Raw genomic sequence first — 144,179 nt, 5'->3', positions numbered from 1 at the left:
GCTTGCAATGTAGTCTGATAATACAATTTTAGCTGAGGCTGTGACCACAGACGTGAGAAATGGGACAACACCTGTTCTAACCGACCACGATAATTTATTTTTACAGCTCTGTGTAAGCAGCCTTAAGAAGAAAATGTTTTTCAAAGAGAGTTTCCTAACCCTTTTACACACGATCGGAGCCGTGGAGTCGCCTGAGTATTGGAGGTAGAGTGAATGATGTCACTGTGAGGCATTTGCTACACTGGCGGCCTATTCCCAACAGAATCCAGTTAAAAATCCTCACCCTCACCTACAAAGCCCTCAACCTCTCTACCCTAAATTTTCCAACTACCCATTTCCACTTTCAAGATTTCTGCTCCCAACCTTCGGAAACCTCTTCCATGCCCAATTCAACTATCTACCATTCTTCAAGGCTCCAAACGTGCCCTAATATCTTACCTGTTCCTTCAAGTCTACCAGATCTCCTCCTAACTCTGCCACTTCTACAACCTCAACTGGTGCCCCCTCTCATCTTCTCCCTCTTTTTGTCTGCCCCTCCCCTCTAGAATGTAAGCTCTCACAAACAGGGCCCTCTCTCCTAGTCTTTTTTTGCAGGCTGTAATTATATCAATTCTGATTTTTGTGTTTATGTGATTTTGGTATTTTTGTATCTGTTTAATTTTGTTGTTTGTTCAAATCCCCTATGTACATTGATGCCGACTTATTGCTGCACCTTAGAATTAAAAGATAATCAAAATAATAAGAATAATAATTATAATTGTGTGGGGGTGAATATGCACTCATGTCAAGGGAGAATTTGCTCAATCTCTTCCAAGTATGTTGTATTATGGAAACAGCTGGCGTTGGTCACCAGGCATGTTAAAGCTATCACCACCTTTATATGACATTTTTATACCAGTTAGTAGTAACGTGTACTTTTCACCATTTGTTACATTCTCATTAAGTTCTCAAGCCAATGCGCACACAATTGAAAATAAGGTCTGCAAAGACTAATAAAATCTGTAACCACGGAGGCAATAGAGATGAACAGCTAAATAAACTACTGCTGAAATCACTCATTTTACAGTTCACCGCTTCACAAACATAGGAAGCTAAGCTTAAAAATAAACCCTTCTGTATGTCGAGTGTGCAAAACCAGATACTACAGTGGCTCGCTGGTCAAGGTACAGCCTATCCCGAGAGCAAAATATTATACTGGCAGAGGAAAAGTTTATTTTTTCTTATTATTTTTATCGGCCTACATAAATATTCTGTACTTGATGTTTAGTCAGGAAGTCTATATCGAGCGGTGCAGAACACTTTCTGAAAATAAATAAGGGGTGTAAATTGCTAGGATGGCGCAGGAGAATTTCAATTCTCCTGCAGCTGTGCACCTGTATGCATGTAGGGTTCAGTGAGCAAGCGCTTATGTGTGAAATTCAATTACAGGCTTTGAAAAACATCTCTTTATCATAATGGAGGGGGTGTATACAGAATAGACTTGCTACCGATTCAAATTTTTACCTATGAAATTCAAATCTAAGTCTAAAGAAATAAACAAAAATGCATTTTAATTAATCTGCACCAGATTGTTTGTTATTAAACATTTCACAAGACAAGTAAAAGTTACAGGAAATAGTTTTGCATATCCTTTGTTTTATCTCATTCTGGTTTTAATTTCAAGTCTAATTCTGCAGAGGAGCCCTTCGCGTGATACATACATAATTATGCAAATAGGAATATTTGTGATACTCTCTTTAATTATCAGAAATCCGTGCATGCATATTATTATTATGAGACCCAGATGTAATGATGTAAAAATAACAGTGAACTTTAATGAAAAGTTGTAAACATTTTAAAAATTATTCATTTACTTGGTCTGGTGTAATTGTGTCCTAAAATATACAACCTGTAAAAAGACCTGATGTTTGGGGGGGGATTTTTCAATGTGTTTAGCAGTATTAGTCTTATCGTACAATAATAACAGATAATTCAAAATTGGAGCACATTTTAAAGTATATTTTAAAAAGGGTTATCTTCAGGATAATTCAATCTTTAAACAATATATTTATATACACTACATGTCCAAAAGTATGTGGACACCCGAATATCACATCCATATGTGCTTGTTGAACATCTCATTCCAATGCCATGGCCATTGATAGGAAGCTAGTCCCCCTTTGCTCCTACAACAGCCTCCACTCTTGTGGGAAGACTTTAGTCTAGATTTTAGAACATTAGCTCGCTGTTGGCGTTCCAATTCATTCCAAAGGTATTCAATGTGGTTGAGGTGAGGACTCTGTGCAGGTCAGTCAAGGTCTTCCACACTAACTCGATAAATTTTTTATGGATTTGCTTTGTGCATGCTGAAACAGGAAAGGACCTTCTCCAAACTGTTGATACAAAGTTGGAAGCACACAGTTCTCTAATATTTTTCCTTCATGGGGCAAATCATGAAAAACAGCCCTGGACCCTTATTCCTTCTCCACCAAACTTTACAGTTGGCAGTAAGCATTTGGGTAGGAAGTGTTCTCCTGGCATCTGTCAAACACAGATGAGGAAAAGCAAATACCCAACATGGTCATGCATCTTCTGTAACTTCCGATGCACCACCTTCGTGCTCTAAGTGTAGGTCTGCTAGCTCCAAATCAGCCACATCAGTGCATAAAAAGAATACAGAGGACAAGGCTGAAGAACAAATTGGCCATTCACAGAATCATGTATAGAGTCTAAGGGTGTCCATGACTGCTATGTGTGAATTTGACATTTCAGGTTTTAACACTGTAATTAAAGAGCCAAAATTTCCTAAATTTGAAATGTGAGGTTGAGTAGTGATAATGATTTAGACAAAGAAATTGAGTATGCTACTTTGGAAGGTGCTAGTGTGAAAGAGGGTGAGGGGGATAATTGTGGATCGGACAACACTAATTATTTGAACAAGGTAATGAGAATGGTTTTGATTTTGTCCAAGTGTGTCCATGTCTGGGCAAAAGACAAACAAAAACCACCTCTTGCACGTGGAAATATTTCTATCCTAAGCCAGACAACATTTGTCAAGGCATCTGTAGCCTTTGTGAGTCCACCACAGAATTTCTTAAAAAACTGAATTTCTTAAAAAATTGAAAGGTCAGTGCAGTACATGCTGTCTGTGGCCCGTAAAATGTCTGGGCATTTTTGGAATTCAGCGATCGCATGTAGATCATTGCAGCAGCTGCAAAAACCATATAATCATTCATGTCACCAACAGAAGCAAGAGGTAGCAACGAGGTGGAATTCCACACCTGGAGGAACAGCAACAAGCTATCAAGACCTACACATCAAGTCATGAGATAGGGAGAGGGGAACATGTTACTTTACTCCAGCACACTGGAATATTCTTTTGGTTTTATGCAAACCACTCAAAACGGTAACAAATGAAGTGGGTTCATAAAACTGCCAATCAAGTCTAATCAAACTACTGGAAAAGCAGCTGAAAGAGGATATGAAGCGATTCTGCTAAGTATGTAGGCCTTGTAGATCAAATTCCTTATTTGATCAGTCAGAACCCAAAGGTTTGCAGCATCTTGATCTACATTTTGGCAACCACACTTGATCCTAGGTTTATGTCATATGTAATGTCTTTCTTTCCAACTGACACAAATTTTCAGAGATGGAAACAGCTCCTTGGGGGTGAGCTGTCGGCTCAAGTTGCACATGACACATCCTCTGTTTCAGCTTGTCCTAAAAATGTGATTGCCAGAAAAAACTTTCCTTTGCAAAGAGTCATACTGATGATGAGTCAACACAGCACACCTTTGTCAATCTTCTGTTCTAAAGTGATTATTTATGCTCCTGCTGTCTGTCTAATGGGCTTCTATTACTGCTGTTGATCTACCTCTCCAATGGGTCACACATGTTGTCCAATGTTGAGAATAACAAATAAGTCCCAAAACATTTAACTTCTGGATGAGGCCCACCATGGTCTATCTTCTTTCCTAAAATGACTATTTATGCTGCTGGTATCCATCTAAGGAGCTTTTATTACTGCCACAGCTCTGCCTCTCCAATATGTCACTCATGCTGTCTAATGTTGAGCATAACAAATAAGTACATTGTCTTTCTCAAACCATTTCTCTTCTGAGTGCAGCCCACCTTGATCTATCTTCTTTTCTAAAATGACTATGCTGCTGCTATCCATGTAATGAGCTTTTATTACTGCTGCTCTCCCTCTCTACAATGTATCACATATGCTGTCTAATATTGAGAATTACAAATATGACTATTTTCTTTTTCCCACCATTTCACTTCTTGATCAAGCTCACCTTGGGATATCTTCTTTTCTAATTTGTCAGTCCTATCAGCCAGTGCTCTGCTTCGATGTTTTAAATGTGTCCTTTACTTTATTAAACTGCCATCCTGTCTGCCACTGCTGTGCCACTATGTTTCATAGGTATCGTATATTTTTTTAAACTGCCATGTTTTTGTACCACTACTCTGCCCTATTTTTAGCCAGCCAGCTGGCTGCAGCCTTTTGCAAATATTGGTTGAAAACATTGACAGTTGTGAGGCGGTCATTAGAAAATAGACTGTAAATGAGTTTTAATGATATAAATACTAATGTAGAAGCAAAAACAGTTAAAAAATACTTGATTTTACATTTTTGTCACAAGTTTTAATGAAATCTAGATCCAAACCCAACACACAAGCTTTTTTCCCCCAAAACCAATACAAAAAGATGGTTTAATAACGAACCAAAAGAAGGGGGTCTGCACACATCTCTAGTATATAATATAAGAAAAGTGTGTGTGTACGTTTTTGCCTTTTCATTGTTGCCCTAGAAGTACGCTTTGTATAAGTGTCTATGAATCCCAGAAGCAGTTTTGTTGCTGTTCAATGCAATACTATTGGCTGGAGGACAGTTTGCAGTGATATCACAGCACTGTGTGCAATGATTGTGGCAGTAAACTACCGGGTATACTAATTGCAAACATGCATCATATAGTTTGTTGCAAACATGCATCTAATAGCAGCACTAAACCTAATCTGTCTATTTCCTGTGACCATTCCTCCTAAATGATAGTCCAGTTTAGAGAGCAATTTTGCAGCCATCATTCTATATATACGTTTGGGCCGCTATATTGATGTTAACTCCCCTAAAACAGTCCCTAACTGTTGCTACTCATTTGGTTTGTGAAATGAAATTGGGCCTACATATACTACTGATTTTTTTTTTTTATTCCCTAGTGGCTATGATATGCAGATTGTTCAGTTTTAACATAACAAAACTCAATACTTCGATTTTCCTTTACTAGCTTTTAGAATTTAATGTAATATTGGGAATTGGGAGAAGTCAGCATGAGCCAGACTGCCTGATTTACATGTTCCTGACCATTGAGGACTCAATAGCAAACGAGGCAATTAATCTATCTCTCTGCTGTCTCTAACCACAGTGCTAATATCAAACCATACAGAAAACGCCAGGCAAACACTATGTACTGTCATATTTATATTTCCACTACAAAGTACAAACTCTTCAGCACTCCCAGCAAAAAAAAAAAATGAAATATCTCCCTGAACTGCTGATTATATTTCTCAGATGACAGTATTACTTCCAGAAAACTATATTTACAAGTGAGTTGAATCCATAAACATAGGTGGTCCTTTAATAGTGCAGTCTGCAGTGAGATTATCAGAGCAGGGTGAGCTGTGCGTTAGGCAGGGGGGGAGTCTGACAGCTTTCTGTGTCGCCCGTAAAGTTCAGTGATTCATGCATTTGATAGTGAATAAAAGGTTATTATGATTACAAGACTCGAATAAGAAATGTGACAATAATAGATGACATTTGCCAAGGATAACTATAGTGGTAAAAATACAATCAGATGTTTAAATTGTCTTATGTAAGAGCATTATGTAATGTTTTTTTACTTGCAAAAAAAATTCAGTACTATATTTCTCATGTGCGATATACCAAGTTATATGTCTGCCATGCAGTCTTGGTTTTGTAACACATTGTAATCTGGTTATTTGCAATGGTCAGAGTGAGATTGCCGGTTTTTAACACGGCAATGCCACGACCCGATGTAATCCAGGCGGCGGGTACGCCCATTGCCGCCTTAAAACCGGCAATCTCACTCTGACCATTGCAAATAACCAGATTACCGCCTTTTCTCCACTCGCAATTTATACCTGTCGTCTATAAGAAGTGTCTGAGATACTATGTATGTAAATTAAGGTATCTCTATATTTACTCAGTGTCGCACTTATACTAATCAGGCTTTTATAAGTCTGTGTAACTATTGTCGGGATTACTGTCTCCGGGAATACGTACCCCACCCATGAAAAGGATGCTATAACTGGGCAAATTAGCCTAATATGGAACACATGCAGAACCAGAAAGGTATTGGAGGGTATTAACTGTTCGCGGGTGTTCCCAATACAAACAATGTCCTTTCTTGTTTGTGTACCTTTTTTGTTTCATTTATATTTTATACTTTTGTCATTTACAATCACGTTTTATCATATTTCTAGATTACTATGTTAATCTATAGATGATTGTTTCAACACGTTATTGATTGTGGTATTGATACAGAAAGTAATTTTATGAAACAATGAAAACATAATGTACATACAAATGTTTTTTTTTATTTCTATCAGGAGCTTTACTACGTCTATACTACTATAAGGATCTATACTATACTTATATCAGGAGCTATACTACGTCTATACTACTATAAGGATCTATACTATACTTATATCAGGAGCTATACTACGTCTATACTACTATAAGGATCTATACTATACTTATATCAGGAGCTATACTACGTCTATACTACTATAAGGATCTATACTATACTTATATCAGGAGCTATACTACGTCTATACTACTATAAGGATCTATACTATACTTATATCAGGAGCTATACTACGTCTATACTACTATAAGGATCTATACTATACTTATATCAGGAGCTATACTACGTCTATACTACTATAAGGATCTATACTATACTTATATCAGGAGCTATACTACGTCTATACTACTGTAAGGATCTATACTATACTTATATCAGGAGCTATACTACGTCTATAATACTGTAAGGATCTATACTATACTTATATCAGGAGCTATACTACGTCTATACTACTGTAAGGATCTATACTATACTTATATCAGGAGCTATACTACGTCTATAATACTGTAAGGATCTATACTATACTTATATCAGGAGCTATACTACGTCTATACTACTGTAAGGATCTATACTATACTTATATCAGGAGCTATACTACGTCTATACTACTATAAGGATCTATACTATATTTATATCAGGAGCTATACTACATCTATACTACTGTAAGGATCTATACTATACTTATATCAGGAGCTATACTAAGTCTATACTACTATAAGGATCTATACTATACTTATATCAGGAGCTATACTACGTCTATACTACTATAAGGATCTATACTATACTTATATCAGGAGCTATACTACGTCTATACTACTATAAGGATCTATACTATACTTATATCAGGAGCTATACTACATCTATACTACTGTAAGGATCTATACTATACTTATATCAGGAGCTATACTACGTCTATACTACTATAAGGATCTATACTATACTTATATCAGGAGCTATACTACGTCTATACTACTATAAGGATCTATACTATACTTATATCAGGAGCTATTTTTTTTAATATTATTTTGTTCTTTCTTTTTGTAATGACAAATTGAAAATAAAAAACAGCACTGAATAGATCGGTTCCTGATCTGTTCTGATTTGTACATACGGACATATATGTGCAGTGTGTATGTACAGAGCTTCATGTACGTGATCTCTCATGCATATGCCTTGGATAAACATCTTACCTACATCCAGGGGCAGGTTGGGTTGGGGGGCAGAAAGGCGTATGCCCCCAGGCCACTCCCATAGTTGCCTACCTGGACCACCTGCATTTTTTTTCGAGTCTTGGTTCCCAAGCTAAAATTTGCTAGCCTTCTCCTGCCTATATCACATACAGATACGGGCACCTGTTTTTCCATCTCCATGTAGATGCTATGTAGCATTTTACTTACAAGTCCAATTAAAAAGATGCTACAAAACTGTATTTTTTTCAATCCAAGTACAAATGAGCTGTCTTCCTTAATATATACTCTGGGGGTTTCCTTACATACTGATAATTAGTGGTTAATACCTTGTTGCTGGGTGAAACATCTTATTTAACAACATTGTGCAATGTCTATCACTGTCCAGTAACCTACAGAAATGAATCAGATTATATCTGTTTTTGTAGCTCCGTTTATATGAAAAGCTAATGAAAGCTAACTCCTTATTGGTGGACATAGGACCATTTTTAATAAATCCTGATAGTCTTTAGAGCTCACATACAAAGCTAATAATAACACACAGACATTTTTTTTTTTAAAAAAAAACATTGACTAGTGTTTTGTTGTCTGTCGCTGGATCCAGGAGTGTGGAATAGAATGTATGCATCATTGTCTTTGTTGGGTACAGGATATTCTTAAGGAAAACTATTATACAATAGAGTGATTGATTTACTGCTCATATAACTGAATAAAGATGTCATTTAAGTTTATATTTAATGCTGTGCTTAATACAGATGTTTATTATAGTTTGTATAAAAGATGTGAGGGTGCAATTTTGCTTTTGGTCTCAAATAGATGAATGGCTAGGCCTACTTCTCTTTATGTAGTAACCTCTTATGAGACACCATATGAATAGAATTATAAAATACAATCCAATTCAATGATGTGATGTGGAGCTGCTCAGTGTAACGAATAAGATCAAGTTCAGTCTTATCCTCATGATCTGATATGATTAATCCACAGCTCATATATCATCAGCAGTCATTTAACCTACCAGTATGTTTTTAGAATGTGGGAGGAAACCAGAGCACCCGGAGGAAACCCACGCAAACAGGAGGAGAACATACAAACTTCACACAGATAAGGCCCTGTTCAGAAATCGAACTCATGACCCCAGTGCTGTGGGACAGATGTGCTAAGCACTGAGCAACTGTGCTTTTTTATATTATAAGATAGTTAAGCTTAGAGGGGCAAAAATCTGAAAATAAGTGCATAGGGCAGAAAAAAGGCTGAAGGGACATAAAACAGGAAGGAGCCGGGGGGGCCCCAGGGCCGGCTTGTTGCCTATGACTCCACTAGATAACCCCTCTACAGTGTGTAAATTTAAATATCTCAAACTTCGAACTAAGAGCCTTTTAAAATGCACTCCATGAATTTTATTTATTTATTTTATAACCCACTACCTATTCCTTTCAAAGGATTAGTCACAAAACACTTTTACTCTCCAGATTCTGGGGACACCCAGGGTTGAAATTCAACATCTGCTTCCATTTTAGTTACTATAAAATTATTTTGCAAGAGACCCAGATATAATTATAACAACCTGACCCAGAAATGAAAACTTTCACATATTAAGCATGAAGGAGGATAACACTATACATTTTCAACCATTGCTTTGTCTCTGTGTTTAGGACTATCTAATATCCTGTTTTTAGTACAAACCTGTGGCCCATTCCTATTTAAAACGCAATGCCTCAATCTTGGGTTCATGATAGGAAGATACAGGTAGAATGTCCAGAAAAATCAGAGAAACAGATCCTGCTAGGCCTCTTTAGTATAAGAGGAGTAATGTCATGGTATATGGGGCCCTTGCTCAGCAACATCCTGAAGTTGCTCCTTGCCAGTATAACTGGACAAATGGTTGATGCCCCAGAAGTAGTGTAGCATTCCACAGGCCTGGTGGTGTGATAGAGAGGCAAAGGTCCATCAAATAGTGTTAGAATGAAACAAGGGACACGGGGCTAAAATTGCATAAGCTCATGGATTTATTCGCTTTGCTTCTGGAGTAAGGTTTCACCACAGTGGCAGATAGATTTCAGTAGTGTAGCAGTAGCAGTAGCACGAGACCTTCAATATACAATGTGATTCAACATGTCACAAAATAAAGAACAAATTAGGAATCTTGTTTCAACAATATTAGCAGTATGCAAACATAAATAATTACAATACATAGATCACTGAATAAGTATATCTTACTTTGAAGTTAGACACTAGTGCTTCAGTGAAATGGGTTTCACTGGATAAATACTTTTCGCAGGCAACCGTTTGCTAATGGATCAATTAGACAATTTCACTAAGTGCTGCTGCAGTCGATTCTCTAGACAAATTAATCACAATAGACTTTTAGTGCAATTATACAGATTATACTTATCACGCATAAATCAGTAGAGATGCAACAAGGATTAATCCAACTTGATAAGGTTAGATGCTTCATAAAAAATTACTGCAGACTATGGTCACTTTACAATAGACAGAACCCTCGGGAGTATATTATAATCCACAGGTTAAAGCAAAGTTTCAGCTGGACACAAGAAGCTTATTTATTTGTAAAGGATGGAATTAGTGATCGACTTGCAGCATGCATGACTCCTGAGCTCTTTGTAAGAAACAGTAATTCTGCACAATGCACAATACACAATTTCCAGTGTGTCACTCACCGTACTGTGAGTGCCTCTTCCCGGACATTTAGGAACCGTGGCCGTCCTCCATCCTGAGGGTCTGCGCATGCGCAGCCCTTTCCTATACTTCAGTGTATGTCCCTTTAACTCAATTGGCAGATCAGGCAACACTCCCTATATTAAGCACCTGTGGTCAACACCACGTTGCCTGATCTTGGAGTCTCATTTCCTATGAGTCTCTGAAGGTGTTCCTGTATTCCTCGTGTTTTCAGCGCTGCTGATTCCTGTGGTTTCCAAACCACTTCTACCTCTGTGGTTCCCATACCACTTCTACCATCATCTGTATCATCGTGACTGTTAGCTGATTCCTATCCGCTGCCTCCGTGCACTACAGTCTTCCAAACCACTTCAACGCTATTACTTATCATTGTGACTGTTTGCTGATTCCTATCCGCTGCCTCCGTGCACTACAGTCCTCTAATCCACATCACGCTATTATATTTCACTGTGACTGTTTGCTGGTTCCTACCCGCTGCCTCGGTGCACTCCCACCGTTACTTTACATCCACTCACCTGTTCCTCATCAAGTCCGTGAGCTGATTCCTATCCGCTGCCTCCGTGCACTACAGCCTTCAGCCTACAACTCGCCTGTGTTCATTATCGTGACTGTTAGCTGTTGTCTATCCGCTGCTTCCGTGCACTACAGCCTCCAGCCTACAACTCGCCTGTGTTCATCATCGTGACTGTTAGCTGATGTCTATCCGCTGCTTCCGTGCACTACAGCCTCCAGCCTACAACTCGCCTGTGTTCATCATCGTGACAAGTTAGCTGATTCCTATCCGCTGCCCCTGTGCACTGCAGTCTCTTCTCAGCTCTCCTGTGTTTCCTCGAGACTGCTGCTCTCATTGCCATTTGCTACTCTCCGTGATCAACAGCTCCTGGTCTACTCTGCTCTCCCGTGTTCCATCGCTACTGACAACTATTGGTTGCTACTGGTTACCTCTGTGTACCGCAGAGTCCTGCTGCTGCTGACCGCGCTATCACCCATCTACCGCTGATCCGCTCTCCACGCCTTCACGTGTCCCGCAGGTCTACCCTCCTGTCAGCATTGGATTTATATCTCATCAACTACTCCTCTGCTGGATCATCTCCACTCTCCTGGGTCCTGCTTGAGTCCAGTTCCACGTGTTACTGATTCCTGTGGATTCGTGTCCCTGTTGGTCTACTTATCTGTGCGCTGCACCTACTGACCGCTGCCTCAGGTATCCTGGGACTTCTCATCCAGCCGGCCTCCTGCCGCTCAGGTATCCCTGCACTCCTATCTGACTGCCTGCTTCTGAACCACGGTATGCATACTTCTCATTGACTGTGCTGGTGTATTGCATATCTTGCTGGACTGTGTTGGTTCTCCTCTGGAGTCTGCTATCCGCTGAGTCTACTGCCATCATTGACTGTGTTAACTTGTGCTGGACTACTTCAAGAGACTTTCTATATTTGCAGACCTGTTCAGTCATTTATATATATATTGTGCATGTTACTGTGGATCGTATATAAGGTGCCTGTGTATATCCTGTGTTGCAGTCTCTCCCCGTGCACCTCCTCACATATATATTCAGTGGTACAACTTGCTGGTAGCAGACCACTGATCCCTGTTTCCAGTATCACCTGTTCCAGTATCCTCTCACATAGCAGTGGTACAACTTGCTATCGCAGACCACTGACTCCCCGGATACCTCCACTTGGATTCCACTCCTTCACTCAGACAGCGGTACCACTTGCTATCTGCAGACCGCTGACTCTCATCACCTCCTCGTTTCTGTTGGACATTCCTCCTCACTATAGCAGTGGTACAACTTGCTACCGCAGACCACTGACTACCTTCACGTGTCCTTGTCCTACAGTTCCTCGTGTACTATTACCTCCATATTACCAGTGCTGCTAGTCATAGACTTTCCTGAGCATCTCATCATCTGCTGCTTCCTGGTCCGTGATCACCCAGCTACCAGAGTACCCTATTACCATCTATATTGCTCTGGTAAGCCTACCACCTGGTGATCCCTGGGTAAAGACTCCTAGTGCCCGTGACACAGTGTAAGGAACACAATCTTCTAATGGAACAAGCAACTGTGAAGTTAAACAACTTGCAATTCTCTCCTCAGAAACCATTTTAGGCAGTTTCAAAATAGAATCCAACTTCTGATACACTATAGACAAATTCTACTGACAAATGATTTCTCGCTATTTTCGTTTAAATAGATTTGACTGGGATTAACTCTTCCTTTAGACAGCACCATAACCGCTCAATAGCAATGTTACAGTCCTGCTCCGAGGCTTTAATAACACAGCTTGATGTCCTACTTGTTTCACTTTAATAACTTGAACATAGCAAAGCAAAATAAACCATAAACTTATCTGTCTTCATATGAGGGCAGTGTCAAGCTGGTGTTTTTCCTTTACTCCAAAGATGCTTCCTTCTGGGCTAACTTTTAAATCTAGAACTTTAGCTGAAAACATCCCTCAGGCCAACAGTACAGCAACAGCATTCAATGGCTCCTTGTGGGAAGATCCTGCATTATCCCAGACAGCATTCACAGCACAACTCACTGAAATCAGCAACCGTCCCTTAGAATCTAGCAGTCCATTTTTGGATCCTCTCTTTTACCCCCAACAATCTCCTGGAGCCTTCAAGTACATTCTGGAGCTAAAATGTCCATTGTCATGGGCTTTTGCAAGTTTTTGCAGTGTTAAACTGTCTCTGTATGCTTCTTGTGCAGTCTGGAGCTCTAGTGAGCAGCCTGGGGCTGTAGTTTGCAGTTTGTCAGCCTCAAAATGGCCGATGCAATTTACAATGAACTTTCCAGAGGCACTCTGGGAGATGTAGTTTTCAGAATGAATACATACAGTAATATACCTGTGATTTGTAGGGTATTACACCAGCATAGTTCCCAGCACCTTCATCTTCACACTCTTTGCTAATGACATCAATACCAAAACTGGCAGTGCTCAACTCATCATGCAGGACATGATGTGACAGGATCTGGCAATAGCAGTGGCTAGCATCCCACAGCAAAACTTACCAGTCAACAAGAATTTGCAAGATGCATCTTGGAGTAACGAGAATCCAAGATTTGGTCATTCTTTTGTGACACGGGGAGTGCTGTTGCAGCCCCATTGCATTGTGCTTACTTTGAAGAGCTACTTATTGTTCTTGCGTAATGTACGTCTACTCATCAAAAGATATATACCGTTGGTGATTTAATAGGCTTGCCTTTTTGGCTGTCGCTACTGACTATATAGTAGTTCTTGGCTACAGGCAGTTGCTGATTACAGGTACTGTGGTTTTCGTGGCTCCGAGCAGTTGATAACCACAGACAGAGCAGCATTTCCTTTCTGTTGGTATTTACAGGAATAGTGCTAGTTTCTGGCTCCAAGCAGTTGGTAATAATCGGTAAAGCACTAACTCCTGGCTCTGGGCAGTTGGTAATAACATGCTTTGTTTTAGTTTCTGTTCCATGCTGTTGGTAATTTTGGGTATAGCATTAGCATCTTGCTCGGGGCAGTTGGTAATCATAGGCATTGAGCTAATTCCAGGCTCCAGACAGTTGGTAATTGCAGGTACAGCACCATTCCCTGGCTCTTGATAGATGGTTATTACAGGTACAGTCTTAGTACTTGTCTCCAGGCAATTGGCCCTGAGATGACTTTAAGAGATTGGATCTCATCCTATACTTTTAATGAGACATATTTTGCACCTTCTAGTCTGAAAAAATGGAAATATTTTATTTAATAAAAAGGGTGGCTCTAAAGTGGATGGAGGTTGGACTTTTGATGCAGCATTTACACTGTTGCTCAGTGCGCCCTTTCATCTTTTTCCACCTCTCAACACTAGTTTACAGAGGCTTCTCCAGAGAGCAGCGATATGTGTTGGGTGAACCATTGTGAAAATCCAAGGCCTTGTGCTCAGCCTCCAGGGGGCTTAGTAAGTAATCCCACTATGCATGTTCTATTTTATTCTTCATTTGCCCATTTTAGTTTTGCGTCAAGCTGTAGATAACCGTAGGGAATATAATGACGTAATTGAATCAAACGTATTGAAATGTTAGCTTTATAAAGACAGAATGGGCCTTTGGCTGGATACCTACCGGCATTAGGCATCACCGCTATCCCCGGCCAAGGGCACAAGCACGAGGATGTATTTGAACCAATAGTTTCCTTCCAATTGAAATGCTTTTTCTAGCATTCAAATACTAGTAAAAGCAGGATCTTTAATGCCAGTGAGTAAGAGGCCTTATTGATTCTTTTTCTAACATATTTTTTTGTCTGTTCATCAATATGCTTACAAATATAGTTCCTTAGGGTTTGTAGCGAGCAATCAAAACCATTCTAATGCATTTTATAGCGGAACTTATACTTACAAATGAAAAGAACGGTTGTAACACAAACAACATGCTGAAATAGCACCTAGAGAATACGCTGAAAATTGAAGAGTTTAAAACTGTTCTCCTTTATCCAGGAAACATTTTTGTAAAGTATTAGGAAGTTTATTATTATTTAATTAAAAAGGATTTCACTTATATTGCATACTTAACTTCTGCTTAATTGTAATTTTTGGTGGAAATAAAAATGATGAAAAAATGATAGGACGTAAAAAGTATCCTATAAAATGCTGTGTAAAGAAGGAAAACACTTTGCCAGTTAAGATGCGGCTTGATGAAACGAGGTCCTGGCATGTTTAAGATCAAGTCCGTTTTACATTATAGTCTCCCAATGCTCCATCTGCCAGAGGGAGAGAGAGAGAGCATAAAATATATACGTTCTCTTGTTGGCGGAACTAAGGATGGGGGCCCAGGTGCAAAAATATATTTTATATTACAATGCTTAAGGCTGAACTTTTCTATAACATAGTTTTTATTATATTTATATATTAGAGGATTAAGGATAACATAGAAGCACACATCCACACACAGATATATAGGACATGATTCATGTTCCAAGTAAAGTCTGTTTTCTTCCAAATAAAATAGCTTTGTGCATGGACCCCATGCAAATAAACATAATTCATGTCTGAAAGCAAACAACACTTGGTTTGAAAAAGTGGAGATGTTGACTATAGCAACCAATCAGATTCTAGTTATCATTTATTTAGTACATTCTACAAAATGACATCTAGAATCTGATTGGTTGCTAAAGGCAGCATCTCCACTTTTTCAAACCCGCAGTTTGATAAATTGACCCCTAAGACTTGAGAGGCAGAACAGGGAACGGAAGGGGTGGACTAACATAGACGATGTACAGTAAGGGTGTTCTGGAGCACATATGGCTGATTAAAGTCTGGTTTCAGCCGTATAACTTACCGTATAACATGCGTGGGTTTCCTCCAGGTACTCTGGTTTCCTACCACACTCCAAAAACATACTAGTAGGTTAATTGGCTGCTATCAAATTGACCCTAGTCTCGCTCTCTCTCTCTCTCTCTCTGTCTGTGTGTGTTAGAGCATTTAGACTGTAAGCTCCAATGGGGCAGGGACTGATGTGAGTGAGTTCTCTGTACAGCGGTGTGGAATTAGTGGTGCTATATAAATAAATGGTGATGATGATGATGGTCAGGGCAACACAACCAATGAGAAGTCATAACACACACAGACTCGGCAATATCAATGTATATGCCTAAGAGGAAACATGAAATAGTTGGTAGATGACATTTGCTCACCTTACAAGACTTCCCACATTTAATTGCTTCTATCTGTAATTATTATTGTTTGTGCCTGATCTTTTCTACAACAAGTAGATCCATTTTTTTCCGGGTTTATTTATGTGTTTACTAATACACATTATTTTATTCTTGCTGTTCTATGTCTTTGATTAATAGGCAAGTTATCATCGAAGATAAAGATAGCTTCATATCATGGTAAATCATCATGGCTGAGAGAGCCTTGTCTGGTACGTTATATATAGCCACCAAAATAATAATCAGGTTGACATGGAACCTCAAGCTGTACCATTCTAACCTTTTATTTTTTACTGAGTAAAATTGGATTGAAATTGCTTCCTATCAATTATTTGCTATTAATTAAATAGTGATGGAAAAAGGTTTCATGTAATAGTACAGTAACATAATATTGTCAGAGGTGTTTGGTATGATCCGAAAAGAGGATTTTTCGTCATGCTGTTAGGTGAGGAAAATTTTCTAATCCGGTAGTACAAATTTCTTACCAACCTGGTAACCAATGTAGGGTGATGGTGAAACGTGTGGTAGTTTTAGCCATGCTGAAGTGATATTACATAATGCAAGGCCTGGTCAGTATTAAGTGATCAGAACTGCAAATAAACAGCAGCCAAGATGATGATCAGAGACAAGCCTGGTCAGTAACAGTTGTCAGATAAGCACCAAGGGCCTGAGTCACTAGGGCACAGATACTGAGCGCATCATGTGTTTGTTTTGAACTGCAAGTAAGGCTAGATACACACTGGAGCATTTTTGTCCAATAATCGGGCAAATGAGCCAACATACAACCATTCGGTCGGGACTCGGAAGTCTGATGAATGTGTATAGTGACACGATGGTCGAAAGTCATTCCAAAGTGTCGACTGTCGGCTCATTTGGTTGGTCGTACTGTTTAATATTTTCCGACCAATCACCCAACGATCATGTAGGGCCTGAGTCATTAAGGAAAGTAAGGCAAAAAAAGGAGTAAATGTTCTCCTTAGTTAGTTTATTATTTTGCACATAAGTTAAATACAGGCTGTTTTTTCATCTAAATACACAAATACTTGACAGTTTTATTTTTACCAAGAAATTTAAAGTGATCTAGGACACGCCTTATCCCAACTATAATTCTGTCCCCACATTTTAAATTTACCCCCTTCTCCAATGCCACATGGTTTTGCCCAGGTGCAAAGTTATTTCTTTTTTATGCTTTGCTCTCCTTAATAACTCAGGTCCGTAGTGTGTATAAGATTCCGATTGATCCACGAGCAACTGTACAAAATTCAAATCTTTGCTCACGACAATATGGCTGTTAAAAGTTGCTACCAGGACGGTCGGTCTTTCGTTAATCATCTAAAATGTGACTAGTGTGTACGCATTAATCGTCCGAGCGATCAGACCTTCAGTCGAAGGTAAAGTCGTTGTAGATAACACGTCAGTCGTAAAATTCTTCAGTGTGTACCTAGCCTAACTCGGCTTTGTATGCTCCCGAAGTGAACAAGGAACGGATCTCAAGATATGTGTGACGATTACTACGGGTGTACGTTTACTTTGCTCTATTATAGCAGACAGTGCGGAATATAAAATCTCAAAAGAACGTACAGAAAAAAGATATGTATTCAATTAATGTTACATGTCAATATTATAGTCATTTATGATTATACATATTTGTTGTACAAAAACACAAATTAATCACTAGAGTGCTTTTGTGGATGATGCGCACAAAAATGGCAGATACCTACCTTATAGACTAGCAAAATAACCTGTTGCTCAGACACAGTAAGTGCACTATGCATACTTTAAATCCAGTGCATGCTGGATTAAATCCATACGCAGCAGTGGGAACTAGCATGTTGGACAACGGAACGGCGCTGTGAGCTGCATGTTACAAAATGTATTGTATGTTATGGAATTGTGAAAGCATTGTTCCATGGATATAAATATTAGTCTAATTTAATTTAAACATTTTAAACTAGCAGAAGGAGGAGCAGCTGCACAACCTGAGCTTCGTTCCTGTTCTATTCTGGTTTCAGCTCCGGCTTCAGTATGCCGTCTCCATCTCTGCTCCGGCTCTGGAACGATAAAAGATAAATGAAACTGATCAGTTGTCCTGCGGTTCCAGTACTTTAAGCGGACTCCTAGCTCTGGAGCCATCCCTACGTTGGTGTATAAAACAGCATATGCAAAATCTAATGCCCTAAGAAACATTGGCGGAAAGATTTATGAAGACAGTTCTACAGGTAACTGTACACAATAGGTGGTAGCAGTAACCTTACAGATGCTGTTGTTTTTCTTAGCATTGCTTAGAAAATGAAATCAAACATCTGGGGGGTAAATGTATCAAGCTGAGAGTTTTCCGGCGGGTTTGAAAACTGGAGATGTTGCCTACAGCAACCAATCAGATTATAGCTGTCATTTTGTAGAATGTACAGCTAGAATCTGATTGGTTTTTCAAACCCGCCGGAAAACTCTCAACTTGATACATTTACCCCCTGGTTGCCATGGGCAACACCGCCTCTTTTGCACAGTCACCTGTAGAAAAGTTTTCAAAAATGTCCATCACCGCGCTTATTGACCAAAGCAAAAGATTGCCATGGACACCTATCATCTTGTCCTGAGGTATCATTCTGTGTGATAAATGCAGTAGTCGGAGTGGAAATTTAGAAGTGGTGGTATGAAGTAGTGTGAATGTAAGTGACTGTAATGTGATAGTTTTAGAATAAAGGCAGTAGGAGAAGTGGCAGTATGACATACCACTGTATACACCCCACTTCTACCACTGTATATATATGTATAATGTAAGTGACTGGAATGTGATAGTGTTACAATGAAGGCAGTATGAGAAGTGATAGTATGGCATACCACCAGGGGCGAAACTAGCGAGAAGTGGGCCCCGGTGCAGGGAAGTGGGGAGGAGGGAACCTGGGCCCACAGCTCACTAGTTCCCAGTGCAGCGGGCCCCATAACCTCCATGGGTCAGGGCCACCTTAACTACTTTATGGGCCCCCGGGCAATGCAGTACACCGGGCCCCTAAAAAAATTAATTATATATATATAAACATATATATATATATATTAATAGTGTGTGTGTGTGTGTGTAAAAAAAAAATATATGTATGTAAAAAAAAAAGTGATTATATATATAATCACTTTTTTTTAACATATATATATATATATACAAGTTAACCCGTGCATGATACTCATGCATTCTAGTCAAATCAAGCTACTTAAGGTCTTAAAAAGGTTCTTGTCATGCATTTGGGCCTAGCCCGGGCCTCCTCAGGGGAAGAGCGTTACTTCCCGACGCAAGCGCCCTTTTTAATGTGTGTTCATGAGGTAAAATTACCTCACGAAAATGAGTTTGACCCCTCAACTCGTAAATTTAGCCTTTACTACCCCTCCCACGGGGGGAAGGGGGGATGATGGAAGTTAACTGACTTCACTATTCTAATTTTTTTGTCAAATAATGTCAGTATACCAAATTTCAGGTCAATTGGATGAGCCCTTTCTGAGAAAATAGTTTTTTCCATACACACACACACTAACACACGCCGCTACACATGTGTGTTCATGAGGTAAAATTACCTCACGAAAATGAGTTTGAGCCCTCAACTCGTAAAATTAGGCTTTTACTTTTATATATTAGATAATGCTAAGAATTTTGTAGGTCAGTGTATAACTCTGCCCAGCAGGTGGCGCTGCAGCTTATTTGTTTTTTTCCACACACAGACTAACACACGCCACTAGGCTTATATATATTAGATATATATATATACCGTATTTCCCCATGTATAAGACGCACCTTTTCCCCCCAAATTTTGGGTCTAAAAAAAGGGTGCGTCTTATACACTGCCAGCGCTACTTACCTGAATGAAGAAGATGATCCCTGGTGTGAGGTTATGATAGAGGAGTCCCCGCTGAACAGATCTGCGCTTGCAGGACCTTTCGGACCTTCAGGCGCCTCCCACAGTCTGATGTCTCGGAGCTGTCAGTCACGTTACCGGCAGCTCCGCTGACCACCGATAATTGAGCCCAGATGACCCCTGTTGTGAACAGATCTGCCAGTTTCAAGACCATCAGGTCATTCAGGCGCCTCCCAGTCTCCGCTGACTGCCGATAATTTAGCCCAGCATGTAGTATGGTATGTACAGCGCTGTGCATCAGCACTGCCTTCCTGCAACTGAATGTGGGACTTTATTGTAAATTCTGCTCCCCTAGACCTGATGTGAGATCTCTCACTAAAATCACAACCAGACAAGCCTTCTGCTTCAGTAACTTATTGTAATACACCTTTATTTTAATTTTAGGCCCCAAAATTGAGGTGCGTCTTATACATGGGTGCATCTTATACATGGGGAAATACGGTATATATATATAGGGGCCCCCTTAACTTACCTTAAGTCCAATCCCCTTCTCCTTTTATCTGCGCCGCTGAGTCTCTTCTGCGCTCTTCTGTGCTGTGCTCGCAATCAATGCTGGGCGTGATATCACACCCAGCATTCACTCGGGACCAGAGAGGGAGCCGGATCACCGCTGACGTGACCGCAAGGTAAGTATTTTAATTTTTTTTTTATTTTCAGGATTTTTTTTTTTTACAGAGCTGCCTCGGATGGGCCCCTTTGCCCGCAGGGCCCCCGGGCCCCTGACCATTGTGCCCAATGGAAGAGACGGCCCTGCCATGGGTCCCAGTGCACCCCACCTGCTGCACCAATCGTAGTTCCGCCACTGCATACCACAGTATACACCCCCACTTCGACCTCGGGATAAATGCATATTCACACCCTAAGCTGCACATTTATTGAGAAAGAGCATCTCTTACTCAAAATATATGTAACACAAATAAGTGGAAGGCAGTTTCTTTTCATATAGGCATATAATAGTACATTATATTTTAATGATAGAACTTTGATATACTTGCTTGTAGATAAATTAGCTATATTTGGTTCCACAGTCAGTGGCCTGTGTAAACTATGGTGAAGATCTGTTGGGAGACTTCACATCTAATTTTACTTTTTAATCCAATTATTTTATTTCTTGTTGACATACAGTATATATCAATGCTTCTTTAACAAATGTAAAGAAAACATGTTTTATTTTTATGTTTTCTATATCTGTTATGATCAATGTTTGTGTCCGTATTTATCACACGATTAAAGACTACCAATGACTGAGTAATAGGTTATGGAGGCACTCATTAAATCTTCATTATAATCCAGAAAGTGACTCCAGGTTTATTTGGTCAGGCAAGGTCCTCACATTAATCTGTGTGGGCTGCTGAATATGATAGATGACTATACGACATATAATGATGTGACAAATGGAATGCAGAAGTGAGAATTATTTTTTATTTTTATTATCCATATTCTGTAAATAAATTGCTGTAAAATGTCTTGCATAGGGACATTTGATAAAGGGGTATTTAAAGTGAATTTATTTTGTAGTAAAGAGATTTTGGTTTATATCTGTGTTCTCCAATTGATAATTGTTCAAGCCCCCTTTAGGGTTGAAAACTAAATATAAATGTACTAACATATTTAATTTTCTTTTAAAATGTATATATTATATTGTTATCAGTTGTTATTTTATAATAAAATTAAATTTATGTGCATTCTGATGAGAAATTTTAATAAATATGCATGTGCGAATACTTCATTCTGTTATGTGGGTCTACACAAGTATTGTTTATACAGAGTGTATTTTCACCCATATTCAAATAAATAACTATTTATTCATATATGCTATCACATGAAACTCCTATCTGTTCTAAAGAGAGCAATAGAAAACTTACCTTGGTACATGAGATAGTTTAACAGCTAATGACCTTTTAACTGACCCCTAGCAATGTTTTAAAATTGGTTCTGGTCATCTAGGTTGAAAATAAAGCTGAGTTTAAGGGTTTAAAATAACAACAACATCTACAAACTCCAAGAACACATAATAATACACAGGGTAGATGCTATTACACATTTTGGACATAAGTCACCTTTAGGAGCCAGTGCATTGGGAGTTGGGTACAACAGAGAGACAGATAGACCAGGGCCATCTTATCCATTGGGCACGATGGGCAGCTGCCCGGGGGCCCCACGGGCAAGGGGGCCCCCATAGGTACAGCTCTTAATGAGAATAAATAATCCTGCAAAAGAAAAAACCTGCAAAAAAAACCTTCAAGGGTCACTGAGCAAGTACATCTATCTATCTCTATCTCTATATATCTATATCTGTATACATCTATATATCTATATCTATATCTATTTCTAGGGGCCCCGGTGGACTGCTTTGCCCGGGGGCCCATAATGTTGTTAAGATGGCCCTGAGATAGACATCATTTCTACAAATAATTGTAGTCAAGTCTTAATGGGATCTAGCAGTTATCAGACAACAGTCCTTCCAGTATGTTCGCAAATATCTAAAGAGCAATAAAGACAGCACTCAGTATCCCAAAGAAACTAGCCAAAAATATTCCACATAGTCACAGTTCACTTATGTATGGGCGTAATCCAACAGAAACATGTCAGTTTGACACGTAGAATGAAATAAGTAACAATAGATTGTAATCTCCTTAGAGCAGGGCCCTCCGGTGGTAGTCATTAGTATGGTGGCAATAATTCCGATAGTATTAATACCGACCTAAATATGCCGATGACTATAAGGGGGACAAGGAGGAAATCGAGACTTACCATATAAGAGACATACAATTAAGACACAGCTCCTATAAATCATGACTGTAGAAAATACAGGCAGTGGAATTCTCATTAGTGGACAAAGGGATTATATCTGCGCTAATACCCAGTAGAGTAGGAGGTGGCTGCCGAAAATGGGGACAGTGTAAAGGGGGGACCATCGGGCTGAAATCTATTACTTGTACTATCAACCTGGACTATCACGTTTAAGTGAGTTATTTGTGTTCAAAACAGAACCTTTTATATCAGCAAGATTGCTGCAAATCACTATATACTTTATACCATCACTATTAAGCGAGCGGATTGTGTTCGTTTTCAGTATGTAAACTTTTAATGTCAGCCTACCTGCTGCATGTATTATCATATATTTAACCAGTACCATGATATTGGAAGATGGAGTATGCATCTCCATTTAACCTTTGTGTTCTTGTATGGACCTTATTAAATACCTAATGGTCTCTAACATATACCTTTCATTATTACAACAAACAGGCGCCTAGGGACTACCTCAAGTCTTTTCTTGTGGTCCTTTGATAGTGGAATTCTCATTACTTAAAATGGACACAGTGAGATTGCCAGTTTTAAAGCGGCAATGGCCAGACCCACCGCCTGGATTACATTATACAGGCGGCGGATAGTGGAATTGCTGCAATCTCACTGTGTCCATTTTAAGACCATTGCTCCATTGCTAATTGCACCATTTTTTTTTACGGACACTGCTGTGTGGCAATGTTTTCTAGATGTGCTAGGAACTGCCATGTGTTTGAGTCATTGCTCTGTCGCTTAGCATCCAGCCAGATCGCTGCAGTCTTTGTTTGAAGGTGTATGAAAATAATATTGTGACCTGTGAGGTGATCAAAATTGACTGCAAATGACTTGAAATTTTCCCAAAACCAAAACATGAAGTTTATCCCGATCCAAAACCAAAACCAAAACCAGAACACGGGGGTCAGTGAACATCTCTAGTTCTTATTAAACGCCAAATGACTGATAACCTCCCTATGCACATTCACCTTCTAACCCTTAGGATAAAGATAAATGACTTAAATACCTGAAATAAGACACAGACACAGGTTTCAATTTCGATGCACTAAGGTCACCGTTTTAATTGTATAAATGATGGTGGCAACGAAAGCAGATACAAGTCAGCTAACCAGCTAATTCTATACAACCAAACATAGGGATGGCCAACCGGCCCAGAATCCCAGGCGTTACTTTAACAGTGAGACTACACCCCTTCTGGTCTCAAAGGGCACTCGCAGAAAGGACGCCCTGGGCATGCACAGAAAGTGCCGCCATGTATTAGCTGCTGACTGCAGTGTCCCTCGTCTGAATGAGGACAGAGAAAGTTAGAAAAACAATACAAATCACACACAATTAATATTCAAGTTATGACATGGCGGGATTGAGGGATTTTCTGCAGCCAAAGAGAGAGAACTTCCCTTTACTGGATAATATAAAGGCTTGTATGCCACTCCCAATGGCAGGGAAAACTTTAATCCTTGAAGGTAAGTGCAATGGCATTTAAATGCATGTATCCCTATGAAGGGCTTCAATTATAATTATCTTCTTATTTTATGGGAAAAAACACTTTAGATAGAGTCCTGCTTTCAAGTGTCCAGCCCTTGGTGTTTATCCCAGTGCTCCAGGTCATTATTAAATTATTATTATTATTATTATAATTATTAATTATTAAAATAAATGTTTTATAGTAATTTATTTGTTTTACTTAAACTGTTGTGTGACTTTGATACCAGTATTGCTATAATAAACAAATATGTCTTCTTGTTTGTGTGACCGGGTAGTTAAAAAAACATAACAATGTCTCTGGAGAAACAGTGTCACAGTGGACCAGATTATGTATAAGAAGAATATTATTATAGAAAGACAATATAGACCCCACAGTAAGAAAGATTGTACACACATTGGACTGGAATATAAAATATTAAATGCGCTGTCTTATTTTCATTTTTAGAAGCTGATTTGCTCTCTAAAGGATAACATTTGTCAACATCACTGTGTTTCCCTGCAGCCATCGATCACACGTAACAGCCCAAAACAATTTATGTATGCCTAATAAGCTAGTGATTTAGATCCACATTGTTATGCTACCAAAGCTCATGTGCAAATTCACAAAAGTTGGAGGGTAATCACACAAAATACTGCACACTAATATGTTATTAGCCTGTTACACAGCTTCTCGGTATGTGCCTATATATATATATATATATATATATATATATATATATAAAGTATATAATGTGAAAATATGAAATTATGCTAACAGAATGTTATGAAGCTGCATACTATATAAGATGGAAGAGACCTGTAATATATTCATATCTATAGACCGTGTTGAGTTGTATGTTAGTGATTTATGGTCAAGGTAATCTCCTTTCTTCGCAGGTAAAGTCTATAATTTACATATTCCCACACTCAATTTGACTGAATTCAGCTGAAAAGGTCATACATGAGATTTAAATATACGCCATTAATTATTGCTCCGTGTACAAGGTTTTATTCTTTGTTTTTGTTTTTTGCATAAACATGTTATAAGAAGTGTTTAAGAAGTGATCTTATCATTTCTTTTTTCCAGTCTTATCCTTTGAGTAACCTTCAAGAAAAAAAGGTTATTTCTATTTAAGTTGTTGTAAAGTCTTCATCTTGGTATGAAGCATCACCGCAATTTATGGGGATAAGTTTCTGACTGCTTGGAGTGTCCTGAATTAGTTGGTTTATAGCATGGAAAGGGATAAAAGAATCATTTAGGGTCATTAGATATTCCGAGACGTGGGGCTGTATAGGCTACACATAGGGCTGTACTGCATAATGGCCATTTGGCACTGAATTATATACTGTACATGTATGTGGCTGCGTACACTAGACATAGGTTATGATATGCTATCATGTGTGGCTGCACTGGATGATGGATATTTGTGGCTATATTACATGTTAAACATATATGGGCAGCACGGTGGCTAAGTGGTTAGCACTTGTGCCTCACAGCGCTGGGGTTATGTGTTCAATTCCCAACCATGGTCTTAACTGTGAAGAGTTAGTATGTTCTCCCCGTGTTTGTGTGGGTTTCCTCTGGGTGCTCCAGTTTCCTCTCACACTCCAAAAACGTACTGGTAGGTTAATTGGCTGCTAATAAATTGAACCAAGTGTGTGTGTGTGTGTGTGTGTGTGTGTGTTAGGGAATTTAGACTGTAAGCTCCAATGGGGCAGGGACTCATGTGAGTGAGTTCTCTGTACAGCGCTGCGGAATTAGTGGCGCTATATAAATAAATGGTGATGACAATGATATAGCGATGACGCATTATATTGTGGCTGTACAAGGTTGCATTGTATGGTGGACATATGATGGTGGGAAAGATTAAGATCTAGAGACCCCTATGAAGTAGGGAAGATGAGAATGCTGTTTATTTTAAAATAAGGGTATTATCACTCAACCAAAGGAGGATAAAATGGTATTTATTACATGAAACAATGGAAATAAAATAAAGGATTACCATACATGTGTATTAAACAATAATTTATTGCTAATGAAACAGTGAGTCTTCATTCCATACCTCTTGGTAATTATACAAGTTCACAGGAATTGAAACTTAAAATGTTTCTCTCGCCTTTAGAGGCCTATTCTCCTTGTTTTCTTCTGAAGAACCAAAGTGACAGCCCTGCTTACACCGTCCTTTTGTAGTTAGTTCTGGCAGAAAGAAGAAAATACAAAACACTATCTACGAGGAAACTTTAAAAAAGAGAATTCAATAGGTCTTTTAGCAATAGTGAGTGGTAGGGTTTCAGCTTGAGATGGTCTCGCTTGACTTACCCCTCCTACACCAGTCATCTACACTCTACATCTCAGAGGCTTCTATGAACTGAGAATGGCCAGAGTCACAATTATGTAGAAATCATGTACGCACCTGGGGGCTCATTTAGAGTTGGATGTACATATGCGCCTTGAGCGTACACGGAGAAATGCGCATGCATGCTTACATTTAAAGGTCTGTATTCTTGAGGTTTACGCAGCTTAAGAGAGCACCAAGGGTGGCCCAGAGTAAAGATACAGCGGTCCTCATTATCACCATGTTTGGTATCCCAAGTAAAGATGCAGCAGATATCATCGTCAGCTAACCTTTTTGAATGGCTCAGGGAAGACGTTGATAATGATTACTATATTGTATTGTAATACCTTCTAAAATAATGTACATGGACACCCTAATGTCCATAATCAGCATCATCCCAACACAACCTAGGCTTGCTTCCCCTTAAATAGGCAAACCCTCAGCATGGGTTTGCCCATCAGCAACACCCGTCTGGTCATCGTTGGTCTGGAACCTCTATGCAGTAGGATGACCCACAAAAAATATGAGTGCCTCCCTTCCCAAAGACGACCAGGCCACCGTGCTGAAGAATGCTGCGTCTCAACCATAGTCCAAGGGTGCCGGGATAATGATAAAAGAAATCGGAACCCTGGAGAGGCAATGTCTGTGTCCCTAAAGTGTTAGTAGGTTAGACTATGTAGTGACATGGGCAGCACGGTGGCTTAGCCTCATAGCACTGGGGTCATGAGTTCAATTCCCGACCATGGCCTTATCTGTGTGGAGCTTGTATTTGTATGTTCTCCCCGTGTTTGCGTGGGTTTCCTCCGGGTGCTCCGGTTTCCTCCCAAAGTACAAAAACATACTGGTAGGTTAGTTGGCAACTGTTAAATTGACCTTAGTCTGTGTGTGTGTGTATGTTAGGGAATTTAGGCTGTAAGCTCCAATGGGGCAGGGACTGATGTAAATGAGTTCTCTGTACAGCGCTGTGGAATTAGTGGCGCTATATAAATAGCTGCTGCTGATGATGACATATGTACTGTATCCACCATGTGCATTTTCAGGAGTATCCACAAACCCACAAATGGGTGCACCTCCCTCTTTTAGGGGTTTCCAAACATCAGGAAGAGGTAATTTATATTGACAGGCACTTACCTCACAATTGCTCAAAAGAGAGCTGCTGGTCCCCGTTTATTGCAGTTTATAAAGTCCTATTAATGGTTGGCAGCTAAAAACACTTTGATAGTTTTGAAGAATGAGACAAAAACCAGGGAAAATGTGTGAAAAGTAACTGTGTGTTAGAGGTGGACAATGTTAGTATGTTTAGTAAGTCTGCTCATCTTTAGCCAGACATCATATGTTTTTATAAAGTAAATGCTAATCTACACAATTCTAGGTAGATGCAGAGGACTATCTCCTCGATAACTGTATTAGTCATGATATTTAAATATAGTACTTGATAATAACAGCAATCTAGTTTTGTATAGAAGACTAATATGATATATCTAGCGCACAGTAACGGCACAACATTCCTAAAGGCGCATAATTGAGCTTTATACAGCTGTAGATAAACAAGAGAAGTCCTTAGGGGCATTGAGGAACGCCGCACTTCCTGCTAGACGGAGGTTTCTCTAGGCTTTCATCTTCCTCCTCTGCATCTGATCTTTTGACATTTTTTATTCTTTCTTATGAACAGAAATAAAAGGTTTTACGGTGCTGCACTGAAACAGTCCAGGAACCTGCAATCTATAAGAGGGGTCTGCCTTCCATTCTCATCTCCTTATCTTAGCATCATTAGCTGGTTTTCTTCCAGGTTACAAAGAAGCAAATTGTGATTAAAACAATTCATGTATAGATGCAAAATCAGTATCTCTGTTGTGTACATTATGCAATTAAAAAGTACCTGTCGCACACACAAGGCTGAACTAATGGCAGCCACACTGCAGACTATTAAAATGCAGTCAGCTGGCTTCTCAAATGTCATAGGCTAGCGCAGAGAGGTCACTGGTTCCTAGCAAATCGATAGGTGTAGTGGACGCCTCCACTGTATGTAGGTGACTAGTCCACTTTAACAGACTTGTACAATCAGAGTCACTCCGGATGTGTGACAAGGTTAGAGGACAGGCTGTAGCTTATGATACCTCCATGTCATTGTGGTTTCTTTTATATAGTTCATGAGTTGCAACAGTGTTCTTAACACAACAGTGAAATGATGCTAGCCATTGCCAACAGTAGGAAGCATTTTTTAGGAACAAATTGCACTGTATGGAAAAGTCCCACATGTTACAGAAGACGGAAGTCATGGGAAAGTAGAAAGAGGCAGGGGGGCGATGAGGGAACTCTAAGCCTACTAGGAAAGCAGTGGATGTTATATCAATACTTCTACAGATTTTAAATCCTAACAAAAACATCAGGATTCAAAGTGCCACAAATGGGCTCAGTCTGATTAGGTGCGCAGCCATGTCCACTACGTCTTCGATTGCAAAGGGCAGTTACTACAGTCTACAATTTAAGGGAGTAAACGTGGCAGGAAGTGAGTTTTGCCATAGTCAATTTACAGTAGGGGCGTGCCAAACTCAAGCACATGCAGCAACGTCCGAATCCAGCTCTGGCCATCTCAAAGTTGCTTATTTTTAAGCCATATCTCTTGCTACAGCTACAGGGCTAGTCTAAGTCTCACTCAGTAGTGATAACAGTCTCGTATGTATGCTATAACATGTGCTTGCAATTCCGAGCAACTGTAAAAAATATAAAAATGTATTTTATGCAAAGTATATATTACAACATCCTAAAAAATGTATTTCATGAAAAAAAAAAACACTTTTTTTTTTTTTTTAAACTGTTTAATCATTAATGCCTATGGGTCTGATTCATTAAGGATCTTAACTTGAGAAACTTCTTATTTCAGTCTCCTGGACAAAACCATGTTACAATGCAACGGGTGCAAATTAGTATTCTGTTTTGCACATAAGTTAAATACTGCCTGTTTTTTCATGTAGCACACAAATACTTGATAGCTTATTTGTACTCTGAAATTTAAAGTTGATATTTGTGTGCTACATGAAAAAACAGGCAGTATTTAACTTAATGAAGCAGGCCCTATATTATTAACAGATGACATTAATTTGATAATTTTCTTTTTTCTAGGCGTTCTTTTGTAAATTTATAATCCACATAGGTATTGGATGCATCCTGCAGCTTCTTATGTAGTAGAGCACAGCAGACCTGCTCCCGATTTCAACAGCGCACGTATATTGAGATCCGAGCCTTGATGAATTCGGGAGTACGCAAAGCCTAAATTCATGCGTTTAATACTAAACACAGATAGCGCTCAGAATGCGTGACTTCATGAATCAGGCCGAATATCCCTAAATAACCAGGAGAAACTACCATCCCACCACCAGCAGTTAACTAGACAAGGGCAAGTTAAGTAGACAAATTGTCCCGTGATGCCTGTTTTTTGTTACAGCAGTTTATGGTAGGGGGTTTTAATCCGCTCAAGACCATGATAGCCCCTTTTTGTTATTAGGTAATTATGCTATAATGGTTTACTTGTGCTGTTGTTGTGTTATGTGTCAAAAATTCAAGTAATTAGAATGTTACAGCATGTAAAGTTCTCTATCCACTGCTTTAGACACAACAATCCTTAATCAGGTACAAATGACAAAATGAGTAAACTGCAAGAGTAGCACATTGCTTCTTTCTTTTTTTATTTTTAAATTAGGAGAGTCATTTATATAAAATGGCATTCTGCCTGCAGCAACAATATAATTAGATTGCTTCCTACAGTCAGTAAGTTAACTGGAACCTAATCAGTTCAAAATATAATGAACAAAAGTGAAATCTCTATCTCTCAAATTGTATTTTTGAGCAAGAAGGTCCAACGGTATTAGTACTTGGGAAAAGGCCCATACTGAGAGACACAGCCAATATTAGCAAAAGAAAGTGATGAGTAACTGGTACTACTGTTGTAATGATTGTTGTATAAACATATTAAAGAACAATTTGATTTTGATTAAATTACTCCTTTAAGTGCACAGGAAAAAGCCAATTTTATATATAATAGCTAGCGCTGTAACGAACAGTCCAAACACACACTATGGGCTGTGCGGTGTGTGTGTGTAGCGCCTTTCTCTTGCAAATTGCACAGTTTTGTGTTACGATAACAGACTTAGGGCTAGATTTACTAAGCTGCGGGTTTGAAAAAGTGGGGATGTTGCCTATAGCAACCAATCAGATTCTAGCTGTCATTTTGTAAAATGTACTAAATAAATGACAGCTAGAATCTGATTGGTTGCTATAGGCAACATCCCCACTTTTTCAAACCCGCAGCTTAGTAAATCTAGCCCTAAGTCTGTTATCGGAACACAAAACTGTGCAATTTGCAAGAGAAAGGCGCTACACACACACACACACCGCACAGCCCATAGTGTGTGTTTGGACTGTTCGTTACAGCGCTAGCTATTATATATAAAATTGGCTTTTTCCAAATAGTGTAATAAAATATTTAATAAACTATAACAGAATAACATTTGAACCATGTAAAGTGAACAGCAGTCAACAGTGGCATTAAGAAGCATATTTAATGCTCAAAGTGGAACATCATATGTATGGGGTAAATCAAGATTTAATGAGTGCAGCCAGCATTCATAGTACCTCAGACAAGCCCAGCCATTGAATGTGGCGTAATGCGCATGCGCACTGCTGTTCCCGCTGTCTACTAGGAGACGCCGCCTACTACAAACTCTTCTCCAATCAGCGCGGCGATAACACAGCCAGCAACAGCACTCACTCCTCGCTTGCTGCCTTCCCTCCTGGACTCGCTTTCCTTCCATGCAGCCCTTGCTTTCTAAACTGGCTGCAGGCTTCCCCATGGCATCATTAAGGTCCCCAACGTGCACTCTTTTTTGCAGTATTCGCTCCATAAGACGCACACACTTTTCCCCCCACTTTTTTAGGGGAAAAAGTGCACCTTATGGAGCGAAAAATACGGTATATATTTATATATATTATATAGCTTTTATATTAAATATATAGAGTCTAAGGGGTGATATATGGCCTAAATGACGCAAATATAAAGAATGATCAAGAGGAGATTACAAACTAACAATGGGAAGAGAAACAGGGATGGTAAAATTCTGTCTGTAGGGGTTGACCCAAGTAAGACCTGTCTGCGCTAAAGTTTTTTTAACGGAATGGAATGCAAGAAAATCTCATAGGAACTAGTGTGGCAGAAAGATCAATTGAGCTCTATACCATGTCACCTCTGTTGTTCATAAAGGCAGCAATGTTATACATTGTACAGAAGTTCCTGAAAGAAAATGATATACAGATATGACTTTCACATGATAGAAAGAAGAGAGATGTAGGCAAATGAGAGGAGAGATGTTGTGAGGTGTGAGTAAGAGTTTAGATAGATTGGCTGAAGAAATAAGGTAAGAGGATAATGTGAAAGAGTAGGAAAGGAGAATGAGCAGAAAAGAGAGATATTAGATCAGATAAGAAGAATATTGGGATGAGCAGCAGATCAGAAGAGTCAAGACAAGAGGGGCCTGAGTCATCAAGGAAGGTAAGGCAAAAAAAGGCGTAAATGTTCTCTGGGACAAACCATGTTAATCAATGCAAGGGGTGCAAATGAGTTTATTATTTTGCACATCAGTTAAATACTGGCTGTTTTTTTTTTATCTAGCACACAAATACGTAATAGCTTTACTTGTACATTGAAATTTAAAGTTGATCTAGGACATGCCCTACCCCATCTATAAATCTGTTCCCACAATTTACATTTACCTCCCCCTACAATGCAACATGGTTTTGCCCAGATACAAAGTTACTCCTTTTTTATGCTTTACTCTCCTTAATGACTCAGGCCCTAGATGACCAACATCACCAGATAATATGTAGCTGTTTCTCTTATACTATGGATACAACACTCTCATAAGTCAATATTTAACACTAATATAATATGTTTTTTACTGGCACAGATCCCTTTTTTTTGCCATACTGTGTCTGCTACGCATTGGACCATCTATGTTTGCATATGCTCCATTATATGGAAACAACGTGCATTTTTACTATATTTTCAATGTCGACTGGACTGCATCATGTCTTAACAACTGTTGTGAATCACTCTTGGATACAACTCCAACAAAGCATTGGGAACAGCTGGGAGAGTGATGATTAGCGGTTCTAAGTTTCAGAAGGATTGCGGACAGGTCAGAACAGATATCCCGCAGGTTGTCATTGCCAAATCAATTAGCTTCAGCCTAGTGAGAGGAATAACCGACTCGCACATACCAACTCCCTGAACAAAGAGAATGGACGGAGAGCCAGAGGGGTGAGCTGGTACAACAATAACATTTCCAGCATGTAATACTTCAATTGGTAGTTCATTGTAATTCATTGTAATACCCCATTGTTTAATGGTTTTATTCTGATCACTCTCACAGTGTTTATGTTTTAGAAATCAAAACTCTTACATGAAATCCATTATTTCTCTATTGTGTAATTTGTCCTTGTTATTTTCTGTGCCTTTTTCTTATCTCATTAGGTTTTCTTTATGTAATGAGGTCATTATTATCACTATAAAAATATGTCAGCTCCATAATGAGAGGTTTCTAAAGGTTGTTCTCATTTGCACGTGTGTATCACAGAGTACAATAGTAAAGTGGTTTTAGTACATTCCTTCAATGCTCCTTCAATTGTTTCCCCCGGACGCGGAAAGAGTAATTAATTTGCTTAGCGTCTCTTAACATATATACATTGATCTCATTTTCATATTTACTGTACTGCATAAAAGCTTCATGGAGCCAAATGTGCTTCTAGACAGCCACAATTAACATACAATAGCCGAATGTCTATCACAATTGGGTCTTTTCTTACATTACACATCACATTTCTTTCATATTCCAGTAGTTTTGTATATATCTTCTTCTGGACTACTAAAATAGCATTTGGGCCGAACACATGGGTGTTAAGATCCTGATTTGTTGCCTTCTTCTGGATCAACCGGGGTTTTTGAGGATGAAGGGTTGGATTTGATGGTCATATATGTAGCTTTGTAACTGTACATGACAGTATCATTGTAGGCCAAAATAACATGGTCATCCAATGACCATGCACATACTATAACGGTCACCATGGTTATAACTGTACAAATATCCATTTAAGGAAAAAATATTGCAACACACAAAAGTGTTCCTTCTCCAGATCTTCAGTGTGATGTCCAATGTGACCTGTTTCTCACAACAGTATCCTTGAAATCCACATCACAAATCTTCATAAAGAATCACTATAGACCAATCTCCTTGTTAAAGGTAGACTTAAAGCTCTTTGCAAAACTGGTTACTTAAGCTTTCCAGATAATAGACTAAATAAATGCAGCCTCGGGTATGACGGCACCCACATTACTCCTATCAAGAGATGCAAACAAGGCATTTGGCAGAGTGTATGGGCAATTCCTGAAACTATATGGGATATGGGATTGGAGCCTTCTGGCTTAGATAGAAGTCTTGTGCTCATATCCAACAGTGAGAATTAACATCAATGGCTCTCCGGCAGACCCTTTCCATAGAAAATGAACTAGGCATGAACCCTATCCTCTTCTTTGTATGTATGGAGAAGTTAACAAGATCAATCTGGCCAATCCAGAAATTTATGGAATAGGGTTGGGGAAAGGGATCATAAACTGGCATTATTCATAGATGACCTTTTGGCAACCATCACTAACAAGGTGATCTCTTTACCCAACATTCGGTAATGTCTAAACAAAATAATATATTTTAAGACATTAGCTCCAAGGAGGTATACAACTTCCCCTGTTTTCTTGTTACAAGCTGTATGAGTTTAGTGTTAGAGTGGGTTCAATCTAAGGCTCCAAAGCAATGGGTGTTCATTGAGGAACAATCTTTGGGGACCACCATGAATATTGGGTTTCCTCATCCCCTATCATCCCACTGCTGGGTTAAACTAAGAAACCAAAAAATATTTTTCTTCACAGCTGTCAGTCCTAACTCCCTTAGTTAAAAATCACGACTTTCAATCAGGGGTGTGTCCGGGTGTACTTATGCTGGGTTTAAAGAAATTTTAACATGGAAGTGAGAATCCAATTGGATGCTTCGTTTGATAGAGACTTACAGGAATATTCAGTATGCCTATTAAGTTTCATAACAAGTAAACTAAATAAAATTGCTGAAGGTGAATGGACCCAACTTGTGTTTACCCCCATGGCTATCCTTGATATTGCACAGAGAGTCTTATGGTCCAAAAAATATTTCATATTAGTTCCAAAGCAGGAGAACGAAGTTAAACGTCTCTAAAGAGACCCATGACATTATTATGCCACCTAGTAAGTCAAGACTTGTCATCTAAAATATGTCTAGACCAGTAACAAAACCTGTATTAAAGGGATGATGGAACCAAAGACTTGGTTGAGGTCTATAAGAGAGCATAGATCATACGAGCAATGGACATATTTAAAGAGCAATTATAAGAATTAACTATTTAATAAAGTACTCTAAAATATTTTCGGTTTAAAATATCAAGTATTGCTGTAAACTAATTTCATAGAGAAACTTGATCATTCCACCTTACTTGTACAACCGAGATGAATAATGTATCCTGATATCCTGAGTTACAGTGAGGAGCAGTAGTCAGAAAATAGCTAATTGGACATCAACTAATATTACTTTGTTGTCTGAATTGTTTTCCCCACTGTTAAACCTTTTTTCATACATTTCAAGTATTGCATTCATATTTTTTTTATTGTATCCCCAAAAATGGTTAAGTTTCCATTGCCCAATTGGTTTACAGATAATACATGGTGTAGTTGAGAGTTATGTGAGTCATATAACACAAGGGGATGGGTCATTTTCATACCTACAAATGTACAGAAATAGGCAAATACAAAGAACAGAGTACACAAACAAATTTTCCATACATTGTCTCCACTTTCACCTCATATTGCTTCATCTTAAATTAGAGTCACATGTTTTTAAAATAACTAAATTCCCACCATCTATTACCATTATTTATCCATGACTTATTATAGTAAATATTGTAAAAATGCAGTGCTAGTATTAAAAATGATAATATACCATATACTGTATATAATGATGTTGAAAGTCATCTCAGAGTTCACAGGCAACATTATCGGCTATTAACTTTAGTGTATCAATAATGTAATATTATTTTAGGAGTAAAGGGAAACTTGTAACTTCTCAGAAGTGAAATATCAGTCTCGGATTTGTGTAATTAAACACACACACTAACATCTACTGATATTGTTCAATTTTTTAAAACAGCTTTATATATCACATTAGTGGGAACCGATGCAATGCTGCTGAACTTGTAGGAGTCTGCTGATTGAATCCTGTGGTTGTCTAATGATGCTGACTAAAATATTTAAATGTTGGCTGAGCGCTCGTTGTGATGTAGTTAGAAGCAGCTGCGCTAGCTTGCAGTGATTCATTTCTAGTTATACAGGTCAAACAACAGAACTTACTTAGTGAAGCTCTTCTCTGAAAAGTTAACGGAATACATATGTTAACCTTGGTGGTGTATCAACCCATGTTCTTCTTGTGACTCCAAAATACTTTCACTAACCTCCTTTCTTGGCCACTCCCATTCGCTCTTCTACTCAACGTAATGGCCACATTCAGGGGCAGGCTGGGCTGGGGGGCAGGGGGGCATTTGTCCCCCTGGGCCGGTCCCATAGTGTTCTACCTTGGGCTGAGTCACTGGGCCACCTGCATTGTTTTTTCCTTTAAAATGTTCCAAAAAGGCTGTTGAGTCAAGTCTTGCCCCCCGGGCTAAAATTTGCCAGCCCTCCCCTAGCCACATCCATGATCTTGTTTTCTCCAGAGTTTGTTCATTTTTTTTTGTTTCTTCTCCGTCTCTCAGAACATGACTTGGTCACCTGCAAGCTCTCTTCTACCACTTCATCCTCTATGCACAGGAATTGGGAATAACTGTTACTCAAAGGGGTGTGCACACTGGTCATAAAGTCAAAATTCAGTTGTAATAATGTGTGAGTAGCTTATTTTTTTTAATCAATCTTGTATTAGCAGAAAAGAATATAAATACTAAGTGTCATACATCTAGTGCCGGTGACTGAGGGTGAAATGTAGGGAACAATAGTTTGGGGGTTGTCACGAAACGGGGTGCCACTGGACTGAGGACTTTTTATTCATCACCCGTTTCTTACAGTTTAATGTACTTTTTAATCCTTGGCACAGTCTAAGTATATACACCTGAGCATTGGTGTATTATGTGTATTATTATTTCATGTTATTAGGTATATTTTGGCCTGGCTATTACCTGCAATATTGTATGTATTAGAAATATAATAAATATTGCCATATTGTGTGAAAATAACAGGACAGCAGGGGGTAAATGTATCAATATGCGGGTTCTTCAACACCCGCGTGTTCAGCCTCTTCCGCGATTAAATTTCAAGCGGCGCTGCATTGTAAAGGGAAGTTAACCCTTTACAATGCAGCGCCGCTTGAAATTTAATCGCGGAAGAGGCTGAACACGCGGGTGTTGAAGAACCCGCATATTGATACATTTACCCCCAGAAGCAATTTTGCTTGTGTTAGCTAAGGTAATTACCACTTAGTCATTAGTCATTAAGGAGTGCACTGCACAACAAGGGAGTAACTTTGCACCTGGGCAAAACCATGTTGCTTTGGAGGGGGAGGTAAATTTAAAATGTGTGGAAAGATTTATTGTTGGGATAGGGCATGTCCTAGATCAACTTTAAATTTCAGTGTAAAAATCTATAAATTATTTGTGTGCAATATGAAAAAACAGCCAGTATTTAACTTATGTGCAAAATAATAAACTAATTTGCACCCCTTGCAATTTAACATGGCATGTCCCAGAGAACATTTACACCTTTTTCATTGCCTTCCTTTCCTTAATGACTCAGGCCCACAGTGTTTACTGCATGCAAAGTACCCCGAAACCATTGTTTGAACCAAAGAGATATATTTTTGATATATAAAATTTACAAAAAACTTTTAGAAGCCGTCTCCCACCTACCGGTGTGGCTTCTAAAGACCATCCTGGTGTATTACTAACTCATTTGTGTGTGTCTGTTGTATTAAGTAGGGAGGCGGAGGGTTTCTTAGTCTCCCTCTGGTGTTGCCGAGTCCAAGAACATTACCCCACGAAAACCCTAGGGTACTAAGATTAAGGTGAAGTCACTGAGCAACAAAGGAAATGAGGTAAAGAGTTTAATTAATGACAGGACACACAAATCTGTACCCACTCCCGAGCGGTGTGTTACATAAAAAGATCATGTTTAATCAACTGAATCAAATATAGTATATAAACAGAATAAAATAATTGGACAGGTGGGAATACAATTTACCGTGAGGTGCAGCGAGGACATCACCTCGATACGGTACAGAATATCAGCTCGTTTTCTCTTCACATCTCTATGGGACGCAAAGGAAAATGAACAGAGATTTGAGAAAAAGCCCTCAGGTGGTGTGTCTCCCGGATTGTTCCGTAGACCCATCACGGAACCATACGGCTAATTGAATTCCCCCCAACAGAGTTTTAAAAACGTCAGTTCTGCATACACAGCCCTATAAAGGAAATACCATAGATAGGCACAGGCTGACGGACGTCAGCCCGGGGGGCACACGCAGCACAGGCGGCCGCATCAATGATGCGGCCGCATCACATTTATATTACTTCCGGGGGGCGGCCGGCCCTAACAGCCGTGATTCTGAGCGGCCCGGGGGGCCGATGTCCCCCTGCCCCCCGACCCAGCCCGCCCGACCATAGAAATGGTGTCTCTTTGCAGGTCCAAGCCAATATCCTTGAAAAAAAAGAACTACTATATCTACTTGACGCGTTTCTCTGCTATGCAGAGCAATTGTGGCAGCTGATGCGTCAATCAGTGCAAACATTCTAAGACAATTGCGGAATACAGAATCTCAACCGAACCTCCTCATACCCACGGAATTCTATTCACTTTTTAACAACTTCCTACCTCTCTGCAAGAACTTTTCTCCAATTACTACATGCTCCTGTCCTGATCAGGCAGTGCCACATCTTAATCACACCCTAGAAACAGCCCTTAATCAAGTGATTCCAGCTACGTTCCCAATAACTTTCCCCTGTAACATGGAATGATATCATTGCAGGTGACAGTGCGTCTAAGAGGGAAGACATCGTGACAGCTCTGAGATGCCTTTAATCAGCCACTTAATTCATACAAATGTCTTTGCTCTCGGGCTGCTACAGAAGAAAGTCATTGTTAATTCACAGGTAACATACAGCTCTCGGGCTTCTTATGCTGCATTAGAACACACAAGTTCTGCATTTAGAAATACGTTACAAAGGATCCCTTAACTTGTTCAGACAAGTATGTTCCATAATGGAATAACGTACATAGTTTATAATGGGTCTGATATTTTTATCACTCATATCATTATCATTTTGATTTCAAATTAATTTTAAGTCCTGTCAACTAACCATGCCGTCGCCATGGAAACCATCCAATCCTCCGCTGTGTACTCTCTGTGTCTATGAACCTCTGAATATTCACAACATGAAAGTTGAAAATTGGATTACTTTACATTTCATTTCGAATTCCTTCACTCTCGAGATTCCCACTAGAGTATGGAAATTCAGTTTTCAAAATTAAAAGTACATATGTTATATATTGCTTTCCACCTGCGTGACCCTTTAGGAAATCTTTGCAATATACTGTACTTATTATAGAGATTGCTAAGTGTAATTAAACATATAGCTATGTGGGAAATGATACCTCACAGTGTTTCAAAGCAGGATACTACATTTAACGTGATTACAAAAGGCATTCAGCTCCTTTGGCATTTTTCTTATATTACTTTTTATATTATGAAATGAACGTGGAATTATTGAGGAATTCTAATCACAGATCAACACTCAATACTACTGTAAACTCAATTAGAGCGAACACACAAACACTATATCCAACTAAAATAAAAAACAACGAATAATTGATTCAATAAGTATTCACTCCTTTTTGCACCTGAATAAACCATGACATCAGTTGTCTTAAGAGGTAAAATAATTAAATAATTGGTGTCCACTTCTGCACAAGAAACATTTTTCAATTAATTTAAAAATAAATGCACCTAGTTGTGGGAGCGTTTGGTTAGTGCACCTGGTTGTGAGCGCTTGGTTAGTGCAATTCCAAACGAGAGCTTCATCAGGAGGATCAAAAAACATTCAAATCAAATTCAAGAAAAGGTTATTGAATAGCAGAAATCAGAACAAATATTGAGCTTCTGCATCTAGATTGTTAAGGCCTAATGCTTAATAGCACTGGACTCCTCCTGAGACCCCTGGCCAGTGGGTATCAAGGTCATACTCTCAAAATATAGTGCATGCTCTCTCACCTGGCCACTGGTAAATCCACTTGTAATTCACCCAGATGGTGCACTACAAGTGTTGCCTCTAGCCGCATGCGTTTTGTTATGGAGTCCCGGTCCCGGGAGATGCTGGACAGGGGGCGTGGTGGGGGTGCCGAAGCGTGTGGCCAGGTCAATTGCATCATTTTGGCCCTGCCCCCGCAACAAAATCAAAATTTTGTTGACGCGTCATTGAGGTTACCATCCTGCCCACTTCCTAGTGAAATGGGTAGGATGCGGAAGAATTGTCTGCTCTCCCGGAAGTCCGGAAGACCTATGTGGATTAACAGAGTCTCCCGAACATTCCTGGAGAGTTGGAAAGTATGCATTAGATGCCGTTTTGAGTTTTCACCCTCCAAACTGCAGAATAATAAATCTGCTTTCGATGTGTGGCAGTTTGCAATCTGCAAAATTAAAACTCTGCTTAGTAAATCTCCCCCTAAATCTTACATGACGATTTATCCTAAGATATAAATAGACTCAATGTGATTTGTCGGAAAAGCCTCCCTGAGCCTGAAAGGAGGCAGGCCTTATTGATGGGATTTGCATTATTGTGTCCCAGCTGCACGGTGCCACAAATCCCAACATTGTACAGCAGGGGGCGGCGACCATGATCACCGGGTTCCCACCCACCTGACCAGAGGGGAGAAACTAAAAGTTGGCAAGTATGCAGGATTATTATCATGCTCAGTGCAAGCTACTGCCCTCCAACATTTATTAATGATAGAGTGGTTCCCAAAAGTGTTTTTTAATAGGGTTACAGACTGATCTGTTGCTTAGAGAAAGCAATATTTGCCCTGACAAATCATAGCATATTGTGTTTGTTTTCCCCATTAGAGGCGCTGTCATAGTCGGGAAGGACTACTGTTTAGTTATAACCTAGACACAGGGGCAAACGCAGGATTTGCAGAGGGGGGTTTCCATACCACGCCACCAGTGGGTGTGACCAGCATGCATGGGGGCGTGTCTATAATATTAGACAGTGCTTGGCTGCTCTCCAACTCTCCCTATCCCCTTAATATACATGGGCAATGCTGCGTGCACTACTGTTAGGTGCACGCAGCTTTCTCTTTTCGAGCAGAGCCGTGTGAAGCAGGAGCAGGGTCCAGCCACCTCAATTATACAGTGCCCCAGGCTTGGAGGGGGGTTTCCAGCCACTAGGAAACCCCCCCTAGGTTTGCCTATGAGACAGATACCTTTTTTTTACATTTTCCTTTCAATACCCCAATGAGCTGTCTGCGTGCCAAACCAATCTCCTGGTAAAGGGTTCGTACACAATCAGCGAACATGTGGCTAAAATCACAGTCTATGCTTCACATGTACATTTTGCTAAAATATTCTCCTTTATGAACGAGCAACATGTGCTCCAGCTACTGCTTTCCTTTAAATAAGACTTACTATTACAGTGTAACGGCTGGTCCCTGCTCCTAGCTTTATTATGATACAATTAAATTGGAGTATTGGTCACTGATGCATTGCAAGAATATCCCAGGGTGAAGAAGCAGTAGGAAGTTTTCATCAGGTGCAATGCAGTAACTTGTTATCTGTGCTCTGAGATGCTCGGGAATGGATAACCAACACCGCAAAGAGTACAAAGGCAATCAAGCAAAACCATTACAGCCTGTGCGAGTGGAGCTTTTATAGTCTTACAGGACAGTGGGGGATCCATTTGAGCATTGCTTCAAACTTTCAAAAAGGGAAATTGCAGTAGCTCCCGGTAACCTGCTAACTAGTGCGATTGGAATCAGCGATACACTCAATTTTCAAAGGCTGTTAAGTGCCTGTGGTTTTTAATCCTAAAAGTCAAGTCACTTTTCTGGGAGAAAACAGGTTAAATTTAAATCCAAGTGGGCTTATTTTTTGTGAAATATGTTTCTGTTCATTTTTCTGGGTATAGCCTTAACCCAGTGGTTCCTAAACTTTTTTCAGTTTGCTGCACCCTTAGAGTCTCCATAATTTTTTCAAGGCACCCCTCCAAAATAATTAAAATGCATAGTGTTGATTACCCTTCAAATGCATTCCCCTCTTTGTTTAAACATCCCCACATATACAACCATAAAATAAAGACACGGACACCGACTTAAGTTTGGAATAAAAAAGGTCCTTTTATTACATTATTATTTTTTAAATTATTTGTTTATTTTTATTTTATTTTATTTATCTTTATTTTATTTATCTATCAATACTATCAAAATGCTATAAACAAGTTGGACCTTTTTCTTTATAGAGGTGGCGAAGAGCAAGGGCAGCCAGCTAAAAACCAACATAAACCAATACGGTGGAAGATCGCCTCCTTTCCACCAACCCAGGTTAACACCTTAACTATTGGCCGGTACTATACACTATAGATTAACTCAATACCCTCTGAACTCAAACTGGTCAAGCCCTTTCTAGGCAAAAACCTGATACTCCTTACCAAAGTATCAACGAGTCTAATAACATTGAGGGAACCAAGGCTATATTGCCAATACATTAAGTACCGTATGTTTAACAACCTTATGACTGCCATGCTCTCCTGCCATTCAAAAACCTCGCTCCTCGTGACGAGGAAATATAACCAATATAACCTGAAAACCAGGGCGGGTGGGTGGGTCTCCGGATCCAGGAAACAGGAAGCTCTCTCCTTCTCCCACTGCTTGATATATTCTTTCCACGACACTCCCACTTCCTTCCTATTGGCTGATTACACTACAGACTTAAACCCCCCAGTGGTGAGTAACATTATCAGCTTCACACCACATGATTTTAAACTCCTTCGGCTAATGGCCTCTCTCATAATACTGAGCAGTAATGTTTTATAAGTAGTTGGGTCAAAATAACGTAATAAGTATTTAGGTAAGGACATAAATACTTAGTAAGTTGTTTGCAAAAATAATACACATAAATCCAAGGGAATAGAATACTTTTATGTATTATTTTCAATTATATTTCTGTCAAAGAATAATTTACAGCTACTACTAAAAGGAATAAGATCAAACAAAATAAAACAACAACATATACAAAAATCATCAAACTCTGTGCCCTCCTTCACCCACACACTCTGTGCGCCCCCTGCATCCACACATTCTGTGCCCTCCTTCATCCACACACTCTGTGCCCTCCTTCATCCACACACTCTGCGCCACAATATCCAGATCATCAATGTCATTAAAGCAATTAGTTCTGGGATTTTATTTCCTAAGCTCCCAGCATTTGCACACATAGCTCTAAGATTTCTGTTTGTGTATCTTCTATTCCTAGCTATGTTCATCTCTCTGCCATGTTTATTTGGTTTTGATCTGCATTGTCTTCTGTTGCTGTGGATATGTTTCCTGGTCCATTAGTCTACAGACACAATACCTCTTGGTTGGGGGAGCAGATTGTTTTATTCCTGTTTAGTTCACTGCCCCTCTCTGCTAGTTTAAATAGTTCCTGATGAAGCTTCCAAACTGCATACTTAGTATTCGGGTTCCTTTTGAAGATGGGTGCAGGCCGTCACTTTTGTGTAGGCCCCTATCTGGCCAGATGGCATGACTGTGGTCTATTAATCCAAATTATTATTATTATTATTATAATTACCATTTATTTATATAGCGCCACTAATTCCACAGCGCTGTACAGAGAACCCACTCACATAAGTCCCTGTCCCATTGGGGCTTACAGTCTAAATTCCCTAACATACACATACACACACAAACACGCACAGACACACAGACAGACAGACATTGCGGGATGTGGGAGACTTGCTTGCTCTCCCGGGATCCAGGGAGACCAACACGGATTTCGGGAGTCTCCCGGACATTCCGGAAGGGTTGCAAAGTATGCTTTAAAGAAATACCCTCCTTTGACTTTCGGGCATTAAAAATCAGTCACCAGAAAGGGAGAACAGTTGTCTTTTTCGAAGACGTTTATCATGTGCTCTATATATTTGCTTTTTGAAATGCATTAATGCATAAGGAAAAAGGATGTGCTTTTTTTAATAAATTGTTAAAATGTTTCAGTTGGTTACACAGCCGGACATGCACTCACTAGAGACTAACTACAAGACCGTCAATCCAAAGCACATTTCACTTGAGATCCAAAGCATCCATGTTTTCAAACGGCGAAAGGCTTGAGTATGAGCTACGTGTATCACATAAATAAAATAAGTGTAATATGGGAAATGGGATCACTGCAAACATCAAAAGCTGTCTCTTTAGCAAAAAAAAAAGAAAAAAGCATAATTTGTTTTTTATTCTAACCACTCTTTTAGGTCATCAGCTTCAAAAAAGATATTGAAGATGAGGTTATCATCGAAGGAGATAGAAATACAAGTGTGTTAAGGTTTTTATGATGTGAGTATAAGAAAGTGTCAAAACATCAAACATGTATTTTCATGAAAAGTTTTTCCTTTTAACAGAAACGCTAAAAAGAGAAGAAAGAAAATTGATTTAATTGCATTCTCTTACTTGTGATTCTAAATAATTTAAGATTACTTGCTAAATGTCAATGTCAATTGTGATTTGTAAACACTACTGCTTGTTTGATCAGATAGAAAGGAAACTAAAACCTCCCCCCAAAAATATTTTCAACCCCTTGTCACAGTAGTTAAGCACCTCCATCTCTCCCAGCATCATGCAAGGCAACAACGACAATGGGTCTCTATTGGGCTGGACGGTAGTAGTCAGTTTTACGATACTGACTACCCCTATAGCCACTATAATGACATGACAATTCCGAAGACTACTACCCTGACATGAAAAAAAAACGACTTACCGTAACACAGATTAAGTGATATGAGGACTCTATGTGTTTCCAACTGAGGAAAATTACGTCAAAACGCGACTCCTCTTAAAGTGCCGAAGGACGGACTTGGCTGCCGTTCATCCAATGTAAGTATAATTTTAGGGGTTAGGGTTAGGAGTTAGAATTGGGGATAGGGTTAACCTTACCTTTACAAGCCAGGTCCGCATCTTGACGTGACGTCATTTTCCTCGGTCAGAAACACATTGGGTCATCACATCACTTCATCTGTATCATGGTAAGTCATTTTTCTCAGGTCCGGGTAGTAGTCTTCGTAATTGTCATGTTGTTGTAGTCGCTGCCGGGGTAGTCAATATCGTCAAATGGTACTACACCCGGGCTGGAGGGTTAAGCGCATGGATACATGCTAGGCTGACTATGTTGGAAAGCCCTCCCCTCTTTCAGTCTTTAGACCAGAAGGGGGACTGTTGGGATTACAACTGCTACATTGCAGGACTCCTCTGATAGAATGTTGCAGGGTATAAGAACAACTGCATGCCAAACACTCTGTTACCCCAACAGGGCTTCTCGCTGAAGCCTTATACAAAGTGGGAAATTATATAGACATTATTATAAACCCATATAATAGGTACAACAGAAGGAGGGCGCAATGGTGATGTTAACAGATTATACTGAACAAGGTGGGTGCAGGATAAATTGGCATAAGGATGTGATACAAGTCTCTGGGTTGGTGTCCAACAATAGTGCAATTAAACCAGTTCACAAATCCAAATGCTAGACAGAGTGTTCAAACGTAACAGCCACTGATGTACAGAGAGTCAATTTCTGATGCCGCAATCTGAGATATAGTTGCTACCCATGTGGAGCTTACTAGACAGAAGTAACACAGCTTATAATTCTCCAATCATATGTCAACAGAAGGACAGGGATAAGTGGAAAATGTGTGTAGTAGTACAGTTCACCAGATAACAAATCAAATAGGTGGGAGCGTACTAGAAAGTAATATAAAAACAGCTTATCTGTATCAGGGTCTCCGAAAGGAAATCTCGGCTCCGTCTGGTGTGTCAGGAACAGGCAAGACAGCAAATGCAGTATACAGTAGTTCTTAGCCTCGGGCAGCCGTCCCCATACAATCACTGCTAATAGTCTCCAATCTCCTGAAATAGTAGAGATAGAGGAGCCATATAGTGTAGTAATTTATGTACAGAAAATTTATTCAGAAATCATATAAATGCACACTCACATTTTGCAAAATAATAATAAGCTTATCTGTAATTAGGCGGTAGGTCAGCTTGTGCCAGTATGGATCCCTGGAGAGCTTTACAGGTATTACCAACAATCTCCACACAGAAGTATCAGGGTATATACAATAGATGTCCAGGATGGTAGTGTGACCTACACAGGTATATAGCTAGGTAATGGGGCCTATTATAAACCCATCAAGAGTACCGAGAGCCCTGATAACTTAACACAGAGCTGACCAATGTTAATTTTCCCATTTAGATCCCCCACAACCCTTGAACCTCTATTTCTGCCCTCTATCTCCTCATTATGCAGGGATTCCAGGAGATCATCTTTGGCCGGTTATCTGAATGTACAACTGCAAGCTGGACTGACCAGTTAGGAAACAAAGCCCCATTTTCTGGTCTATAGACCAGAAGGCGTCACGATCCTCTGACATCGTTTTGCAGTGTTCAAAGATGATATACATTGTGATATACAGTGCAAAAGTTGAGTTTTGTTGAACAAGATTACTTAAGATAAAGAGGTGGAGGGTCCACATATTTTGGGGCTGTTTCTTGCTGTGCAGGGGGATGCATGACCATTTCCACTAAAGAACTGATATTTTGCATCAGCTCAGAGATGGCAATCTTCTGGTCTCATCCTATAGCTTTAACAGGACCCATTTTGCTTCTCCATGTTACTCCATGAGAAGAGCATTCCTATCCACACTCCTAGTGATGTACTAATATTTCTGGAGAAAAATGGAAAAGTTTTATTTAATAAAAAGGTAGTGCTAACGTGGGATAAGGTTTGACTTTAATCATCATCACTATTTATTTATATAGCGCCACTAATTCCGCAGCACTTTACAGAGAACTCACTCACATCAGTCCCTGCCCCATTGAAGCTTATAGTCTAAATTCTCTAACATGCACAGAGACACACAGTCTAGGGTCAATTTGATAGCAGCCAATTAACCTACTTGTATGTTTTTTGGAGTGTAGGAGGAAACCGGAGCACCCGGAGGAAACCCCCACAAACACGGGGAGAACATACAAACTCCATACAGATAAGGCTATGGTCAGGAATCAAACTCATGAACCCAGCGATGTGAGGCAGAAGTGCTAACCACTGAGCCACTGTGCTGACATTTATACTTTTGTTCTGTGTGCCTCTGGAGATTTTACCACCTACCCACACTCCTAGATACACATTTAGTTAATTGAGGCATCTCCTGAGAGAAAAGAGCAGGTGTAGGCATGCACCTTGATGTGTATTGAGCAGGTTATCATAGTACAATGGTAGAAACCTAACGCGTTTCGTGGTGCACAAGAGAGGGGTCTTGTATGTATAGCGGCAGTGTTCTCAACTGCTTCCCTTATGATGTAAAGACAGGTTAGCTGCTCCTTTAACGAGGGTTTGTATACGCTGATGCAGGGACTATGTACTATTGAACATTATAAGCGGCAACTTGAAGATACTGGAACCATCAATGTTTATTTTTGGGGCATTGACAAGCCTGTGTTTGTTAAGCCTGTCCCAAAAAGAATTCTGGCACTTCAACATCTAAAAATACAACTCTAGACTAAACATTATTTTAACATGATGCAACATAATACATTCTTATTGATAGGCTGCCTTATTCCACCATGTATTAAGAATCACTGAAGTATGGCTGACCTAAAATTGTACATCGTCAATTGAGTGGTGACTGTAGAAGCTTTAGAGCAATATTTACAAGCGTCCACTACCAAAATCTATTTGCTCTCTGTATGAACACACTGTGCTGGTGATGTGGGTGACTGTATGCTAAGCAATGTTTGGTACGGTTGTTCTGAATGTCACCCATGCATGATGAGACCAATAGATGATTTTTATGGTCTCTCCCTACAGTGCTTATAAAGATTCTGAGTCCATTCCATTGCAAAGCCCACTACTGAAGTTCCCTATACCAAACTTAGTGGTGCCTTTTCGATTGCTTCCTGGTGTTGCTTCTTCTGGCTGGCTGTTCTTCTGTTGTGGAAGTGTTCTGACATGATGGCAATGATAGCTGTTCCGTCAACTTATTATAATAAAGAACTAGTTATATTGTGTATTGGGGCTATGCATTCACCCCTGGCTGGGCTATCCTTCTTGTTATACTGCATCTACTTTGTCTTTAGTCGATGTTTAAAGGATTTAAATTGCCCATACATGCAGTAATTCCAATGACCAATTCAGTCTTTTAGATCATATTTAGATCAAAATGCTTTTCATAGTCCTCAGGTCATTTGATATGAACACGAGAATCTGCTTATGCATATAAGATTATCAGGGCTTTTTACTGAGATAGCTATGAGATGGCATGATTGATAATGCCGCTATTCTATCAGTAACATCACTCTTTCCTTAACTATGGCGATCCAGAGGCTTTCTTGATCTTCTACCATAGATTCATTTGATATAAAGGATGATATAATATAGAATCTTGGTGTAATTAGATATATGGCTCGTAACAGAGGGGATACCAGAACAATACAGAGACAGGTGGGTGGTATTTCCTAAGCTCAGTTAGTGGTTAAGATATACCCTGCTCAGAAATTGGGGTCTAATATAATGCAGTCCTTGTACAAACGTTCTTAATATTCCGAAACATTTTCCGATTCAGATGTATTAACTAGGTGACTCCACACTGTATATGTGGGACTAGGTTATGAACCCAGTACATAGCATACAATATATGTTCTACACTCTTTGAGAGTCCGCAAAAAAGAAAATACAGTCTTTGATTTAGGAGTCTAATGTTGGGAAGTGTTTATTACCTTTCCTTCTAATCTCCACCAGTTACTTATGGTCACTTTTTTAGGGTGAGGGAACACAGGTGCATTCATATTTATTTTGTGTAGATCTGCAAAGATATTATTGTGGGATTGCAGAGGTGGTACCTCGTAAAACCATAGACCAATCTTTATATCACTTTACAGCTATCACTAATCCTATATATTTAAGTTCCCTTTGCTGGGTGCACTTATATTTTTAATCCACATATTTTAACCAATTTGGTTTGATGTGGGTGAAATTTTTCACCCACATCTGTTTATTTATCTTTTACATACTTTTAATATTTCACTTTTCATTTGACTAGGAGTTCATTTTTAATTGTGAAATAAAAGTTAAGTTTTAATGTTACTCGGCATCATTCTATACACTGGAGTGCGCACATTTCTTCTTTCCCCATTTGAGAAGGTTTTCTCTTAAAGTCCTTTTTTCTAAGTATAGCAACAATCAATCAGATGAAGCACCAAATCAGTATCCACGAGCACAGTTAGGGTCAAGAAAGTGTCAGTAACAGAGAGAGATTGTAACGAAACAAGGTGTGATGCAGAGTTGGACAAATGTTGGACATAATTTGCTCTAAAGAAATCTTACCATATAAGTGACATATTGATGTCCATATGCTGAGTTGTTTGCAACCGGAAATGCATCTAGTTCTGTACCTGTAGCACGTGATCCGTCAGCATTCACCCACATTCCCAGACACACAACCAGGTTATGAGCACAAGAAATGTTGTTAACATTTGTTTTGATAATGAAAAAAAAAAAACATTCACTGTTAGTCTTGATATAATACAGCAGATAGAATATTCCTTCTCGAGTACGAATGAAAGGAACAAAATATTTATTTTTAAAATAGGCCCCCAAAATCCTATGATGTATGCACTATTAATGAAGAAAGCATGTAAAATCTGCAAGAAATAAATGTTAGATGTTTTTATGTAGCAATATGGGTATATAATGTAAACTAACGGATAGCGCTCTGATGAATTTTATTTTATTTAGTTTCAGTAGCTCTCTATTAGGGGACTGCTAAAACCCTAAATCGAAGCTGCTTCACTATTTAGTGCCAGTATCCACATAGTTAGCGCTAGATTGTTGTTGGTGATTTATTCAGTGAAGAAAGCACCTATCAGCTTTAGAGGTGAATTCACAATCAGCAAATCAGAAGATTTGCTGATTGCAAATAATCATCATCATCATCATTGTGTATTTGCTCCAGTCCTCAGACACCCACAATGAATAAGAAAACTCCATGTGGGTTTGCTTCTGTTTGCAATTACTCATCCCATGTTAGGCTGCTGCCTTCATTGTAACACTATCACATTCCAGTCACTTACATTATACATATATATACAGTGGTAGAAGTGGGGTGTATACAGTGGTATGTCATACTGCCACTTCTACTACTGCCTTCATTGTAACACTATCACATTCTAGTCACTTACATTATACATATATATACAGTGGTAGAAGTGGGGTGTATACAGTGGTATGTCATACTGTCACTTCTCCTACTGCCTTCATTGTAACACTATCACATTCTAGTCACTTACATTATACATATATATACAGTGGTAGAAGTGAGGTGTATACAGTGGTATGTCATACTGCCACTTCTCCTACTGCCGTCATTGTAACACTATCACATTCTAGTCACTTACATTATACATATATATACAGTGGTAGAAGTGGGGTGTATACAGTGGTATGTCATACTACCACTTCTCCTACTGTCTTCATTGTAACACTATCACATTCTAGTCACTTACATTATACATATATATACAGTGGTAGAAGTGGGGTGTATACAGTGGTATGTCATACTACCACTTCTCCTACTGTCTTCATTGTAACACTATCACATTCTAGTCACTTACATTATACATATATATACAGTGGTAGAAGTGGGGGTGTATACAGTGGTATGTCATACTGCCACTTCTCCTACTGTCTTCATTGTAACACTATCACATTCTAGTCACTTACATTATACATATATATACAGTGGTAGAAGTGGGGTGTATACAGTGGTATGTCATACTACCACTTCTCCTACTGTCTTCATTGTAACACTATCACATTCTAGTCACTTACATTATACTAGAGATGGGCGGGTCCGGTTCTCCGAGAACCGAACCCACCCGAACTTTGGGTATCCGAGTACCGAGCTGAGCAGCTCGGTACTCTCCCGCCCATTCCGAATCCAAATCGAGGCCGAACGTCATTGTGACGTCGTCGGATCTCGGGACTCGGTTCTCGCGATACTTCAACTTTATAAATACACGCCTCCACAGCAATCCATCGCCATTTGACAGAGGGAGAGAGCAGGGTGTAGTCATAGGCTAATTAGAGCAGGGACAGAGAATACCATATTGTTCTTGCAATTGCTCTAACCAAAATCGCTAGTGCAGAGAGGAGGATAGAGGTTTATTATTTTTTCTTCATATTTGGCACTCCCCAGCGCTTTTGGGGTGTCCCCCATAATTGTGCATTAATATTTCTGGCTGTCAAAAGTCATATCTGTCAGCAGTATCTACTCAATAATTTGTAGCACACCTCAGTGTTTTTGGGGTGTCCCCCATAATTGTGCATTAATATTTCTGGCTGTCAAACTCAAAAGTCATATCTGTCAGCAGTATCTACTCAATAATTTTTAGCACTCCTCAGTGTTTTTAGGGGTGTCCTCCCTAATTGTGCATTAATATTTCTGGCTGTCAAAAGTCATATCTGTCAGCAGTATCTACTCAATAATTTTTAGCACTCCTCAGTGTTTTTGGGGTGTCCTCCCTAATTGTGCATTAATATTTCTGGCTGTCAAAAGTCATATCTGTCAGCAGTATCTACTCAATAATTTGTAGCACTCCTCAGTGTTTTTGGGGTGTCCTCCCTAATTGTGCATTAATATTTCTGGCTGTCAAAAGTCATATCTGTCAGCAGTATCTACTCAATAATTTTTAGCACTCCTCAGTGTTTTTGGGGTGTCCTCCCTAATTGTGCATTAATATTTCTGGCTGTCAAAAGTCATATCTGTCAGCAGTATCTACTCAATAATTTGTAGCACTCCTCAGTGTTTTTGGGGTGTCCTCCCTAATTGTGCATTAATATTTCTGGCTGTCAAAAGTCATATCTGTCAGCAGTATCTACTCAATAATTTTTAGCACTCCTCAGTGTTTTTGGGGTGTCCTCCCTAATTGTGCATTAATATTTCTGGCTGTCAAAAGTCATATCTGTCAGCAGTATCTACTCAATAATTTTTAGCACTCCTCAGTGTTTTTGGGGTGTCCTCCCTAATTGTGCATTAATATTTCTGGCTGTCAAAAGTCATATCTGTCAGCAGTATCTACTCAATAATTTTTAGCACTCCTCAGTGTTTTTGGGGTGTCCTCCCTAATTGTGCATTAATATTTCTGGCTGTCAAAAGTCATATCTGTCAGCAGTATCTACTCAATAATTTTTAGCACTCCTCAGTGTTTTTGGGGTGTCCTCCCTAATTGTGCATTAATATTTCTGGCTGTCAAAAGTCATATCTGTCAGCAGTATCTACTCAATAATTTGTAGCACACCTCAGTGTTTTTGGGGTGTCCCCCATAATTGTGCATTAATATTTCTGGCTGTCAAAAGTCATATCTGTCAGCAGTATCTACTCAATAATTTTTAGCACTCCTCAGTGTTTTTGGGGTGTCCTCCCTAATTGTGCATTAATATTTCTGGCTGTCAAAAGTCATATCTGTCAGCAGTATCTACTCAATAATTTGTAGCACACCTCAGTGTTTTTGGGGTGTCCCCCATAATTGTGCATTAATATTTCTGGCTGTCAAAAGTCATATCTGTCAGCAGTATCTACTCAATAATTTTTAGCACTCCTCAGTGTTTTTGGGGTGTCCTCCCTAATTGTGCATTAATATTTCTGGCTGTCAAAAGTCATATCTGTCAGCAGTATCTACTCAATAATTTGTAGCACACCTCAGTGTTTTTGGGGTGTCCCCCATAATTGTGCATTAATATTTCTGGCTGTCAAAAGTCATATCTGTCAGCAGTATCTACTCAATAATTTTTAGCACTCCTCAGTGTTTTTGGGGTGTCCTCCCTAATTGTGCATTAATATTTCTGGCTGTCAAAAGTCATATCTGTCAGCAGTATCTACTCAATAATTTGTAGCACACCTCAGTGTTTTTGGGGTGTCCCCCATAATTGTGCATTAATATTTCTGGCTGTCAAAAGTCATATCTGTCAGCAGTATCTACTCAATAATTTTTAGCACTCCTCAGTGTTTTTGGGGTGTCCTCCCTAATTGTGCATTAATATTTCTGGCTGTCAAAAGTCATATCTGTCAGCAGTATCTACTCAATAATTTGTAGCACACCTCAGTGTTTTTGGGGTGTCCCCCATAATTGTGCATTAATATTTCTGGCTGTCAAAAGTCATATCTGTCAGCAGTATCTACTCAATAATTTTTAGCACTCCTCAGTGGTTTGCGCTCAGAATGGATTCAAAGCAGTCCACATATGATCTAAATGAGCAACCAGGTTCTGTCACCAGTCCTGATGTTAGTGTTCCCAGTACGTCATCTGGCCAAGGCGATGTCAAACAACAGAGTGTTTTCAAATTAGTGCAAAAAACAAAAACCAAAAAAAAATTTACTATATTGAAGCGAAAAAGAAGTGTAACTGAGCAAAAGTTAAGTGACGATAAAAAAAAAATTGCAAGCATGCCATTCTACACACGCAGTGGCAAAGAGAGAATGAGGCCTTCACCTTTGGCTATTAGTGGCAGATCCCAAAAAGTTACCCAGCCTACAATTGGTGCACAACTACTGTTACGCGTCAAAGCCGAGCTGCAAGATAACAGTGAGGCATTACAGGAGAATATTTGCTCTGATTCACAAATGACAACAATCCCTGTGGAGAGTCCATCCAACAGTGGGATGTCTAATCGTGAGCATTCTGCTGATGTGTGCCTTAATAGCCCGAGTGTAGCCGGTGATACCCAAATTGAGGATGCCACTTTGGAATTAGAAGAGGATGAGGGGGAGATTTGTGTAGGCGACGAGGGCGCTAATGATGATGTTGATGATTATGATGCAGACAGATACCAAATTGCCTTTCTCAATTTCTATTTATATTCTAGATTATATAACGGCTGAATAGTTTTCTATTTTACTCCTAGTGGAGAGAGGATCTGATGCAGACAGATACCAAACTGCCTTTGTCCATTTCAATTTATATTGTACAGTATATAACGGCTGAATTTATTAGTATTTTATACAAGTGGAGGGGGGCCTAGAGAGACAGAAACCAAACTGGCTTTCTCCATGTCAATTAATATTGTACAGTCTATAACGGCTGGATTTTTTTGTATTTTATACAAGTGGAGGGGGGCCTAGAGAGACAGAAACCAAACTGTCTTTCTCCATGTCAATTAATATTGTACAGTCTATAATGGCTGAATTTTTTAGTATTTTATACAAGTGGAGGGGGGCCTAGAGAGACAGAAACCAAACTGGCTTTCTCCATGTCAATTAATATTGTACAGTCTATAATGGCTGAATTTTTTGGTATTTTATACAAGTGGAGGGGGGCCTTGAGAGACAGAAACCAAACTGGCTTTTTCCATTTCTTTACATATTTAACTATAAGTGTAGGGTGTAATATACATTCAAAGACGATGGCTGCATTGCCAATATGCATAGATGGAGAGGAAGACAATCTGTTTTGTGTGTAGAATAGGCCTACCAACGAAGATTTAAACTGTTTTTTTGGAAGATTTATTACCTCAACAATTAGATTACTTGTCTCTAAAACAGTTGGAGCACTAAATTTGGTTAATTTAGGCCCAAAAACATGGATTTTCCAAAAAAATAGCAAAACAAAACCAAACAAAACCAAAACCAAAACCAAAACACGCAATGGCAGTTTTGCAAAACCAAAACCAAAACCAAAACACGACGGTAATCCAGATCCAAAACCGAATCCAAAACCAAAACACGGGGGTCAGTGACCATCTCTACATTATACATATATATACAGTGGTAGAAGTGGGGTGTATACAGTGGTATGTCATACTGCCACTTCTCCTACTGCCGTCATTGTAACACTATCACATTCTAGTCACTTACATTATACATATATATACAGTGGTAGAAGTGGGGTGTATACAGTGGTATGTCATACTACCACTTCTCCTACTGTCTTCATTGTAACACTATCACATTCTAGTCACTTACATTATACATATATATACAGTGGTAGAAGTGGGGTGTATACAGTGGTATGTCATACTACCACTTCTCCTACTGTCTTCATTGTAACACTATCACATTCTAGTCACTTACATTATACATATATATACAGTGGTAGAAGTGGGGTGTATACAGTGGTATGTCATACTACCACTTCTCCTACTGTCTTCATTGTAACACTATCACATTCTAGTCACTTACATTATACATATATATACAGTGGTAGAAGTGGGGTGTATACAGTGGTATGTCATACTACCACTTCTCCTACTGTCTTCATTGTAACACTATCACATTCTAGTCACTTACATTATACATATATATACAGTGGTAGAAGTGGGGTGTATACAGTGGTATGTCATACTGCCACTTCTCCTACTGCCTTCATTGTAACACTATCACATTCTAGTGACTTACATTATACATATATATACAGTGGTAGAAGTGGTGGTGTATACAGTGGTATGTCATACTGCCACTTCTCCTACTGCCTTCATTGTAACACTATCACATTCTAGTCACTTACATTATACATATATATACAGTGGTAGAAGTGGAGGTGTATACAGTGGTATGTCATACTGCTACTTCTCCTACTGCCTTCATTGTAACACTATCACATTCTAGTCACTTACATTATACATATATATACAGTGGTAGAAGTGGGGTGTATACAGTGGTATGTCATACTACCACTTCTCCTACTGTCTTCATTGTAACACTATCACATTCTAGTCACTTACATTATACATATATATATACAGTGGTAGAAGTGGGGTGTATACAGTGGTATGTCATACTGTCACTTCTCCTACTGCCTTCATTGTAACACTATCACATTCCAGTCACTTACATTATACATATATACAGTGGTAGAAGTGGGGTGTATACAGTGGTATGTCATACTGCCACTTCTACTACTGCCTTCATTGTAACACTATCACATTCTAGTCACTTACATTATACATATATATATACAGTGGTAGAAGTGGGGTGTATACAGTGGTATGTCATACTGCCACTTCTACTACTACCTTCATTGTAACACTATCACATTCTAGTCACTTACTGTATACATATATATACAGTGGTAGAAGTGGGGTGTATACAGTGGTATGTCATACTGCCACTTCTACTACTGCCTTCATTGTAACACTATCACATTCTAGTCACTTACATTATACATATATATATATACAGTGGTAGAAGTGGGGGTGTATACAGTGGTATGTCATACTACCACTTCTCCTACTGTCTTCATTGTAACACTATCACATTCTAGTCACTTACATTATACATATATATATATACAGTGGTAGAAGTGGGGTGTATACAGTGGTATGTCATACTGCCACTTCTACTACTACCTTCATTGTAACACTATCACATTCTAGTCACTTACATTATACATATATATACAGTCAGTGTCGAACTGGGGCATGAAGGGCCCACCGGGAATGCAACACTAGGGGCCCACCAGAGGTGGTGTGGTCAGCCATCATAGAGGCGGGACCAGACACTAGAGGGGGAGCGGTCAGCCCACAAAGGACAGCTAGCACCTTAGTGTAGTATATAAAGAATGCAGTGTGTGTATAAAGAATACACAGTCTTGACCTGCCTCTTAGATTGGGCAGAACAGTCACCAAAAATCAGGATTGTCCCACTAGACCAGGTTTGGCTAACCTGTGGCACTCCAGGTGTTTTGAAACTACAAGTCCCAGCATGCTTTGCCAATATATAGCAGCTTATTGCTGGAAGGGTATGCTGGGACTTGTAGTTTCACAACACCTGGAGTACCACAGGTTAGCCAAGCCTACACTAGACTCAGAACATTTGACAGACTGTCCTACCTGTTGTTGTCACTTTTACTACCTGTGGCTGCTGGTTTCTTTAGTTGCGGCTTGTCTGCATCCTGGAATGTTGAGGGCCCTATTTGGAAAAAATAATTGGTACATTTAGAAACGCCAACCATCCCTGCCATTAAATCAACAGCACCCACATTTAATAATTAGGCCTCTCTCCAGCCTCAACATTAAAGTAATAGCACTCACATTTGATAAATAGATCTATTTCCGTCCAACCAACCCCAACATTAAATTAATAGTATTCCCATTTAATAAATAAACCTATTACCCTCCCTCCAAACGGCCCCAGCAATAAATCAATAGCATTTACGTTTAATACAGCCATTTCCCACTACCATTCCTAGCATTAAATAATTAATATTCACATTTAATAGATAGCCCCCCTCCCCACACTCAGCCTCCTCCCCACACTCAGCCCCACATTCAACTATAGACCCAAACCAACTCAGCATTTAGTGTTCTCTGTGCAGCTATAGTACTCTCAATTCACACTATATATACATATATATTCTTTATTGTTTCCCAGGAGTTGTGGTGTTTTTAACAGTGTATAGAACCAAAGCAGGGGAACTCTCTTGCTAAGCCTTGTGACAATACCGTTTGGCTAAACCATCTACAGAATTTTACAATGATAATGTTTCCGTGATGTATAAAACAAAAGTTTTTCATTAATTGTGTACACTGGTATTTTCACATCCAGGCAAACATCTGAATAATGAAAACTTAAGTTTATTTAACACAACGGAGCTATAGTACTTTTTATTAAAAGGTTAAACAATTATACCATAACAACTGAATACGTTATAATTATCAGTCTCTCTTTAGCCAACCCCTGGGCACAGTCCTGTGGTTACTAGCATTCTCCCCCTCTTACAGCCAGCAAGGCAGTCCTGCTCCAATGACAGCCTGGTTTTGGGGCACACGCTTATACAAGGCTCACAGGCAATGAGGAAAAAGATATCTGGTCCTTGCAGCCTCTGCATCTTGTTGGTACAGCATGAGTCGTAACCTCTTGCTAGTACTGGTTAACCTGGATCCCCCTCCTGTGGAGGCTTCTGGGTACAGGTTGGGCACTCCCAATTCTGGCTCCTCGATTGGCAGGGAGTGAGGTGCTACGCATTACTTCTGGACCTCACATTGGTTGTTGCTCCACAAATTCTGAATGTAATAGACTCCCACAATAAATGTCAACAAAGGAGTCTAATCACTGCTGATTTTACTTAACCCTTTATAGCTTTTTCCTAAGATCCAGAGCATTGTACACACTTATGGTGAATGCTAGTCAGCTATCTGTGTGCAATTTAACAGTACCTGCAGACTGCAGTACAAAGAGGGGGAAAAAAAAGAGGTGAAAAGTAACCCTCATTCACTGTGGGAAACGAGTAGTAATAGTAACCCCTCTTTTTGCCACTTACCTTACCTTGAAAAGCTCCGGCATCCTGCTCCTCTGGGCGGCGCGGCTAGTGACAAGAAGACAGCCGCGGTAGAAACTCCGTCCTCCTCCCCTGCTGAAGTTCACAAAACACTACCGCGCAGGCGCAGAGAGCCAAGGCACGGCTCTCTGCGCCTGCGCGGTAGTGTGTTTCTTACACAGACGACCGTCTACGAGGTGCTCCCTGCAAGCTCCGCCCCAATGTCGGAGGGGGCGGGGCTTAATCGCGGCTGGGCCTACCGGTCTACAGCCCGGCTGGCCGGCAGGCCAGTCCGAGGCTGTATACAGTGGTAGAAGTGGGGTGTATACAGTGGTATGTCATACTGCCACTTACTGCCTTCATTGTAACACTATCACATTCTAGTCACTTACATTATACATATATATACAGTGGTAGAAGTGGGGTGTATACAGTGGTATGTCATACTGTCACTTCTCCTACTGCCTTCATTGTAACACTATCACATTCCAGTCACTTACATTATACATATATATACAGTGGTAGAAGTGGAGGTGTATACAGTGGTATGTCATACTGCCACTTCTACTACTACCTTCATTGTAACACTATCACATTCTAGTCACTTACATTATACATATATATACAGTGGTAGAAGTGGGGTGTATACAGTGGTATGTCATACTACCACTTCTCCTACTGTCTTCATTGTAACACTATCACATTCTAGTCACTTACATTATACATATATATACAGTGGTAGAAGTGGGGGTGTATACAGTGGTATGTCATACTGCCACTTCTACTACTACCTTCATTGTAACACTATCACATTCTAGTCACTTACATTATACATATATATACAGTGGTAGAAGTGGGGTGTATACAGTGGTATGTCATACTGCCACTTCTACTACTGCCTTCATTGTAACACTATCACATTCTAGTCACTTACATTATACATATATATACAGTGGTAGAAGTGAGGTGTATACAGTGGTATGTCATACTGCCACTTCTACTACTACCTTCATTGTAACACTATCACATTCTAGTCACTTACATTATACATATATATACAATGGTAGAAGTGAGGTGTATACAGTGGTATGTCATACTGCCACTTCTACTACTACCTTCATTGTAACACTATCACATTCCAGTCACTTACATTATACATATATATACAGTGGTAGAAGTGGAGGTGTATACAGTGGTATGTCATACTGTCACTTCTCCTACTGCCTTCATTGTAACACTATCACATTCTAGTCACTTACATTATACATATATATATACAGTGGTAGAAGTGGGGTGTATACAGTGGTATGTCATACTGCCACTTCTACTACTACCTTCATTGTAACACTATCACATTCTAGTCACTTACATTATACATATATATACAGTGGTAGAAGTGGGGTGTATACAGTGGTATGTCATACTACCACTTCTCCTACTGTCTTCATTGTAACACTATCACATTCTAGTCACTTACATTATACATATATATACAGTGGTAGAAGTGGGGGTGTATACAGTGGTATGTCATACTGCCACTTCTACTACTACCTTCATTGTAACACTATCACATTCTAGTCACTTACATTATACATATATATACAGTGGTAGAAGTGGGGTGTATACAGTGGTATGTCATACTGCCACTTCTACTACTGCCTTCATTGTAACACTATCACATTCTAGTCACTTACATTATACATATATATACAGTGGTAGAAGTGAGGTGTATACAGTGGTATGTCATACTGCCACTTCTACTACTACCTTCATTGTAACACTATCACATTCTAGTCACTTACATTATACATATATATACAATGGTAGAAGTGAGGTGTATACAGTGGTATGTCATACTGCCACTTCTACTACTACCTTCATTGTAACACTATCACATTCCAGTCACTTACATTATACATATATATACAGTGGTAGAAGTGGAGGTGTATACAGTGGTATGTCATACTGTCACTTCTCCTACTGCCTTCATTGTAACACTATCACATTCTAGTCACTTACATTATACATATATATACAGTGGTAGAAGTGGGGTGTATACAGTGGTATGTCATACTGCCACTTCTACTACTGCCTTCATTGTAACACTATCACATTCCAGTCACTTACATTATACATATATATACAGTGGTAGAAGTGGAGGTGTATACAGTGGTATGTCATACTGCCACTTCTACTACTGCCTTCATTGTAACACTATCACATTCTAGTCACTTACATTATACATATATATATATACAGTGGTAGAAGAGGGGTGTATACAGTGGTATGTCATACTGCCACTTCTACTACTACCTTCATTGTAACACTATCACATTCTAGTCAATTACATTATACATATATATACAGTGGTAGAAGTGGGGTGTATACAGTGGTATGTCATACTACCACTTCTCCTACTGTCTTCATTGTAACACTATCACATTCTAATCACTTACATTATACATATATATATACAGTGGTAGAAGTGGGGGTGTATACAGTGGTATGTCATACTGCCACTTCTACTACTACCTTCATTGTAACACTATCACATTCTAGTCACTTACATTATACATATATATACAGTGGTAGAAGTGGGGTGTATACAGTGGTATGTCATACTGCCACTTCTACTACTACCTTCATTGTAACACTATCACATTCCAGTCACTTACATTATACATATATATACAGTGGTAGAAGTGGGGTGTATACAGTGGTATGTCATACCGCCACTTCTACTACTACCTTCATTGTAACACTATCACATTCTAGTCAGTTACATTATACATATATATACAGTGGTAGAAGTGGGGTGTATACAGTGGTATGTCATACTGTCACTTCTCCTACTGCCTTCATTGTAACACTATCACATTCCAGTCACTTACATTATACATATATATACAGTGGTAGAAGTGGGGTGTATACAGTGGTATGTCATACTGCCACTTCTACTACTGCCTTCATTGTAACACTATCACATTCCAGTCACTTACATTATACATATATATACAGTGGTAGAAGTGGAGGTGTATACAGTGGTATGTCATACTGCCACTTCTACTACTGCCTTCATTGTAACACTATCACATTCTAGTCACTTACATTATACATATATATATACAGTGGTAGAAGTGGGGTGCATACAGTGGTATGTCATACTGCCACTTCTACTACTACCTTCATTGTAACACTATCACATTCTAGTCACTTACATTATACATATATATACAGTGGTAGAAGTGGGGTGTATACAGTGGTATGTCATACTACCACTTCTCCTACTGTCTTCATTGTAACACTATCACATTCTAATCACTTACATTATACATATATATATACAGTGGTAGAAGTGGGGGTGTATACAGTGGTATGTCATACTGCCACTTCTACTACTACCTTCATTGTAACACTATCACATTCTAGTCACTTACATTATACATATATATACAGTGGTAGAAGTGGGGTGTATACAGTGGTATGTCATACTGCCACTTCTACTACTACCTTCATTGTAACACTATCACATTCCAGTCACTTACATTATACATATATATACAGTGGTAGAAGTGGGGTGTATACAGTGGTATGTCATACCGCCACTTCTACTACTACCTTCATTGTAACACTATCACATTCTAGTCACTTACATTATACATATATATACAGTGGTAGAAGTGGGGTGTATACAGTGGTATGTCATACTGTCACTTCTCCTACTGCCTTCATTGTAACACTATCACATTCCAGTCACTTACATTATACATATATATACAGTGGTAGAAGTGGGGTGTATACAGTGGTATGTCATACTGTCACTTCTACTACTGCCTTCATTGTAACACTATCACGTTCCAGTCACTTACATTATACATATATATACAGTGGTAGAAGTGGGGTGTATACAGTGGTATGTCATACTACCACTTCTCCTACTGCCTTCATTGTAACACTATCACATTCCAGTCACTTACATTATACATATATATACAGTGGTAGAAGTGAGGTGTATACAGTGGTATGTCATACTGCCACTTCTTCTACTGCCTTCATTGTAACACTATCACATTCCAGTCACTTACATTATACATATATATACAGTGGTAGAAGTGGGGTGTATACAGTGGTATGTCATACTACCACTTCTCCTACTGTCTTCATTGTAACACTATCACATTCTAATCACTTACATTATACATATATATATACAGTGGTAGAAGTGGGGGTGTATACAGTGGTATGTCATACTGCCACTTCTACTACTACCTTCATTGTAACACTATCACATTCTAGTCACTTACATTATACATATATATACAGTGGTAGAAGTGGGGTGTATACAGTGGTATGTCATACTGCCACTTCTACTACTACCTTCATTGTAACACTATCACATTCCAGTCACTTACATTATACATATATATACAGTGGTAGAAGTGGGGTGTATACAGTGGTATGTCATACCGCCACTTCTACTACTACCTTCATTGTAACACTATCACATTCTAGTCACTTACATTATACATATATATACAGTGGTAGAAGTGGGGTGTATACAGTGGTATGTCATACTGTCACTTCTCCTACTGCCTTCATTGTAACACTATCACATTCCAGTCACTTACATTATACATATATATACAGTGGTAGAAGTGGGGTGTATACAGTGGTATGTCATACTGTCACTTCTACTACTGCCTTCATTGTAACACTATCACGTTCCAGTCACTTACATTATACATATATATACAGTGGTAGAAGTGGGGTGTATACAGTGGTATGTCATACTACCACTTCTCCTACTGCCTTCATTGTAACACTATCACATTCCAGTCACTTACATTATACATATATATACAGTGGTAGAAGTGAGGTGTATACAGTGGTATGTCATACTGCCACTTCTTCTACTGCCTTCATTGTAACACTATCACATTCCAGTCACTTACATTATACATATATATACAGTGGTAGAAGTGGGGTGTATACAGTGGTATGTCATACTGCCACTTCTCCTACTGCCTTCATTGTAACACTATCATAATCCATTCACTTACATTCCCATTAATTTTTTCATACCTCCACGTCTAAATTTCCACTTCGACCACTGGATGAGACTCAAACTCTCTTTTTGTAGGGCAGGAGATCTGGATTCAGTTGGCTGAGATGGCGTTATCAGAACAAGCATCACTACGATGCATGATAAATATGCTTCCCTATACAAAGGCTTGGGGTGCCTTTGCTGGCGTGAACTACTTAAATGTATAGGATGAAGCTACAAAAAACTGTATCTCCACTATTCGTCCTTTGATAAATAGAGCTTTATATCCCGCTTATTCAAATGTGTTGCCAATTCATGTTCTTAAATTGTGTAAATCATAGCATTGTGTCTGAGGGAAAATTATTTTGGCTTACCAATTTACTTTTAATGTAATAAGTGCAGTAGAAAGTTAATCAAAGATATATGTATGACTTATTAGTTAAAAAATGTAACATTTAATCATTTAAAATTTCATATTTAAAAATTATATTTGAGAAAAGTTTACCTAAATGAGAACACAATCTACAGATATGCGGAAAATATATAATGTGGTGTGGTCCATTAACGAATATATAGACCATTCCTAGGGGTATATTTACTAAACTGCGGGTTTGAAAATGTGAAGATATTGCCTATAGCAACCAATCAGATTTTAGTTATCATTTATTTAATGCATTCTACAAAATGACACCTAGAATCTGATTGGTTGCTATAGGCAACATCTCCACTTTTTCAAACCCTCAGCTTGATAAATTTACCCACTAGTCTAAGTTTACATCATACACATACTCTGCAGCATCCCTGTGTTCTCTAATCTAATTACTAAAGACAAATAAGTCATGCTTAGTCATGACTAAGAATGGAATTCAGTATAATTCTTCAAAAATTATGTTGTCTAATAAGTTTTCAGATATGTAGAAAAAAGCATCCAGACTTTTATCATCTCTGTTTATCTTTGATATTAGATAGAAAAATCGCAGTAGGTTTTTGACAATGTAATTATTATTTAGTAGATACTGTCATGTAAGCACATTGACCAACAAGTAATTATAGTAGCTTTATAAATGCTAGAAAAATAGACTTAGGTGTGAATTTATCAAGCTGCGAGTTGTTGCCTATAGCAACCATTTAGATGAAGTGGAGATGTTGCCTATAGCAAACAATTAGATACTAGTTATCATTTATTTAGTACGTTCTACAAAATGACAGTTAGAATCTGATTGTTGCTATAGGCAACATCTCCACTTTTTCAAACCCACAGCTTGATAAATTCACTTTGTCTTGATGAGCAATATAAGTTTATCCATATTGGAGAACTGACAGATATCCTTATGGGTTAGGTTGACCGAGAGCCCCAGATAAGATTTGTAATTTCTAACCAGATGGAGATAAATTCTGTATGTTGGTCCGAGGCAGCGAATGTGACATCATCCATTGACATTTAGAAATCTATTCTTTTGAACAAGCAGTGGATCAGAATGACCAAATTCGTTGCCTTAATTCGGGGTTGGGTACGTTTCTACGGTGTGGAAAATGCCGACACCGAGGAGTCCTACACTTAAACTCTGAATCTGTGAAAAAACGATTTAAATATAAGCAGACTTACCTCCATACCAACGCTATAGATCTCCAATCGTACGACCTCTATCACTTTTAATTTAAAGTGGCAATGTCAGGACCCCGCAGGTTAAGTGTTTAAACACTTAATCCGACATTGCCGCTTTAAAATAAAAATTATAGAGGTTGCAATGACGTAAAAGTCTAGTGACGGACATCTGTCTAGTCGGAATCACTTGCGGTCAGCATCCTGCTGTGATCGGACATCTACAGAGTCGGAATGGAGGTAAATCTGCTTATATTAAAATCGTTTTTTCACAGATTCGGAGTTGAAGTGTAGGACTCATCGTTGTCGGAATGGGGATAATCGTGAAAACGATTAGCACCACTTATTTGGGTATTCAATTAACATTTTTTTATAACAAGGAGTTGGGCTATTGGCGAAAATTAAGAGCCAAAAGCCAGGGGCACCCGGAGCCCTTCACCTATCTTTAAGGAAATTTAGATAACATCCAGTCAAAATACAGATAGCTTCACAACCTCGTCCATCATCCCCAATTCACCTTTTTTTTATCCCCCCCTCGACCTACGTCTGGGTTCTCTATCTTCGTTTCCTTTATGATTTACTGTTATTAATGTAAAATTTTGGAATATGTTTTATTGTCTCTTGCTGACAAAGTTTTGTATCCAATTCCTGATAAGTTAAAAAAAAATACAGATAGTTTTGGGCATTCCCACTAGATGTGTATATTAGTATCTGACTCCAGGTTGTATAACCAACACACATCTGAGATGCCAGGAAACATTTTGCTTAGTAATCTTTGGCATGGCTACCACTTTGTGATAATTTTGTACTTAGTTTCTTCTACAGCAATGCTTTTAGATCATGTATGAGAGAACTTAAAGGTCCTAAATTGGATTCCCCATATGTCCATATTAGCTCTTATTGCTTTGGTTAGGGCTTGCATGCATAGCACAAAGATCAGTAGTGAAAGCGGGCATCTCTCTCTCGTGCCAACCTCTTCATGAATTGCCAGTCTACTCTGGCACTCTTTTCATCCTCATTGAACAGGAGCATAACATAAGCCTTTGACTCCTGGTGGATCAAATCAATGATTTTTGGCAGTATTGCCTTGAGCCTCATGTCTCAGGAGGTATCTCACTTGGTCACTATGGATGAGATCAGGTAGTTTTCAGACAGTTAGCTATACATATGGCAGACAACTTTAATTTTAGATAGATGTTGAGTAATGGAATGAATAGGTCTGTAACTGGAGGACTGAAATGGGTCCTTACCTTCTTTGTATAGTATAGTGATGTGTGCTTCTAATAATTAAGAAAAAAATTATGATTCATCTGAAAATGTTGTTAAGGGCCTGAAGAAAGCAGGGTCCTAGTTTCCTTATAGTATTTTATTGTGAACCTACCTGAGCTGAGACTTTTATCTGAAAAGGAGACAGAGATAACTTCTACTAAGAAGGAGGTACGTTCCAAGTAATCCTTCCTCTGCTCGGAATCTTAGGAAAGTTTACAGTGTTTATGTTGGAGTCCATATATTGCTCGTTAACTTTCTTTTCCTCTAGTGAGCAAGCGTCGCTTTGGTTATACCATTTTGTAGGCCTGGGATGTTCTGTCTACTTCTTTGTGTGATGTCTTTTACATTTATTGTCCTAAATTGTATGAATGTATGTAAGAGCTCTTTGGGTCCACAATGCCCTTGTATACCTAGTTTGTTGTCATATTGAAAATATACTGTATATTCCTACACTTAGGAAATGTCAATTTGATCCTGTCCTTCGATAACTTGTTTAGAGCTGCTAAGGTGTCTGTTCTCTTTACAGCGAGGAACACTGGCTGACCCTGGGATGGAGCACAAAAGTTGAAATATGTGAATAATTGGTTAAATATATTCCCCTTCACCAGCAGACCTTTCCTATCCCCCAATGTGTATTTTAAGAACTTGGAGAGTGGCAGTCATCTGGAAATTATAATTGCTATTTCTGGTAATGTAACAGGTGTTTTCTAAGGCACCAGGCTGCCTATCTGGTTCTGATTCAGTTGAGTAAAGGTGAGCTGCCAGTTTGCAAAGTATCATTCTCTACAATGTTCTAGAAAAATGATAGTTAAAATTGCTTGCTATAGGCAACACATCTATTTTCACTTTTTCAAAGGTTTGATACATTCATCCCCTGGACTTTATGTTTATTGTATGATAGTGGAGCCTACATTTTATAACTCAATTGTTGTGCTTTAAAGGTAAATGACTTGGTCGAATAATATTTGGAGTTTAAGGGCTATATTGACTAAGCTGCGGGTTTGAATCAGATTCTAGCTTTCATTTATTTAGTACCTTCTACAAAATGACAGCTAGATTCTGATTGGTTGCTATAGGCAACATCCTCAATTTTTCAAACCCGCAGCTTAGTAAATCTAGCCCTAAGGGGTATATTTACTAAACTGCAGGTTTGAAAAAGTGGAGATGTTGCCTATGGCAACCAATCAGATTCTAGCTGTCATTTTGTAGAATGCACTAAATAAATGGCAGCTAGAATCTGATTGGTTGCTATAGGCAACATCTCCACTTTTTCAAACCCGCCGTTTAGTAAATCTAGCCCTAAGTCTTGTTCTAAACCCTTGTAACACCCTTTTACTAGGTATCATAGAGTGGTTAGTGCCTCTACCTCAATCTATACTGCACTTAGGATAAATATTCAGGAAACCCCTCCGTATAGTTCCCTGGTAATATTTAATCTGATAGATTCACACAAACAAACCAAAAATATATGTTAAATTATATTTTTGATTATAGCAATAGAAAGAATTGATTACACTTAACAATAGTGGTGAATATAGTACAACACATCCCAGAAATTAATACATTCAATGTATACAGAAATCAATATGTTATCTATATAATTTAATATTCTGGATCCTATCATATTACTCCCAAAATCACTCATTTAAAAAAACCACAGTAAATGAAGGTTTCCACTTTCAAACTTGTTGCCACATTAGATAGCATTTGTCAAATTCATCTCCACAGAAATTATAAGCCATATAATTTAAACCTCACTTTGGGCTTGATCCATGAAGACACATATCTGCCGTTTGTGGGTGTATCGTGCACAGAATCACAGACAGATACGGTCGCGAAACAAATAAACACAGACGTGTACGCAAGCAATGTTCGTGTGATAGTGAATGCAAGGATCACTTGCTACAGCTTCTGATTTTGGGGAGGGAAGTGAGTGGGGAAGGGGCGTTTTGCCACACTCAGTGGACAATAGGGGCGTGCCAAACTCGAGCACACGCAGCCACGGTCGTATCAAAGTAAACAGCCATGAAATTGACTTGTTTTACTGCTGTATCTCTTGCACCAGCAGGTTATAATTTAACTGTCTCTGCTTGAACTAAAATCCTAGGGTCATATTTTTAAAACGGCAGTTTTATTAAAGACAAAACCCGATGGGCTTCATCAGAACCGCCGCTTAGTAAATATACACCTTAGTCTGATTATCTCTAAATCCAGTTCTTTTTTTCTTTTTAGAGAAGGGGACACTTCTGTAGTTCAGTTATAGAAAACATCTGTAGGCAATTTACACACACTATTTACTACTGGACTGTGTGGTTTGATACACTTATCTCTCACAACTGAACTATTCCCAACACACAGATTCTCATTCTTGTGCTCTGGGGTTTCTCTATAGCTTATCCTCTTTTTGTATCAATCTTCTTAGTCTGTATATTCTCATTTCATATACTTCATTACTAATTTCTCCTCTATATTCCTCTTCCTCCCTCTTCTCTCTTGTTCTCAATCAGCATGTCAGAGTGATCTCCAGCCTTGTCCCCATCAACACTCTCACCAGTGTTAACGAGAGAATCACTGACCTATTGTCATCTGGTCCTTTTGTGGCAGGGCTGAAATGCAGTGTTAATGTTGTTTTTGGGATAAAGTTCATTGTCAGAGGCACTTTGAAATTAATTACAATTCACCTGACCATTCTTCATGACATTCTGGATTATATGTAAATTGCCATCAGAAAAACTGAGGCAGCAGACTTTGTGAAAAATAATATTTGTGTCATTCTCAAAACTTTTGGCCATGACTGTAGTATTGAGACCTTAGGTCTGACTGTTCCTTTAATTTTATGCTCCAAAAGGTTTGTTTACTGCAAGGGATTTAAGATAATGCAATTTCTCCCCAAGTTCACTTTTGCCCTCAGTTGTAGGGGTAAGTTCTAATTAGAGATGTTCACTGACCCCCGTGTTTTGGTTTTGGATCTGGATTAACTTTGTGTTTTGGTTTTCGCAAAACTGCTCTCGCGTGTTTTAGTTTTGGATCCCGATTTATTTTTTCTAAAATCCCTATTTTTCTTTACTAAAATCACATAATTTGGCTCTTTTTTAGCCCTACATTATTATTAACCTCAATAACATTAATTTCCAGTCATTTCCAGTCAATTTTTGTCAAGTTACAAGAACACTGCTACTCCTCCTGTTTCTGTATGAGCAATGTCACTGGAGACTGGAGAGTGACAAGAACACTGCTATCTATGTTTCTGTGTGAGCAATGGCACTGAGCAATGTCACTGGAAAATGGAGAGTGGCAAGAACACTGCTACCCCTGTTTCTGTGGGAGCAATGGTGCTGGATCTCCTGGGTAGGGAGGTACTTGTGGAATCCAAAACCCGCGAGATCCGGCAACGCAACAATGACGTTTTGCCTCAATTCAGATCCCAGGACGTGCGAAAGTAACCAGCCGGCTTGTGAGCCTACATGGATCCCCTAAGTTCGGAAGGGCTCGGTTTTCAGAAAACAGAGCCTGTGCATCTCTAGTCCTAATACTTTTGAAGAGAATATGCAGACATAGGGTGCCTCAGATAAGTAATTGATGGATCAAGAGGTTAGAGATATGGTGGGTGACATAGCATATAACTGAGAGTTTGAGTCTGGCATTGAATGGACATTGTTGAGGCTTATGGTGAGTGTGAGACAGTAAAATGATCTCTTATGATATTGACACTATAAATATATTACTGCTAATGTTGCCCAGGGACTGTGAGAGAGGCTGAGCTAGTAGGCACAATGTGACGGATAGGTCTTACTGGTAGGAAGGCTACCAATCACTATGCCTGTCTCTTAATCACAGATGTTAATTTGAACACCTATAATGGTGTATATAAAAGTCATCAACTTGCAGAGATGGACAAATAGTAAAATGTATTTCTAAAATCGTGCATATATGCATATAGTAATGATAAGGTAACACTATTTGCTCTCTAACTTCCACTAGGTTGTATATTTCAAATGCTTAGGAACGGTTTGAAGACTGGAGAGTTCAAGCTCCGCAAGAATACAGTAATTCAGAAAACTTCAAAGTGCAGTCTCTAACATGCCCTTCCAACTTCACATCCTAGAGTATCAACAGCTCAGGATATAACCAGAAAACCAGAAAACCATGCCACTTGTCCAAACTTACATATATAGAAGAGTTCTGCAGCTTGTTATTTTCCCGTAGTATATTACCTCAAAAGATGTCTACAAATAAGGAAAAATATCATAGCCAATGTGTTGGTGAATTGTATACAGATATCATATACATCAAGTGGGTGCTATACCTTCTGTTCACAATCGGAGTGCATACTTTAAATTGAACAACACATTTCAACAAGTTAATATGAATATAAATGTCTCAGTCCAAAACAAATAGCCCATATGAGTGATGCTTCATGATTAATTTTTCCTTTTTAAAAAGGATGGACTCTTCCAAAGAATCTCAATTCAGGAAGAAAATTGCATGAGTTGTAGTTTGAGGACAGATAGTAATGCTTTACAAATATGGGACATATAGTAACACAGGGCCTGACGCTAAGCTGGATGTAAGCCCAGTTGTGTAGCGTTAATTCAGAAAGTTTGCCCACAAAGGGAGTCGCGCACAACTGACACGTTCATCTCTGTATGACTGGAGAGGAGGAACGGGGGAGACAATGAGTGGTCTAATGTACAGCAAGGGCGTTTTCACGCAAATGCGGCTGAGGCAGACCAGCACCGAGATCTATATTTTGCTGTCAGGAATGGAATCTTTTACAACTGCTAATGATGACGGGGCCCAGCATTAGCTAGCCGCTTCTGATTGGCTGATTGGTAGCTGATCTGAAGCTGATTGGTACTATCTTTTTTGATTGTGTATATAGTATAGGATTCTATGGGGTTATTTCTAAAAACAAATTTTGCTTTATTTTGTACGCGAGATAAGTTTTTCACTATCAAACAACTGTTAACAAACTTGTCTTGTACTTATGACCTGGTTGTGTGTATGTGTATGTGGGGGTATGTACGCCTACATCTGGAACATAAGTTATAGGTGCAGAACTGGACACAGCTTGCGAAACATATATATGGGCATAAATATGCCAAATATATATTTATATTATTTTTCAATGTTCCCTTATATTTTCCTCCCACCACTGCATGATCCTAAAAATACCTGGTCCTTCAAGTCAAGATGGACAGCCCTGACTTAAAGTGGGTACACACTACACACATACGCGACATACGGCTGCTTGTTCGAAAGTCAGGTGAGTGTGTGTAGTGACACGATGGTTGAAAGTCTTCCCAAATGACTGATTGTCGCCTCACTTAGTTGGTTGTACCGTTCAATATCTTCATTCCAATCATCTTTCCATCTACGATGGATCATTCCATCGTAGATGGAATTCCATTTACGATCGATCCATGATAATCCTCCAATACTTCCTTGAACTGGAGCTCCGTTGGGGGCATGTGGTGAAAATTCAGATGCCTTTACTTGTCCCATGTGGTGCAGTGTCCGCAGGCGCGGGCTGGGAGAGGCGTGGCCGGGGGGCACACAGGCGGCCGCATCACATGAAAAGGGATGCGGCCGCGTCATTGATGACGCGGGGGGAAAGCATTGTATTTTGCAGCCGGGGGGCAGCCGGCCGGCCTACCCCCCGGCCCTAATAGCGGCCTGACCGAGCGGCCCGGGGGGCCGATGCCCCCCTGCCCCCCGGGCCAGTCCGCCCCTGAGTGTCCGTACATCACTGGCTTGTTAATTAAATGATTGTAACGGAATAGCAGTAGTCTATAGCATTGATGAGTCTAGCATATGGCAGCCAGTTTAATAAAGTGTAGTGTTATACCAAAACAATGTTTTCTCCTGTAGCAGTGTCTCTCCTCTTGAACCAATCTTTGCTCCAACAAGATCTATTCTTTTTCCTGCTTTCTCTTCGGTTCCGTACCTGCAGTCTTCTTGCCACAGTGAGCAGGAAAAGTGCAGTTGCATGTTGTTCTTCTATTGTATCCATTGTAGGGAAAAAAGTATGAATGAATGAAGAGACAGTGTTGTCTTCTGTTTTTTGGGTGTGAACTATAGTGATAGCTCTGCCCCCTATGCTAATGTCTTTGGTATATCGCTACATGACCCGCAAATGTCGCTTTAGTATGTACTAAATTAAAATCATTGTTCACGACAACATGGCTGTAAAAAGTCGCTACCAGGACGGTCGCTCTTCCCTTTAACGTCTAAAACGAGGCTAGGACTTGGTTTAGACCGAGCAATCGGACCATCGATCGGATGTTAAATCGATCGGCATAAAAAGTTGGTGGAAAATTAGGCAGTGTGTACCTAGCTTTAGGAATAGCACAAGCATTAAACATGCCTAAATTACCGAATTAGTTCACACTCATTATCATTGTGTTTTCCAGAAAATAATTAAGCTTAGTAATTGAAAATCGCTCATACAACTCCCAAATAATCATATTTTAAAGTTAAACATTGGTACATTTTGAGAAATGAAGATTACTTCCTGAGCTAAATGAATTTTGTAATCTGGAATCTATCTCTGTTGTGTACACTTAGTTTCAAGGTCACATTCTTATGCATGTTCTACACAGTCCTAATGTCTGGATCAAACTGACCATGAAAAGATGTCGCTTTCCCATGTAAGTACTATTTATCAAACGGGTTTTTCAGATGGTAAGTTTCAGTACTTGTTTATCACATGCAAAAAAAACTGCTTATTAATCATTAACAGACATGAGCAAAAATATATTATAAGGGTGTAATTCATGGCTGAAACTCTTTAATAGTTATCTAGTTTTCAGTAGAGTGTTTTTAATATAAAGTAACCTGCAGCCTCATCACTATAGGGAGAATATGATATTATTGTAACAACACTCTTAATAAAAAGTTTATGTCGCAACTACTTTCATATACAAATAATTCACATTTATTGCTTATTAAACTAAATACATTATATTAATATATTCCTTTCTTATTGTAACATACAAGTTGGAAAGAATTAGAAAATGTTAATATATTAGCCTGCTCTCTATGGTATACTGCATATCATTATAAACTTAAGATCTTGTTAGACATATATTAGTAGTCATCAGGATCCTTAGTGAGGTATGCAATAGTTCTCATATGAATGAACGGCTTTGGTGATAAGCAGAAAGAAAAGGAAGAGCCTTACCCTCTGTATGGATCTATTTTCAGTGTCCCATTAACGATGTAGATGTATTTTTCTTCCTGTATAGGTGAACGGTGCTCCCATTGTAACGATTCATCCGCTATTAAAGCAATTATGGTTGCTGCTATCCGGCATACATGTCGAGCCGCTACCCGGTTCCAGTGATTCGGCTGTGTTGGTTTGAAGTTTGTATTTAATTCAGTCTGTTCTATCTCAAATGCGTAAAATACACATTTCCGCACTGCGCATCTCCACCATAAATGCATACACAGACGTCCATGAGCAGATTTTGCTGCTTCAATTATGACGTCTTGCGCCTGAAACAATGGAATGGGGAAGGGAAGGGACAGGAAAGTGTACATAGAGCTGGATTAAGTCTCTGAAAGGCCCAGGCACTTAAGACGAGGTGGGGGGGGAGGTTATAATGTACCATGGTTATAATTTTAGACAAATACACAAGCAATACTGTGTGCACTACTGTTAGATGCACGCAGCTTTAGCTTCACAAGCAGTACAGTGTAAAGCGAAACATACCTACCAACTGTCCTTGCAGTTGGACAAAATCCTGATTAAGCGGGACATTCACCCAAATTCAGGACTGTCCCACCAGATTAAGGACAGTTGGCAGACTGCCTTGCACTCTCCTACCTGTTCTTGTCACTTTCACCACCTGTGGCTGCTGGTGTCTTTAGCTCAATTGCTGCTTGTCTGGATCCTGGAATGTTGGGAGCCCTATTTGGAAAAAAATGGGTACATGTAATTTAGAAAGCATATGCCCAGAGAAGGCACCAGTCACCACGTACTATACTATCCCCCTGTTGGCACACTTTCACAGTATCTTGGTCGGGAGTTCCCCGGCAGAGGAGGCCCAGGGCATGGTCCCCCTTTAATCTGGCTCTGAGTGCAGGTCAAGTACACTAAGGACATGTTCACATAATTGCAACTGCAGTAGATCTGGAGCAGAAACATATATGACTGTCAGGAAGCGTATCTATTGCAGGTGCTGGAGGCTGGCGCAATGAGATGCAACGGTGATGATCAGCAGCACTAGCCAGTAGCTTCTGATTGGCTGATTGCGCTTGACCTCTCTAGCTCATAGCACTTTATAACTGTGGCAGCTCTATTATATGAAGCTGCGGCCATCTCTGCGCATTACTTCAATGATATTTCCAATTGGACTGTGGCAGAAAAGATGATTCCCAATTAGATTTTTTTAAAATAGGAACACAACAGATATTTGTATTTTTTTTTTTTTTTTATTTCTATTTAATTATATTTTATATTGTAAATGCAATTTTCACATTTACCCCTAACAGAGAAGACACTATTCTCTTTTATGTCTAAGATGCTTCATTATAATATTATATTATGTACAAATAGGGTAATGAAACTTTCAGATTTACTACTTACACTATCAAGCCACATCTCTACACTATCCCTGTGCTTTCTCTACCCTATCGTAAGAATACATGGTTTTACTCCTGACATAAACCCAGTGCATTCGCTAATGTTGTACAGCTGGATGCATCTTGATGCGTCCGAAAGACTATATGCATGAAAATTCACTTTCCCATGCATGTGTCCTTCCAGCTGAATGTTGACACACAGTGAATTGAATAGAGAATGTGCATTATGTACTGCATTTTATATTACTGTTTATCCTAACACTTTTTAAGGTCAGTTTGATTTGGCTCTGAGCACCTTGTTACGTTCTGTTTTCATCTCCTGCTCCTTTGGGATGATCTCAGTTTTCCAGTGGATAGGATAAAATTAAACTGTACCCAATCAGACCACCAGCATAATTAATAGCAGGCCAGAGTACATCAGTGAGTGCTCTGATCATGTGGGAGGTTGTGATTTATCTCCTCGTGTGATTATGTGTGGGCAGGGCTGCATATGACAGGGGCAGTACCGTTATCTGGGAAGAGATGTTTATAAATCGAAAATTTTACATCCAACATGCTTAGAATTGTATTTTATTTTTTTTATCATCGATAGTATTTATTAGAGGTTTATAAGTATGTAAAAAGATTTTTTGGGCACCTCCTGTGCTATGTATTTTCCTCTTCTGGGGCCTGATTCATTAAGGATCTTAACTTGAGAAACTTCTTATTTCAGTCTCCTGGACAAAACCATGTTACAATACAAGGGGTGCAAAATAGCATTCTGTTTTGCACATAAGTTAAATACTGACTGTTTTTTCATGTAGCACACAAATGAGCTATCAAGTATTTGTGTGCTACATGAAAAAACAGGCAGTATTTAACTTATGTGCAAAACAGAATGCTATTTTGCATTTAATGAATAAGGCCCCTGATTTCTTTTAGTCTGTGTGATTCATTCTCTACCCATCTAGCCTATTTATCGCTTGCCAGCATCGTGAAAGTAAACTGTGTAGGCTCAAATATGTGGCTGCATTTACCGTATAGGCAAACTAGGCAGATGCCTACAGCTGAAAACACATCTGCTTCCAAACCTTGATCAGGCGTCTTCACTCAAATGCAATAGGAGTAACGTCTATGTGGGTAGTATGAAGCTGCTGCTTGCAAGCTCTTTAGTTGTGTGCACTGTCAGCTCATCAAACAGATGAATTGACAGTGTCTGCAGTATTGATAGTCTTGTTCATTACCTCTGAAGAAACCGCCTACCAAAAGGGGCAGAGAAACACGTTAGTTATTGCGGGCATGCTGCCGGTGATTGAGTTGCCCGTTATATTCAAAGGAGACTCTTTACATTGCTACTCGAGTTTTGTGGTTTCATAAAGCTGTTAAGTTATCTGGCCGATACAGATATAACAACAGTTTGGATGGTTTTTCTGCTTTCCGGGGTTGTACAGACAAGGAGCGAGACTATCAATAGTCACTGTAGACAGGGAGACAAGGAAGAGCTGGCAAATTTTACCCTGGGGGACAAGACTCAATTCAGCACAATATTAGGAGCATTTTAAATAAAAAAAAATGCAGGTAGACCAGTGACCCAGCCCAAGGTAGACCGGTCCGGGGCCTCATGGTTAATAGGTATATGGACTGATAACCCCATCTTTGGGGTGCCAATGGGCATAAGTTTGTTTTTTGGTAGGATACATGCAATATTAAGGGATTTCTGGGCATGATTATGACATGTCAGTTACACTGAGCATATGAATTATTGATTTTAATATTTTAAGAAATATATTTATCGATATCTGTTGTCAATGTTTATGATTTGTTTGGTATTAGGAACAGATCACAGTACCTATTTTTTGAGAGCTGCAGACAAGATAGACACCATTTAATAGTTAACTTGTTGGCTAGCGCCTTTTAAATATGTTTTCCTGTTTAAAATGCATAATAGTGACAATATTGAAAAAAAATATATAAATATTGAAATATAATAAAAATAAATGAATCCAAAGGCAAAAATAAATTATTCTCAAAATTTAAACTATGGATTTTGTGATTGTAGTTAGAATATCTCGAAAATTTGTTTCTGCAATAAATTATTTAGCTTACCACAATTGTTCTATTATTAAAAAGGAAAAATAATCAATAATGCCATCGTGAATCTGAACAAAACGTTGTGTGCAGTGCATTGGATAGATCATTTTTCTTAGTCAGCACTTGGTGTTGCTTAATAATTTTGTTCAATTTCCTTAAAGTCAGTCCAACATATTGGATTTCAAAGTTACATTGAATTGCATACATAACATTAGTCGATACATGTTAGGTGTTGCCTAATTTCATGCTCCTTGCCACTCACTGCACAATGACATTTTGAGATTTTTCTGTATATGTTTACAAGATAAGCATTTAGTGAAGTCACATTTGTACACCACAGAGCTAGCTAACAAAGTGGTTTGGACACTACTACACACTACAACATTATTTGATAAAATGTTACCCACAAAAGATTTTCCTTTAAAAGCTCCACTATTTGCTGAAATTCAGTGCTTAATGAGTGATCCATTTAAATCTATATTTATGGCAGACTTTCCAAGAAAACCTACATTTGTAATAAATTTCAATTGCTCTCTGAAGCACTACCCTTACAATATTGCCATCATAACCATGTTGTTTGAACCTATACACCATATTTTGGACTTGGAAGACAGAGAAAGTCTACATAAGAGACCGACCTAAACCAAGATCTAGGGGTAAATGTATCAAGCTGAGAGTTTTCCGTCGGGTTTGAAAAACCAATCAGATTCTACCTGTCACTTATTTAGAGCAGTCTACAAAATGATAGCTAGAATCTGATTGGTTGCTATAGGTAACTTCTCCACCTTTCAAACCCGCCAGAAAACTCTCAGCTTGATACATTTACCCCCTAGAATGACTGCTCTGTGTACTGAGGAGTGTGTAACCAGCATGCAGCCTCTGTTATATAAGTCAGATTGTATCACACTGCATACTGAGCCATTTAGGGTCATGTCATAAAATATATTCCAAGAGTTACCATTAAGCCACTTTTGAAAGCATGCCCAGGGCGGAATAGTTCACGGGGCAGCATAGCAATGGTTTTATGTTCATTTAATTAACTTTTTTTTTATTTTCTTTTTATAATAATTTGTTGATTGATTTGTTAGTTTTTACCAGCCACCTATTTTTGCAGTAAGTGCAGTACAAGAAATAATATTGGATTGAGGTTATAATTCACTGACTGCCTAGGGCTGCGTCGTTATATACAACTATGCTCACCTAGAAATGGGGCTGCCTCAAGACACACATTGAGAGGTATATATGCTGTTTTCAGCCATCAATTTCCATTTTGACAGCAGTGCCTCATTTGTCCTCTGTTTTTAAGACGTGTTTGACTACTGTCACAGGGTCATTTTGTTATCAGTCTCCATCTCTTGCATGTTAGAGTGTCCCCAATTTGTAAGTGTGTGGGGATTGAAAAAAGACATACAACTAACTAGTGGTCATGGCTAAGGATCTTAAAAAGTCGTGATAGAGACTGCACTAAAAAGAAAGCACAAAAGTAGTCAGATTGCAACAGAGAATGATACCGCTTTCATACTGCCGCCCCGGCAATATCCCGGGTTTTTCAAGCCGGGTTTTTGCCGGGGCTCGGAGCGTCCCAGCTCAGAAACACCATTCATACTGCACCTCGGACCCGGGAATTTCCCGGGTTGACCCCATTCATACTGCACAAGTCTGTGCCCTGGCAATTTGTGGGAGTCATCACCAGAGCAGTTTTCATTGGCTGAAAACATTTTTTTTTTGTAATAGTCTGCTTTTCTGCTGTTTTGTCCATAAAGATGTGTGAGTGTATCTTATAAGATACTTTAATTTTTATTGTTCCATTGTATCATTTGTAAACAATCAGACATTTCTTCAGTGTTTCCACCAATTCCGTTCTGTACTGCTCACCGCTCCGTACTTTACTTTAGTCACCTATGTAAAGTATGTGCGACCTTTCTCTTTCGTTTGTTTCCTATAGTGTGGATGATAGAAGTAGTTGTTTCAGTCCATACTGTTGTTTTCCTCTCGAGTTTTTTTTTCCTGGTTTTATGTATGCAGTTAATGTAAATATTGTGAGCATTACAGGTCAGACAGCCAATCAGCTTGTTTTCTGTGCAACCAGGGTTGAAAAACCCGGGTTGCACCATTCATAGTGCAGGCAACCCGGGTCCGACCCGGGAATTACCCCTCGATAAATCCTGGGTTGAAGACCCAGGTTTTTAGACCTGGGATTTTTGACTTGTACCATTCATACTGCACCAAGACCCGGGTCGTTTGAGCTCGCGCCGGCAAAAAGCCAGGATTTTGGTGCAGTATGAATGGGGTATGAGTAAGAAATCCATATTGTAAACATGGAGACGTTAAGAGAATGTGTAAACGAATGTCAGAGCCAAACAGAGAGAGCACAAGGAAAAGTGGAACATTAAAATCTGATGTTAAAATAAAGAGTCACTTTAACCGAATCCTTTCAAGACTTGTGGAGTGGAAATTAAAAAAACAAACAAACATCTTTATAGCCTTTATATCTTTATAAAGCTGGCGGCAGCTCCAGTTCCTGTAGAGGGAGACTGATTACAGTAACTGGCAGAGGAAATACAAAGGACTGTGTCCGCCACAAAGAAAAGAGTGGTAAGTGGCCTAGTTGACCACTAATTGGAGGGTGGCCAAGCAGTGAGGTTGTGCCCTGATTGGGGCTAGGTGTTTTTTTTCGTTTTCTTTGAAGCATTATTGTGCTGCCAAAATTATCATTAAATGACTATTAAAGCTCATTTATGTTTAACATCATCATCATCACCATTTATTTATATAGCACCACTAATTCCGCAGCACTGTACAGAGAACTCATTTACATCAGTCCCTGCTCCATTGGGGCTTACAGTCTAAATTCCCTAACATACACATACACACACACACACACACACACACACACACACACACACACACAGAGGAGAGACTAGGGGTCAATTTGATAGCAGCCAATTAACCTACTAGTATGCTTTTGGAGTTTGGGAGGAAACCGGAGCACTCTGAGGAAACCCACGCAAACACGGGGTGAACATACAAACTCCAACCAGATAAGACCATGGTCGGGAATTGAACTCATGCCCCCAATGCTGTGAAGCAGAAGTTCTAACCACTATTTAAGTAAAACTCATGTGACCTATTTTACAGTTGGAAGCAAAGTAAAAACAAAAGGATCAAATTTGCACCTCGGCAAAATCATGTTGCACCGCAGGAGGGAAAGTGGGAGGGGTAATATTTAAAATATGCAAACAGATTTAGAGTTGGGATGGGGCGTGCTCTTGTTCAACTCTAAACGGCAGTGTAAAAATAAAGCCAGTATTTGTGTGCTACATGCAAAAGCAGACAGTTTTTTCCCAGCATGCAAAGGAAAACTTGGGTTAGGGGTGTTGTTGCACTAGGGGCACATCATCCATAAAAAAAAAAGTCAAGCATTTAAAATCTCCATCCCCCGAAAGTGTTATTAAATGAATCTAAAACCCTTTAGATGACCTAGTGGGAAGAAGGCTGACAAAGTCTGGGACATGGGCATAGTTGTTAGGATGATGATGATGTAAATAATAATGTTTTTGCAGGATGCCTCCAGATACAGTTTGTTCAGCTCTTAAAAATACATTTGCTTGGTTTTATTATAGATGTTTTTTGGTGATATAAGAGTTGCACATAACAAGATAACAAATTATTTGTGTCATTTGCTCTCTGGGAGATAAAAGTCAACGATAACAGGCTACTCTCTGGAATTCCTGCTGTTAGATAAGTCAGCAGCTCACCGGCCGTTCAAGAGAAGGAGCAATCTGCAGCTTTGACCTTATACTGTTGCTCTGGTAAGACTTCAGTCTACCAGATTTAATTACAGTGGCCATCATCAGCTCTGAATGTTAATGAGCAGAGTTTGCTTTTAGGGTGAACAATGTATGTGACCATCGGAAACTAGCTACACATCAAATTACAGAGTAAATGCCCCTTGCTGGTCAATAGACTGCAGAGAAGATGATGAATAACTAAAATACGTCAAGTTTCTTTCGAGTGCTTAGGGGTTCACTATCGATGGCCCATTGAAAATGAAAGTCTGCTCCAATTAAATTCTTAAATAACACCACGGGACACATGTGGAACAGTATGTAGCAGCAATGGTTTAATAATAGTCTCTGATCGTGTTCAGAAGTGAAACATTTAAATTGATTTCTAATATGTGAAATACAAATCTGCCTTTATTTTGTGCCAGAATGCAGGATGTCAGGGTTGGCAAACCAACAAAAAACATGCCATATATTATCAATAATATTCAGTATAATAACTATCAAATTGATCAAATGCCCTTAATCTCTTCACAACATTTGAAAGCGAAATATAAAGTGCTGAAGTTTTATCACAGAGCCATGTAATATATTTAAAATGTTTCATTGCAAAATAATTTGTCAATCTCTTTAAGCTCTTATTTACACACATTAATATATTCAGGATTAAAGCTAGCACGCACACTGCAGTAACGCAGGTAATATAACATAATTGGTCCAATATCGCAGAATGTGTGCCTCCACCCCCAAAATGAGCATGATCTCTGAAATAAATCCACCTGAATTGCTTGTCTCAGGCAAAGATGCAACTACGATAGTAGCGGGGTTTAGAAGTCAGCAAATTGGATAAAGTCATTTCAATTAATATCGAGCAAACTTGGTTGTCTTTGTCTGAAATTATGCGTAGAGCACGCTATGGCGTGGAAGGGCGTACCCAGCCGCAACATGCGGCAATAACAGGTTTTACACTTTTACACACATTCACACGAACACACACATTTCTAATTAGTACACATTAATTGTAGTTGCAACACACAGTTATTTATGTCAAAATATAGCAGTATTTATGTTTAATATTATAAGTTATATGCATGTTAGTGAAACCCAAGGTTCAGGTTGCAGGAACTGTGTCATGTTTAGTATCATTTTAATCCCCTATTCATCAGCAGTTGTCTGGTTCATTCGCCGAAGAGATCGCACATTACATACTCTAGTTAGTGATGTTAGGGAATAAATGTTTAAAGTGATACCAACTGTAAAATGCAAATAGACTAGTTGAAACTGGATTCTTGGCAGGAAAATCGGAGCACATCCCCAGGAGAAATGACCCCCACCTTCGGATATTTTGGTTTGAACTGGCCTATGACCAGCAGTACACTGGACCTTCCTGAAGCCTGGACCAATAGAAGCAAGCCACATCATCTGCATTGTTTTACTGTATTTCTGACTACATATAAGCAGGAGCTCTGGACTTAGTGACCAGTCTTCTTTGACCACAGCCTTCAGACCTGAACAACTGTTCACTGGATCCAGGGTGCCTGCGATAAGTAACGGCTGTACTTATTTTATTTCGCTTGAATTATTCTGCTACTTTTGGATAATAAATTACTTTGTGCTTTGGAAACACAAATCGAGATTTGACAATCGTTATTGGATAGCGACAAAACGTGCATAACAGGGGGTACAGCTACTACGAGGCCTGCAGCTCGGACGGCCCTCTTACCCTGTCAAAGTACCATCTGTATATGTGTGTGCTGTGGTCTTCCACCAAGACCCTGTGTAATATGGAAGTGATGGTGCTGCTCAGACCAAGCACAGAAACCCTGGACCTCATCCAATTTGGCAAATCACTTGTGTAGCCCACTTGGTACTCTGGCAAAGCAGCAGGCTTTGACTGGTGTGTAGCCAACTTATGTTGCTGCTGGTGATTAATGTTCTTATGACACAGGGCATAGGAATTTTTCCAATGGAGACAAGTTGTGCATTAATGTGTTACCTGTATTTTTTATTTATTCCATATGTCTGGTCTTTGAATTTTGTTCTTCATGTACCATGTTATGTGTTATGGATCACTGCTTTCTGTATATGTCATGTACGGTGCTGCGGACCCTTTGTGGCGCCTTATAAATAAAAGATAGTAATAATAATAATAATCTTTCACAAATTCAAATTAGATCATCGGTTATTGAAGAAACCATTTATATAACTCCTTTACTGCATTTAGTGTCCGAAAGAAAACAAAATGAGTCTGTTATAGATGCCACAAATTTAATTTCTTGTTTCAAAAATTAGGTAGCCCTAAATATAGAGTAAGTGCCAGGTCAAACCGATTACTTTAATGCCATTGACTTTGGAATTTAGAGTCAGTCTAACAGTATAAAAGGTATGACAACCGTTCATGTCAACAACAAGGTCACTACGTTGCAGCCAAGTCTATATGAAGAGAATCACTAACTTACGTGTACTTTGGTTAAACCCACATTTGTACGTGTGTGAGTGGCGGTCTGGTGGTTTTGGACCTCTTTAGGAACCTGGAAACCTGGCCCCAAGTATGTTGCGTTAACTATTATTATTATTATTATTATTATTATTATTATTATTATTATATTTTCTATTAAACTAAACATAAAGACCAGACACATACTAATTAAAAGATTGCACACAGATAAACTGATAATTCAGATCAAGTTATTTACGGGACAGTGAGTAAAAGTGATGGCAAAACTGTCCAGAATGAAATAGGCCTGAGCTCAGGAAAACACACCTAGTGAAGCAGGCCTAGAGGTACACATGGTAATGCAATAGTAAAAGGACAGGGGGCCTGTTCACGAGAGCTTACATCCTAAAGGTAGGGGAGTGGAGGTGATAGCATAGACAGGGTTAAGAGGAGAGCTGATAGGCTTGAGTAAAGAAATGAGTTTTAAGGGCACGCTTGAAGTCTTGGAGATTAGAGACTAATCTGATACAGGGTGGGATATTGTTCCCTTTTCTTTTAGGATATATCCAACTAGTACCTCTGGGAAGTCACAGTGGCAGTCCAATGAAATGTGGAAAGCTGGTATGGGACAATAAGAGAACAATCGAATAATCTGGGGCAAAACCAAGCCGTTCTGGAAAGTAATCATCATTCAGAAGGCAAATCAGAAGTCAGGCAATAGGTCAGAGAAGGCTGCAAGCTACTTTGAAGGCCAAAGATTGGTAGACAGATCAATGTTACTGTGACAGGATGGAACGTCTATGCCACCCTGTCTGTTGTTGCTGGGAACCGGCTGGGCTTCCTTGGCCACCGTTCCCTTTCATTATCCCAAGTGCGCCCTTTAACAGCAGTAGGAGGGGCTTACAATGCTGCCACCACTGGACTCCTTCACGGCATCCAGAACTGCGTTCCTTCTGGGTAACTGTCGTTGCTAGGGTACCCCCTTGCCGGTACAACTTGGCTGGTACCTCTGACCTCTTCCTATAGTTTGGGGTTGCTGTGGATGGATCTCCCCTGGCCTATCACACTGGCCAGAGCTGCTGGGTAGCGGGCAGAGCGGTGGTACACATATTAACATTGCTGCTAGTGATAAGGGGGAGTGTACTTCCCTCTGTCCATGAGCTGCCCGGGAGAGGGGGGCTCAGCCCACTCTGCTCCCCTGGTGCCTCTGTCTGAGGCTGGAGATTTATCTTTTAAACCTTCCGCCTAAACGGACTTCCAAGAACTCTGCTCCGGGGGCTGGCTCGCCTCCGTGGTCGAAAATAGTACCAGAGGGAGAGAGACCAGGTCCGCCTGTCCCTAGCTTGATCTCCGGCAAGGGACTTAGCTTCCTGGGACCCCCAGGAGGCGCTGCACCTCCTGAATCTATTTGATTCCAGGAGACTGGTGTGGAAGTCCCTCCGGCAGCCACTGAAGCTGGCTGCCGGGGGTGAAGGGGTACTTACCCTGTCCCTGGACCTCCAGGGACAGGGTAAGTACCTTTTATTTTATTTACATATTTACATTAATTACATACATTTTAAATACATTCTGCACATGTAAAACACATAGTTACACTCCTGGGGGCCTAGCGCCAGGAGTTAACCCATTCAGTGCTACGCGCCGGTTCTTTACCGGCACTGCAGCGCCTGCACACAGACATTTCATATTCAGTAAATTTAAATTCCTTAAAGTACACCCCTACATTCCCCAGCGCTAACCGAATGCTGGGTGCTACCACCCAGCGCTGCAGCGCACACATGTTAAAACATTTTTATTCACAGTACAACATTTAAACATCAAGCTTATTCATGCGGTGCCTAGTGCTGGTGATTTAACTCCTCTGGCGCTGGGTATTAGCCCTACTGGCGCCGGAGTCCATTTCAAGATGGCCACCGAACTCGTGTGGCGGCCGGTACTCTGGAGACCCAGCCACAAGTACCATTCTAGTGTTTAGTCATTGCAGGCAAACACTGTGATGTGTTTTTGTTCCAAGAAATACCAAGCATTTACCGCTTTTCTGCCTCAGACAAACCTGTTATTATGCTCAAAAGGCTGTGTCTTGCAGAGTACAAGGCAATTTGTTTATGCAAATAAACCCGCTACAGTTACATAGATACTCACACATACATGCACTCACACAGAAATCGTCACTAGTCAGAGAATTCAGGAAGTTGAGAAAGTAAAGATTTTACTTAGCTTCACTTTTAATGATCGCACAAGGAATAGACCCAACTTTTATCTCTCAATGAAGAGTTTCATGAATACCCAAGGAAGCAAGGGATATGATGACAGTCTAGAAACAGGGGCATATGTATAAAGTGGAAAACAGCCCCATTAATAGGAAAATGGGTATTGTATTAGTGCTGTATAAAATAATATCTGTATGTTTATGCTTAGTACCTAGTAAACGGTTTGTTTGCTTTCTCTATAGAAATACATTTTAGATTTAATGAATCTCTCTCTTAAACATCAATTAATTGCGTTCCCATATTATACTATACTTGTGAAAACATATCCTGGCAACAACTAAATCACAAAACACAATGAAGTGATCAGCGTGCCTGGCTATTGGAACGCCCATGTGTTAAAAAAATATTGCTGTTCTATTCTATGTCCATACATTTCAATCCTTCTTTTGAAGAGACCTGAGAAAATGAAAGACGATTCAACTGATTGGATTTTTATATATATTTTTCTTATTTCGTTTCTTGAGTGACCTGCACAGTTAATGAAATATGTTTCTATAATATAATAGGAAGAAAATAATGCAGCTTACAATCTGTGAGCAATTTCCACAGTGCAGTATCTTAGAGTATAAAAATGAGTTTGGTAAAACCTCATTACTTTAAAATCACAGAGCAGACAGCAACCTTTCTAAAGTGACTATAGCTAAAGGAACTGATACAACCTAATTCTCCTACGTAGAATGAAAATAGCTGCTTCTCAATATGATATAGTGTAATTGTAAGCATATATCAAATAGATATGCAGATATGGGATCTTATATCCAGAGACCCAGTATCCAGCTGGGCTCGCTCCCAAAAAAATGAAAATATAAAATATAAGCAATGTGAGCTCAGGACTAAACAGCATTATGCAAACTGATCGCACAATAATCTTATATCGCAACCTGGGCTCCAGGCCCTGATTCATCGAGGAACGCATTTCTACGCGCAACTTGCGCTCAGTATTCTACGCACGTATTTAGGCTTTGCATACTCGCGAATTCATCGAGGAGCGAATCTCAATATACGTGTTCTATTGAATTCCGGTGTAGGGATGCTACACAAGAGACTTCAGGATGCGTCCGACACTTATGTGGATTATAAATTTTCAAAGGAGCCCACAGGAAAATAAAAATAATATTGACTTAATGTCACATGGTAATAATAGAGGTATTAATGATAAAACAGTTAAAAAAAATTAAATATGAAATACATTTTTTAGAATGTTGTTAATATCTACTGAACATAACAATACATTTTACAGTTACAGCCTGCATACGGGACTGTCATCACTACTGATCTGGGCTGGAGCAAGAGTACGGCAAAAAAAAAATAAGTAACTTTGACGTGCGTAGGTATTGATTCGTACGTGGCTGTGTGCACTGGAGTTTGGTACGCCCCTTTTGAAATCGTAGGCTGTTGTAATTGTCTTTTGCGCTTGGAAGTGCATGGAACCGGAGTGCGTTCACAGACATATCTGCTGGTTCTGGGCATGCGCAGAGTGAATTTGTGTACGATACACTCAAAATCTGCAGATACATGTCTCGATGAATCAGGTCCCAGGACTGTACTGTTAAAGATAAATTAAAATAACTGGGAGTCAGTCTGGGTATGAATAGCTGTTGCTCTGACAGAGCTGCAATGTCAGAGTGAGCTTTATATAGTCTGCAGGTATGAATATGCCGCCTCCCAGCCACGATCATGTGACCGCCCGAACCAGGAAGTGCTGACCTATACACAGAGGCAGAGGGAATCAGCAGCACAGGAGTGTGGAGCAGGTAAGTTTTGTGACACAAAGCTTCTATTCATCAAAACAGACCTTAGGACAATGAGAACTGCTCTCTCTCATTGAATTTGGTATTTACTCTAAAACAAACATCTCAAGGCTATAGTAACTTGTACATCATTCACTGATTCTTTGCCCAGATTCTACACTCTCTATTTGCCTCTCACTATTCTATATTAAACATTGCATTTGTTAGTACACAATTCTCATTGTCTGTGTCTGTGCTAAATTCACTAGCTCTTATCCTAAAATGAACATTGTAGCAATTATTATTGTCCTTGTATGACCTGTATACTTGAAACTGATGTCAGCATTAATATAATACAAGTTAACCCGTACATGATACTCATGCATTCTAGTCAAACCAAGCTACTTAAGGTCTTAAAAAGGTTCTTGTCATGCATTTGGGCCTAGCCCAGGCCTCCTCAGGGGAAGAGCGTTACTTCCAGACGCAAGCGCCCTTTTTAATGTGTGTTCATGAGGTATAATTACCTCACGAAAATGAGTTTGAGCCCTCAACTCGTAAATTTAGCCTTTACTACCCCTCCCACGGGGGAAAGGGGGGATGATGGAAGTTAACTGACTTCACTATTCTAATTTTTTTGTCAAATAATGTCAGTATACCAAATTTCAGGTCAATTGGATGAGCCCTTTCTGAGAAAATAGTTTTTTCCACACACAAACAAACACACTAACACACGCCGCTAGGCTTTTACTTTTATATATTAGATAATGCTAAGAATTTAGTAGGTCAGTGTATAACTCCGCCCAGCAGGTGGCGCTGCAGCTTGTTTTTTTTTTCCCACACACAGACTAACACGCCGCTAGGCTTATATATATTAGATAATATATGACACTATCTTAAGTGAATAAATTATACTACAATGACCATTGGAAGGCAGAGCATCCCAGAGAACCTCTTGTGCTGGCTAGAATTACAAATGCTGGTCTTGGTGATATATTTTTATTCTATGAACATTTCCCTTTTTCCTGCATCTGATTTTTATTGTAAAATCTGTTTGTGTTTTGGAACCACAGTGATCGAATCGGACAATCACTCATTTACATAACGAATAGTACACATGAGTGAGTTGACTGCAGAGGTTTCCACCTATACAGGAATCCCCTTTGCCATGGTAGCTTGAGAAATACTGTTTTTATCCCCTGGATTGATCAGGCTAGACTGAGGATTTCATGGCTGGTGCACAGATGCCTTCTTGTAGGTCTCGGGCATATCTCTCCAGATCCACAACTGACTTGAGCAATAACTGGCCGTACCTCACCGTAGTACCGCAACTTAAGACAGGATCGCACAGAAGAACAGGAGGGTATTGAGCCAGTGGACCTCATTTTAGAGGCACACTGTGTTTACACTAAAATTTATTTTACTTTATTTTGTACTTATATGACACTTTAAGGTGCACACCTAGTTTTCAGCCTCAGTAGATGCCGCCAGGATTTAATAATGCCCCTATGTTTGTGATGAAGTAGAATTAAATACATTTCCAGTTTTTCTCCTACAATACTGTTGGGTTTATCCTCATTCATGGCTTAAATTAATCATGCATTTATTACATGTAACACTGTTGGTTTGTTTGAAGATTTTTTTTTTTATATATTGGAACGCCAAGCTCTTGACATTTCAGTCGCAGCCAAAAGAAAAATATGGAAGGAAATTAGGACGTTTGCATTTGGGACTGTTCAATGCCATTTCAGTTTAACTGTCTAGGAGAAAATATCTGGCGAAACAGAACAAAACGGTGCATTCAAGATACAAAACCTTTTTTGTCCTAAATTCATATCTAGGTTTTTTTTTTGCAGTAATATGTACGGTTATGAAAAAAGTAAGTTATCACGATAATCCCACAAGTAGAAGTTGGGTTGGACCATCTCCTTTAAAATTCAAAATGTATATTTTTTTGTATACATTTTTCAAACTCCTTTCGGATGGAATATATAGATATGTACAATATATCCCAAAATTCCAAAGTAATGAATTCAGGAGGCTAAAATTGGGTGTGCACCATTGGAAAAGGTCATGATGAGCTCACAAAAATTAATAGAGGCAGGTAGGTTATAGTTGGTTCTTGCCAGGGATGGTTTGGGTTTGGCCTATTGTGTCTCGATTTTACGTATGCCAATGTTGGTAGGTAAGCTCTTTGAAAGTTTGCCAGGGTGCATACATGTCTATGAACAAAAGAAAAATTATGTATGGTCATATTAGTTTTAATTTTTCTTCTATGACATTTTGAAATGTTGGTGGGTACGGTATATATTTACCAATCAGATGCTATTGTCCTTCCATAATTTCCACCTAATTTGCAAATTCTTGGAGAGTATGGTCTTCTGCATGTGTTGGTTATGCTGGGGACTCCACTGGGTGGATCACAGATTTTCTGATAGCTTGGTTTAGGCAGGCTTTATATTACAAACATGGCTGAATTAGCATAGGGACTTATGCGAATGCATTTTTTTAATGTACATTAGCAGGATGGAAATGAACATTTTATACAAAAGAAATTGCACTTACGTCCAACTCTACATGAAGCCCTTGATTGTCTCCCCTCTCAAGGGGCTGGGTACACAATACAGAATTTTTTTCCCCATGCAATATCGTTAAGGATTTAACCAACAACTGAAAAAAAAAGTCCTGATCATGCCGATTCATGTGTACACACTAAACACAACATTTATCTTCAGATCAGAGCTCTTCATCTGTCATAACCATCGGCTTAAAAGATTGTAGGGTATATTTACTAAACTGCGTGTTTGAAAAAGTGGAGATGTTGCCTATAGCAACCAATCAGATTCTAGCTGTCATTTTGTGGAATGCACTAACTAAATGAAAGCTAGAATCTCATTGGTTGCTATAGGCAACATCTCAACTTTTCCAAACGCGCAGTTTAGTAAATCTAGCCCCGTGACTCTGCACACTCCGTAGAGATCTATGGACACTGCCGGTCCGGAGTGTGTACACACTGCAGGATTGGAGCGACATCGTTCCATTGTTGAACGGCATTTTTAGTCCGGTTTGAAAATCAAATTAAATAATGCGATGTGCTTTGGACGATAAACGTTCACCTTTGGAGCGTACACACTAATGCGATATCGGGCTGAAGGATTGTTTATCGTATGATTGGCCCGAGAATTGGCTGAAAACCCTGTAGTGTGCACCCAGCCTAATTCCATTAATGATGGAATTTCTCCAGTACCTCAAGCCCAACTGGCCGATAATAAATACTGCTTGGCTTTGGGTTATTGCCAGGACCTCTCATCAGCCCCCTTGCAGTTTTGGCAGGGACAAAAATAAACAACGAGCCCTTTAAATCGAACCTAATCTACAATAATATAAAACACCAATAACAAACGCTTCTTTCAAGTGCCTGTTTCCCTTTAATACAGCTCTGTCAGGGAGCCATAATTGAGATTACAGATGCCCTTACTGTACTTCCAGTGATACCGCTCTGGGCACTCGCTTACATTGTCATGGCCTAGAGCTGGCCTTGGACATAAGAACATCAGCCTCAGGAAAGCTAAAACTGCAGTCAATAGAGTTGTTGGAAAAGTGATTAAGGAAACAATTGCCTGAACTTCAGTAATAAATAAGCGGAAAGGTGACATTAGCCGGGAAGATTTAAGTGTTTCTTAGAGGTGGGTTAATTTCATAAGGAATGGAACATCCAAACCTCCTCTGCAGAGAGTGGCTTAATGTTTTACTAGCAATATACATTTGTATCTAATTACTTAGTTTTTTTTTAATATGACATAGAACATTTTTTGCTTGATGTCTCTGGGATAAATTCATGAAAACAAGCGACTTCCTTCCAAACTCGATTCTGCTTTCCAATATTAAAATTGGCAAGAAAAATAAGGTCTCAGCTTGTCTTTTCATCTATATTCATGTCTTATTTAGCAGAATAAAGTTCCCGCACATCATTCTTCATTCTGTCTAATTGTTTGTCACAGCAAACTGTGAACAGTTCACTTAGACCTGTGCATCTTAATATTATATGTGTATTACACAGTAAATAAAACGGTTTACCCAGTCCAGGTCATTTTAAAGATGAATCTTTCAATTGTAAGCCAGAAACATTTGTTTGTGCTGATGAGGACGTGCCATAAGGGACTAGGGAGAGAGCATTATTTGGTTACTATTAATAGTTCACCTCCTGAAATCCATGTGTACTCAGTAGGCAGTGAGAGAACAAACTGCAACCAAATGTTCACAGCAGCACATATTATTTCAGGATATTGAGCTGATCTTGTGGTAAGCAGGGGCCCGTTCATTTGAACAGTTGTGTAAGTGAGGACAGGGCTGCATGTGACATCAGATATTAGGAGGGAAACAAAGGCAAACAGGAAGCCAAGGACTGAGATATAGAGGAAAGCGCAGAGTCAGCATGACAGAATAGCAATGTGACAGTGTGGCTGGATCACTTATATATAACTTATTGTATAAATATATTTAAATTATTAGCGCAGTGCGTCAATTTATATCGTTGCAAATGTACTGATTTTTGATACTGTGTATTAGAAATGTACTGATTTCTGAGAAATTGATTTCTGAGACAGTATATCATGTTTGGGTTTGTAAAAAAAAATTTAATAGGAAATCTCAAGTAAGCATATGTGTAGAGTGGATGTGTTTTGAAACTGTCTGGAGACATGTAATCTCACGTTAATTAGACCTTTTCATCACTGAGTGACCAACACGTCTGCTGAGCCTGAAAGCAAAGGGGGGTAATTAGATTTGCTGGTAGACTTCCTATGTGTGTAAGATTCAGGATGCAAGTGATCACACATTAATGTGAATTTTATATAGCGCCACTAATTCCTCAGCGTTGTACAGAGAACTAACTCACATCAATCCCTGCCCCATTGGGCTTACAGTCTAAATTCCATAACACACACAGACTAGGGTCAATTTGTTAGCAGCCAATTAACCTACCAGTATGTTTTGGAGTGTGGGAGGAAACCGGAGCACCCGGAGGAAACTCGTGTAAACACAGGGAGAACATACAAACTCTGCACAGCTAACCTCTTAGCCATCGTGCTGCCCAAGTGTAATGTATTATTATTCCATCTGTATCTTCTGAGATCACTAGTACCACAAAGTAGAGTAACTGTCCTTATTAGGACAGCTTTAGCTAATAAAACATCCCTTCTTTAAGACTCTGCTTTGAAGCCTACTTACCTGCAGCAATTCCTGTGACCTACAAATTAGACCAATCTAATCCGTTATCCGAATACTCTGAGGTTGGAACCCAGCATTCCAGTAGCAATGCTCTGCCTGCTACCTTGCAGCTCTGGCCAGTGTGATAGGCCAGGGAGAACCATCCACAGCAACCCTGATCTGAGGTCACGGGTACCAGCCCAGGTGCCCAGCAAGGGTTACACTAGCAGCTAAAGGTACCCAGAAGGACGTGGTTCTAGGCGCCGGTGAAGGAGCCTAGTGGTGGGAGGTAGGCCCCTCCTACTGCGGTTAGAGGGGATCAATTTGGGATAGAAAGGGGACGGTGGCAAGGCAAGCCCAGTCTGTCCCCAGCAACACACAGACAAGATGGCATAAGAGGTCCATCCTGTCACAGACGCCCTTGTCTAATTGGTAGAGGAAGATTCTGATGTCAAACACACCTCCATATAATATGAAGTTCCTAACTGTTAATTTACTTTTCAATTGAGTCCCAGGTTTTTCTTACGTCCCAGCATTTATAAAGGCAAAATTGAGATATAATAAGCACTGCCTGATCCGCCCAAACCACACCCAATGAATCAAGCCCACTTTTTGGCAAAGCTCTTTCCACTTCAGTGGGAGCTCCACCCCTACAAAGGTGCACCAGGTAGAGGAGCTCTGTATTCCATACTGTTATATGATTTACCTATCACTCTAATTTAGTTGGATTTAATGTTACCATGTCTAAAAGATACACCCACCTTCAGTCTGAAAATGAAAGCTGTACTACCATTTACTAGCAGGGGCCCTCCCCCCCTAGCAGGGGCTAGCTGCCGGCGGCTGCACTAGCGTGCAGCCGCCGGCAGCTAGCCCCTGCTAGGGGGGGAGGGCGATCGCGTTCCCCCCCCCCCGGATCCGCCACTGGCTTCCTGTATTCCAATCTTAGAAACCTTGATCAAGTAGGTGCTAGTGCAGCTTTATTAAAATGTCTTTGTATCTTTACTATTGGGCTTCACCAATTGTGTCCATACTCTAGGGAGGGAAATCAGTTAGTAGCTCGTGGCTAATACGATACAGAATCTCCACTCATTTCACCTTGCACCTCTATGAGACATGAGGGAAAATGTGCGTAGATTTATGTAAAACCTCCAACGTGATGTGTCTCTGCGGACTGTTCTGCAGACACATCGCGTCGCCTCCCGGCCAATTGAATTCCTCTCCTAGGAGCCAGCTGGAACCAGAATATCTATATTGCAGTCACATAGCTGCAACAATAAAAAAGGGGTGTGGTTTAATTAAATAGTGGGTGTGGCTTATCGGAAAGCAATACTGCTTCATTACTTTACTGCTTACATAACCTCTACTACAAAAAACATGATCAGTATTGGTGGGTCTACAGCACACACAAAGAAACAAATACTGACAGACCACACAAATATAATGAAGCAAGGTGAATAAATAAAAATACACTAAATAATAAATATACATATATCTAGGTTGAAAGTTTTATGTCTTAAGGCAGCCAATTTTAATATAATAAAGTGAAAATATTTATTTTGTGATGATTGCAGGTTGGATCATCATCATCAGCTATTTATATAGCGCCATTATTTCTGCAGCGCTGCACAGAGAACTCACTCACATCAGTCCCTGCCCCATTGGAGCTTACAGTCTAAATTCCCTAACATAAACACACAGAAACTTAGAGGGACTAGGGTCAATTTAATAGCAGCCAATTAACCTACTAGAATGTTTTTGGAGTGTGGGAGGAAACCGGAGCACCTGTATTCGTTTACTATTAAAATGTGTTTAACAGGTTTTAAGAATGTGCGATAAATACTTAATTAACACTCGTGTGTATGAGGCCTAAGGGAAAATGTATTATTCATTTTAGCAATAAAAAGCAAAACAGGTGGAAAAGTGAATGTATTGCCCTCAGGTAAACACAAAATCAGATAATTCTAAAGGGTCTCACTTAGAGTTGGGCATATGTACATATCTGTGGCGTAGATATAGTCACTTCCATACGTCACACTTACACCAAAATGAGTCCCTAAGTAGAGTTGTGCAGAGGTGGAATGGGGCCAGGTAACTATGTATAGTGAGGGCGTGTACACATAAATGTAGCATGCCCCTGGTAAGTGCAATCTAATGCGATTTGGCTGTATACCCAGATATGCTGCTTTGGAATCATATCTTTTGTGGGCACCGGATGCCTGGTGTATACGTGCTGCTGACAATGATGATGGTGACACCTGAGGGTATATTTACTAAACTGCGGGTTTGAAAAAGTGGAGATGTTGCCTATAGCAACCCATCAGATTCTAGCTGTTGTGACAAAACGAGTTTGAAAACACCTTAACCAGCCTGTCCCTCGTTTCTCACAAAATGTGGATTATAGCATTTACTTTTTATATCCCTTGCTTTTGTTCCCCAGCTCAACAGAGTACAACTGCAGTGTCAGGGGCACTAGGAGTTTTTACCCGAGTTTTACCTGATGTTATAACTGACAGAGGGGCGGTGTTGACCACGGACCTCAGGGCAGTTAGGTGAATGATTGGAATGATGATAACAGCAGGAAAGTAGAGAATGTCTTATGAAGTCAATGACTTGCAGCTGTTGATGGTGGAAGGTCAGCGACTTGGAACTGTAGAGAAGAAGCGATATAGCTTCAGAGGAGATGAGAGGACGTGAGTAGGTGAAGGTAGCTCGTGGAGGAGTCAGTGGTCTGCGTACAGCAAGTTGTACCACTGTAGTGATGAGGAGGTTGTCCTGGTGCAGGTAGGTAGAAGGGTAGTCGGTGGTCTGCGTATAGCAAGTTGTACCACCGCTGTGATGGGAAGAGTTGTACTGGTGCAGGTAGGTAGCGGGATAGTCGGTGGTCTGCGTATAGCAAGTTGTACCACCGCTGTGATGAGAAATGTCCAGGTGTAGGTAGGTAGCAGGAGAGTCAGTGGTCTGCACATAGCAAGTTGTACCACTGCTGTGATAGGAGGACTTGTCCAGGTGCTGGTAGGTAGCAGGGAAGTCAGTGGTCTGCGTGTAGCAAGTTGTACCATTGCTGTGAGGAGGAATGAGGAGTTGTCCAGGTGCAGGAGAGTGGTGTGGAAACGGCAAACTGTAGCTGTGTGGGAACAGCGCGAGTAGAAAGGAGTTTTGTACAACACAAGTAGGTAAGTACAATGAATAGTCTGTCAATATAGTAGCTGGCTCTGCAGCGTGGAGAAGCGGGTCAGCGCGGATATGCAAGTAACAACAAAGTCAATATGATGAGAGCATACCGTAGCTGAGTGAGAAGCTTGTCCGGGTAAACAGGCAATGTAGCATAGACAATCTATCATAGGTAACTGTACCTTAGTGCAGTAGTCACGTATAGTTCAATAGGTATGCAAGTAAACAATAATAGTCAATAGTGGTTATGCATACCAAGTAGAGCAGGAATCAGCTGGGAAGCTGAAGAAGCGATCAGCTGAGTAGACACGCTGTAGCGGGTATGGGAACCGCCGTTGAGTAGAGCAGGGAACAGCTTGGAAACTGTAGACGATCAGCTGAGTAGACACGCTGTAGCGGGTATGGGAACCGCCGGTGAGTAGAGCAGGAAGCAGCTTGGAAACTGCAGACGATCAGCTGAGTAGACACGCTGTAGCGGGTATGGGAACCGCCGGTGAGTAGAGCTGGAAGCAGCTTGGAAACTGCAGACACGAGTAGAGCTGGAAGCAGCTTGGAAACTGCAGACACGAGTAGAGCTGGAAGCAGCTTGGAAACTGCAGACACGAGTAGAGCTGGAATCAGCTTGGAAACTGCAGACACGAGTAGAGCTGGAAGCAGCTTGGAAACTGCAGACACGAGTAGAGCTGGAAGCAGCTTGGAAACTGCAGACACCTATAGAGAATCACTGGGAATGAGACTCCAAGATCAGGCAACTACCTAAGGCCGCAGGTGCCTTAAGTAGGGTAAGATGATTGATCCATCAATCACATTAGTGGTCAGGTGTAGTTGTTAAAGGGACCTGCGCATGCGCAGTGAGACAGGATGGCGGACAGCCGCGGTTCAACACAGGTGTAAGCGGGAAAGATGGAGAACCACGTACCAGAGTGGAGGCACTCACACTCCGGTGAGTGACATGCAGTGTCTAATTACAGGTGGATAAGGGGACATTGTAGCTCATTGTAACTATGTATATTGTTTCTTGTATATTGTTGGTATTGCAGTGATGCTGTTATGCATTGTTCGCAAATTGAAGCCAGGTGGGTTATGGATAAGGATGAGATTCCAGGACAGGTGAGGGGGCTGGAGCTGCATTCATTCTCCCCCCTCCTTACTCTACAGGAAGCATGGAACAGCTGGGACCCTGTGACATCCCAAAGTAGTGTAAGAAGTTAATTTCAAGGGGGTTTAACTGTTATCTGATATTTGGAGATCGGGAGGCCAATTAGTACTCATTGTCCTCCACAGGACTTCCTGAGACATTCTGTCTGCGAAACAGCAGGGGAGCTTCTATGGAATAACAGCTCATCTCCACTCCCCATCCAACCCCCTGATCCAGCACCCACCAATGTCTTAAGAGGGAGAGAGACATGGGGTTTGCTCAGGGAGGGGAAACCACTGTAGAAATTTGACCCTACATATAAGGAGCCACTCCACCGGAGAGGTTGTGGTCATTCTGTGGATTGATGGCTGGAAGGTGCAAGATCTGGTGTTGAGTTGCTATTCTCTACCAGACTTCCATGTGCTTTGGATTCTGCAATACAGGACAGCCAGGTGTAACTCCTTTAGCTAGTGGTGTAAGGGACAGATAATGTGGTGAACCTGCCTGGCATTTATCTACTGCGTGTATTTAATATTCTAGTGATTGCTTTTATTCCAATAAATGTACTGTTGTACTTTCTAACTGCATTTGCTTGAGTGACTATACAAATCCTAGAAGGTACTGGGTAGGCTTTCCTGGCATAGTATAGCACCCCTGGGTGGCTAGCCAGCGTGCAGTGGGTAGAATTTGGCCAGAAAACCCGGTATCTTCACAGCTATCATTTTGTAGAATGTACTAAATAAATGGTAACTAGAATCTGATTGGTTTCTATAGGCAATATCTCCACTTTTTCAAACCCGCAGTTTAGTAAATATACCCTCAAGAGCGGTATCTAGCCACATTTTAATTGGCTACTTACGTATTAACTGCTTCAGCTGCTAATATTTAATTAATTAGCATTGCCACTATATTATATCAAGCTTTTCATTACTTTATTTTTTCATTACTATATTTTTTTTCCTCTGTTTTAAATAGTGGTAACAGATAGTTTGTAACATTATTATATCCACAAGTAAATCAGCTTTTCAATTATATAGAATAATTTATTAAAAGAACTTCGCCGAGACAAACTGCAACTCTTTCTGACCTGAATAATTTATACAAAGCACTAATGTTTGAAATGTGTAAAACTTTTGTGACCTGCTAGTATAGATGTTTTTTTTTATATATATTATATATATATATATATATATATATATATATATATATCCTTTAACTCTTTATGCGCTCGGAATTATGTTAATAATGTCAACGAAGATCTTAATTCCGGGTTTGTCATTTGATTAATCTGTACTCTGTAAACTGTGAAATACACAGTACAATTTTCAATGTCTTCTTTTCACGTTATAATTAAAGTTCTACAAAAATCCAGAGCTAATTACATCAATAATTCCAGGTTACTTATTTAAAATGATGTACATTACACCAAGCAGCAATTAGATAAGAAGAACAGTCAAAACAATGAAGGTATCATTTTATATAATTAACAGAATCAAATTGTAAAGGTTTATATTTCTGCATTTTCTGGGACTCGCTGGCAGTTGTGAGAGCAAAAACACATTATCAAAAATTGTTTACGCTGCTGAATGTCGATCCTGGAATATATATGTCTCTCGTAGGACTGGGAAAGTCATTTGGTTTCCAAAGTGCCTGCCATATTTCACTGCATGTAGCTCTTTCTAATTGAGAGAAGCAAAAATAGACAAATGAAAGAGCAATATTTAAGGGAATGGATTTATACAATTATATGCGTACTTAATATTGTGTGTGTGTGGGGGGGGGGGAGGGGGCGATTGTGAGATCACCATAGTAAAAGGAACATTACTAACTAAATGCCATTTTTTTTATTTATTAAACATATGGGAATATTCAGAAGAAAATAACACACGAGGCAAAGCTAATTGTACCTTAATGTAGTGTAATTGATCGCAATTGCAGAAATATATCACCAAGGGGACAATGTTATAAAGGTTTAAAAGATATAACTGTGCTGAGGACTGTGTTGTGCAGAGTTCTACATTACTTTTCAGAACTATAAAAGTTAGTAGTGAATCCAGTGGCACAGTGTTTTCAGACAATTATCGGGCTAATCACCCAATAAACGTCCGTTCAGCCTGATACTGCATTAGTGCACTTAGACGATGAACGATAATCGTTCCAAAGCACCTACCATTGTTTGCTTTGATTGTTCAGCAGGACTAGAAATCTCGTTCAACGTTGGAACGACATCCTTCCAATCCTGCAGTGCGTATGCCTTCATGATCAGGATCTTCATAGAGTTTACAGAGTCACAATCTTTTCAGCTGATTTATATGACCGTTGAAGAGCTCAGATTTGAGGGTAAATCTTTAAAACATGTATAATGTGTACACATGAATCAGCATTTTTTTCAGTCGTTCGTAAAATCATTGCAGATAACACATTGGTTGGAAAATTCTGTAGCCTTACTGGTACTAGATCAGTCAAAGCTAATTGCTGATTGTTGAGTGCGGGTTACTGCACATAGTTAGTAAATTGCCCCATCACTGAACCATTGGTACTTTGGGGCTCTGAAATAATCGGTGTACATTTGACTGTAGATGTGTAAGTGAAAAGCTATTTTGTGAAAACTAAGTCTGATGAAAAGTGGTGAAAAAATTGGCAACAAAATTAGAGTAAATGGGAAATCTAGCGTAAAAGCTGGGATAATCACAGTCAAAGCAAAATTGATTCTTTTGCAAGAAATAAAGTAATGGATCAAATGAAATAATTTGTTTCTATGTTAAAGTAGATGCTAACACTGTGTCATTTTTAAGTGGAATTATAAATAGTCTTAATATATATTTTGCATTAAAAATCAATATATTTTCTCAGTGAATCCAGAGAACAGCAAAACAAGATCATTCCATGGAGAGAATATTATTTCACAGTATTATAAATAATAATACCATTATACATAAATAGGCAAAATATTGGAAAATGTAATTTTGGGCTTAAAAAGCTTAGGAAAATAGGAAACAGAAATCTATTATAACGTGATAAATATGCCCCTAACTTGACTAAAAACTTTTATTATTGATTACATTGACATTGCAGTAACGATCGCTCCCTTTTATGCTCCCGGAAAGTTATTGAAGAGTACATGTGTCATTTGCGTCCTGCTGTCCATTTCCTTACTTTAAGAGGCAGTGGCTTGTTTATGGCAATATCTATACAAGGTGCAGGGGAAAGAACTCAGTGCTAGGTCCTGTGCTATTCTCTATCTACACCACTTATCTTGGAAAACTAACAAGCTCTTTTGGATATCAGTAACATCTCTATGCGGATGATACACAAATCTATCTATCCTCTCCTGATCTCTCACCATCTGTGTTGTCTCGCATTGCTGACTGTCTTTCTGCCATTTTGCCTTGGGTGTCCTCCCGCCAACTCAAACTCAGTCTTATAAAACAGAGTTAATAATATTCCCACCCAACAATAGAAGTTTCCTGCCTGACATCTCTACTTCTGTTGACAACATGACCAAAAATCCCACCTTGCAAGCTCACTGCCTAGGTGTAATCCTTGACTCATAACTATCCTTTGTTCCCCACATAAACTCTATATTTATATCATGCTGTATACATCTAAAAAATATTTTACAGAATACGTACATATCTCACATAAGACACTGCAAAAAATTCATGAACTCATCATCTCTTGCATCGACTATTGCAATTCCCTCCTTATTGGTCTTCCCAAAATCAGACTCAAACCCCTACAATCTATTTTGCATGCAGCGGCTAGATAGATTTTTCTTCCTCTGCTGAGTCACTCTGTCAGCCTCTACATTGGTTACCTGTTTTCAATGAATCCAATATAAAGTTCTTCTACTAACATACAAGGCCATCAACAAAATTGCACCAACATATATATCTTCACTTGTCTCAAAATATTTCCCAACCCGACACCTCTGTTCTGCACAAGATCTGCATCTCTTATCCATTCTCAATATATCCTCCCATTCTCGGTTATAGGACTTTTTGTGGGCTGCACCCACTTTATGGAATTCCTTACCTCACACAATAAGACTTTCTTCTATTCTTCAAACCTGATAACCCACCTCTTCAGACAAGCTTGTAATATTCCTCAACCACCTCTTATTCTCCCCAGGTTTCCCTATTACCACCCTGTACACAGCTAAAACAATACAAAAACCCTTTGACCAACATAGTTGTGTGACTGATCATATTACCCACTAAATACTTTTTAACTTTGCATTCTAACTGGACCAATATGCAATATAATGTAGCACTTACACTGTGTATCAAACTCCTATTGTCCCATAGATAGTAAGTGTCATGATCTGCCTCCTGCAGCTCCTGTCTGCCAGGTACTATGTTGGATTTTTTCCTTTGTATGTATCCTGCCTGTAGAACCACTGTTCCACCAAAGGGGCCACTGTGGTACTTAGACTGTTCTCTTACCTGCCAGAGCTAGGCTCGTTAGTCCAGGATGCTTTACACCTGTCCTTGGCCTATAATAGCCTGCTTGTCCCAGAAGCTTTTGCCAGATCATCTGTTGCTGTTCCTGTGTCCTATCCTGATTGATCTCCTGGTATTAACCTCTGCTCATCCCTCCCTTTTTGCACCTCTTCCTGTGACCCCTAACTCGGCTTGTCTGTGACTCTGTATCTGCTTTCAGCTCTCCAGTGTTTCTGCATTATCCTGCTTCAGAGTATTACCATCAATACCTTATTTCAGCTCTTCAGTGTTTCTGCATTATCCTGCTGCAGAGTATTACCACCAATACCTGCTTTTAGCTCTTCAGTGTTTCTGCATTATCCTCCTGCAGAGTATTACCACCAATACCTGCTTTCAGCTCTCCAGTGTTTCTGCATTATCCTGCTGCAGAGTATTGCCACCAATACCTGCTTTCAGGTCTCCAGTCTTAGAGGACTAACCTGTTGCAGATTGTTACTAGCAGTCTCCACTACCTCGTGGTAAAGTCCTGCAGATCACCGCATTCCGCATCTGTTGTTTACGGAGTTCTTTTAGCTATTTCTGCCATACCCTACCATACTGCATCCTGAAACCTGTGTAACCCGTGTTTAATATAAAACCACTTCATTCACTACGCTCTCTCTGTGGTTTTATATTGGGAATCCTGACAGTAAGCTTGTGAGCAGGACCCTCTTACCTCTCTGTCTGTGTGTATTACCCAGTATTGTTTTATTACTGTTTGTTTCCAAATTGAAAGTGTTACGAAATTTACTGGCGCTATATATATAAATGTTGATGATGAAGAAGAAAAACAACTGTTAGAGGAAAACTTTTGTTATATAACGTTGAATAATTATTATTATTTATATAACACCACTATGTTATACAGTGCTGTACAGAGAATAGTAGTCATTCACATCCACTGGAGCTTACAATCTAAATTCCCAAAAGCACACACGCTAGGGACCATTTTAGTCAGCAGCCAATTAACCTATCAATAAGTTTTTGGACTGTGGGAGGAAACTGGAACGCCTGGAGAAAACCATCCAACTTGGGGAGAACATACAAATTCCACACAGATGGGGTCCTGGGCAGGAATCGAACTCATGACCCCAGCACTGTGAGGCAGCAACACTTACCACTGTGCCATCGTATTGCTACATGAAGTTTCCAGGCCAATCATTATTCTAAATGGAGATACAATTGTTCTCATCTGAGAACCATAACAGGGGGCCATTTACAAATCAGAAAAAAAGGTAAAGGTGCAGCATTTTCCATGCGTAGCTGTGCCTATGTGTCCTCATGAGTATTGGCTAAACCAACACAGTGGCTGATTTCTGTGAGTACAGACCTCCTCAGAGACTAACACATGTAGACCTACATACCTCCCAATAGTCCCATTTTAGGCATGCCTCTTTGATTTGAGGACACTCAAATTGGTGAACCTTCCTCAATGGGGCAGAGGTTTAATACATTTCTGCTTTTTTATGGTGCATCAGGGGTGAAGTTGGGCAGAGCGAGTAGGGTTTTGGTGGACCAGCGATGAAGCTTATCTTGTCTCTAATTCTACTTATCTAATGTTGGGCGGTATGAGATTATAATGTGGCGCAATGGTAAAACGCGTTAGTGGAAGTTGGTAAATCTAATCAAGACAATGTTTTTTTCGAATGCAATAAATTGCACTGTTCAATTTTCATGTCATGGCTTTACAGTTTTATTTTTGCTTTAAATTGGTTTGTGCGCAGATATTAATGTGCTTTTACTATGAAATATGGCTATGTGGCACAGAAAATTCATATTTAAATTAGTGTCCGAGGTTCCACTGCCACTGAAGTAAGTGACTAACTTTGCTCTGTACACTAATATTACAGTACAGCCAATACCAAAAGATACATACATACTGCGCTCCACTGGTACCAGCGTACAGTACTTCACTCCAGAATACTGTGGTCAGAGAAAACTGGGCTAATACCAGCTAGAGCTGTATTATATACACTCAGTGTTACAGTGAAAACAATGCAGATGGTGTGGCTTGCTTCTATTGGTCCAGCTATCAGGAACGTCCAGTGTGCTGCAGGTCATAGACCAGTTCAAACCAAAATATCCAAAGGTGGGGGTCATCTCTCCAGGGGTTGTGCTCTGACTTTCCCGCCAAGACTCCAGTTTCAACTAGTCTATTAGCATTTTACAGTTGGTATCACTCTGATCATTTATTCCCTAACATCAATAACTAGAGTATGCAATGTGCTATCTCTTCGGCAAATGAACCGGACAACTGCTGATGAATAGGGGATTAAAATGATACTAAACATGACACAGTTCCTGCAACCTGAACCTCATATAACACTAAAGTGTACATATAATCATAATATATAAACTAATAATAAATTAAATACTATCTGCTCATAAATCACTGTAGAACGGAACCAATATAGATATAAAATATATAAATAACTAAATGTTAGAGTGCGAGTGTGTGCATGCGTATTTTACCGCGCGATCGCACTATGCCACGTGTTACATGGCATACTGATCGCAATCGCACGGTAAAACAATATTAACCAATATACTTTCCAATTATACGACTTCGACACCTTCTAAAAAGGAAAAGTGGAGATGTTGACCATTGCCCTCAATCAGATCCTAGCTATCATTTATCTAATATATTCTACAAAATAATAGCTAGAATATGATTGATTGTTATGGGCAACACCTCCACTTTTCCTTGTTTAGAAGTAACCCTAACCCTTAATCTTAAAGCATTAAAGTTCTGAGTGATCCCAATTATTGTATTTTCTTAGAAAACAAAAATAGTCAAATGAAAGTGGTCAAAACACAAACTCTTAACCTGAAAGGGGGAAGAGAAATTTATTTTCTAATAAGCAAACCAAGTGAATACTTTTTAGCAAATCTAGTGAAAAGTCATAGATGGAATGCAAAGTGCATTTTTCAAAAGTACCTGTCCATTAAGCTCTATGAGAAAGCCCTTAGTTCTCACTAATGCAAACTCCACTACATAACTTTATAAAATAATTATAGTGGCTGAGATTTTACCGTTAAGACTTGGCTATGACAAGCGCTTTGTGTCCCATTATCAAATGCCTAACCATTATTAGACCCAAAGGCCCTGAGCCATTAAGGAAAGTAAGACAAAAAAAGAAGTAAATGTTCTGCTGGACAAACCATGTTACAATGCAGGGGTGCAAATAAGTTTATTATTTTGCACATGAGTTAAATACTTGCTGTTTTTTCATCTAGCACTCAAATACTTGATAGCTTTAATTTTACACTGAAATTTAAAGTTGATCTAGGACATGCCCTATCCCAACTATAAATCTGTTCCCACGTTTTAAATTTACCTTCCCCTCCAATGCAACATGGTTTTGCCCAGGTGCAAAGTTACTCCTTTTTTATGCTTAGTTCTCCTTAATGACACAGGCTCAAAGACTTTTGTACATAACTGCGCCATTGACTATAGTATCTTGTTCTGAAATAATGTTGCAAAGTGACTAGTGCTCTACTGCAAATGCAGGAATTTATGGAAAACTCTTTCCAGATATGCTAAAGCACATTCTAAAATGATTTTATTTTAAACACCCTAATAAAAAACAATGAGCTCATCTTTTGGCAAAACACAAGATGGGAAAGTTGGGAACTATAAATTGTGGATCTTGAGATCATATTTTTTATATTCATGCCAATATTGACTTGTGCGAGTGCATCAGAGAATATGGGATGCAGATATATACTCACAGCGTGTGTTCCTTATGTAAATCACTGATTTTATTTTGCAACCATTTGTATTGTCAGTGATAACCTGGCAAGCTTTGTGCATGCCATAGTCAGCTGCAATCGGGCTTTACTTAGAAACATGGAAACAATGAGATGTAGAATAGTATTAATTCGAGCATCATTGTGAGTTATCTATCCTTACAACGAGTCTGACTTTAATTTTTAAATCAAAACAAATGCAATTAATTTAACGTTAGCCTGTAATTCCAAGTGATTGCATAATTCTGTTTAGAATACTGAAAGCAAAGATTCTGATTGACATGCAAGTACAGATAATCAGGCTGAGATCCAAGTGCTGAGATCTATGTCATGTTGCAGTCTCGAAAGTCAGGACTTTCATCTCAACTGACCAGAGTTTTGGGAGATATGTCTCGTTCCTGCCTTTTTATATAAAGTGGGAGGGGGGGGGGGGGATTTGTTAGGTGATGCTAGTGCTTCAGAATTCATGACATAGCACCATAGTCGTGGCCCCGTCATGATGCAATCACGCTAATTGGGGGAAGGGGGGTCCCAGTTCCGGAAGTCCAAAAATTGGGAGGTATGTGACTGGTTGCTGGGTTCAGTGCAAATTGTGTACCTAAATAAAATGTTTGATGATACAACGTGTCTTGGGACAGGACATCTGATAGGATGCTGTCTCAACAATGTCTTTGTGTAACGAACAACTCCGGGTTCTGAGACAGAATCTGTACTGCGCATGCAGGACCTTAGATCGCGCATGCGCAGAGCCATTTTTTGTTACTTAACAGAGGGGAGAGCAGGAAGGCTGCCGGAGAGGAATCCGAAGATTCCTCTTCTGTGATGCTCTCACCATAGGGTAGAATGGCTAACCCCATCTTCAGATGGCATTAGCCATCAGAGTCAAACTCCAAAAAGCTACCCTTTTTGGAGCTTGCTAAATTGGCCCAGACCGCAGTCCCCATTGAAAATTATGGGGACTGCGGTTTTGCGAGATACTTGGTTTATTGGGTTACTTAGCCTAATGCAGGAGATATTTTTGCTTTTTTTTAGATAGGAGTGTTAAATTGCTTAAACGATGCCTAAAAAGCAATTTCCGCATGGCTTAAAGCTTAATCAATAGGCCCATAAGAAAGAACCTTTACATCATTATAACCTTATAATACTTACACCTGTGGTAAAGCAGGGATTGTTCCACATATTGCTGTATATATGAAACCGAGCAACTGTCAGTAAAGTATCAATCACTCTAACTTGACATCCCAATCACTTTATTTACTACTGCCGTTACCTGTGCTTAATTCATTTATTGATGCAAAAACATGCTTTCTAATAATTAATTAATTCAGCAAAGGTAGCTGCAATAGCAAATTAAACACTTCCAGACTTTAGGGCAACCCCTTTCCCTTCTCTTAGATAAATGGCCTCTGTATCCCTTTCATTTAGATAAATGGCCTGAGTATCTTCGCATTGTCTCCTCCTGTGACTGTTGTCATTGCACAATCCAAGTTTTATGTCATCAGGAGAGAACCAATCTGAATGCTTCCCAGCTGAATGAACGCTGAAGTATTACTGTAACAGACACAGTGATCTTTCTTTATAAGTTTACAAGGCAAAAAATTGTAGTGCAGACACATCATAATCGGCAGGTATATGCATATTTGCAACAATTACATAGAGAAAACCCAAAGGAGGACAACAAAATCCCTACAGACATCAAAGCAAATATGCCAATGGGGAGCAAAAATAAGCCTTGAACAGGGAGACCTGCGTGCTGAGAAGGTGCATACCAGAATGTAATGGTAAGAGGGAGGAGGGAAGGAAAAGAGGTGGGGTGGGGGGAAGGAGGGGGTGAGGTTGACCCCCGGAGGCCCGACAAATACGAAAAGAAATGTTCTAGAAAGAACTGTCGACCGTACTTGTCCATTTTGGTTTTGAGCAGCTGCTACAGTATAAACAAAGACAATGCATTCTAGCTGTGACACTAGACTCAGAGTGATATATGTATCATATATGTTTTTGAAATATATTACTTTGTATTCAAGGTAACTGTTTTCCTATTCCTGCATACAATAATGTTAGTTTTACACTCCAGAGGCTGTATGTCTGAGTCTCCATTGTAATCGGATCCTCGTTAGTCTCAGCTAGGAAGTTACTGTAACAAAGGTGAGGCCAAGGGGTAAATGTATCAAGCTGAAAGTTTGCCAGCGGGTTTGAAAAATGGAGATGTTGCCTATAGCAACCAATCAGATTGTAGCTGTCTTTTTGTAGAATGCAGTAAATAAATGATAGCTAGAATCTGATTGGTATTTCAAACCCGCCGGAAAACTCTCAGCTTGATACATTTACCCCCAAGAGTTAACTTTGGTATGGTAAATGCCAAACCACGTCCAACTTCTCATCAAAAGCATTGAAAGCCAACTCTGATTCTTGCATGCTGTTTTCTTTGGTGTGGTAAGTGTTATCAAATGTGGGCATTAGCCAAAGAGAATTAATTCTTGTTTAGCTGTGTATCTTCTATGTAAATTTTATATATTCTTTTTAAAATTCAAGATAAATATATCTGAATACATGTGTGGGTGTTTGATTTCCATACTACCCCTCTCCAAATGTGACCATGGGGTATATTTACTAAACTGTGGGTTTGAAAAAGTGGAGATGTTGCCCATAGCAACCAATCAGATTCTAGCTGTCATTTTGTAGAATGCACTAAATAAATGAAAGCTAGAATCAGATTGGTTGCTATAGGCAACATCTCCACTTTTTCAAACCCGCAGTTTAGTAAATCTAGCCCCATGTGTTAAAAAAAAAGGCTAGTTAAAATGTTGTGACCACAACAAACTCTCATGTAAGTACCTAATCATAAACAAATTATCAGGTGCTAAGGAACCTTAGATATTATAATAATAAAGAGTGGACCGCAGCTCCCTATACACAGATATCTGTATCTGGCGACAAACAAGTAAAAATAAATAATAAAAGAGCGCTGTATCCACCAATATAGTATTTATTATAATAAAAGTCAAAAATATATTATTCTATATTATTCTTAGAATAATATATTTTTGACTTTTATTATAATAAATACTATATTGGTGGATACAGTGCTCTCTTATTATTTCTTTCTACATGTAAATACCTGTCTGCATTTCACAATTATGTACATATGCAGGATTTTTTGTGTTTGTAGTTGTATGTGATGTAATAACAGATCTTCTCTCATAGACTGGCTAACATACCTAAGTTGCTTTAAAGTAAAAAAAAAAGATACTGTGGGGTGGATTTGTCAAACCTTCTAAATAGAAAAAGTGATAATGTTGCCCATAGCAACTGACCAGATTCTAACTATTATTCATCTAGTACATTCCAGAGAATGAAAGCTAGAATCTGATTGGTTGCTATGGGCAACACCTCCACTTTTCCAATTTTAGAAGGTTTCAAATTAATCCATCCTTATATATTAAATATTCAGGAAAACACAAATGAAATAACAGTGGTTCAACTGGTGAGGCTATGAAACGGTCCATAGGGAACAAGTCTCAATCCAGGATTTGACTTGACATACCCTCAATACTGCTCCCCACCCTACCCCACACCTTGTTCTTTGAAACTAATTGGACTTTTTTGTTTACAGATTTTGTTGAAACACCTAGCTGTAGTTGGATATATGTTAGATACGCTATTAATGTAGATAAAGCTAGCTTTCTAAAAAGTAGAAGTGGAGGTGTTCCCCCTAGCCGCCAATAAGATTCTAGCTATCATTTATTTACAATGAACTAGATAAATAGCTACAACCTGATTGGTTGCTGTGGGTAACACCTGCATTTTTACTTTTTAGAGAGTTTGATAATTCTACCCCCCATGTGTTTGTTTCTTTTCTATTTGTTGTGTACTTGCTACCTGTACTTGTGAGCAGTCTACAAATAAATACATTTTAAAAAGACAAGAGTGTAAAAGTTTAGGCACAGTTAAGTTCATAGTGCAAAAGAGAGCCTGAGGGCAATTTGAAGCTTTGCATTGATCAATGATCAATCACAGGTAATTCCCAGTCAGAAAGGCTTGAGCTATGTTTGACAATTCTTAGAAAACAAATATACTTCATATATGCACATACATCTCTTTCTAGCAGAGCGTTACAACTTATTGACAATAATCAATTGCGTCATGATTGATCGCATTTTACTCATGCCGCAGCAGGAGTCCATGCCTAAAATTGTGCTATAATATTTAACAAGTAAAATGATAAGCATTGGAAATGCAGATGGAGATAAAAAAATAATAATGGTACAAGGGATCATTTAAATTAATTAAAAAGAACCAGAAATTTAAACGGGACACAGTTGTCCCATCTGCTTTATGCATTGCTCAGAGCAAGTGTAGTAAATTAATTTTAATGTCATTAGAAGGATATTTATTAAGGTGCCATTCATCAGCCCCATAACATCTGAAATTCATGGGGATTGATTTCCTGCAACCAACCGCTAGAGAAATTGATGGTTTAATGAGATTATATTGTAAAGAGCAATTTATATATATTTGACTTGCAAGCAGGAATTCAAATTGTTATATTTAATTTTTTTATGTCCCAACTATTTGTTTATTTGTGTCTGTACTGATATGTAGTATATCTCTTTTTTAAGAGCAAGTGAAATCGCTGTTAAGTATCTGTCTATCTGATAATTTGTGTGTTGATGAGATAAACATATTTCTATAATATATAAAGTGTCTTCATAGTTACTTAGAATTGTCAAGGGAGGGAGGTTTCTCTGCCTTAAATTTTATGGGAAACTGAGGAAGGGTGCACAGAAGACTAAAGCTTCATATACCTAATAGACAAAGTCTACTATAGGTCTAGTATATCATCCATATGAGACACTGTCTGCTAATTCACTATGGGAACAGGCATGTTCCCCTTAACACCACACTAATGCCTTTTGACCAGCAGTTACCCTCAGGAGCACAGAGAGGAGGGGGGAGTAGGTACATAGTACCAGAGCCCGAGCCTGCCTGGGGGGATCTGGGTTGACTGTGTAGTGAGTGGAGCCACCAACCTAGTGTGGTCACGCTATGAAAGCAGCTCCAAGTAGTGGCTGTACCAGGGCCCGAAACTTCTTTTGGCGGCCCTGGTTATCACTGCCATAAGTAATGACTGCAGGAGGAAGTGCACAGTGACACATATCACTGTGCACTTCTTAATATATCCACTTTGTTAGGTGCTTGATTATGAACAGCAGAAACAAAGCAATACAAGGAGAAGAACTATTTTCCATCTCCTTCCGGTTAAAGTCAGCTCAATCCTCACCTGGTCTACAGGAGGATACACATGGTGATATACATCACCGTACTCTTCCTCCTGCATTTATTCCATGTTTATGTAGTGGGGAGAGAAAGATCTATATGGGCTGGCAATTGTGGTAAGAACCCTTAGTATGGTGCTGACTGACACTAGCTTTGTACTTTACATAAAAAAAGGGCTTGTATGGGTATAATCACTATGTCAGCACTGCCGTATAGTCTTGTGGAGATCAGAAGAGGCGGTCCCAAACCTGCTACTCTTCCATGGAACTGTGTCCTCTTCATCTGGCTTTGCTGATTGTCAGTCCTGTTTAAAAACTGAATTATCTGTACAAATTGGTGCATTCAGAAACAAGGACGGGGCAAGGCGAGCGAATCTACTGTAACTCTAATTAAAAATGTTATGTTTTTATTGACTCCTTTCCATCGTCCCACAGACCTAGATCTGTAGGTTATAGAAAGATGTGGTCTATGAGCAGGTTGATGCTCAGGGTATGGCTGAAGATCAGATGAACATAGCATAAATAGCATAAAAGCGAAGAAAACAATGCTAAAAGGTAGAATAAAGAATCCGTTCATAATCTGGCACTATGTTTCTTTTAATCTTCTATGTAATGATGCAGGTTTGGTTAAGAGCCTAAAGAGCAAATAAATCCTCTATTTCACATTAGTATATATCAAAGGCCGTGTATTACAGAGCTGAATAATATACATGTAATAACATTTTTTCGCTCTGTGCATGCGGATGCGGTCATATTTTCTACAATGGAAATGTCGGCAGTTAACGTGAAAATGTCAGCAGGATAAATCCGACACTTCCATTCTGCAGACAGCTTCAAAATATCGACAGTGTGATTGTCAACATTCACAGTGTTGACAGTCACAATGCTGACATTAAAAGACCAATGCCAGCGGGTCATAGCTGTATAGCCACCGGACCCACCGGCATTGGTCTTTTAATGTCGGCATTGTGACTGTCAACACTGTGAATGTCAACAATCACACTGTCGAAGCGAAAAGGAGAGGGATAGGGAAGAATTGTGTAATTGGAGGCACTCAGCGATCATAATTATTAAAATATCTATGTCTTTATTGATATACATTAAAATAATCCCTCCTAGTTCAAATAGCGAAATATTAAAATAATTGTGACTATAATTGTGAGTTAAAATAGCAAAATTTGCTATGCCCTGCTACTTTATACCAACATATATAAATTGTCAATGTATGATATTATTAGTCACTCTCTTATTGAAAACGTTTTAATATTCTGAGGTAACATTCCTTAATAAAGATATATGTGGTGTGAATTAATTAATGCAGTGACGGTTGTTCAGTAAGGACCTCTACATTGCTTCAATTCAATCTGAAACAATTAATTTATAAGTGACACAATGTATTGTCACATTGGTCTTATAAAGTGGTTACTTAATCACTGTTCATACCACTGATGTAATAAAGACTACATATAGATTTGAAATCACACTGTCGAAGCTGTCACCAGAATGGAAGTGTCGCATTTCGCCTGCCTACACTTTCCATTGTCTATATTTCGTACCCAACCTGCTGAGAATGTGAACATATCCGACTGCGACTATTCAGATCTGCAACATTTTGGCAGTTACGACTCCGTACAGCTAAAGAGACGTGACAAAGAAGGGAAGGGGTATTCTAACAAAGGCAATGGATAGTAAGAGTATGTTTGAGCAATTGTATATGGATTCACACCGGGACGTAGTCTCATACATGGCTGAAAAGGCGGTTTTATTTGCATGTGGTCAAGGACATGTGCAAGTAGGGGATGGTGATGATGACGAAAACCCTACCTGCTTGTAACTAGAGTTTTGTGAATGATTCAGAGGCACTTACTGAGAGTTTAGTAGCTGTTTGGCCATAGATTAGGATTTGCAGAGCGTGTTCTAACAAAGATAAAGGGAAGTTGTCAGGAAGTTGTTCCTGCTGTATTAGATAAGCTATTCAAGTTTAAATGATGCTTCAAAGCAATTGCGTTCATACCATATAAAATAAAAGGTATTTGTGCATGTTCGCAAGTTGGACTAAATGTCTAAGGGCTGTGTCTGTTGTCATATGGACAATTCTGCTACTCATTCAGACTATGGACACATCTTCAACACTGAATACAGCAATTATATGCGTGGGACATGAGTTTGATACCCAAACAGGGCCTTTGCATGTCCTCCCTGTGTTTGTGTGGCTTTCCTCTGGGTACTCCACAGTGGTAACACTAGTCTGTGTGTGTGAATTTAGACTGTAAGTGCCAATGTGGCAGGGACTGATGTGAGAGACAAATATTCTCTGTACAGCACTTTGGAATTGGTGGCACTATATAAATAAATGGTGATGATGGTGATACCCTTGTGTGCAATTTTTTTCAATCCAACTTGAGCTTATGCTTGAGTTCCATTCTGAATCAGGCCCAGAGTGACTGACAACTTGTCAGACTTGCTTAGCAGAAATCAACTATATGGATTGGTTGATCCGCACAGGGCCAGTGATGTCACAGCAAAACTCAAATGATTGTATTATCAGATTTTAAAACCGTTACCAGATTCCATTAGTATGTGTAAGGAGTTGTATGTGTAACGAAGTTGGGTGGTCACACTTCACCTTTTAACAGATATATAGCGAAATGTCAGGATGTCAATGAACATTGTATTTTACCTTCAATGATTCATGTCAGTAAATTATTTGGAGTGATATTTCAGTAATATTTGAATGGATGTATGAAAATCAATGTATTGAATGCACGGTTAACATGTTTTCTCAAGGTGCATAAAAGTCTTTTCTGTATAACTGTAGGTCTTGTACATATACTATTGATGTACAATGCAATTTGGAATACAAATCTTTTTCTTACAAGCTGCACGGGAAATAAATCCTACGTTAGAGATGATTAATTGCTCTTCCTTTGTTACTGCAAGGAGAAAATTGCTGTCTCTGCCGATCAATGCTTATAAAAAAAAATAAAAAAAATAATCAGTGTTCATCAGAGTGGATCTGCATAAATATTTCAGTGGGCATTTGTTATCAATGCACAGCTGTATACACAGCTCAGTGGGGATTTCTGCTGTGACCCATGCACTTAGATTGGGGGGATGGGGGACGGTTACTACAGGCAGGTGGAGCTATCTGTTGACTTTCAGAGCATGCAATTCTTGCAGGACTAATTAAGAGATCAATACTGCAAATTAAATCCAGATTGAGGTATTTTCATCCTTGCACCAGCAAATGTGGTGCAGCGTTGTAATTCGTATAGCATTAGCAATGCAGAGCTACATCTGAGAGTCTTCTCATATTCAAATTTCAAGTGAAGTACTATGTAGAGTTTGTTATCTGGAGTTGGCAAGTCTCTTGGAGACATCCAGAAATACCAAGAGAGCAGGCAATTACCCATACTTATCTATTTGTAGGACTCTCCTCCAGGAGATCCCGAACAGACAGTACATTACTTAAAGTAATGGTGGATTATTTAAATTAGCAATCCCACATTGAAGATGTTTTTTCCTTTGAATAGCAAGTTAAGTACCTTTTAAGCATGCATCATTTCTCTTTGCTATTCTCTTACAAATCATTATCTCTTTTTCAAAAGCTCTCTGGTTGGCAAACAAATCTGACACAGATAGTCTGCTACACAGACACAGGCTCACAGGGGGAGAAGGAGGGTGGTGCAGTGCAAACAGAGCACAGAGACATTCCAAACCCTCTCTATTCATTGCGTCATATGCCATGTAACTGTGGTTGCCATGGTAGTCCAGAATCATAAATCATTAACAGCAGCCTGGAAAAAAAAACCAAGGGAAAATGGCAATACCAACATTGCTGTTAAGACTCATCTTCTCAAATTTGGTCTTTTTTGCTGCCGAGTAGATAAGTGCAGGGATAACAGTGTATTTACATTGGATGGTAACTTTCGAGTGGAATAAAGGCACAGGGAGAATCCAATAGGTTGGTTGGACAAGTCGGGTCAATAGGAAACACAGAGGAGCAGCAGAATAGTCAGAACAAGCCAAGTGATACACAGGAACACTGTAGCATGAATGACCCAATACTTTGGCATCAGCATGGTGCCAGAGTCTGCTTTAAATAGCACAGGGAGCCAAGGAAATACCGGTGGCGTGATGTCATCGGCTGCTGCCAGAGATCCGAATAGCATCCCGTTACCTGGCAATGGAACGCGCATGCGCAACAGGGCCGTTGGACCGGCTGGAAGTATTGCGTCTGGTTGCCTGGCAACCAGACAGTCGGCCATCCCGAAGGAGCGGAGGAACGGTGCCTGACAGGTACATTTATAAAAGTGTCATTAGGGAGACATTTGTCTGGCTCTGGATTTCCAACTTACACTTTTGACTGAGTTACCTGGACTCAGTTAATTAATTGATGTAAAAGTGCTTGATTATAACTAATTAACTGGGTCCATATAATTCGGTCAAAAATTAAATGGGGAATTCCAAACCAGGCAAATGAAATGAGTCATGCTGGCATCTCTGCTGTCATTGGAGAAAATAGGACATTAATAAACGTCCCATGAAAGTGGAGATATATGTGAATTGTCACAAACGTCCAGCCAGTCCCAGATACAGCAATCTGAACAGCTGGCCGTGACTGGCGTCACCTTAGTCACTTAGCAATGAATACACATTTTCTGCCACCATGAAGGATTTATTATGGTGTCCTTCAATCACCAAAATCACTTATTAATGTTTCATACTTAAATAATTTGCACATGTAGCATAAGTCTCCCTGCGCTTCGTTCACAAAGAATCACGGAGAATACACTAGATTAAATTAATTTAATATTCAAAATGTTTCCAAGGCTCATTTACAAAAATTAATAACAAGACATATAATATGTTGCGCAAATGAATTTCAGAAAATAAAATAGGAAGTAAAATAGGAGTTACTACTTACTAGTTAAGACCTGGGGGTAAATGTATCAATCTGCGGGTTCTTCAACACCCGCGTGTTCAGCCTCTTCCGCGATAAAATTTCAAGTGGCACTGCATTGTAAAGGGAAGTTAACCCTTTACAATGTAGCGCCGCTTGAAATTTAATCGCGGAAGAGGCTGAACACGCGGGTGTTGAAGAACCCGCAGATTGATACATTTACCCCCTGATGTGTGAGGGAACACAATTGAGAAAAATAACACATTTCAGTCTTGATAGACCCCTCATGAAAATGCACAATCTGATGTCTAAAGCAGAAGATTTTAAACCCTTTTTCCACATAGCCCTCACCCTTCACCTTTGGAGTTTAGCTGTCAAAAGACAGATTGATCTACTAAATGTCACAGGGCTTTTTGAAGAGAGCTAGAATGTGTAGCAAAATAAATAAATAAACTATTGCAGTACTGAAGGGAGCTAGGGATGTCCTGAGATCAGAATTTTCACAAGACCTGATTTGCCACCTTTGCTCGTTCTGTTTAACTAGATGGCTTACAACTTTGGAGCATCAAAACTCCTCCAAGACCCTTTATCTAATCCAGACCAAGCTAGTTTCAAAAGATTAATGACACTGGCATAAGTTCAAACTCATGTCATCTAGCAAAGCACATGTTGAGATTACATTATAAGGTTACATATAATATACATTCTCATACATGAATTCAACAGAAAATAACAACCGGTCATTCGATATACTACTTAATCTTTACACAAATGATTTAGACATGGGTCGATAACTGTAGGCAATGTACAGTAAAGTTGTGTCTAGGGTGTTTCCCAAAGCAGATGTGGCTGATTCACGTCCTGTGTTTATCGTAAGTACGTCTGGTTACGGCCATATGACTTGCACAGGTACAGGGCAAGTGTAAGTGCTGACTGATAGTGATGACTGACATTGCATAGACTTTGTATTAAAAACTACACAACCTGTATGAATAGGTTCTGGCTATTAAGTAAAAATTACAAGGAATAGTACACAAAGATTCAATTATCCTTCAATATGTTCTGCCCAAACTAAATAAATGCACAATGTATCAATTCATTTGATCAAATGATGTGTGGCATTAATGGGAAAATGTACTTGCAAAAGCTTAGTAGATTTCATTATACCTTAATGAATTGTATTTTCATACAGCATGTAGACGAGATACAGTAGCTGGAGAAGCAATGTGATTTCAAGTTGATACAGGAAAACAAAGGAACTAAAGCAACTCAATGCAATGTTTTGTATTTCTTGGAATATTAGCACAAAGCTATATTCACATGAAACTAATAACTATGGTTTGTAAACTATATTCTCTGGAATATACATTATTGTAATAAGTGCTTTGTTGAGTAGTATTATTGCCTATGACTCATTAATGACCTCGGATATTCTGTAGCGTTTGTTAATTCAGCGTAGTGAAATGTGAACAATAAAGTATTGGATACAATGAATTCATGACCCAGGTCAGTGAACAACCTTGATAAGTCAGGTTGAAAAAACAAAGTATCGAGAGAGGAAAACAAGTATGAAATAAAGCATTGTGTAGGGTGCGTGTTTATCTGTTGTAAGAATCGTATTGCTGATGACGGCTTATGGGTCATCACCGGGCAGAAAGTAAAAGTGTGGAAAGCCAAAGGAGATTAATTTGATCGACAGCTAGCTGTGCATTTACTTGTAAATCTGGCTTGTAAAAGTGAGAATGTTATTGTCTGCAGAATTAATTAACTGTCTACTGTTTATGGGGAAACTGGATTGTAGGAAATGAACTGGAGTAATTGTGATGGTGGATGCACATAATCTTTCAAACTATCTACCAGATTCTTAGAAGATATATGTATATATATATATATATATATATATATATATATATATATATATATATATATATATCTCCATTTAACCTACCGGTATGTTTTTTGGAGTGTGGGAGGAAACCGGAGCACCCAGAGGAAACCCACGCAAACACAGGGAGAACAAACAAACTCCACACAGATAAGGCCATGGTCAGGAATTGAACTCAGGACCCCAGCGCTGTGAGCCACCGTGCTGCCCATATTTATCAGCTCGCAATAACAACTATAACAAGGGTTTAGCATGTAACCATGTGAGTGGTATCAATACAATATAACAAACTCATAGCATGTACCACTGCAACCTGGCCCTATGACCCTAATGTGGACAATATACACATCTTGACCTACAGACACACACCCTAAACTGACTTACAGCATGTAAATACATAGAAGGAAGATAATATGAAATAAAAAAACACTGCAGGCTAGAGTTAGGAGTAGATCCAGCTAAAGAGTGGACGTTTGCATCTGTACAAGTCATGTTGGGATGCAAGGGGTAAAAATTGGATTTTTTTTGTATGCAGGAAAAATACCACCTGTCTTTGCATGTAACACACAAATATTGTTTTAATTTGACACTGCAATTTAGATTTGGGATCAACATGGTTCGAGTCGGACAAAGGTAGAGAGGTAGCAGTATGCAGCACTGAATACTACTGCAGTGATAGTAGAACAAAGACAATTTGTTACTCTGAGTATCTCTCTTAGTAAGAGTAACAAGTGTATTGTACCACTATCTTAGAGAGGATAATGGGAACATAGTCACAACAATAGTAATGACTATGAATATATGAAGATGATGGAGGTGTAGTCTCAGCTGTGTTATGCAGTTCAAGGTCAGACCTCTAGCTTAGGCTGGTGCTCTGATGGTCAGCCCCATGTGTACTGGGTATTTAGCTTAGTCACATTTGCATTGGACACTGACCGGTTCTGGAGACCTGTTTGGCACTTGAATTAAGGTTCAAGGCCTTGATGGGTACCCAATGGCCCTCTTCATTAGGCCAAGGAATAGAAGTAGTAGTAAATGCAGGGAGCTCGAACAACTGGAACAAAATCAGGACTTCATGCATATAGCTGGAATAATTCTGGACTCGATCTGGGCATTTGGACTGGATCTGGATACCTTCAGGACATCTCGATTGTATTTGGACTCTCACTGGATGCCTTGACCGGATCTGGATTTCCTCTGGATGCCTGGTCTGAATCTGGGCACCAGGGCCAAATCTGAGCTCCCTCAGTGTACCTGGCAGCTCTCTATCTCGCAGTAAAATGTTCCTCTCTGGTACTGTCAGCTTACTCGCTAACAAATCCTCTTCTGGAATTAGGAGCTCTCATTCTGAAAGGTCCCTCTGTGATTGTGGCAGCTCCCTCTAGTAAACTGACAGCTCTCCCTGTTAGACTGTCAGCTTGTTCTCTATTGCACTAGCAGCTCTCTCTCTATTGGATTGGCAGCTCTCCTCATAATTTTCATTCCTTTAATATGGCGGCATTCCCTCTGGATTCCCTTCCCTTTGCATTCTCTCCTTCTAAGCTACTCACTCTCCATTTGGTAGCAGGGTTTATAGGCTGTGCTACCTCTGCAGCAGGTCAACATGTTAGGAGGGAGGTAGGTAGTTTGTATTAGAACATCTTGCTGTAAGACTCCTACCATTTTAAATTACATAAAATGATACACCAAGAAATATTTTAGTGTGCAACCTGCTATAGCATACATACAAAAAAGTGGCAAAAAACGAAAAACAACCCAAACCAGAATTAGCTGGGCACTGAATTGTCAGTTTTGGGTGTAATTATCCTTTCATCTTCCCTCCACTCATCCTTAGAAGGTTATTTCCTTTAAAATGTGCAAGAGAAGGATGTGTCTCATTTGGGTGAAGAACACCCATGTACTGAAATGCTAACTTATGGGTCTTGTGCATGCAACAGATGAAACAAAGTTCTTCTTTTAGGAAGAGGAAAACAGCCGAGGCAGAGAGTAAAACCCACTGTAGTAGAACAGTGCTCCTCAATATGCACAAGTCCATCCAGAGTTCTGACAAAGTTCTTATTATTACAGACCAAGATTGGTACATACTTGTGGGAGCAGAAGTTTATATCAGCTGATGGAACTGTCCGATGGATTGCGTGAAGTCAGGGCGTACCTTACAAAATATTGAGTATATGCACCTGTGTATTGAAACGAGTTAGAGGTGGAAACTATATATTTTTAGGGGTTTTCCCTCCTGTCTAGAGGGTTGCTCGACCATTTACACTCAACAAAAAAAATTTGGGGATTGGATCACGTCTTATAATTTGAACAAGTTGTTTAAGTTCTATTTAATGAAAGCAGTTATTTTAAATTGATAGTACATTGTACACTAATGGAACTGTTTCCCCCCTCCAGATATGTCTGCCTCAACACACACCTAGATGCACTTCTAGTTAGCAAAGGCGTTTCTTGAGGACAGAGAGTAGGTGGTCACCTAGTTGTGCCCTGGGCAGGCCATTGAGGCACATTGTTAAAAAAAAAGAAGGCATTTTGTTCAACCCATCAAGTTTGCATCATCAATGAGGTCCAAAGCCTGAACTACACCAGTAAACTCTAACAGTGCCTAAACGTTGACTAGATGAGGGATTGAGCATCCAAAGGTCTCTACCACAATGTGCTTCCACTTCAAGAATAAAGCTAACTGGCACATAGGAACCTGCAAAGACCCAAAACTATACGTAAAACAGATTTCCTGTATCATTTTTATAGGATTTTTCAACGGTCTTGTATTTTATATTCTGAAACAAAAAGATAAATGTGAACTTTTACAGTTAGATTGTGTAATGGAATTTACACAAAGCACTCAAATTTTGATTTATGGACGCTGAAGGAGGACTAGACACCTTATCTGTGTAGCTTGCTACTATCTAATAGCATTTTTGGAATTCATTTGAAATAAGAAGATCAAATCTCCATCTTTGGGATGAGAGTTAATTATTAGATTCAATCCCCTAGATATGTTTCACATTGCTGTTCTAAAACAAGGCTTTATCCATAAATGTGCTTTCATAATCACAAAGAAAAATATCTGAAATGAAACTTTAGGCAATTTCTACAGCCAGTACAAGGAGATTTTTGTAGGAGTACACAATTAAAAGGGATATATCTATATCAAGAACATACAGTTGAGGTCTTGCCATTGGCCAATTTCTTATACAAGTTGAACTGGTTATGGGTAGCAAAGTGGGGTTCCTGGAGAATGATACAGATCAACGATGGCTTACCAGACAATAGTCAGAAAGGTCTACAGTTATTTAAGGTAACAAATACATATTCTGTGGTCTGAGACTCCAAGAAGGGTACCCAAATTTGCTTTAAATATTTGCTAGACATTCTATTATATTGTATTAACTATATCTTATGGGGTCCCAGCTCTGATTAGGGGTGCAACATTGACAGTCCCCATAGCAAAATTTAGGTGAGGGCCTGGCATGCTCAAAAGAACAGAACGGGGGCCTCAGGAGTGTGATCAGGTCTATTTTTAGGAGATGCAATTACAATATTCTTAACTGTGAAGCAAGTTATCATCATCATCCTCATTTATTTATATAGTGCCTCTAATTCCACAGCGCTGTACAGAGAACTCACTCACATCAGTCCCTGCCCCATTGGAGCTTACAGTCTAAATTCCCTTACACACAGACACACATACAGACTAGGGACATTTTTGTTAGCAGCCAATTAGCCTACTAGTATGTTTTTGGAGTGTGGGAGGAAACCGGAGCACCCGGAGGAAACCCACACAAACACGGGGAGAACATACAAACTCCTCACAGATAAGGCCATGGTCGGAATTGAACTCATGACCCCAGTGCTGTGAGGCAGAAGTGCTAACCACTACACCACCGTGCTGCTCCAACATGTTTATAATAAATAACATTTTAATCCAACTGACTAGTTCTGTCAAGAACCTTTTACATCATTAATAAGAGGTTGTGTTGAAATGAACATAAAGAAGAGATCAGAATAAGCGGATAAAAATCTTAAAATCTTAAATCAATTAATGAATTCATCCATCTCTGGTAAGATTTATTCAGTTGTGATTAGCTAACCATACATATCATAATTGTCCTTAGCCAATACTGTAATCTTACTGTAGAATCTTACTTAAGAAAAAGTTTATTAGTAGAAGAAAACATTTGCTATTCATAAAACGCAATAAAATATCAATCGGGGAAACTGATGGATTAATTGGTTTATTTGATATTTTAAAATTTCAATACATTTATTTAGATTTCATGGTAATTTTTTGCCATAGTGTTTATGGACACTATGATATAGATGTGGGAACCTGCACTTATTTCTACATTGGTTGCATAAACTGCATTGTTTGAGATAAGAGCAGTGTTTGTCTGTGTTTTTTGACTACTAAAGAAGTGTTTGCTTACTTATATAATCGATTCTCTATCATTTTTATTGTATCACAAAAATATATACATTTTTATTTGCGATTAAGGGGTATATTTACTAAACTGCGGATTTGAAAAAGTGGAGATGTTGCGTATAGCAACCAATCAGATTCTAGCTGTCCTTTTCTAGTATGTACTAAAAAAATGACAGCTAGGATCTGTTTGGTTGCTATAGGCAACATCTCCACTTTTTCAAAACCGCAGTTTATTAAATATACCCCTAAGTCTCTTATGGCTAACTTATCCTATAATATGGAAGTTTATTTACAACTGTTTGTTACATCCAATAGTATAAATGTATAATTTAAATTACAATCATTGGAAGGATTTATTTGATAAAACACATTTGTTTGTGTCCCTATAGACGTACAGGACCTGTATATCCTAAAATACCTATAATACAAGAAAATATAGGGAATTTAGAATGTAAGCTCCAATGGGGCAGGGGCTGATGAATGAGTTATCTGTACAGCGCTGCGGTATCAGTAGTGCTATATAAATAAATGGTGATGATGATGATTATTATTATTATTATTATTATTATTATTAATTTTTATTTATAGGGCGCCACTAGGTGTCCGCGGCGCCGTTCAGGGACAGACAAGATTACAATACGAGGTGAGACAGCACAGAATAGTAAACAATAATCACAGTAACTCAGTGAGCTCAAGGCACAGCTAGAGGGGAGGGGAGAGGGGAAGGTCAGCCAGCAACGGCACTTGGAGGGAGGGCACAGATGAGAGGGAGACCCCCAGGGGGAAGAGAAGGGAGCGAGAGGGGACGCAGGAAGAGGGTCCTCGAGGAGGAAGGCAGGGTAGCTGGCGAGCAGAGTTAAAAGTGGTGAAGACAGGAGGAGAGAAAGCCCTGCTCAAAGGAGCGTACAATCTAAGGGGAGGGGTGGACTGACAGAGAACACAGGGGAGAGACGGAGGATAGGGATAGGGGAAGGGGAATGGAGGGGAAGAGTCAGAAGAAAAGGTAGGAAGTTAAGTGGGAGACTGGAAGGCTTTAAGAAAAAGGTGGGTTTTTAAACACTGTTTGAAACTGGACAGATTGGGGGAAGTTCTGATGGAGGGAGGGAGTTTGTTCCAGTGGAGGGGGGCAGCGCGGGCGAAGTCTTGGATATGATGATGATATAGCTATAATGCTCCTGTCCTCCACTTTAAAGGATATTCAGCAATCAAATCCTAACTCAACGGCGATGCACATATAACTAAAATACAATCTACATTAGATTCTATACAATTGATACTTTTCCCTAACTAATTTCTATTTGTTAATCAATGTAACCTATAAACACGGGGCACGGCTATGGATACAAGATTTGTCCCTAGCTTTGCTAATTTATTCAATGGCTTGTTTGGAATCATTTATAATAAATCTATATTTCTGAATAACATTAAATATTATAGACACAACATTCAATAGATTGTAAGCTTGCGAGCAGGGACCTCTTACCTCTACATATGTATGTATTACCCAGTATTCTATTATTACTGTTTGTTACCAATTGTAAAGGCTACAGAATCTGCTGGCGCTATATAAATAAATGTTGATGTTGATGATGATTGATGACTAAATATTCCTTGAGGCTGCTATAGTAGCAGTGGTAGTATATTTAGTAAATTAACTGAATAAAAATAATTGAAATCTAACACTTATGTGCAAAATAAATATAACAAAAATGTACTAGACCTATTATTAGAACGTGGACATCAAAAAACAAATAATTAGGATCACATTTTTAAAATGTCACATGCTAACAGCTTTATGCATTATCCAGTTGTCCTCTTCCCATGTGGAAGAAAAACAAATTATAGTTAAAAGTCATCAGATTAAGACAGAATTGTAGTATGAGAGAGGGGCATGAATAACTATGTAATATTGTAACAAATGTTTATTGATAGGGACTATTCTGACCTTTTTACAACTGATCTTTTTACAAGATGTTCTCTTTGGTAAGGGACCTAAATTTAAATAAAGTTCATTAAATACATACATGACTTTGCCAAAAGTCCCAATCCCTTAGAGAATTAAGTTTGTTTCTTTATTATGAAATATAATTGTTATAGGAAAAAGGGAATTTATAATGCAATTTAGTTGATTCTCTTTAAAGATTTAGTTAATTTACAGAAAGCTACTGAACCTCCTGCCTGTTTTTGCCTCTAGCTTGGTGAAATACTTTGCATTGATTAATTTCAACTTTAATTGGCCCCAACCTATGACCAACAAAGGTCGCTATCCATGTTCTCTTCACATAATTTATAAATTTATGAATAAGCAATGAAAGATGATAAGCAAAGAAACACCAAACATTGCGTAGTGTACAAAAATAATTAAGGTAAAAATAAGTGAATCCAATTAATATCCATGTACCAAAGCAAATAAAATATGTGGCTTATCTGAGAATTATAGGATCAGATGTCCTCTTCTGATATCCATATAGGACTTAATCTTTAAAATCGATGATAGTGCTGTTTGGCTCAAAAAAAAAAATGTCATAATATAGTATTATGTTGAATGTGGAGGGATTCATAAAAAATTAGTATATATGCGTACCAAAACAGACATATGATAGAACTTGGAGGAAAACTTCAAATAAATACAAAAGATTTAATAAAATCAAATCATTAGTACATCATGAGTACATTGAATATAAAACATCAAGGCTTCTATATATGGAGTACATAGTGAAGGTGTTAAGAAGAGGGAGACAACTCTGGCCAGAAAGTAGAGTTCGGAATCACTATGAAAAAGTCCAAGCATCATTATCATCATCACCATTTATTTATATAGCGCCACTGATTCTGCAGCGCTGCACAGAGAACTCATTCACATCAGTCCCTGCCCCATTGAATCTTACAGTGTAAATTCCCTAACATACACACACACACACACACACACACACACACACACAGACAGACAGACAGACATAGAGAGAGAGACTAGGGTCAATTTTGATAGCAGCGGATTAACTTACCAGTATGTTTTTGGAGTGTGGGAGGAAAACGGAGCACCCGGAGGAAACCCACGCAAACACATGGAGAACATACAAACTCCACACAGATAAGGCCATGGTCGAAAATTGAACTCATGACCCAGATGCTGTGAGGCAGAAGTGCTAACCACTTAGCCACCGTGCTGCCCGAAGTCCCGAGTATAGGCCCTACAAGCTTCGTGTGGACGATTTCCACAGGGGTGTAAATAAAATACATGATAATTGGCAGTAAGTATATAGCAAGCTACAACTATCCTTGATCCAATTAATTTGGTATAACAAAAGACACAGGGCCTGATTCATTAAGGATCTTAAATGAAGAGGTATCTTATTTCAGTCTACTGGACAAAACCATGTTACAATGCAAGGGGTGCAAACTAGTTTTCTGTTTTGCACATAAGTTAAATACTGACTGTTTTTTCATGTAGCACACAGATACTTCATAGCTTATTTGTACACTGAAAGGTAAAGTTGATATTTGTGTGCTACATGAAAAAACATGAGAATATTGCCCTATTCTAGAGGGAATAATTTTATGATACAGATTTTTTTTTTTGTTAAGAAAGTTTTGAGTGATCCCTCCTACATAGAAAAGTGCCAAAATATTTAATGTTAATGTAACAAAATCAAATGAAAGGGGCTAGTTCAAAATCCTCATTCAAGCCGAAAGGTGCTAGTGTATTTAGCTTATATATCCAAAACATCTCCCTACAGGCTAATTTCTTAGCCAAATCACCACCCGTGGACGGTGGGTGGGGGGGTCCAATTGCGAACATTGCACCAGGGCACATTGCCAGCAATTACGGTAGAAATCTCAGCTCAGAAGAGTCTCACGGATGTTACGGAGACACTTCACGGCTAATTGAATTCCCACCCTAGAATTTAGAGTGACAAGTTCTATTGCCTTAAATTTTAATTTGTTGGAATCTGCATTATGGTGCTCTAAGAAATGTTTTGACATTGAATGTGTCTCTACCTTATTCCTGATATTTCTCACATGTTCTTATTTGCGTAATTTCAAACGTCGCTTAGTTTCCCTACATATCTTTATACACATGGGCATTCCAAAGGGTAGATAGCTGAAGAGGTCTGACAGTTTAGTTGTTTTATCTTATACATATTGGTATTGGAAGAATCTGAGAACATTTTGTTTCATGAATCCACAAATTTACAAATGTTACACTTGTAAAAAAAAAAAACAATGGTGAATTCATTCAAACAAACTTTTAACATTCTAGGTGCTGTAAGATCTTCCAGATTTTTAGCTTTCCTGAACACTATGGGGTAAATGTATCAAGTTGAGAGTTTTCCGGCAGGTTTGAAAAGTGGAGATGTTGCCTATAGCAACCAATCAGATTCTAGATATCATTTTGTAGAATATACTAAATAAATGATAGCTAGAATCTGATTGGTTTTTCAAACCCGCCGGAAAATTTTCAGCTTGATACATTTACCCGTATACCTGGTTTACTGGGAAGCAATGGCCCAAGTATAGGGTCTGTGAGAAGAATCTTTCTTTCATTTTCATTATAAACAGTAATGAAAGGTATTATGCTCCTCTGAGTTTCTTTTTTCCTATCTTTATACATCAAAAAGTCGCCCCTGTCAACTTTTCTCGTTTTATCTAAAGCATCAGAGATCAAGTCAAGTCAAAGATCTTATAGCACCTGGTATGTTAAAAGTTCCAGAGAATGAAAGTGGAATTTTTGGGGATAAATTCATTGCTGATTTGCTTTGCTATGAGAATATTAATTGGATTCACTTATTGTTACTCAAATTATTTGCTTTGTTATATGTTTGGTGCTTCTTCCTTTATGATTTTTTTTCCCAAGATACACACGTGGAAAAGATGTTTAAGAACAAAGTAGCCTAACTGTATGGTATATTTGTTTTCATTTTTATAATGAATATTGCATGCTAACCACTTTAGTGCTACAAATTTTATATTACGTTTCTCAAATAATGAAATATATTTGGCGTTTTTGTAGGGGAAGAATACACCCTTAGAAGTCCCATTAATTGCAGCACGACTTTTGTAATATACATGATTCAATATGTCTAAAAAATAATATATAGGAAAAGCTAAAAGGCAGCTGAAGATTAGAATACAAGAACATATTAGAGAAATGTAAAGCAGATTGCTGACCTCACGCCAGTTCTTACAGAAAGGCAACAAAGGTTTAGCTTCACGTATAATTAAAGCTATTGAACATATTACAATGGGATCTGGAGGGTAAGTAAGATTTACTATTATCCAAAAAGAAATCTTATTTTATGCATGAGTTAAATATATTTACACCGTTGGGATTAAATAAGGATATTGATATTGGGGCTCATGTAGAGCTAGATGTATGTCTGGTTTTTATGTGTAAGATATGGATTTCCGTACTGCCGGTGTGGACGTAGATACACGTTTTAGGACACGTATCACTTGCTATTAGTTGAATAATAGTTAAATTGTGTTCATCAGTGCCTAATTATACATTTTGCCCAGCAGTCCCCACATACACATATCATATACCCACATACACACTGTGACAATACAATATTCAGATATAGTACGGCTGATTCAGAAATAGGTCACAAAATTGGCTTATTTTATGTTTAAAAGAGACGGAATGATTGCGTATTTATGCCCATATGCTGAGCCGTACTCATCTGAAGATCCTTGCAGCTCAGTACCAGTAGTATATACACATTGTTTATGCCAGGCCACACTTCAGACACTTACGTCCCTCTTGCTCCCATGTTTTTATCCATTTGTTTTATGTTGGAGATAGGTCCCACCTAGATCCCCCTTTTCCTCCAGTGGGCTAGTGTGAAGATGACCATGGGCAGCCCGGTGACTCAGTGGTTAGCACTTCTGCCTCACAGCACTGGGGTCATGAGTTCAATTCCCAAAGGGTCACGGCAATGTGTGTCACTCATTTCATTTAAAATCAGAACTGTAAAGCAGAACGGAGGCATGAACGAGCACTACTGAAGATGAAGGTCTGAGAGTGGAAGGCGCTGTTACGTCTGCGCCTGCCGCCATCTTTGTCTCTGCAACTCGCTTATCCTCAGTGATGACTCGTTGTCTTCAGCCTTTACCATGGGAATACGTCTAGATTAAAACCTTACTACATTTTTCTTTCATGTATTCTTTATACTTTGAAGAACAACTATATATATTTTAAAATGTAACTCAGTTTATTTCTATCCCTGTCACCCTAGGCTACAGTCTAGTCAGCCTATTGGGTAAACAGGTCCTGAGCAGTCACATGTCTTCCACCCCTCACTATAGTCTAGTCAGCCTATTGGATAATCAGGGTGGTATGATATGTCGCTAAAATATATAAATAAATAAAAAAAAAATACATTTAAAATGTTTTCATTCAATAGGTAGCAATCCAAAATAATATAATATAATATACATTCTAATACATACTACTAAAAATGTAACAGTGTATGGGGTCGATGAAAGTTATCGCCAATGTCTTGTCGGAGCCTCTCACAATGAGGCTCTGTGGGATATTCCGTACCCGAAACATTGCTGATTTTTCCTGGCACCATATAGCGGTACATGCAATATTAGCAATTTTCCGGTAACGTAATACCCGGAAGACTGCGCACTGTGCAAGGCTCCAATGGGATCTCACGCTGTATTGAATTCCCCTCTATAAAAAATAATGAATATTAAAAACAGTTCATAAACATTAAACCTCTCTTTCAGTCTCCAACAAAGGGTAAGAGCCTTTCTGAAGTCCAGAACGGGATGTAACAATCCTCTTGACTGCCTGTGATGGACTAGCGTAAAATCCATTAAGTGGCCACTCTGTCTTCAGGCATCAATAAAGGATTTCCAATTACCAGATACATATCACTGGCTGGATATTCATAATGACATTTATGAGACTGTAATTATGAACTATTGGGACTTAAATGTTCCTAATAAATAGATCTCTTGTTTGTTATTAATGTTGGAGCCTCCTATGGTACAGCCGGGAATTATTATTAAACCTTTGCAATCTGTGGTGTATTGTGATAAGTAGATCTTATATAACACAGCTATTTTATGTTGGGGTTTTGTTTAGATTTTTTTTTAACTCAGAAACTTTTAGACCATAGGAAAAGTTTACTTCAATTCACAGGTTTAAAAATATATTTTTATACTTTTTCCCTCTTTTATTTATTCTAAGTTCTGGCAGAATTTACCAAGTAGAAATGAAATGGATTTGTTACTTTTTTTCTTTAGATACGGACATGAAACAGGTATAAGTATCCGTCCCTTTCTCTCTCAGGATGCCACTAAGACTATCATCCACGCACTCATCATCTCCCGCCTGGATTACTGCAACCTCCTCCTCACCGGCCTCCCCCACTCCCATCTCTCCCCCCTCCGCTCTGTACTCAATGCGGCCGCGAGACTCATCTTCCTCTCACGCCGCTCCTCCTCGGCCTCCCCTCTCTGCCTTGCCTTACACTGGCTCCCCTTCCCCTACAAAATCCTTTTCAAACTCCTCACCACCACTTACAAGGCTCTCTCCAACTCTACTGCCCCTTATATCTCTAACCTCCTCTCCATTCACACTCCTGCCCGCTCCCTGCGCTCGGCCAACGATCGACGCCTCTCCTCAACTCTTATCACCTCTTCCCACTCCAGAATCCAAGACTTTTCCTGCGCTGCCCCCCTTCACTGGAAAGAACTCCCTCGTTCCATCCGTCTCTCTCCTACTCTGTGCTCCTTCAAACGTGCGCTGAAAACCCACCTCTTCCTCAAAGCATACCAACCATCCACATAACCCCGCCACTCGCTCTCAGCTCGCTCTCCCCCTTACCTTTCTGGCTCCCCCTGTGCCTGTTCTGTTCTCCCTCCCTTAGGATGTAAGCTCACTTCCCTCATGTCTCTCTACCTGTTCTTCTGCTCCGTTTTTTGCATCAGCCTGCCTGGAGTTTCTGAAGTATTGGTATTTTTGTTTATTGTTTTGTACTGTTACACCCTGTATAGTCGACTGTTTTGTACTGTGTACGGCGCCGCGGAAACCTTGTGGCGCCTAACAAATATAGAATAATAATAATATAAGTACAGAAAGTGAGAGCAAAGGTACGCATGATGGGCCTGAGTCATTAAGCATAAAAAAGGAGTAACTTTTCACCTGGGCAAAACCATGTTTCATTGGAGGGGGGGATAAATTTAAAATGTGGGGACAGATTTATGGTTGGGGTAGGGCATGTCCTAGATCAACTTTAAATGTCAATGTAAAAATAAAGCTATCAAGTATATGTGTGCTAAATGAAAAAACAGCCAGTATTTAACTTATGTGCAGAATAATAAACTAATTTGCACTCCTTGCATTGGTTTGTCCGGGAGCAAACTTACTCCTTTTTTTTTTTTTGCTTTGCTCTCTTTAATGACTTTAGGCCCTATGTTATTTAAACATTTATAAAACGTTTATTCTCACTGGGTTACTAAATATGCATCATCCAAATGTGACTTTTTTTTTTAAGCGAGAACATAAACATATTATCTCTAAACTGACAGGTTCTCTTTAAAAATGTGATGATTTCATTTAACTCCACATTCATTAGTTTGGGTTACACTCATTGCTCTGCTCCTCTGTTATGATGTTTAATGCAGTGAAGTAGTTTCGGCCTCCAGATGTCATTGTTGCTGTTGCCAGTTCGATCTCTCCTTATACAATAGGGGGAAGCAACGTCTGAATGATGCATCTTGCTGTACTGTTACTACCCATGCTGCCAGGGGTACATGCCAAATTCATACCTCAGGAGACCACACCAATTTTTTTTACATTTTTTGCATCTTCACTGAGAGTAACTTTTTATTATTTATTCAAGTTTTTGATATCTGGGCAATATATACTTTTTTTTTTCAGCTGCTTTCACAAAATTAATTTAACCCAAGAAATTTACCCCATTTTTTATTCGATGACTTGTACCAGGATACCAAATTTACTGATCTATGTTTTAGCCCACAATAATATACAGTTCCTTGAAAAATGATCCCCCCACCCCCCCCCCCTCCCCCAAAAAAACCAAACCAAAACATTTTTTCACATTTTGCTACAGTAGGTTCTGAATTTGAAATAGATTGAAGTAGATTAAAGTGGGATATTTTGGCACTGATTCACAAGGAATTGTATATAATGTCAAATTAAAATAAATATTCCAAAACCTTTCTAGAAATTACATTGCATGTATTTGCTACTTATATCTGAGCCTCTGGTGATTCAAGTCGATTTAGTGTATTTTTTTTTTTTAAAAAAAAAACACATCAGAAATTAAGATTAAAGGAAAAAAAAATGCAAGAAATCTCCTTTCTGCCGTTGTTACTCGGTCAGACCTTTAATAAATTGATGCAATGCAAAACTATGAATAAGGCTGTAGAGGTGTTGACCTCCAGTTTTGAAGGGTTAAAAAGACAAATCCAGCTACTTTAAAAATGTCTACCTCCATTAAGCATAACTTAAAGTTTATTTTTTCAAATAGAAGCACCTACTTCCCATTGGTCAGGAACAGCCTTCTGATCTCTGAAAAATAATCCAGGGACTGTAACATTATATACTAGAAGGTCTCCGGCGCTAATAGGCAATACAACAGACAGGTAAATATAGATAGGACATCAAGTGCAGCAAATCAAATAGAGGAAGTGCAAATCCTCTAAAGAACATAGATAGATAGATACAAAGAAACAGATTGCGCATAAGATGACCTAGTATAGATAAATATTATAATATGGTAAAAACAACCAAAAAGGCATTAGCAAGTATAAACTAGTATTTACTTCATATAACAAACAGTTAAAAAGTACCAATATTACACATGAACTAGTGCACAGGTTCAATGACCTATATAGGAAAAAATTCCACAGATATATCCTTATATTCCACGGAACTCTCGATGTTTCCAAAAATGTCTTCAGACAGTAAAGTGAAAGTTCTTAGTAACGATATGTATACAAAGGCTCCGTGATGTCGAATTCAAACCAAAGGCTTCAGATGACAACTTGCCACGTAATGAATAAAGCGGTAGAAGTGGTTGAATATACACCTCTCTAATATTGATTAAATCGCATTCATATGGCAGTGGTGAAATACAAGTATATGTGGCTTGTCCGCCGTCCGTATGTTAATGTAGCCAATATAGAATAAGTCCAACCATAGATAAGTAAATCGGGCTTAGCCGCTTCGGCAATACGAATTGAAGATGTAGGTCCGCCGTCTCAGCGGCTAATCAGTCCAAATGGAAACTTGAATCTTGGTGCGCACCAATAAATTTGTCCGGACAAACACAAATTGTGTAGAAAAGGTTCCTTGAAAGGACTTGTATATATGAATAGCGCCTCTGGAGACAATGTAACAAAGAGCCTTCACAATAAATGAGGCCAGAGAGAAAGAGTGTAAATACTCCGTGGAGCCAGCAATAACTGTAACATTCCATTCTGACAGCAATCATTTTAAAAGACCCCGGTGAAAATAGATCTCACACTGGGACTGTCGGGATTATGGCCTGATCGCGCGTTAATAAAATATATATATATATAAGATCTATAAATGATTATACACCCAGATAGATTTGTTTTAACATCTGAACTCACTGGGACTTACGTAAAGTTGGATGCAATTCATGCGTACAACCTAAGCGCGGGGGCATCCGCTGCTACTGTTAGACCATTAGACGAGGACTGTAAGGTTGTGACCACATTATGTCACTCATCCAGTGATTTAGTCACCCTAAACAATGTTGCCCCAAGCAACCGGTGAGCTTAGCCTAATAGTAGGGCAGAGCATGGGTCTATTTAGTTGAAGAAAACAAAGTGTGTTCTCTTTTAAGGAAAATTAACCATTATTATAATACCTATTCAAATATGAAACTGATAGCTACCAATACAATGTTGCTTTTGCTAGCCTGGCTAAACCAGCAAATATGTGATTGGTTGCTGCATATTCAAGTGACCTATATACAATACAGGGAATATTCTAATCAGGGGAGGGCTGGCAAGCTGCAGTCTGGGGGGGGGGGGGCAAGACTCAACTTAGTTGCCTATTTTAAATGAACAAAATGCAGGTGGCCCAGTGACCTAGCTCAAGGTAGCCCACTATGGAACTGGCCCCCCTACCCCCCAAGCCAGCCTGCCCCTGATTCTAGTGACCAATATACAATATCGATCCCAAATCTCAAACCAACTTACCCTTTATAGCTGATAAGCACTGAGAAATTATACAGGGTATTGCATAAGTGGTCAGCCCAGGAGACTTTAGGTCAGTGATGGGCAACAAGTGGCCCAGGGGCAGCATGATGCCCTCCGAGCCTAGACCTGCAGCCCCCAGCTGCTTCCTGCTTTTAGTCAGAGTTGTTTGTGGCAGCTTGTAACACTTTTTAACATTTAAAATGCCTGGTATCACAGAAATGTGTCTGGGTGATTTTATTACATTAATTGTTTTAACTTATTATTGAGATTAAATGTAATGTGTGGCCCCTTTAAAGGCTAGAGGGCCGCCCATGTGGCTCCTGAAGGATATCAGGTTGCCCATCACTGGTTTAGATGGCAATTTGGTTTTCATTTCTCTGTGCATCTGGATTTTTTTTTTAAAAAAGTTAGTTTGGTGCTACCTGACCTGACATGGAGATCAGTGGAAGTTTCTGAATAATAATGCAAAAAACTCAGGAATATGTTTTTCTGGTTTTACTATATTTATCGATAATGTTGTTCATCACCAGATGGAATTATACATAACCCCTCCCTATTTGGTACGTGGTACATGACAGCAAATGCGATTTTTAGTCTGGTCTCACGAAATAAAGATTACTACATCCCACGTGACCAATCTAAGAACTGTGGCCCACACTGACAGGTAGCTAACAGCAGGAGACTCCTAGGAGAGGAACAACAGCAGGCAAGTGAGTGACATGAAATGTCTGGGGGAGGGGGGAGGTAATAAAATGTCTGGGGGGAGGGATGAAATGGCAGGGGATTGGGTGATGAAATGACTGGGGGACCTGGGGTCATTCATTGGCTTGGTGGTGCTTACATACCTGGGTGTTGTTGTATTGGCTGAAGGGTGATGGAATGGCTGGGGAGTTGATGGACTGACTGGAGAGGGGGCATTTAAAAAATAGAGCAGCTTTCAAGTGACATATTGGATGTGTCAAGACATCCTCTTCATTCTCATGTGATTCTACAAGCTAATTAAGTCATTTTGGATCTAACTAACATCAGCATGTACAGGATCAAAGCCACCTTCAGTGACAATCAGGCATTAAATGACTGAAGGTAGTTGGCATAAAATGTCTGGGGGGAGCATGACAGGGTTGGGAAGGGCATGAACTGTATAGTGTGGTGTTTACAAGGATGCTCTCTGTATTGTGTGGTGGTTACAAGGATCCTCTCTGTATTGTGTGGTGGTTACAAGGATGCTCTCTGTATTGTGTGGTGGTTACAAGCATCATCTCTGTATTGTGTGGCGGTTACAAGGATCCTCTCTGTATTGTGTGGTGTTTACAAGGATGCTCTCTGTATTGTGTGGTGGTTACAAGTATCCTCTCTGTATTGTGTGGTGGTTACAAGAATGCTCTCTGTATTGTGTGGTGGTGGTTACAAGGATGCTTTCTGTTTTTATGAACCACCAGGCTACTCACGACGACTCACACTGATACTTCCATCCCTGCTGGTTGCTAGGCAGCCAGGATGCCACTGCTGGCTCTCAGCAGTCACATGACCACAATTGCAACAATAGGCTACAGGAGGGCGCTCCAATTGTTTTTATCAGAGAGGCCAAGCTCTCATTAGTTTATATTGAAGGGTTAGGCTCCCTGACGGTGATAGCATTCTGTTGTGTATATTTTGTAAAGCCAGCTGACCTTGCCTGTTGTCTCTATTGTTCAACTGTCGCCTGACCTTTTCCCTATTCTCTGAAATCCCCTGAATGCTGCCTGTCTTGACCTTTGGCTACTGTGACAGGATGAATCGCCTATGCCACCCTGTCTGTTGTTACTGGGAACCGGCTGGGCTTACTTTGCCACTGTTCCCTTTCTTTATCCCAAATGCGTCCTCTTGCTGCAGTAGGAGAGGCTCACAAATGCTGCCACCACTGGACTCCTATATCGGCATCCAGAACCAGGTTTCTTATATAGGCAACATACAAAGAGGAGCGCTCCATTGCTCCATCGCTAATTGTCATTGCTGAAATAGAAATAATAGGTCTGTCAGGCTTTGTCTTCTAAATCTGCAGTCTTTGTCTGAAAGTGTATGCAAACAATATTGTAACCTGTGAGGTGGTCAAAATTGACTGCAAATGACTTGAAATTAGTGTTATTGAGGTTAATAATAATGTAGGGGGAAAAAAAAGCAAAACTATATGATTTTAGCAAAAAAAAAATAGGGATCCAAAACCAAAACACACAAGGGCGGTTTTGCCAAAACCAAAACCAAAGCACGAAGTAAATCCAGATCCAAAACTAGAACACGGGGGTCAGTGAACATCTCTAATTCTTATGCAATTTTTGAAGATTTTCAAAACAAGACCAGGGGGTAAATGTATTATGGTCCGGTTTTGTCAGCTCACGGGAGTTCGGCGAGTTGACAGCTAAAATTTAAAGCGGCGCTGGCTTGCCTTTACAAGCCAGCGGCACTTTAAATTTTAGCTGTCAACTCGCCAAGCTCCCGCGAGTTGACAAAACCGGACCATAATACATTTACCCCCAGAAGTCAGACGACAAAAAAACTGCAAGAACAAGAAAGAGAGAACAGCAGGTAGTCAAAGCTGCAAGAACATGTAAGAGAGAATGGTACAGTCTGTCTAGATTTGAATGCTGGAGAATACTATGAGTGTATTAGGTGTATTAGCCTAGGGCAGCTGGAACTCTTAATCAGGCCCTGCAAATCTTACAAAATAATTCCTGCATGGTTCTTATTATAACTTTAGTTAAGATTCAGTTCAGGCAACTGTGCTAAAATATCTGTACTTTTAAAATGTGCCAAGACAGAAGAATGTACATTAAAATGTGAAATTGATTTATATTCATCTGCAGCATTTGCCCTTGAAAAGACAGTTAGATATTCACTCATGCCCTTCAGTAACTGTTTAGTAAAGATGATATATTTTTTTGGTCCAATTAGTGGTTTGGCAAATGTCGTAAAAAATCTGAAGTTACTACATTTGTCAGGATTGTGTCGCAAAAGATATGGGGGGTTTTTATGAAGCAAACAATAAAAGCAGAGTTGTATGAAACCCATTTGCTTTGTGACTGCTTTTGAACATTATATATATATATGTATATATATATATATATATATATATATATATATATATATATATATATGTAATTTGCGTCGCGGGGGGCAGGGCCAAAATGACGCGATTGGCCTCGTCCCGCCCCCTCCCGCCCTCCAAAATGGCGTGATTCACCGAGAATCGCGTCAAATGACGCGATTCTCTGTGAAATCCGGGATGCGGGAGAAATGCCATCTCCCCCGGGAGCCTGACTCGAATTTCGGAGTCTCCCAGACTTTCCGGGAGAGTTGGCAAGTATGATATATATACAAGTTAACCCGTGCATGATACTCATGCATTCTAGTCAAATCAAGCTACTTAAGGTGTTAAAAAGGTTCTTGTCATGCATTTGGGCCATAGCCCAGGCCTCAACCACCAACCACTCTCCACTGTCACCCCCGGCAACCACCAACCACTCCCGTCTGTCACTTCTCCTTCAAGAAATATATATATTTTTTTTTTAAATCTTTATAAACACTTTTAACAATTAACAAATTAAATTAACAAATTAAAAACATCTTAGTATACCAAATTTCAGCCCTTTCTGATTTTTTTTTCCCACACACACTAAGAATTTAGTAGGTCAGTGTATAACTCCGCCCAGCAGGTGGCGCTGCAGCTTGGTTTTATTTTTTCCACACACACACAGACAGACTAACACACGCCACTAGACATTTATATTATAGATATATATATAGCAGTGGTACTCACTGTACAAGTGAGGCACAACCTGAATTACAAGTGGTTGAATTAAGTACAGCCAATTCTTATATATCATTAATATGTTGTGAATGCTACTATTTAACAAAATGTATTATTTTTTTGGAGTTGAGTGTATCATGTTTTACACTTGTTATTTATTCCAAAAAACCACCTTGTATCATTTTCAGTGCCCCCTCATATCTCTCCTGTTGCCCACCTCATATCTCTTCCATTGCCCACTTATATCTCTCCCGTTACCATCCTCATATCTTTCCCGTTACCTCCCTCATTTCTCTCCCGTTACCGCCCTCATATCTCTCCCGTTACCACCCTCATTTCTCTCCCGTTACCACCCTCATTTCTCTCCCGTTACCACCCTCATTTCTCTCGCGTTACCACCCTCATTTCTCTCCCATTACCACCCTCATTTCTCTCCCATTACCATCCTTATATCTCTCCCGTTACCGCCCTCATTTCTCTCCCGTTACCGGGCTCATTTCTCTCCCGTTGCCGGCCTCATTTCTCTCCCGTTGCCGGCCTCATATCTCTCCCGTTACCGGCCTCATATCTCTCCCGTTACCGGCCTCATATCTCTCCCGTTACCGGCCTCATATCTCTCCCGTTACCGGCCTCATATCTCTCCCGTAACCACCCTCATTTCTCTCCCGTTACCACCCTCATTTCTCTCCCGTTACCACCCTCATATCTCTCCCGTTACCGCCCTCATATCTCTCCCATTACCACCCTCATTTCTCTCCCGTTACCACCCTCATTTCTCTCCCGTTACCACCCTCATTTCTCTCCCGTTACCACCCTCATATCTCTCCCGTTACCGCCCTCATATCTCTCCCATTACCACCCTCATTTCTCTCCCGTTACCACCCTCATTTCTCTCGCGTTACCACCCTCATATCTCTCCCGTTACCACCCTCATTTCTCTCCCGTTACCACCCTCATTTCTCTCGCGTTACCACCCTCATTTCTTTCGCGTTACCACCCTCATTTCTCTCGCGTTACCACCTTCATATCTTTCCCATTACCACCGTTATTTCTCTCCCGTTACCACCCTCATTTCTCTCCCGTTACCGCCCTCATTTCTCTCCCGTTACCGCCCTCATTTCTCTCCCATTACCGCCCTCATATCTCTCCCATTTCCGCCATCATATCTCTCCCATTACCACCCTCATATTATTATTATTATTATTATCTTTGACTTATAAGGCGCCACAAAGGGTCCGCTTCACCGTACATAACATATACAGAAAACAGAACCAAGACACAACATGATACAAAAATATATACAAACACAGGTGACCGGGTAAAGCAAATCAGATTATATCTGACAGATAGTGAAAGGGATGGTAGAAAGCAGCGAGAAAAAGGCCAAAGCTCAAGAAAACAGGGAAAACAGTACTAGCGAAGCAGGCCAAGAGGTACAGAGGGTGATGATCATGGAACAGTAGAAGGAGCACACAAGGAAAGAGGGCCCTGCTCATGAGAGCTTACATCCTAAAGGGAAGGGGGAGACACAAACATGGTGGTACTAACTGGGGGAGAGAGCCGGGACAAGGGAGTTATGAGGAGGACTGATAGACTTGAATAAAGAAATGAGTCTTAAGGTCACGCTTGAAGCCTTTGAGAGTAGATGCTAACCTGATGGAACGTGGAAGATCGTTCCACAGCAGAGGAGCAGCCCGGGCAAAGTCCTGAAGACGAGAGTGAGAAGAGGTGATCAGTGAAGTAGTGAGGCGGCGGTCACAGGCAGAGCGGAGGGGGCGGGTAGAAGTGTAGGTAGACATGAGATTGGAGATGTAGGGAGGAGAAGATTGACTAAGAGCTTTAAAGGTGAGGGTGAGGAGTTTAAATTTAATTCTGTAGGTTATGGGGAGCCAATGTAGTGACTGTTGGAGGGAGACTGCAGAGACAGAGCGGCGGGAGAGAAAAATGAGGCCGGCAAACATTATATCAATAACTATTAAATAATGACAAATGCCTTATTTTCCTAATTTAAGGTATTGGATGAAGTCAAACAAGCACAATATTAGGAGTAATCTGGAAAATAGTTAAAATTAATGAGGGTTCAAATGTGTCAGGAGACAATTCTACAACACAGGTGTTTTATATTTGCAACCCCTCAAGCATTAAAGTTGTATACCGCAAGGCACAGTAGGTGTGCACAAAAGTCAAACGAAATAGGGAAATGTATTGGTCATTGAGCATAAACACGGATCACAAAAGCGCTGATACAAGTGCAACTTTACTCAATACTGGGCAGCACGGTGGCTCAGTGGTTAGCACGTCTGCCTCACAGCCCTGTGGTCGTGAGTTAGATTCCCCACCATGGCCTTATCTGTGCGGAGTTTGTATGTTCTCCCCGTGTTTGCGTGGCTTTCCTCACACACTCCAAAAACATACTAGTTAATTGGCTGCTATTAAATTCACCTTATTCTCTCTTGGTCTGTGTGTTAGGAAATTTAGACTGTAAGCTCCAAAGGGCAGGGACTGATGTGATTTCTCTGTACAGTGCTGCAGAATTAGTGGCACTATATAAATTGATGATGATGATGATGAATACTCTCCCCTTGTTTTTTTACTTCATAAATAACCTTCCATATCTCTTGGCTAAATGATAGCCATTGTGAATGACTAACTTTCATGTACTAACAATGCATTTTCAAGTTAAATATTAATAGACAAGTCACCATTTAATATTAACAAGTTAAAGAAGTTAAAGAAGATTAAACAAATCCGTTATTAGCAGTTTCTTTAATCCACCAGTAATTGTATAGTAGGCTATCGGTGAACCACTTACTCTGAAAAGCTTTAGATATAGCAGAAGGTAATTGTCTGACACTGAATATCAATGTAATGGATGTGGACCAGGTCCAACAGAAGTCTTTTTTTTTTCCCCTCTCACTTTTATCCTAATTACAGCCATCCTTTAAATGACATTGTACCTTGTACAGTTTTTTTGTTTCTCCAAAATACAGATTAATGTATTATAAATACCATCTGGTTCCTCAAAGCTATTTTGTACCCATCATCCATTTGCTATGACAGCTAAAGAGTGCATTTTTTCTTTTTTAGAAAGAACATAGGAAAATCATTGGTTGGTGCAGCCAATTACGTTTTTGAAGTGATCCCTTGTGTATTTATGTGTCATGCACCCATTAAAATTTAATTTCCACCAGAAAATGCATCCAAACCTATACATTTATTTATAAAAATGTTTTCTTAACAGTCTTGCAGTAGTTTCCAAGAGTAAAATTACACACACGCTTGGAACCAATGAGACACTTAGGGGCAGATGTATCAAAGAGGGAAAACCCATACTGCTGGCAAGAATAGAGGTTCTTGCCAGAGACAAATGCTTTTTTCACGTCACCCTATACATGTAATGGGTGATAACATCGGTATTGCCCATAATAATTCCATACAATTTTTTTTTCTAGCAAAACTTGCCAGGTATGTTTAGTAACTACAGTCATTATTAGTTTACAGCTTAATTAGATATTTTGACTCTTTTAAACTACGTCCAACACCCACCCATTACATTGTTTTTCACTATTATTAGCCAAAAGTAGGTAGCGTCTTCGTAAAACACAATGTATGACCACCAACCAGAAGATATGACAGCAAAGGATCTCTATATTGCAGAGTCCTCCATTCTCTGTCCTCTGGCATTAGCAGTACTGCAATAACACATCATAATCAAAATAAATCTCCAGCTATTCCCCCAGCTAAAGATGCTCGAAAATTGGGAAGAAATGTTTCTCAAACCGGTTTGTCAAATTGGATCTAATGTTTGAAGATGGAAATTCTGCAACTGTACAGAACCTAAAAAATTAGTAACGTGACTATGGTCGTCCTTGGTTGCACAGAATCGAGATGGTTCCCACATAGTTGTACAGGTTAACACATGTTCCAGCCATTTAGCACATGGCTGAACGAGCTTGAACATGTTTGAGCTTAAATGGATACAGTTTAATACTTTTATTGTAGGAATGGTAAATGATGAAGCTCAAACGCAAATGGTAAACAGCTAACACAGTAATGCATCGATTGGTGATATTGAAAACTATGCTGCAATCATGTTTGAGACCCTAAAACTGATGAATTTCAATTAGCTTTAGAACTGTTTAGAAATTTTTGAGCTTCTCTACTCTGGTAATGGCTGTCACGTGGGTAAGTAATGGGTTTCAGCGGGCAATTCTTGAAATATCATGTGCACATGCACGCCTGTCTCTTAAAGATGTGGTCACATGACCACATCCATGGTTGCTCTATGCTCCTTCAATTATTCAGGCACTATTTAAATTTGCTGGCACTACAACATGGTGCCAGAGCTTTATGTCCAGTCTACTCCCAGCTACTCTCAATTTTTGGCTCATCTCCAGTGGATTCCTGGCATCTTCATCTCCAGCGTATTCCTGGCATCTACATCTCCAGCATATACCTGGCATCTTCATTTCCAGCGTATTCTTGGCTGTCGTCGTCTCCAGCGTATTCCTGGATGTTGCCATCTCCAGCGTATTCCTGGCTGTAGTCATCCTGCCATCATCTCCAGTATATTCCTGGATGTTGCCATCTCCAGCGTATTCCTGGCTGTAGTCATCCTGCCATCATCTCCAGTATATTCCTGGATGTTGCCATCTCCAGCGTATTCCTGGCTGTAGTCATCCTGCCATCATCTCCAGTATATTCCTGGATGTTGCCATCTCCAGCGTATTCCTGGCTGTCGTCATCTCCAGCGTATTCCTGGCTGTAGTCATCCTGCCATCATCTCCAGTATATTCCTGGATGTTGCCATCTCCAGCGTATTCCTGGCTGTAGTCATCCTGCCATCATCTCCAGTATATTCCTGGATGTTGCCATCTCCAGCGTATTCCTGGCTGTAGTCATCCTGCCATCATCTCCAGTATATTCCTGGATGTTGCCATCTCCAGCGTATTCCTGGCTGTCGTCATCTCCAGCGTATTCCTGGCTGTAGTCATCCTGCCATCATCTCCAGTATATTCCTGGATGTTGTCATCTCCAGCGTATTCCTGGCTGTAGTCATCCTGCCATCATCTCCAGTATATTCCTGGATGTTGTCATCTCCAGCGTATTCCTGGCTGTCCTCATCTCCAGCGTATTCCTGGCTGTAGTCATCCACGGTCACGGTGACAGCCAGGCTGAAGACAGAATAGCGGAGACCAGCGGCGGGCCCCAGGCAAATCTGTGCTGAGCTGTTGTACCAGGCCCCCTGGTGAGAGCGGGCCCGGTACAACAGTACCCCCCGTACCCCCCTGATGGCGGCCCTGCCTCTTCCTATAATAGTACACTTGCTTCAGCCCTAGACAAAGCAGTTCCAGATACCACGTATAGGCTGACTTGGATGTAATCCCATTTATTCAACGTAAAATACACAAATTTGTACTGCGCTATAAAAAGTGCACACCAATGCATCAAACACAGATTTGTCACATCTGAAACTTGCAACTCCTTATACCTATGGAGAGGAGGAACTTGGAGAACAGTGAGGGTGTGTTAACATAAATGTGACTAACGCAGACCCGCATGGAAACGCAAATATGCCTGTCAGTAGCTGTATCACTCACAGGTGCCTGAGGGTTGGTGCAAATACATGCATAGATCACCATGATTGTTGTCAGCAATAGCTAGTTGCTTCTGATTGGCTGACTGTGGATCGACCTCTATAGCTGATAGGTGCTTTCTTCATTGATAATGTCTATAATTATAGGATTTTGTGGGCATATTTTAGAATAAATTTTTTGCTACTTTCATTCATAAACAAAAAGGAAAATTATATCTACTGCATTGTAGAGGTTTTTTTCTATTTAAATCAAATCTAATAACCAATGCATTTTTCCCTATCAAAACAAATGTTTAAAAAACTTTTCTTGTGCTTCTAACCGGGTTGGATGTAATTGTATCTGGTGTAGGCCTGACGTAAACCTGGCATATATGCTACTGGTTCAGAGCTGGATGTCTTCAGATATGGGTGTAAACACTGGAGGAAATATTGTTCCAATGCCCACTTCCTTCATTATAAATACACCCTTTCCTTTTACAGCTCTTATGTATCCCAATACCTTTTAGCTCACTTCTCTTCCTACCTGCACCTTCCTTATAGCCCATGACTATACCAACTATTTCAAAGACAAAATCAACACCATTGAGCAAGATACCTCCTCATGCCAGACTCCGCATAGCCTCAGTTCATTCCTTCCCGATTACTGACGACAAAATTCATCATATCACCCCACAACCTACCCCACACCCTATTAAATTCTCTGCTCTATCTCTCCCACTGCATGTCATCATCATCATCATTTATTTATATAGCGCCAACATATTCCGTAGAACTTTACACTCGGGACAAACACAGTAAACTAATAAACAAACTGGGTAAAACAGACAAAGATGTGAGAGGGCCCTGCTCGCAAGCTTACAATCTATGGGACAATGGGATTTTGAATCATGAGGTTAAATCTACATTTTGCATTTCGGTCCAGTCAGACTGCAAAGATAAAAGTGATTCGTAAGCTAAATGATCCCGTCACACAACAATGTTGGTCAGGGGGTAGTTGTCTTGTGTGAAATTGTGTAACGGGTGGTAATTGGGTAATCTAGTGAGGCTAAGAGAGTGGTTGAGGAATATTATAAGATTGTCTGAAGAGGTGGGTTTTCAGAGAACGTTTGAAAGTTTGTAGAGCAGAGGAGAGTCTTATTGTGCGAGGGAGTGAATTCCATAGAGTGGATGCAGCCCGAAAAAAGTCCTGTAACCGGGAATGGGAGGATGTAATGAGGGTGGATGAGAGACGCAGATCTTGTGCAGAACGGAGTTGCCGAGTTGGGTGATATTTTGAGACAAGAGAGGAGATGTGTGTTGGTGCAGCTTTGTTGATGGTCTTGTAGGCTAGTAAAAGTATTTTATATTGGATTCGGTAGAAAACTGGCAACCAATTTAGAGACAAGCAGAGTGGCTCAGCAGAGGAATAATGATTTGCAAGGAAAATAAATCTTGCCACTGCGTGCAAAATAGATTGTAGGGGTTTGAGTCTATTTTGGGGAAGACTAGCACTTCTAATTTCACCTTTCTTTCACATTCCAGCAATACTCTAAATAGTCATGTCACCTGCACTAAACTCATATCACCAATCCTAATAAAACATCACCTGACTCAGCCTCTCTCCAACTATCTCGTTATTGGTGTTTGCCATGACAGACTGATCTTCTTCTGTCACTCCTCTATATCCATTGCACCTCTCTCCAAATCCCAACGCTTGCTCTCCATGTCCTATAATTCAAATTACTCTCCCTAACCTATAAGGCTGTTAACAGCACTGTCACTTCATACATCTTAAACCTCATCTGGAAATACTCTCCCTCTTGCCCTCTTAGATCTGCCTCTGACCTGCACCTCTCACTCCTGCCTAACGAGCTTCTCCTGTGCCGCTACCCATCTACGGAATTCACAACCACGCCCCGTCACTCTCCCCACAGCCTTCATATCTCTCTGAAAACCCATTTCTTTGCTAGAGCCTTATTTGCTAGAGCCTACACAAGCGGGGCGCTCCATACCCTTTGCATTCACAAAATACTTTGCATTCACATCTGCATTTATTTTGTATGCCCTCTTTTCACAATATGAATGCTCTGTTTTCCCGACAGTCCAGCGCTGTAGAGCACTGTGGCACCTTACAAATCAACGATAATAACAATAATAATTATTATTATAATAATAGCCTTTGAGTTCTTTTAACATTTTAAGATACTTTT

The sequence above is a fragment of the Mixophyes fleayi genome, chromosome 6 (genome assembly GCF_038048845.1).
Source record: "Mixophyes fleayi isolate aMixFle1 chromosome 6, aMixFle1.hap1, whole genome shotgun sequence".
Classification (NCBI taxonomy): Eukaryota; Metazoa; Chordata; class Amphibia; order Anura; family Limnodynastidae; genus Mixophyes; species Mixophyes fleayi.
This window is presented reverse-complemented; position numbering follows the sequence as displayed.